Source organism: Pipistrellus kuhlii, unplaced genomic scaffold, assembly GCF_014108245.1.
Source record: "Pipistrellus kuhlii isolate mPipKuh1 unplaced genomic scaffold, mPipKuh1.p scaffold_m20_p_17, whole genome shotgun sequence".
Taxonomy (NCBI): Eukaryota; Metazoa; Chordata; class Mammalia; order Chiroptera; family Vespertilionidae; genus Pipistrellus; species Pipistrellus kuhlii.
The window spans coordinates 4285386-4423505 of NW_023425482.1; the positions used below are offsets into that span (position 1 = coordinate 4285386).

Sequence of the window (138120 nt, forward strand, 5' to 3'; positions counted from 1 at the left end):
AGAAGAATCTCTTACCCTTTGAGACAGCATGGAGGGACCTGGAGAGTATCATGCTAAGAGAAATAAGTCAGTCAGAGAAAGGCAAGTATCACATGATCTCACTCATATGTGGAATCTAATTAACAAAATAAACTGATGAACAGAGTGGATCCAGAGACATGGAAACATAGAACAGAGTGCAGAATCTCAAAGGGAAGATGGGGGATGGTGGGTGGGTGGGTGGAAGGTAATTAACCAAAGACATTGTATGCAAACCTGCATAACCCATGGACACAGACTATATGGTGCCGAAGGCCTGGGACAGGGGCAAGGTGTAGGGGTGGTTGGAGGGAGTTAACGGGGGGGGGGGGGGGGGGGGGGGGAGAGGACATATGTAATACTTCCAACAATAATTACTAAAAGAAAAAACTGAAAAAAAAATATTAAAAATAATAATAATAATAAAGCAAAATACAAAACAACCATCATTCAGAACCACCTGAAAGTTAGCTGAATGGAAGCCTACAACTAGAGAAGTAAAGAAGCATGTTGATATTATCGATAGCAGAAGAGCTGGAGGCATGGAACAGTCTGGTCCAACACCCACGTGTGCCTTTTTTTTTTTTTTTTTTATCAGGAGGGATGTCTCAGCTGCAGAAGTCCCCTGTGAGAAGCAAGGGGTCCCACCCTCATACCAGGCTTCCATATCTAGGAAGAGAAGTCCCTGTGATTTCGGGCTATGAAAATCAGTGGGTCTGTGGCTGAGTGACACAGAGACTGCTAGAGAACCAAGTGCTCCTCTGAAAGGGCTGGCACACAAACTTACTTGGACTCAATCCCTCTGAGCTTCAGTGCAGGTGACTTTGGGGGACCCAGGGACATTCATCAGGGAACTGGATTGTTTGGCATCAGAGCAAGAACTCAGGGGCAGCTTTCTCCCAGATGGGGGTGCTCACAGGGGTCATTGTTTCTGTGCTGGGACCTCTTGCATTGAAGAGCTGACTGGCAGCCATATCTGAGTTTTCAGCTGTTTGCATCGGCTTTTCCTTATGAACAGCCTCTCCTTGTTCAGGCTTCAGACTTTGCTAAAATCCCTCAAACAAGAAGCATCAGGCATCAGCATGCCCAAAAACTATCAATGAAAGATCCAAAATCTGGCACTAGCAACAACCTGCTTTGCTTCACAGCTGGGCCTTGCCTGGGAACTTTACAAACCCAATACAGGTAGCAGCCATCTGCAGATCTCTCTGTAGCTCCTGCTGGTTGGACCACCTCAGTGGCTGACATTGTACCTCCCAGGAGGCATCTGGTGGATAGCTTCAGACCATACCAGATCACAATCCTACGTATCTACAAGTGACACACTCAAGGGGCAGGCTCAGTGAACATCAAAGCTCCACTGAAGCAAGTCCTGCACCAGAGGGATATCTCCTGCACAGCTGTTCTCCCACTGTAGTCATAGCTGGTCTGCACAGCCAAATGGTCAAGAGGTCAACTCCTCCTAGTGATACAAACAGCGGTGAAGTCTCAACTCTGAGACTGTGCACACAGCCCACACATTAGCACACCTAGAGTGCCCAGCTCAGGTGACTGGGAGGCTGAACCACTAGGCCCTACAGGACATCTACCATTGTATATGAGGTCACTCTACCAATTTTAGGAGACATATCAGCTCTACCTAATACAAAGAAATAAACACAGGGAAGCAGCCAAAATGTGGAGACAAAGAAACATGTCATAAATGTGCAAAATGGAAGCAAGCAAACTACTGGATACAGAGGAATTGGAATCTCCGTACATTGCTGGTGGCAATGTAAAAATGGGCAGCTGTTGTTGAAAATCGTTTGATGGTTCCTCAAAAAGTTAAACAGAATCACTACTTGACCCAGCAATTTCGCTTCTACACATACATCTGAAAGTTCTGAAAACAGGTAATCAAATACTGTATAGTTAACGCTCATTTAACATCAACAGTTTTGCCACTAAGGGAAATGACATATAACAAAACCAATTTTACCACAGGCTCGTCCTGTATAATAAAAGGCTATATAAATTGTCCTACTGTGGGAGTTCAACCGGCCCGGGGGTTAGATGTGCGATGACCACCAGGGGGTGGTGCAGAGCATGGTGGGGGTCAGTGATGCAGTGCTGGCAGCAGGTGGCAATGGAGGTGCTACTGCCCTGATGGGGCCCAATGAGAGTGGGACTGGGACGGGTTGGTGGAGGTGAGTGGGCGGTGCCAGGCCAAGGCAGGTGGGAAGGGAGGCCCTGGCTGGCAGCCAGCAGCCATTAGGGACCCTACCTGTGCATGAATTTCGTGCACTGGGCCTCTAGTTCATACATAAACAAGAGTGAAGTTCCTACAGCAAACCATCAACGTATAACAAAACAACTTTGAATGATGTTTTTGGAGAATATGCACCAATATTCACAGCACTAGTCACACAACAGGCAAAAAGTGGAAACCTAATGTCCATCAACAGGAAACAAAATGTGACAGAGTTATATAATGGAATAATTCTCAGCCATAAAAAGGAATGAAGCCCTGGCAGACAATGCAAAGTAAGTGAACCTTGAAAACATTCTTCTAAGTCAAAGAAGCCACACCGAAAGGCCACAAATGGTGTGGCTGTTGGGAATAGGAACTGATTAAACGATTACCGGGTTTTCTTTGGTGGTGATGAAAATATTTTGGAACTTGATAAAGGTGGTGGTAGCATAAAATGGTAAGTTTTATGTTATGTGTATTTCACCTCAATAAAATATTTTTAAAATCAATAACATTTTTAAACATTGCCAGTTAGAAAATACAATGCAGCCGAAACCAGTTTGGCTCAGTGGATAGAGCGACGGTCTGCGGACTGAAGGGTCCCAGGTTCGATTCCGGTCAAGGATATGTACATTGGTTGCGGACACCTCCCCGGTGGGGGTAGTGCAAGAGGCAGATGATAAATGATTCTCTCTCATTGATGTTTCTGACTCTCTATCCCTCTCTCTCTCTGTAAAAAATCAATTAAAATATATTTAAAAAATATTCATCTCCTTTAAAAAGAAAGAAAGAAAGAAACAAAGAAAGAAAGAAACAAAGAAAGAAAGAAAGAAATTACAATGCAAATCCACACTCCCTTCCCAAAACAACAGGAAGCAAACTACTTAGGAACATTCAGGTGTAACCTTTAGGACCTATTGCAAGGTTCCTCCAGAGGAAAAACAGAAGTTGAAAACAAACGCGACCTGCGCTGCGTTGCTCCTGGGAAGGGAAGCCTCCGCTAGGGTGCTGGTGTCGGTGCCCCTACTTAATTCACAAACGCAATGCCATTCCGAGTCTGTTCGCACAAGGACCCAGAGCTGGACAAAGTAACTGAAGCTGGCTTTACAAAATATAATGACGATACTCTTCAAACTTCTGCGAATGGAGCACCAAGCAGACTCACTGGACACCACACTCCGCCAGGGCTGCAGCAACGGCGGCCACAGGGAAGGGAAGGGCCGGGCTGGACCTAGGAACGGAAGGTCCGAGCCGCTCCCTCCCGCGGCTGCTGGGCAGCTCCCAGGCTGCCGGGCGGGGTGGGGATTTGGGAGGGAAATGGGAGGGTCGGCTCCCGTGCTCCGTAGGCCGACGCCAGGCCGTGAGGGCTCCAGTGCGCGTCTGGTCCGCGACCCCCAGTCACCCCGCGGCCGTCGGGCTCTCAGGTCGACGCCGAGACCCCGGACCCCGAAGCCACCTGACAGCGTCCTCCCGGGGCCCGCAGGACAGCCCAGGCTCGGCCTCCCGGGCGGCCGAGTCCCGCTGGCCACACCTTCGCAGCCCGCGGGCCCAGGCTCCGTAGCCCCAGGCCTAGCTTTGCCCTCCGGCTTCGCCCGGAGCCCCGCCCCAGCCTCCGCCCCCTGGCCCCGTGCCCGCCCCTATGACCCCGCCCCTACGACACCGCCCCAATAGCCCCGCCCCCAGACCCACCTGCTGACCCCGCCCCCGACGACCCCGCCCCCAGGCCACCTGCCGGCCCCGCCCATTAGGCCCCGCCCCCAGGCCACCTGCCGCCCCCGCCCATTAGGCCCCGCCAGCCGCAGGCTCTCCCGACAGGTTTCTCCCTCACCGGTCTCGCCCGGCGCAGAGGCGTCCATGGAGCAGGAGGTGCGGGTGCTGCGCGCGGCCGGAGGCTTCGGCCGGGCGCGGCGCCTCCTGGCCGCAGCTTCGTGGCTGCCGTGCGTGGCGCTGGGGCTGGCGCTGGGCTCGGAGCCCCTGCTCACCGCGCTGCCCGCGCACCACTGCCAGCCGGACCCCGCGCTGCTGCCCCCCGCGCTGCGCTCCCTGAGCGGGCCCGCGCTGCTGGACGCCAGCGTGCCCCGCCTGGGCCCCGCGCGCGCCCGCAGCCCCTGCCTGCTCCTGCGCTACCCCGAGCCCTCGCCCGGCGCCCGCCCCAACGGCACGCGGTCCTGCACGCGAGGCTGGCACTACGCGCTGCCCGCCGCCGGCCTGCTGCGCAGCCCGGTCACCCAGGTGCGAGAGGGCTGCTCTTCTGCCCCCTGTCACCCGCCTCTGCTCCTCTCCTTCCTAACCCCCTTGTTGTTCCCCATTCCTCTGCCCTCCTGTCCCGCTTCCCCCATTTCTCTGTTCTCCTTCCTTTATCCCCTCTCCTCTGTTCCCCCTTCTTCCTCCCCCTCTTTTCCCCCTCCACTTTCTGTTCCCCCTTCTGTTCCCCTCCTTTCTCTCTCTTCCTCTCTCCCCCTCCTTCCTCCCGTTTTTTCTGTGCCCCCTCCTTTCTTTCCCGTTCTATCCCTCTTCTCTTTTCCCCTTTTTTCTCCCACTTTCCTCTATCCCCCTTCCTCCGCTACTCCTTTTCTTTGTCTCCCCTCCTTCACTCCCATGTCTGCCCTTGGTCTCCTGAGGCTCTCATTTGGGCGTGCTGCCCCCCTCTCTGATGGGGCAGCTGGTGCCCTGGTGATTGGGGTGCCAGGTAGAGTCCAAGGCCCACTGGCTGCCCAGGTGGGCAGGCAGCCTGGGGGAGGAAGACGAGGAGTTGAGCTGAAGGTATGATCAGGTAGGCGTCACCAGGAGTTCAGTGCCAGGAACACTTTGAGCAACCTGTAGCTTTGGGCGATGTCCAGACTGGGTTTCCAGAACAGAAGGCTTTGAATCCAGGGAGCGATACCGGCAGTTCAGTGGGGAAAGGCAGACCTCCCACCTGTGAGGCGGGTGCAGGATGGACTAGAGGCAGGGGTGCCCGAGGGGGCAACTTGGGGGTCTGGGCGAGAAGAAATGGGGGAGAGGGCAGCTAGTACCTCCTGACCTAACTCCCTTTGGCAGCCTCGGCCCCACAGCTGCGCCCCAGCCCTGGGAGGTTCGGCCGTGTGGAAACTGGAGCGAGGTTGCCACATCCCTGCTGGTCCTGTCTTTGGCCCTCCAACCAGCAGGGCTTCCCCCCCCTTTACCCCCCCCCCCCATTCTGTTCCACCACACACCTGCTTCCTGCTGGTGTAGCGATCAGGCAGCTGGATTTTAAAATTAAAACTCTGACACACCGTGACTCCACACAGTATGTTAAGCTTGTACAAGAGGCACAGGACCTTAGTGGGAAGGTGGGAGGTGCAAAACGGAGGTCAAGTGCGCTTGCCAGGAAAAGCAGGTGAGCACAGCTCTGCAGGCGGTTCCGGGAGCTGCTCTTGAAGTGAGCAGGGCAGGGGCGGAGTGAGGGTAAGGCCCGGGAGGCCCTGGGCACAGCAGGTAGGAGCCAAGGTCAGCCAAGGTCCAGGCACTGGGGAGAGTGAGGGCTGGAAAGAGGTGAATGAAACTCCATCCAGAAAAACAGAATCCAGCCTTGGGGCTCCATGTGAGTACTCTGGGGACCACAGGTCATCACCCCTTGGGGGCTCAGCCCAGACATCTTTCTGATTCCATGCGAGGCCCACCAGAGTCAGGAGACCACACTGTGTGACCTCGAGCAGGTCCCTTCCCTCTCTGTGCCCCCATTTCCCCTTCTATCAAGGGAGGATTGGAGCAGGATGTCTAAGTCCCCCTCCAGCCTGATACTCCGGGAACTTCAGCAAGGGGGGGGGGGGGTCTGGCTGGCTGACAGTGACGGTGTCCCCTGCAGTGGAACCTCGTGTGTGAGAATGGCTGGAAGGTGCCGCTGGAGCAGACAAGCCACCTCCTGGGCTGGCTGTTGGGCTGTGTCATCCTGGGCACGGGCTGCGACTGGTGAGGTGCTGCCCCTCCCTGGAGCCCCTCAGGGCCCAGCCGAACCCCTGAGCTGCCCTGACTGGCTCCCGTGTGTGTCCCCCACCGCCCACCAGGTTTGGCCGCAGAGCTGTGTTTGTGGCCTCCCTGGTGCTGGCCACAGGCCTGGGGGCCGGAGAGGCCCTGGCTGCCAGCTTTCCGGCCCTGCTGGGCCTGCGGCTGCTGCACGGGGGGTCCTTGGCAGGGGCCTCTCTGGCCCTCTACGTGACTCGTGAGTACTGGGGGGAGGGGGACTGGAGAGGGGCACCCACTCAGGCTCGGCCTCCCACCCCACTGGAGGGGACGACAGCCGCATGAGGGCTCTTCTTGGGACGATGGAGGGCGCTGTTTGCTGTCTGCTGTTTGCGGGCGGGCTCAGGTGCTGGAGTGGGCAGTGAGTTGGCTCAGATGCCCACTCCTGGGCAGGTCAGCAGTGGTGCCCACAGCCCCGGGCAGAGCAGCCTCGGCCTCAGGCGTCTGTGTCTGCTCAGGCCTGGAGCTGTGTGACCCCCCGCACCGCCTGGCGTTCTCCATGGCGGCCGGCCTCTTCTCCGTGGCGGGCGCTCTGCTGTCGCCTGGCCTGGCCCTGCTCGCACAGGACTGGCACCTTCTGCAGGGGCTCTGTGCCCTGGCAACGGGACTCCTGCTGCTCTTCTGGGGGTACGTACGGCAGGAGACAGCCGGCAGCCTCCTGGGAGCCACCGTCACTTCCTCCACACCTCCGAGCAGCGCGAGGCGGGAGGGTGTAGCTGGGGATGCGGGAAGCCACGTCCTGTCCTGGCCCTGGCTCCAGGGAGGACGGGCACTGGCCCTTGTTACCCTCTGTGTGGAAGACCTGCAGGCACCTTACCCCACCCCTGCAGGTTCCCAGCCCTGTTCCCCGAGTCTCCCTGCTGGCTGCTGGCCACGGGGCAGCTGGCCCGAGCCAGGAAGATCCTGTGGCTCTTTGCGGAAGCCAGCGGCGTGGACCCTGAGAGCAGCTGTGAGGAGGAGAGCTCCCTGGCTGCGGGTAACGCGCCAGCCGGGAGGAGGGAGCCTGGGTGCGGGAGGAGGGAGGGCGTCACCCCACCACACACCTTCTCCTGCTCTCTCATGTCTGTAGAGCTAGAGGTGCTGTCTGCTGAGAACCCCCAGCCCCAGCGCCACTGGGTCCTGGAGCTGCTGCACACGCGCGTCGCCTGGAGAAACGGACTCATCCTGGGCTTCAGTTCGTGAGGAGAGGAGGGTGTGGGTGGGCTGAGAGGGATGTGTGCCCCCCACCCCCACCCCTTCTGGGGGTTCAGTCGCCGGAGTCCTGAGTTCTGGCTGAATGCATAGCTTTGCCCTCTCCCCCAGGTTGGTCGGTGGGGGCATGAGAGCCAGCTTTTCCCGAAGACTGGCCCCTCAAGAGCTGGCCTTCTACGGACCCTACTTCCTGGGGGCTGGCCTGGAGGCGGTGGCCACCGTCTTCCTGCTGCTGACGGTGGACCGCTGGGGGCGCCGCCTGGTCCTGCTGCTGGGCACGCTGGTCATGGGCCTGGCGTCCCTGCTGATTCTCTCGGGGGTCCAGTGTGAGTGCAGGGCCCCGTGGGCGGACAGGGTCACCCTGTTTGGCTGAGGTCAGCCCGATAGAGAGGGAGGGTCCTGGGATCAGCCCCCTCTGGGGCCGTAAGAGAGAAGCATGTGTGTTGGGATGAGGCTACTGTTCGCTTTACCTTGCTCATCTCCCCACTGTGCACCCAGAGAAACTGAGGCCCACGGAGTTAAGGGCCTACAAGGATATACACGAAGGGGCTAACTGTAAGGGTCTGGTCTGGACGGGGGCGCCTGGAACGCTGGTGCCAAACCCAGAGTGCAGGTGCAGGGGTGAGGAGTTGGCGGGGGGCGGGGGACAGGCCCGGCAGGACCCCTTGAGACATGGACAAGGGGGGAGCCTGGCACCTGGGGCCTGGTCAGCATGGGACCCCTCTCTTCACCCCCAGACCTGCCGGGCTGGACTGTGCTGTCCCTCTCTGTCCTGGGGCTCCTGGCCGCCCAGGCCGTGTCCACCCTCAGCAGCCTCTTTGCCGCTGAGCTCTTTCCCACGGTGATCAGGTGAGCATGGGCTGCCCCGCCTGACTTCCTGGGTCCTGCCAGCCCAGCCCCCAGGGCCCTCTCGGGGTTGGACACCCCATACCACTCCCTCCCCAGCTTCACCCAAGACTTCTCATTCAGTCACATCTGGAGTCCAGATGGTCTTTCCGGGTGGCACGGGGGACACGGCTCAGAAAGGGCAGGAACGGAGGACGGCGCCGGCCCAGGCGGTCACCCTGCGCCCTCTCCTGCAGGGCGGCGGGCCTGGGCCTCGTGCTGGGCGCCGGGTTCCTGGGCCAGGCGGCCGCCCCCATCGCCGACATGCACGGCCGGCGGGGCTTCTTCCTGCTGCACGTGGTCTTCGCCTCCTTCGCCATCCTCACCCTGGTGTGCGTCCTGCTGCTGCCTGAGAGCCGGGGGCGCGGGCTGCCCCAGGCGCTGCAGGACGCCGACCGCCTGCGCCGATCGCCGCTCCTCCGGGTCCGTCCCCGCCAGGACTACATGCCCCTGCTGCCCCCCGCCCACTGCTGGGCTCAGACACGGCTGGCCCAGGAGGGGTGACTGGCTGGACAGACACACCTCCCCTCAGGTGGCCGCGTGTCAGTGTGGGCGGGGGGGTCTCAGGGAGGAGCTCTGGGCTCACTGTGAAGGCGGAGTCCTCGGTTGGGCCCCTTGTTCCTGGGGGCCCTGGCCTCCTCACCCCAACCACCACTTGGGAAGGATAAAAGCATCCATGGAACTTGGCATCCTCACTGGTTCTTCCTTTGGGCTGCATCCTGGGCTGGGGGGGGGGGGGTCGGTCCCCTCTCCAGGCTCTCCCATACTCGGTACCTGCAGCCCCTCCCACCGCTCCGCTCCCCTTGGGAGGCCAGTCCCCTCGGCGGGTCATTGTGCAGACCCTGAACTGGAAAGACCACTTTTAATTCACATTTGCTGGAGAGCTGCTTCCTTTCACACAAAGAGGGGATGTGCATGGATGGGGCGGCAGAGCTGGGAGTGAGGGTGACAGAGCAGTGCTCGTGGGGCTCTCGGGGGGGGGGGGAGGCACCTCCTCCCCACAGCTCCACCCCGGGCTCTGCCCCTGGGACTGTCTTCCTCGGGGGGAAGCAGGCTGCCCAAAGCACCTTGGGTGTGGGACCAGGTCCCTGTGGCCGGCTCTGCATAGGTCAGCTAGTCCTCCCGCTGCACGGCCAGCTGTTGGCATGTGCAGTCAGACTCTGTGGTCAGGCTGTCCATCCTGGGAAGGATGTCCATCCTCTGTGTCCAACTGCTGTGCCCTCAGCAGGGTGGGCGTAGGTCCCCATCAGAAAGCTCTCTGCCCTGTCCCGAGTGGCCACTGCCTCCGGCCCTCAGAGAGGCCCGTACAGGTCGGCGAGCCGGGCAAAGCGAGGGCCCCAGTCCCGGAGGCAGCTGTAGTCTTGGTCCTCGTCGCCCAGGCTGGAGAGGATGGAGCTCAGTGTCCCTGCCATGGACCCATCGCCTTCGTAGTCATAGATGAGAGCGGTGTCGTAGGGCGGGACGCTGAGGTCACTGTCCGCAGCTTCCAAGCCCTACGGAGAGGCCCCAGGAGCTCAGAACACCAGCACACGCAGCCCAGCGGCAGTGCAGGGTGAGGCCAACCACGGTATGGCGCCAGGAAGGGCAGAGGAGGTCTGAGCAGCAGCCCTGAGTGTGCGGGCACCACTGGGAGCCCCAGTCCCAGGATTCAGACTTGAAAAAAGAAGGTTCCCTCTGGCTCTCCTTCCCTGGGCCCAGCCCGCCCTGAAGACTGTGTCCTGCCTGACACCCCATCTGGGAGAACAGCTGGTCCTGCCCCTTAAAGGTTTGGCTGCGGTCTGTGCCTCCACCTGGTAATATACACATTGGCTGCTGCAGGTTGCATACCTGAACCTGGGCCTGCCCCTGGCCAGGCAGCTGTCAGGGGCAACTAAAGAGCCAGGGCACTAAGTGTGCAGGCAGGTGTGGCCCCTGGCACACTACTGAGAAATACCTGCGTGCTCCTCTGTTGCCCACTCAGTTGGATTTCCCAGGTTCTGGGCATCTCCCGTGTGGACCTTAGGACGTCAGTGATGCTGTGTCCAGAGGAGCGGCTATGGACGCCTGGGCTCAACCGCCAGCTGCACTTCTACCTGCGGTCATTGCGTTTCCTCTGCCCGCGCTGTGCACCGCGCTGCAGGGCAGCCTACAACCAGCCCAGCTCCACTAGGTCTCCCACAGGCTGATGCGGGGTCGCCAGCCCCCTCTCCCTGGGGCTTATGTGGCTGTGACCCCTGTTCCACAGCCCCGCTCAGCTCTCAGCTCGGCCCGGGTCCCCAGGAGGGAGCCCACTCCCTGCGGCTGGCGTGTACGGGGTACACGGATGCACTTGCATGTGTGTGTGTGTGTGTGCCCCCTGCCCTCTCCACCCGGGGGACCTACGTCGTTGATGAAGTCTGCCATGTCGGCGGGGCTGGTGGGCAGCACGCGGGAGGGTGGGGGGCGCGCCCAGCTGAACGGGGTGTCCCGGCGCAGCAGCGGCCGCCCCAGCGGGGCACTCAGGGCTGCCAGCTCGGACGGGTGGCGCAGCTGGCTGATGTCGTAGGCGTCCTGCAGACAGAGTGCGTGGGCTTGAGCCTGGGTCCATGGCAAGGTGGGGTTTCCATCCCAGGCACCTTTCTGAGAGCGATAGGGTTGGGGGTTTGGGACAAGGATCTGGGGAGGCCCCGACCCTTGGAGCCTGGGTGCTGGCCCACGGCCACAGTGGAACATCCTGAGCCACCACGCCACCCCCGCCCCGCCCTCACCTGGTCTTCCTCCCCGCCCCCCTGCTCATCGTAGTTGAGGACGTTGTCCCGGAGGTCGTCCTGCAGCCCCTGCAGAAGCTCCTTGTCCCATGGCCGCCGTCGGAACCGCGAGAGGATGGCCGCCGGCAGGGCGAGCACTGGCGGGCAGAAAGGGTGAGGTTGGCCCCCGAGGCGGAGGCGGGGGCCGCGGGGGTGGGGGAGGGGCTCTGAGGGCAGTGGTCCCAGGGCGTGGGCACTCACAGAGCAGCAGGACGACGCTGGCCAGCATGATGACCAGGGCGCCCAGGCTGATGCCTGTGCCCTTCGCCCTCAGCGCAGCGGCCCCCTGCAGGCAGACGCCATCCTGGCCGCAGTGGCACACGGTCACGTTGAGGAGCTGCTCGCGGTGCTGGGGTGGCCGCCCTGAGTCCCGGAGCAGCAGGCTGAGGCGGTGCAGCCCCTCCTGCACCTGGTGCCGCAGCCGCAGGCGCGCGTGGCTCACTGTGGGGGGCGCCTGAGGTCAGCGGGCCCCTCGGTGCCCCACGGGGACCACAGGACGCTGGGCCTGTTTCCATCTGCCCACCGAGTGTGCCCTGAGGCGGAACCAGCAGGACCACGTCTGAGTGCCCCCGGGTCCCAGGTCTGGGCACCACCCCCGGGCGGGGGCAGAGCTCACTGTTAATCTGGCTGAGGCTCCAGTTCCGGGCCAGCTCTGGGACCCTGGGGCTCAGCTGGAAGTGGAAGGGGGCCCCGTGGGGGGGCAGGTCCTCGTCCGTGGCACCCAGGAGGAGGCCAGGGCCCTGGTCTGGCTCGCTGCACAGGCTTCCAGATGAGGGGGACAGCTCGGGGGCGTGGTCATTGACCTCCAGGATCTCAATGGACAAGGTCCCGGTGGCCGTGCAGGGCGGGGAGGCTGCAGACAGAAGAGCTGTGGGCTTCTTGCCCTGCCAGAGCCACTGCCCACCCTCCCATTGCTCGCTCGAGGGCCTGGCTCCCAGCCCCTGGGCCAGCAGCAGGGCCTCCCAGCCTGGACCCGGTGCTCACCGTCGTCGTAGGCCAGGATGATGGCCCTGTACCAGCCGTCCTTGAGGAAGGGCGACGCTGGGCTGAGCACACTCTGGGTCTGGACCCAGCCTGTGGCTCCATCCACTTGCAGCCAGTCCTCAGGGTCATAATCCTTAGAGTATCTGTTGGCCAAGGAGGGAAAATGGGAACAGGGCGCCCCTGAGCTACATGGGGCCCTCTCAAGGTGTGGCTGCATATAGACACATAAGCATCCTCACACTCTGCATGCACACACACATTCACACACAGTCATATACAGTCACATACACTCACTCACTCACTCACACACAACACAAACACAAACACACACACTCACACACACACACTAGCTTTTGAGGCCCTAAGCTGGTGTTTTCTATCCCATTTCACAGATGAGGAGACTGAGGCTCAGGAAGGCAGGTGCACTGACCAGGGCCCTGTGGCAACTGAGTGACACAGCATCTCATCTATAGGATTCAATCATGGACTCGGTGGAGACAGACACAGATACATAGGGCTGGGCTGGAGGGAAGTCCCAGGACCAGTCCCATGGGAGCACTGCTCGCCAGGGTGGACAGGGCTGGACAGGCTGGTCAGGATAGACATGCCAGGTGTGGCCCAGTCCTGCCCTCAGAACAAGTCACACCAATATGTGCACACTTGGGACTCGGGACCCCTGGACGGTCAGGGAACGCACAGATGAGCCCTCCCCCTCTGACCTATGCCCTGATGGGAACCCTCCGCTGTGCTGCTGGCCCTGGCAGGGAAATGGGGGGCGGGGCTATTAGCTCCCTCTGCTTCCCCCCAAGGGTCCCGGGAAGGCACCTGAGCCTCTGCAGCTGCTGTGTGTCCGGGTCTCGGGCAGAGAAGGTGGCCACAGGGGTTCCTGGGGCCGCCCCCTCCGCCAGGCTGGTCCTCAGTGGATTCTCCTGGAACACGGGGGCCTCGTTGACATCCCGCACCTGCACGCTGACTCGGGCCTGACCCCGCTCCGCCCTAGGGGCAGCCGCCTGCAGCGGGACCTCGTTCTGCACCTCCACTGTGAGGTCATACTGGTCACGGCTCTCATAGTCCAGGGGCTGTGGGGAGGAAGCAGAGCCGAGAGCCTGCTCAGGACTCCGGGCTCCGGAGGCAGGTGCGGCCCGAGAAGGCCTGCAGGCTGCTGCCCCAGGTCTGTCCTCGAGCCCCCGCCCTCCTTCTCCTTTTCAGCCTTGGAAAAGGAAAGCTTATGCAGGACAGAAGAAGGCACAAACATAACGTAAAAGTGATCAGATCAGTACTCGTCCCTCAGAATGGATTTGTTGGGTGCTGTGTGCAGTGTTGTTTGGCCAGGCGGTCCTCCCAGCGAATCAAGGGAACACTCCTCTGGGTATTGACGGAGACAATTGGTAGATGTGGTCACAATAACGTCTACAATCGATTGGCTTAAGGAAAGAAGGTTATCCTGATCATCTGGGCGGGCCTCACCCACTGTGGAAAGTCGTTAAGAGCGAAACAGATTTCTGAGGAAGAAGGAATTCCACCTCAAGACGGCAGCCCCGCTCTGAGCTGACCCTGCAAACTCCAGACTTGCCCTGCCAGCCCCATAATAGTGGGAGCCAATTTCTTGCAATAAATCTCTTCAGATAGCAAAATCTAAATATATCTCTACCTTCACATGTGTGAATATGCACATGTGTGTGTACACACGGGTTTCCTGCTGTTTCTCAGGCTCCTATCTGGCTGATGCAGGTACAGTCTGCATTCACACGATTCTTACACAGAGTGGCAGCACACTGTGGACAACGCACAGGCCCTGTGGTCAGCGGGACCTGCACTCACACATTTCCCGTCCTCAGGCTCCATCCCCTCCCTCCACTCTCTCCTGAGGATGCACAGAGGGCCCAGGATGCCAGGGGGTGGGGAGAGGCGCCCTGCATGGGCGCTGGTGCTGGGGGAGTCGTGCGCCCTCACCTTCACCACAGACAGCACGCCTTCGTTGGTCTTGGGGTCTGTGCGGACAGCAAAATGCCCGTCGGGGTCGCCCTCCAGGATGGTGAACTTGGCTGCCCAGTTTGGGGAGCCTGGCAGGTCCTTGTCCTCCACCTCCAGCCGCCCCACATCGACTCCACTCATGGCCTCCGGGGCCTCCATGAAGAACTGTGGGAGCCGCTCCAGTTACCTGCCAGGTTGTCAGGGGTGGGGCCTCCCTCCCTCAGGCCTCCCAGCTAAGTGCTGCCTCTACTGCAGTCCTCCCAGAGTCACCCACCCCCTCCAGAGGCCCCATGAGCCCTCTCTGCACACACATTTGGGGGAAATGGGGATGTCTAGGCTGCTTCTCCCAGGGCCCCCCTCCTGACTCCTTCTGATGGTTTGCTGCTCACAAGCACCGTCTCTGTTGCCCCCAGTTCAGGTCTCTGTGCTCCCTGTGCAAAACGCCTGCTCCAAAGCACCAGCCTCAACCCGCCACGAAGCCCTGGACCCACTGGGCCTGGGGAGGGGCGGGCAGCCTGGCAGGGGCTGGTGGTGTGGGGGCGGTGGTGGCACCTCGGCCCTGGTGAACCCGGGGGCGTTGTCATTGACGTCCTCGAGAGTGATGATGGCGGAGGCAGTGCTGGTCAGGCCGTCTCCAGACATGTCCGCCACCTGCAGGGTCAGGTTGTACACGGCGACGACCTGGGGACGACAGCAGGGGGCGGGACGCTGAGCGGGCACGGGCCCCGGGAAGGAGGGGGTGCCTGCAGGCTGAGTCACCCAGGAGAGCCCTGTGGGTGGCAGGGGCCCATGTGACTCCAGGAGCCCTGCCTGCTTCCAAGCCTCTCAGGGTCCACCCTAGACTCTGCCCAGCCGTCAGTTACCAGGCTGCTGCTGGGTGCGGTGCCTGCCATCGAGAGAGAGATGGGTGAGGGTCACCTAACACAGCAAGTGGCCAGGCAGAGCCACACAGGGGGCTGTGGAGACCAAGAGGGGCTTCCTGGAGGTGCGGGCGTGGCACAGAAGCCCGGCAGCGAGAGGCAGCGGTGGTCCTGACAGGACCATCACTCCAGAGCATGAGTGGTCGCTGTGGGGCCCCAGAGGTGACACGCCCAACTGCCTCGTAGGCAATGGGTATTTTTGGCAGGAAAAAACACCGAGGCCGAGTCAGGGCCAGGCACTGTATTGAGGGCCTTTCACACCCTCTTGACCTAACCCTGCAACCACCCAGCAGGCAGGTGCACCCCAGGCCGAGTCTGTGCCGAGAGCCCGGGGCCACCATGACCATTTGCAGCAACTGGGAGCCTCCCTCATCGGCAGGGGAGGCAAGTCTGGCTGAGCGGCGCTGGGTCAGAGGGCCCGCCTACACCAGCTGCCTGAGCATCCAAAAGCACCGACAAGGTGGATCAAGATTGATCAGACAGGACCCTGGCTCCCCTGCGTCCGGCGTTCACAGCGGCGGCTGGCGGCTCACCTCGCGGTCCAGGCCCACTTGCACGGTGCGTATCTCCCCGGTGTGCTCGTCGATGCTGAAGAGCTGGGGGCTGCCCTGCTCCAGGATGGAGTACCGCAGGGCCGCGTTGTCTGTCTCCGGGTCGTCGGCATCGGTGGCCTCCGCTCTGGTCACAAAGGTGCCTGGGAAGGATGAGGGCATGTGAGCAGACACCCACGAGCGCCAGGCCCTAACTCCCACTCCCCCGTGGCCCACCCTGCCAGGGCCGGGCTCCCTGTGTTGTTGGAGGGGGAGAAAGCAGAAGCGTATGATACAAGTTCAATCAACAGCTGATATCTGTGATCCCACAAGATAGTGGGACAGCCCGGCAGGGGCTGAGAGCCTGGGTCAGACGAGGCGAACCAGCAGGAGAACGCTGGGCTGGCCCTGAGCCCCAGCCGCCTGGGAGTCAGAGGGTGGCCAGCACCTGGGGCAGGCCCTGTCCTCAGCCCCACCAGCGGAGAGAAGCAGTGGCCAGCGCCGGACCTGGGCTCTGGGGCAAACAAACCACCAAATCTCAGGAAGGGGTGGGGGCCAGGCAAGGGCCAGGATGCTGTCCTCACACCAATTTTCCTCCGGTGAGCGTGAGGTCTGACCTCCATCCTCCCCACAGGCCATCTGAAGCACGACTTGCCTGGATCTGACCACGCCCCGAGAGCAGGATGGGAAAGGAGGAGGGGATCTGTCTGGAATGAAGTCTGCCTGCCCTGGAACAGACTCAGACACGCAAGGCGTCCTGTGAAGACTCATAAAGGACCGAGGGCTGCATGACTGCTTCGTGGGCAAGGGGCTTCCTCTTGGGGGGACGACAATGTTCTGGAACTAGATAAAGTGTTGGTTGCTCAACCCTGTGAATGTACTAAGCGCCACTGGAAAGTTCATTTTAAAATGGCTAATTTTATGTTATGTGAATTTCACCTCCATTTAAAAGCAGCAGCAGCAGCAGCAGCAGGGCTTTGCCATCCATGGGTCCTCTCAATGCATTTTGGAAGACGTGGGGGGTTTGAAATTAACATTGAAATAGGAAGTGACTTGAGTTGACTTGTGGAAATTCCATCAGTACTGGAGACCGTTTTACTGATTTTTAGACTCTTTGAAGGACCTCTGACATCCTGCTAAAGGGAAGTCCCGGACTTCTGACCTACCAGGGCCCCTCCACGCAGCCCCTCCTCCCCTCCGCGGGGGCTGGGCGCGCTCACCCGGCACAGCGCCCTCCAGCACGTGGCCGGAGAACACCTCCTGCAGGAAGACAGGCCGGTTGTCGTTCTGATCCACAACCACGATCTCCAGGTCCGTGGGCTCCTCCAGGGTGGATCCTCCCAGGTCCAGAGCAAAGGCCCTGAGCTAGTGGAGCAGAGAGCAAGGGCTGGCACTGAGGTCCCCACATGCCCGTGGCCCCCCGGGGCCACGCGGGAGGGACAGCACGCGCAGACTTTGTGTTCTGCTGGAAACACCAGCTCAGACAGATGAGGAGCGGTGGGGGTGGGGCACGTGCTGCAGCCAACGGGACTCCCCCTGCAGAGGACACTGCCTCCTCCGAGCTGCCCCGCTCGCCCTGGCCACCAGGAAGCTCCCAGCCCAAGTCTGTTTCAAGTGGCCGGTGATGCTCTCTCCCTAAGGACTGGTGGTTACGTAGAATTGCGGCGGTAATGCTCTCACCAGCATTCCTGTCTCTCTCCCCTTTTCTAGACGGTTTGGCTCCTCTTGAAGGTTGTTTTAATTCCTCTGTGCACATGAAAACTTTTAAGTAAACCACCTTTTATTCTTTCGGAGCACGTCCATGATATAATTTCCAGGTAAAGACATCCCTCTACTGACTTCCTGTGTAAGGAGACACCGTCTGAAGGAAGATCCCAGGCAGATGAGGCCAAGGCAGAGGACTCTTCCCCAAGTCAGGTCCGCACGACAGACCAGGAGGGGGCTGGGCAGGTCACTCTGCAGGGGCTCCCCCTCACCCTCTCGCTTATGTGGCTCCTTACCCCGCCCACTGCCTTTTCTCTCGAATCTCCCAGTCTCTAACCTTCCAAGGGTCCAGGGTGCCTTCCCCGGGGCGCCACCCCCGTGGATCAAGAGGCACCTGCCAGTGGGGTCTGGCAGTTCTGTGGGATTCTTCCAACATCCCGTCCCCACCAAAGGCAGGCCGCTGGGGGAACCGGCTGGGGTGACGAGGGCGTCACCAGGATGGGGTGCTGCTTCCCTTGCTGCAGGCTGCCCAGTCCTCCCACAGCGACCAGGCCACTCCTCCAGGGGCCTCCGTGTGCTCCTTCGCTAAATGGGCGGTTCCCGCCCCTGGTTCCCGCCCCTGGCCGCCGCGAAGGCCGCCAGACCTTGCTGGGGAAGCGGCCTGGCCTGAAGTGCCCACCCGGAAGCGGTCCATCTTCTCGCGGTCCAGCAGGGCGTTCAGGAACACCTTCCCCGTGAACTTGTCGATGGAGAACACGCCCCGGGGCTCCTCGTCCACGCCGGGCCCCTGGATGCTGTAGATGACGCTGCCCAGCTGCTGCTTGTCAGACTTGATCTGCGGGGGCAGGACCCGGCTGGGGGCGGCACCCCGGGGTGGGGTGGGGTCCCCTCCCGCCCCCCTCCGCAGCCTCGGCCCCTCCCCCCGCTGGGGCGGGCCGCTCAGCCTGTGGCCCCGATGGCATTCCCACCCTAAAGCGCACACTTCGGGGGACCCGCTCTGCCCCCCCCCCCCCCCCCCCGCCCTCACCTGCACCAGCGGGTAGGGGAGGCGCTTGTAGTTCTCAGACACACTGATGGGGGGGATGACCCAGGCTCTGCGCACGCGGCCTGGCGAGGGCGCCCGGTGCCAGGGGAACAGGAGGCCGGGCCTCCTCAGCCCGGGAACCCCCAGCGAGAGGTCCAAGCTCTGCAACAAAGACACAAACAGCCGTCACGCAGCTGGCACCCCGGGAGCCTGGGGAGCTACTCTCCCATGGGTGGTGGGCGATGGGCAAGGGGGCTCCCCTCCCTGGGAGGCAGGGAGCACCTCGTCCCACATCAAACACCGAGCTCAGGCCCCGCAGGCCCTGAGCCGGGCCCCTGAGCTCAGTCTGTCTCTAGCCCTCTCCGGGAGCCTGGGAATGAGGGGCCAGGAGTGACCACAGGCCTCGAGGACTGAGGGGAACTGACCGTGCTGTACCCCCACCCCAGCTTCCTGAGGGCCAGGCACCGCTCCCCCAGCATGGCCCCGGGGGGACTCAGGGCCCGGGCCTGGGAGATACGGTTCACTGGGGACGGGGGAGGACCTGGGGCTGGGAGAGGAGGGCTGGGCGGGAGGGAGTGATGAGGAATGGTGACAGCAGCTGGCCCGCAGGGAGGACCCTTGTGAAGAATGTGGATAAGGGGGCGGAGGGCAGGCAGGAAAGCCGGGGCCCGGGCACGCCTGCGCCCTCCCCGTGGCAGGATCCGTGGGAGGTGGAGGTGGGGGGCTCCTGGCTGCAGGCTGGGGCAATGGGAGGTGACACGTGGCCTTCCAGGCCTGCTCACAGCTTGGATCCTTGAGGACGGGTGAGGTCAACCTGTCTAACGCTTTCGTCAGGATAGGCCCAGCGATAGGAAGGGCCGGCTGGGGCCAGAGCGCCCGCCATTCTGGGCCGGCTTTCTCCCAGACCTGCGGACCCAGGTGCCCTTTTCACCCCTTAGTTCCTAGCACCTGGGGACCCTGGGATGCTCCTCCTTCCCCCTCCACACGCCCAGTGCCCAGTCTGTGGGGCAGCAAAGGGGGTTGAGGCACACGTGGCAGTGTGCTCCCCACTCGCCTGGGGTGGGGGCCAGCAGACAGGGTCCCAAGTCCTGCCCCATGGTTAGGCTGCGATCAAAACCAGGTGGGCCAGCATAGGAGAGGGGCCCAAATGCCAGCTCTCTGCCACTCAGCCCCACCCTGCCGCTCAGATGGGGAAACTGAGGCTCAGGAGAAAGTCCCTTCCTGAGTCAAGGCTAGAGCTGGCAGCAGCCCCATAAACCGCACTCCTCAGAACGGCCAGCCCTGGCTTACCTATGAGGGCCCTGCACCGGCTCCCCGGCCGGGTGCTGGCGGGCTTGAGTATGGACTCTGGAATGGAAGTGCTGGGGACCCCTCTTGCACCCGAAGTCATGACTGAGGCTGATGCTGGAGCAGCTCTCGGATAGGCCAGGCCATGGGAGGGTGCATTTCTTACATTCTCCTGCAGCCAAACCCAGCTGGAGCCCAGCAGGTGACCACAGGCCCGGGGATGTCTGCCCCTCCCAGGGTCTCTAGGCTCCCGGGCCCTTCTGAAGGGGGCTCCCTTCTAGTCGGGGCAGAGCAGGTGGCTCCCACAGCCCCTCCAAGCCCCGAGAGGCCCCCTACCAGCTCCTTGATCCTGCTGACTTCGCTTTCTCTCCCTCCCAGCCATGCAGCCAGTGGAGGGACAGCATGGGAGCTGTGGGCTGTGGCCTCAGGGGAGTAGGGGCAGTGTTGGTGAGTGGCGGGTGCTTAGAGGGGGGCAGGGGCAGAAGGCTGCTGGGCTGTGTAATTCTCTTGTCTTCAATCCTCGCCGCGCCCCCCTCACTGCCCCTCCCGCCCCAGGCCGGACACTTTGCTGACAGAATGGCAGTTACATCCAAACTGAAGCCAGCCTCTTGGATGGCCCCAGCCGTCTCCTCCGTTTGGGAGTCCTCCTCCCCCTGCCTCATCTAAAATGCCAGCAGCTGGTCACCCACGGAGCCCGGAGTCCAGGTAGCAGAAAGCTGGTTCCAGAAGGAACAGGCGGCTGGCCAGGCTCTGAGCTCCCGCAGCCGGACAGATGGCAGCGTGGCCTCTGAGCCAGGCCACCTCCAGGTTAGCTTGGTGTTCCCACCACGCGGAGACCGGCTGCCTGTGTCACCGTGCTGGTGGGGACAGCGTGTGCTTTCTGAGCACCACGCTCGAACCCTCCCTTGCCCCTTTCCTTTCTTTCCCTCCCTCCTCCTCCCTGGACCCTCTCTCAGCCCTCACAGCCCCTAGGAATGGGGGGATCACCTCATTCCACAGCTCCCCAGAGTGAGGCTCCCGCAGGCCGAGGCCCCATTGCTGGAGGCCAGAGCGCAGCAGGGAACCTTGCTCAGGAGCAGGCTCGGCAAGGAGCCCAGCGCTCGCCACAGCGCCCGCCCTGCCCTGCCTCCAGCATGGATGGGGTGGGCCAGGGGCTGGGCACCGTCCACGGGGACTCCTTGTCCTCAGGCTCTTGGCAGGACCCTGGGGACACACTCAGCCCTGTCTAGCTGTGGCCACATCTGGGCCAGCCCTTACTCCCAAGCCCACCAGAGAGCTCTGTCTGCCCCCTCCCTGCCAGGGCCTCTGACACTCCACGATGCCCACCAGCTTGGTGTGGGTCAGTGAGGTGGAGGCAGAGCCTGGGAATCCTGGGTGCTAGTCTGTCTGTGGGGTCAGCAGAAGCCCAGAGCCTTGGCACGGCCCCTCACCCAGGTCAGAGGCTGTGGGGGGCGTGGCTGTGCTGACTTCCGGACTCAGGAGCAACTCTCAGAGTGTCCTCTGTCCTCCCGCACCCCCTTCCAGACGATGTGCTGGCGGGGGGACCGTGGAACAAAGTCACGTGGACAAAGCCAGCTCACACAGACCCCCAGATGCAGGCAACACCGTTGAGTGACATGTGCTCACATATGCCCCCCATCTTGCTGTCTCCCATGCCAAGCCAGTACCAAAGGGTGTCATGGAGCCCCTGCTCTCAAGTGGGTGCCCAATAACACCCCCATGTTCACCCTTGACACTGCCTTTAACCAAGGACCCGAGAGAACACTCTGGAAGCCCTAGAGGCCATTGCCCCTCACTGGGGTCCACCCAGCACTGGCACCCAACCCAAGGGCTGCTAAGTGCAGAGCTCCCACTGAGCAGAGCCCTTGCTGTGACCAGGCTGTGCGAGCGCCTTACAAACACTCCTGTGGAGGCCAGAATGGTGCCACCCACCCAGACTCCGCCAGGGCACTGGCCTGTGGGCAGCTGGGCACCGCCTGCCCCGATGCTTCTCTGGCCTCAGGGAGGTTCCCGTCTCCTTCCTGGTCAGACAACACGGCCCCGCTCCGGGACAGAGGCACGAAGCCCAGGCCAGCGTTCCAAAACCTGACTAACCACCTCACGGTGTGTGTGTGTGTGTGTGTGTGTGTGTGTGCGTGTGTGTGTGCAGGGATTCCATGAATGTACCCCAGGCCTACTGCATAGGGCACCCAGGTGGTCACGAAGCCCATGTGATTCTTGGAAACATTGGGGAAACTGGGCAGCACTGAGCTGAAAGGTGGGACTTCAGGGTCAAACAGCCCTGATGTGGCTTCAGCCCTACAGGCAAGTCCCTCCACTTCTCGGGAGCTGTGTGTGGGGTGACCTGGAGCCTGTGGTGAGCGCTGGGTGAGCAGATCACTGCCAACATCAATTCCGTTCAGAAGCAGCGAAGAGACAGGGCCCGCCAGAGGCCTCCCGCCCTTTGCCAGTGTCCGTCCTGCCTGCGGGCGGCCCCAAGGGCTCCGCTGCTCTCCATCAGCCCAGGCGCCTTCAAAACCGGGAATCATAAGGCACAGCCGCTCTCTCAGGAGCCTGGGAGAAAGCTGGGCACGTGGCTGGATGCTCACCACCCTGGGCAAAGGTTGGATGGAAAGTGAGGAGACACCCACCCCTCCCCCTCCTGGCACGGGGCTTCTGGTGGCCCCTGGTGAGTGGGAGCAGGGGACCTGGGCTTGGGCAGGATGTTTGCTGACTGGGGTCCGGCTCCCCGAGGCCTGCCCACAGCTGTATGTCTTGGTTGGATAAAAGGGAACACTCATTTTCTATTCCACTCCCTTCTGGGATAGTGGACAAACCTAAGAAAACAGGATGCAGCAGCAGCTTGGTGTGTGTGTGTGTGTGTGTGTGTGTGTGTGTGTGTGTGTGTGTCTGGGTGCAGGGACATTCCTCCACCACGGCCCAGGCCCTGGGCTTCTCAGATTCAAAGAACCAGGCGGGAAGCCTGCAGCCCGGAGGGGCCTGGGCTGGGGGGGAAGGCGTGGGCGCCATGGAGGTCAAGAATCCCTGCTCTGCACGCCCCACAAGCCTGAGCCCCTAGCCCCAGGCTGGAATCCAGGCCACCCCATTCCTGGATGGCCCGGCAAGCATCAGGCATGCCAGGAATGGGCCCAGCTGTCGGCCTGGCCCCGAGCTCCCCTGAGCTCCCCTCCAGCTGCTGCGGGCTTTAGGGAAGGAATGAGGATGGTCAGGCAAAGGGCCGTGGGAAAAGCAGCCGTTTCCTCCGCCTGTTCCCGCGGCTGTGGCCAACTGCCACTCACCATCCAGCTACCCAGCCACCTTGGAGAGCCACTCCCCAACGGTCACGGTAACGAGTGGCTGACAGCCCCACTCTGCACTGGAAACGATGAGCATCTGCTGTGGGTGCCATCTTGTTCTAGCACTTTCCCACTGTGCCAGGCCCCCAGCAGTGCGGGTGGAGCCTATTTCTCCCAGAAACCATGTGGCTCACTGGCCAGACACAAGCTTGGGGCCCCTCCTGCAGGGCATGGACCGGTCCTGAATCATCCCTGTTACCCCAACCCCTCCGCCACTCCCAGGGTATGCTCAGCTATTGGAGCCGCTGTGGGCAGAGGATGAAAACACACACTCTAAGCTCCCTGGCTGAGATTTCTAGGGGACCCAGGCAGGGGAGGGGCATGCCTCATCCAGGGCAAAGGACCTGCCCAGCCTGGTCTCCAGGATCCTCATCCCCAGCCAGGGGCCCACCCGACAGCCCTGCAGGGCCTGAGGCCATCCTGCTGTGGGGGTTCATGGCGGTGGAGGAGAGTGTCCAAGGGCGGCCGCAGAACCCACGTGGCTGGACCGGGAGGCCTGAAGTCTGAAAGCTGAGCTGGGCAGGGGCGGGTGGGCTGGGCCTCCTTCCCCTGACAATGGAACTAATTTAAGCCGCTGTGTGCAGGAACTTGAGCAGCCAGGCCCCCATTGTCTGGCCCCTCTCCCCCACCTGAGTCCCAGCTGTCTGGAGAGGGCATTCTGCAGTACCGTTGGGGGAGGGGCAAGGAATCTGAGAGGTTTCTACTCCCCTCCCCTCTCAGAGTGGACGGCGATACCCCCAGACCCAGAGGAGCAGGTCTGCGGGAATGTGCCCCGATGATGTGATGCTATGACACCCGGGGGGGTGGGGTGGGGGTGCTGGGGCAGAAATGCTGTTCCTAGATCAAGTGGGGAGGGAGCATGGGAGTGTGAGGCATCTGGGCCTACAGGGGTGGTCTCCCAGCAGAGGGCTGGGAGGGCAGAGGCCTCCTGGCTTAGGTGACCACCGCTGTGCTGAGCCAGCTGGACAGGGCAGCAGAGGCCTAGGCTTAGGCACACTGACTGGGGGGAGTGGAGGGGGGAGGGACAGTGGGAGGACCTAAAGGCAGGGGAGGAGGTGGTTGGAGCCTGCTGCTAGGTGCCCGGAGGGGCCAGCTGCCGTGGAGGGTCGGGCTGGCAGGCACCTGGTCAGCTGCCAGGCTGAAATCTGAGCTGGCCAGCCGGATCTGGGCGGTCTGTGGGAATGAGGGGGCCGCAGGAAGCCCCTGTGGTGGGTGCTGGGAAGCCCGCCTCTCATCAGCATCCCGCGCTGCCTAAAGGGCCTGGGACTGTAACCTCAACAATAACTCTACCGCTGCCCGGCCCTGGCCCCTGGCCTTTGGCCTGTGACCCTGGCTCAGCCCAGGCCTCTGAAGGCAGGAGGCCACGAGGTCACGCTCCATTCTCAGCACCACCTAGCGCCTGCCCAGCAGCCGGGGGCCTGGGGAGATGTGGCCCTGCGCAGGGGGCGCCCATGGGTGGGGGGAGGAAAGGGGCAGTCTGTGCTTCTGTCAGCCTATCCTGCTCCCAGGCTGGGGATGCTGCTGGGCCTGGCTTCCCGGGCACAGGGCTCTCCAAGGGAGAGTGAGTTCCTGGAGGGCGGAGCTGCAGCTGCTCCTGCTGGCAGGGCTGACTTCCCCCGAACCTCAGCAGGGTCCCCACAAAAACCTGGCCTTCCAGCTCCTCCAGCTGGGGGTGCTCCTGCCGCCCCGCCCGCTCCCTGCCCGCTCCCTGCCCTCCACCACCAGACTGACCACCCCAGGGCTGAGGGCACCCCTCAAAGGGAGGGGCTGGCCTGCGAGGTGGCCTCCTGGCAGTCCCCCAGCTTGGCTCCCGTCCAGGCGGAGGCAGTACCTCTGGCATCTGGACCCCCCTCACTCCTGGACCCTCACCCAGGACCCTCAGCTCACAGGCCCACAAAGGCAGCCAGGGCCAGGAGTCCCGGGGTGGCCGGGCACCCTCCTCTAAGACTCTGCCGGGCAGTGCAGGGGGGCAGGGACCCCGGGCAGCGCCTGGGCCTTACCTGGGCCAGCAGCCCGAGGGCGAAGAGGAGCACAGTGTCCATGGGGCGGCCGCGGGCTGAGTGTCCGCCTGCGGGCAGAGTGCGCCTCCCGCTCAGACAGAACCACTAAGTGACAGCACAAGTGCGGGGTGGAGGGCAGGGTGAGTGCTGCACGTGGGCGGGGCGGGGCCTGGGTGAATGACAGCACAAGTGTGCAGGCTGGGGACCTGGTGAGTGACAGCGCGTGTGTTGGGGCGGGACGGGGGCGGGGCCTGGCGCGAGTGGCAGCGCAAGTGTGCGGCGGGGCGGGGCGGGGCCAAGTGAGTGACGGCCTGAGTGCTGGGGGGGGTGGGGGCGGAGGGCCGGGCCAGGACGGAGGGGCGGGGCCGGGATGGAGAGCGGGGTCAGGAATGAGTGACAGCACTGTGTGGGCAAGGTCTGGCGCCGAGTGGCAGCATTGCAGGGATTGGGTCGGGATGAGGGTTCAGGTGGGGGTGGGGTACTCAGGGGCTGAGTGACAGGACTGCGTGCACCCAGGTTGGGACTGGGGGGCGGGCCGTGACAGCGTTTGGGAGGCCGATGGCAGGCCCTGGAGGGAGGGGGAGCCAGGCGGCTATTCTGGGCTGCTCGCTCCCAGGGTCAGACGGTGGAGCCAAGGCTGTCTGAAACGGCGGCGATGGTGAAGTTGGGCTAGCCACTAGGGTACCAGAGTGGATCCATTCACTCATTTTCTTTTTTCTTTTTTAAAATATATTTTATTGATTTTTTTTTACAGAGAGGAAGAGAGAGGGATAAAGAGCTAGAAACATCGATGAGAGAGAATCATTGATCAGCTGCCTCTTGCACACCCCCTTCTGGGGATGTGCCCGCAACCAAGGTACATGCCCTTGACCGGAATCGAACCTGGGACTTTTCAGTCCACAGGCCAATGCTCTATCTACTGAGCCAAACCAGTTTTGGCTCATTTTCTTTTCTCTCTGGCCCCCAGACCTCCCAGGCACACTCCGGCTTCCGCAGGGCCTTAGCACTAGCCGTTGCCTCTGCTTGGAAGGCTCTTCCCGTCTCAAGGGCTTTGTCTCATGGCGCCTCCTCACCACCCAGTTAGACCTGTCACTGGCCTGCCCTGGCATCGCTCCTCTTGAATCGCATGTGCCAAATGAGTCACTGTCTGCTGTGGAGCTCTCCTGGGCAGACCCCCGGGGCGAGCACAGAGGAAGGCCAGGCACCCAACCGGCCCTCCCACCCCGCCAGAGCCCTCCGTCTCTGGTCTCCTCTGCTGGCAGTTACCTGGTTAGGGTCATAGGGCTCTTCCCAAGCCCTGCCGGCCTCTCTCGGGCCCAGCGTGTGCCAAGCAGTGGGGAGAGGGCAGCAGGGGAGGGAGGACCCTGGGGGTGACATGCATCTGAGGAGCAAGAACAGTGGGGAGTGGGCTGCTGACCAGCCCTGGCCCAGCCTGGGGAGCCCCTGTCTGGGTCTGTCGCAGGAGCAGGCACGGGCTTCTTGCTTTTCTCTCCAGATTGTTGGGCTGCCGAGCAGGTGCAGCTCCATCTGTGCCCTTGGTATCCTTGGATGGAGGCCAGGCTACCTGGGGGAGGCGTTGGCAGTGACTGGGTCCCAGCATTCACTGCGCCAAGGTGGGGAGCGGGAGCCCCTCCACCTCCAGGCGCTGAGGCCCTGGGGCTGGGGAGCAAACCCTGGGGCCCTCAGACACAGGAGAAGCCCTCAGTGCTCTGGGTGGCTGCCTCCTGGTACCAGCGCAGGAGTGGGGGTGGGGCGGGAGGGAAGTGGCTGAACCACCGGGAAGCGGGAAGCGGCAGCCCTTGTTCCCCTGGGTAACAAGTGGTAGCCGGCCCTCTGATAGCTGCCCCTCCCCACCTCACTGCTTTCCCATCTTCCCTCTGCCTCTCTCAGCTGCTGGCCTTATCTTCCACCCAACAACCCCCCTCCCCCTCTCCCCCCAGCCTCTGGTTGGAGGGAAGCTGGGTTCCGCCATGAGTGAGACCCAAGTGTAGGGGTCACAGGGGAGGGGTGTGGTGCCAGGCTGGGCAGGAGCTCCTGGCGAGAAGCCCCACCCTGGGCCAGGGCAGTCTTTCTCTCCACCAGCTGCTTCTTCCTCGTCCAAGGGCTGGGGTTGGGTTCCATGAGCCAGGGCGTCTTGTTGGGCGCTGGCCCACCCCAAGTCACAAAGGGACGGTTCGCTAGGGGCAGCTGGCCCTCTAAGCTCCCCTCCCCCCTGTCCAGTACCCCAGGACTGCAGCCCTGACCCACACTCTGGCCCGCCCCCTCCTTTCTCAGCTCCGCAGCTGCCCTCAGATGTCCCAGGCCTCCGGGCTGTCATCCCCAGGACCCAACCCTCCCTCCCTCGCTTACCGTCCCTCCTCCCGCCTTATGGACTTGCCTAGGAGGGAGGAGCCTTGGGCTGGGTGCCCAGAGGCGGGCCTGTGGGCAGGGCGCATGCCTGAGCGGGCTGGAGGCTTCAGATCGCCCTCCCCGCCAGGTGGGGTCATGGGCAGCTACATTCCCTCCTCAGTTCACTATTGGCCCGGAGCCTTGGTGTGTGAGGTGCTCGGCAGAGCGGAGCTGGGCTGTGAGGCCCTGAGGAAGGTCAGGCCGCGCCCATCCCTGCTCTGCTGGGTGACCCCTCCTGGCAGTGCCTCTTAGGCAGGACTGACCTCACCGCCCACCAGTGCCTACCAGGTAGGGTGCAGGGAGCCTCCACTCCTCTGAGGGGCGCTTGGCGCTGGCAGGAGGCAGGTCGGGCGTGTGCAGAGTCTGGAGAGGCCCAGAGGGCAGCCAGCTGTGCCTGGTGGAAGGCAGGGGGCCAGAGTGGCAGGGGCCAACCCTGGGGATCACTTCTCTGTTGTGGGGTTTCCAACTTTTTTATGATAAGTGGGGGCAGGGGGCACTGACTGTCCTCAACAGCAGATGAAACTATTACAACTTTAGAGTAATACTGTGATTATTTACTTTGGAGTAAGAATTATTATCATGTATAGTATGCAGCTTTATATGAAGTTAAACACAATCATAACACAACACACACACACACACACACACACACACACACAGCCCTCTGAAGCAGGGGCCTCTCAGGGCAGGTAAGGACACTGCAGCTTACTTAGCAGGTGCTTGAGATGGACAAAATGTACATGCCCTGAGGACAGGACCTGTGAAAAGTCATCTTCCATGACTTTTCAGAGAGAGAAAGAGAGAGAGGGAGAGAGTGAGAACGAGAGGAAGACTGAATGAGAGAGACACATTGCATATGCCCTGACTTGGGATCAAACCTGCACCCAGGAGTGGGAGATGGTCCTGGATTGTCTGGGCAGATCTAACGCAGTCACATGAGCTCTTAGAGCAGAGGGCGATTGGCCAGTGGCAGAGACACTGGCGGGAGGGTGGCATCAGGGAGCTTCCGGTGCACAGGACGGGCAGGTGGGTGCGGGTTGGGCTGTGCAGGGCAGCGGGCAGGGCTCTGGGAGCTCAGGATGGCCAGCCCACAGCCTGAGGAAACGCCCTCAGTCCTACAACCGCAAGGACCTGGTCCTGCCAAGGACCCGGAGGAGTTTGCTGCAGGTCCCACCGCCACCCCTCCCTGCTCTGCCCAGCGGACACCAGCGTTAGCCTCTGTGGCAGGAACAGGCGACCTGGTCCAGCCCCGTGACGCCCACGCAGATCCAAGAAACAGTGAGACGGTAACTCCACGTTGTGTCAGCCACTAAGTTTGCAGGAACTTGTTCTGGTGACCAGAGACGACGAGCACTCGGGTTGAGTAATTTGGCAGCACCAGCTAGTGATAACCGAGCGTGGGCTTGGCTCCTGGCCTGGGGGAAATGGAGAGCCCACACTGCCTCAGCCGCCAGGGGCTCCGGTGTCCACGGTTCACTCTGCGAGGGCCCGGTTAGGACTGCGCAGCAAGGGGAGAGCCAGGTGTGACCGAGCTCCCTGGGCTGCAGCAAGGGCACCTGCTCGCCCCGGGTCCCGCTGCCATGGTGGGGGGCGGGGTAGAGAGAGGGTGCACGTGGGGCGGGGGGGGCGGGGGGAGAACGCCTGGGCATTCGGGAGAAGCTGGACAGGAGGTGATCCTGACACCAGGCGGCTGGGCAGAGGACAGGCTCCTTGTGGACAGGGAGTTGGAGGGATGAAGGGGTGGGACAGATCTGGAAGGGCCCTGAACCCCACCTGGGCCCCCCTGGCCTCGACAGGGCAGTGAGGTGCCACAGAGAGGATGGAGGGGTGGGTTGGAGTGTTGGGCATGGAGAGACACGAGGGGCAGGTGAGGCCAGGCTGGTGGCTCTTGGACGCAGCTTCTGGCCTGGGGAGCTCAAGGGTGTCACTGCCCCAGTTCCAATCCTTGTGCGCCCTCTGGCGGCCACAGGGCACAATACAGGCAGAGGCCTCCCGGGGCCAGGCGGCACCCATCAGGTTTGGGGGGCATTGTCTTTGTCAGAAGACCAATGACACCCCCGATAAATGCGGAACCGCCATTCTATGTTTTTCCTCTTGAGTGCTCAGAAAATATAGATGGACAGACAGCAGACAGAAGCTGCAGGGCCTGTGGCCCTGAGGAGCCAGGAGCTGTTGATGCCGTGTGACCCGTGGTCCTGGCTCTACAGGGAGCTGGGCCAGAGGGACCCTGGACAGCAGGCTCCTCCAGGGCTTTCCCTGAGCTCCAAGCCCCTGTTTGCTGGCACTGAGGCCCTGTCCTGCTGAGCAGTCACCTGCACAGCAACGGAGACACAGAGATGGAGAATCTGGTCAGCTGCCAGGTTTTCGTGTCTTTTGGCTGATAATCAGCCCCAGCCAGACCTGCCTGGGCACTGGGGACCGGGCACTGGGGAGGGGCTCAGCCAGGGTGGCACGGCTGGGCAAGGGGAGGGCCTGGGTTCTAGTGGCTCCCTCCATGCTTGCTGGCACCAGCAGAGGGCAGTGTGGCTCCAGGGAAGCCAGGTGGAGCCAACAGCCTGGTCTTTTTTCATTTTCATTTTATTTTTGTTAATCCCCACCCGAGGACATTTTTTACATTGATTTTAAAGAAAGGGGGAGGGAGGAGGGTGGTATGAAGGGGAGAGAGAGAGAAACATTGAGAGAGAGACACATTGCACATGCTCTGACCTGGGTCTGGGATCAATCTTGCAACCCAGGTACCCACCCCTGACCGGGAACAGAGCCTCTGACCCTTCGGTATGGGCTGAGGCTCTGACCAGTGAGAACAATGGCAGGACTGGTCCTTCATCTTGCTGGATCTCTGCTTAGGGGTCAGTGGGGAGGGGTAACGGGCCCTTCTCACCCCCACCCTGGACACATCTGTCCCCTACACACTCCTCCAGAAATGCAGCCTGCATGTGACCCTGCACCCCATGTCCCTCCCCCTCTGAATGGACCCTTGTTTTCCCAGTGGGATCCAAGGGCTGCTGGCCACGGGGTCACACAGACTCCTACACCCCCCCCCCCCCCCCCCAGAGTGGCCTTGGGCTGCCTCAGGCCTCACCCTGCTGGTGTTGGCCCTGCAGCCAGCCAGCCTGCTCCCCGTGGCAGGTGCTCTGGGGGCATGACCTCTGCCAAGGGGCCCCCGCCTTGCCCGGAAGGGCGGGAGGACCAGTGAGGTTCGGGGAGCAGGCCTGGCCACAGTGATAGGGGCGGTGCAGAGAGGACCAGGTGGTGGGCAGGCCAGAGAACAGGCTGGGCTCAGAGGCTTGAGTTTTAAAGCAATTTGCAAGTCATAAAAGCCGTTCCCACCTCCAAACCCCGACTTGGTTGTGTGGGAAAAACCATCACCAACACATGCCAGGGCCAAGGCTGGGGCCAGCATGCATCCAAGACCCTTCATCCCAAGACTCTTGCATCCCCGCCCTTCCCCTGAGAGCCTCAGGGTGCGGAGGACCCAGGAGAGGGGCAGGTGTGATGGCTGCCCTCTGAGCTGGGCAGGAGGGCGTGGCGGGCAGGAGGGGCACAGGTCTGGGTGAGATGTTGGATGAAGCGGGTGGAGTGGGACAAAGGCAGTGTGAGAGCCGCTCAGCGCTGCACAGCAGGCTGGGCCTCCATCGCGGTGACACGCCCCGGCTGCCTGGCCTGGGCCTGGCAGTAAACGCCCAGCCTGGCCTCACACAGCAGGCGAGGAGAGATCTTCCTGAAAGACCAGGGGGCTCTGCTTCCAAAGCCGCCTGGGCCCTGGCAGCTCTCAGCTCCTCGGAGCAGCCTCAGAGCGTTTGTCCCCCGCTCAGTCACCACCGGCCGTCTCAGAGGACCCTCGGGGCACAGCGGGCTGGGGTCCCTGGAGGGAGGAAGCTGGCGGATGGGCTCCAGGCAGGTGGGACACTTGGTGGCTGGTGCTTCCGGGCCCGGGGGAGGGAAAGGGAGGGGAGACCAGGGCTTTGGCACTATGGGCTGCCTGGGGATCTGCAGGGCATGGGGCCGCTCTCCTGCCTCACTGTTCTTCCCACGGGGCCCGGGGAGGCCACTGGCAGGGCACCTCCTCCACCAGAGTCCCGCCCACCCCAGCCTGCTCCACCGGCACCGGCTCCATCGCCTTTCAATCAATAGCAAGTGGACTGCTGACAGATTTGGGAGCAAAGAATCCCAAACAGCCGTATAAATCACATTAATGACCATTCAGATGAAATCAATTGCTGTAATGAAATCAATTTAGTCTGACGACATCGTTGCTGCATTTAATCTCGCCCTCTGTTCTGGGGCCACTGGTGGGAGGCGGGTTCACGCAGGCGCAGGGTCTCCGTGGGGGCTGCTGTGTTCCCCTCTCCGCTGACAGGCCAGGAGGAAGGTACCGGACACCTGGGTCTGGGCCACGGGCCCTCCCTGCTGGCCTTTCTCCTCCAGACAGGTGAACCGGCAGGAAGGCCCGGGGGGCTATGCCCATGTTGGTGCAAGAGCTGGTGGGTGGCACAGAAGCCTCCCACGGCCAGGACTCAGGCCAGTGGCATTGCCGGGCCAACTCAGCCGCCAGGCAAGGGCATCGAGGCCACGGTGAGCGCGCCTGGCTAGCAGCCTCCTCGCCTCTTTGGAGAGAATCAGCCTGTGCCAGCCATTCTCCTGGTTCCGATGCCCCCTGCTCTCCTGAGTGTTGGGAGCACCCACCCCTCTCCCAAGTCCTCTCCCCTGGAAGTGTCTGGTGGCTCCAGGCTGTGTCCAGCGCCCTCTGGAGTTCAAGCTCAGCCAAGCAAGCGTAAGCCTCCACTGTCCCTCCTCTCTGTCCTGCCACTCCTTCTCCTGGACCTCCATCCAGGCTGCTGGGCTGGAAGCCTGGACCGTCCCAGACTCCTCCTGCTCCACCCTCTTCCCCTCAGAGCCAGCACTCTCCTCCTGGCTCCCCCTCCTGCCAGCCAGCGGCCCTCTGCGTCCTATGACTTTTCCAGAGTGTGCCCTGCCCCGCCCCTGCCCAGCACCCTCCTCCCTGCCCAGAGGACCCAGATTTCATTTCAGGCACCGCTTCCCCTCACCTGCAGGAGTCCTGTTCTCCCCGCCAAGGGGGAGAGTGGCCAGCTGGGTCCAGCAGACACGCCCACTGGGCCTTGTCCCCCAGAGGGGGCTCCCTGGGGCAGGACTGGGCTGTGTCTAGTTAACCCTGGGTTTAATGAGTTACGGTACCGGACAGACAGACACGCCTGAGCTCCGGCGGGGGGGAGAGGGGAGCAGGGGAAGGGGGGAGGACGGGAGGGGACTCTGAAGAAGCAGGACTTGGTGAAGCTCCTCCGAGATGTGCCGGCCCCTTCACAGCGATGGTGTGCACAGGGGCTGATGAACTGGCGGCCGCCACTGAGCAGTGCCTTCCCCGGAGGAAGGGTGCAGGGGCCCGCCCTCCGCCTCGCCCACCCAACCCCCCTCCACCCCCGTCAGCAAGTCCATCGGGGCCGAGGCTCTGTGACAGCTGACAAAGCGACAGCCAAAACGCTGCGGTCAGTGTGGGCCAGAGCGGTCTGGCTGCCGGTGAGCAGGTTCTCCAGCTGCACTCGCAGGGCTGAGCGCACCTCAGTGTGGATTTCCATCCAGAGGGGAACATCTCGCCCGAAGACGCTCGGGGAACAGGAGAGCCCAGGGGCCGTGCTGAGAACACGGGGGCCAGGGCAGCTCGTCTGCGGGACGCTGAGTTACCACCGGTGTAGACAGCGTGCTGGGTCGAGGACAAGAAAACCTTAAGAGCATCAGAGGGAAAAGACCAGTGAACTTGAAAGCCACAAAGGCCAAGATGCCAGCAAGCAGAGATGCAGAGGAAAATGGCTTACATCTGGTACCACACTGTCTGCCACTCAAGAGGAGGGAAAACATAAAGACTCGGTGTACAAAGGTTAAGCGAGTTCCCACTCAGAGGCTTTTAAGAGAACTATTACAGAGAATTCTTTAGTAAAGTGAAATCTGTTGAGCCAAGAAGTTGGTAAAATGTCAGAAACTTAATGATTGTATAAAAACAGAACCTATTAATTTTTGTGTCCAAAACCAAAAACAAAACGGGAACTCTGAAGAAATACCAGGATGATAGCGGGGCAGGTGTTAGAGGAAGGTTCAGCATGGACAGCCTTGTCTGGCCAGGGGTGGCCATGTGTTGCTAAACCATAAAATTGGTTGGAAGAAGAACTATAGACTTTGTAGTGGGTATTTAAATTTTTTAAGAGTTTTCAAGGAATAGAAACGTAATTTATAATTTCCTAATAATCAAAGAGAAAAAAGTTGAGAAGGTTATTCACACAACAAAAGAGGAGGCAAAAACAACAAAGCAAACATCCCTAAGATGGTAGGCAGGACACACAGAGTAAGATTGCAGAAATAAGTCTCATACATCAGCAGCAGTAAACGGGCTGCATCAGATCTAGCAATGCCGCTCAAGAGACACAACACACACCACACCGAATTGGTGATGAAAGACTCCAAAGATGGCCACTGACATACCAGCCCCCAGAATAGCAACATTAACCTCAGACAAATATAATTTTTATTTTTTAACCCTCACCCAAGGACATTTTTCATTGATTTTTAGAGAAGGGGAGGGGAAGGAGAGAGAGTGAGAGGGAGGGAGAAAGAGAGAGAGGCCGGGATTGAACCTGTGACCTTTTGGTGCATGAATGATGCTCCTACCAACTGAGCAACTCCAGCCAGGGCTCTAGACAAATACAATTTAAGGAAAAAACATAAATAGGGGAAAGAGATGTTAAATGACATCCACCAAAAAATATAATAATCTATACTAATAAAACAGAAAGATGCACTTTGACCGTACCTTTACAACACCCACCAACCAATCAGGAGTGAGTATGCAAATTAACCCAACAAAGATTGCAGGTTAATTTGCATGCACAGGTGATGATGCAGGTGTTTTGCACCACCCCAGCTGCTTTGGGCTACTGGGCAGTGTGGGAAGGCAGAAAGGCGGCTCCGGCCAGAGTGAAGGCAGTGCCGGCAGCCAGGGGAAGGAAGGCCCCTTCTTGCACAAATCTTCATGCATTGGGCCTCTAGTTTATCTAATAATAGAGGAATATGCAAATTGTCCAGGATACCATCACAGTAACAATAACAACCAGCAGGCTGGGTGGGGTGACCAGGCTGGCAGGGGAGTAGTTGTGGGTGACGAGGCTGGCAGGAGGACAGTTAGGGGCGATCAGGCTGGCAGGCAGGTGAGCAGTTAGAAGCCAGCGATATCAGATGTGAGAGGGATATCCAACTGCCAGTTAAGGCCCGTTCCTGGGATCAGGCTTAAACTGGCAGTTGGATATCCCCTGAAGGGTCCCAGGTTGGAGAGGGTGCAGGCTAGGCTGTGGGGAATTTCATGCACCAGGCCTCTAGTCAAATATAATATGGGCCAAAGAACGTAATGTTGAAATATATGCAGGGCAACTTGACAGAGTGATAGGGAAAAACAAACAGCTGTGCATGGTGGAGATTTGAACATGTTTTATACTGGGGGCCCAGAGGCTCTGAAATGACCCAAATCAACAAATTTAACCTAACAGATTCTTTTCAATCTCTGGGCTCTGAAACAAAACTCAGCTGCATAGGAGAACACAAAAGATGCCTCAGATTGCAAAGAACTGGAATCACATAGCCCGTGTTCTTGCAGAATAATATGGAGAGCAGGAGAAAACGTGGATTGAAAATGAGATTAAATGAAAGTGGAGATGACAGAGTGTCTGGGACTGATGGTGCCTAAGGACCTGGGATTTATTTATAAGAACAAGTCAGCCAGAAGCCAATGGGAGCCACCAGGAAAGGAAGAGCAATGATGGGAAGTTGAAGAAACGAAAGAGACACAGTGTTTTAGCAAACAAAAGAGAAAGTTAAATAGACAAATGCAGCAAGGTTGCTGAGGACAGGACAGAGGTTCTAGGTCATAAGAGAAGGCTGAGCACAACTTCAGGCCAATAAAGCTGGAACTAGATGAAGTGTACGGTTTTATAGAAGATACAGGTAACCAAATGGACTCATGAATTAGTGGCAATTTTGAACAAACCAGTAACCATTCAAGAGACCGAATCAGTAATTAAAGATACTCTGCCCATGATAGCATGCCTGGATGCTCTCGGGGGCCATTTGTTCCCCTTCAAAATCTTAAGTAAAATGCAGGCCCAGATAATTCAGGAGGATCCAAGATAGCTGTTCAGGTAGACGTCTACCGCAGCAGCACACAACAATTTCAATGGAATACAACTAAAATGTAGAGTGGACATCGCCCAGAGCTACAGGTAGTCAACTGACTGAAAATTCTACAACAAGAAGGAAAGAGAAAACCAGAAGGAAAATCAGAGGAGCTGAAAAAAAGCCTAAGGTACGGAGACATGCTGCGCGCCCACACACACGCGTGCAGAGAGGTCGCAGCCGGAGAGGAGGAGAGGGCTGGGTGCTGCCTGGCGTTCCCTAGCAGGAAGGAAATAAAACCCCCAGCCTGGGCTGAACCCCCGAACCGGCAGCGCTGAGCCCCAGTTATGGGCCAGAACCTGGGGACCCAGGCTCCGGCAGGGGGAGACAGGGCTGTGAGGCAGAATCCCAGGGGAGCAGCGAAAAGCAGGGCCCCCGGAGTCACTCGCATTGCTTGCAAGGGAAGGAATGTTGACTCTGATGTGGGATTGCCCTGGAGGGAAGGAAACAGGAGCCCCGGCCGTGTTGGGCCCCAGCTTCAACTGCTCTGAACCCCAGTCCTAGGCCAGACCCTGGGGACCCAGGCTCAGGCAGGGGGAGACGGGGCTGTGAGGCGGAATCCCAGGGGAGCGGCGAAAAGCGGAGCCCTCAGAGTCGCGCACACTGCGCGCAGAGGACAGTCTGTTGACTCTGATCCTAGACTCCCCTAGTGGGAAGGAGAAAGAAGGCTCCAGACTGGAGGAACACGATGGGGAGCAGGAGCCCCTGCCGGACGCTGGCCAGCCGGGCGCCAGCAAGGAGCCGAGTGATGGGGCCCCCAAGGGGGGGGGGTGCCCCTGAGCCTTCGACCGCTGAGCGCGGCCAATGGAGCCAAGGCTGGGGGCTGCTTCCTGGGCGGTGCCAACCCCAGCAACAGGCTGAAGCAGCGCAGGAGCCCGCGGAGAACAAAGGGGTGCCACAGGCCAACCTGCTGAGCTCCCAGGACAAGGAGGAAGAAACCAAAGAAGTTCTCAATGTGAAGAAATCAAGTGAGAGCAAAAGATAGTAAAATTACTTAAGAAAGAATACAAAGAAGATCTTGAAAAATCAAAGACTAAGTCAGAACTTAACTCACCAGCCAACATTGCAACATAAATGCGTTTAAAAAAAAAAAAAAAAAAGGAGAGAATGTTGGAACAGCGGCGGCCAGGCCTAGAGTGGCCAGGCACAAGGCAGTGGCAGCTGGGCCCGGAGCAGCAACGGCCAGGCCCCAGAGCAGCAGCAGCCAGAACCAGAGCATCAACAGCCAGCACTGGAGCAGCCAGACCTGGGGCAGTGGCAGCCAGGCCTGAGGCGGAGGCAGCCAAGCCCAGGGTGGCCAGTCCAGGAACACCCAGACCCTGAGTGGCCGGGCCTGGAGAAGCCGGGCCCAGAGCAGCCGGGTTGGGAGCAGCCAGGCCCGGAAAAGCAGTAGCCAAGCCCGGAGCATCCAGGCTGGGAGCGGCCAGGCTGGGAGCGGCCGGGCCCAGGGCAGCCGGGCCCAGAGCAGCCAGGTCAGGTGCGGCCAGGCCCGGAGCAGCAGCTGCCAGGCTGGGAGCGGCCAGGCCCGGAGCAGCCGGGTCTGGTGTGGCCAGGCCCAGAGCAGCGGCTGCCAGGCTGGGAGTGGCCAGGCCCGGAGCAGCGGCTGCCAGGCTGGGAGCGGCCAGGCCCGGAGCAGCTGGGTCGGGTGCGGCCAGGCCCAGAGCAGCAGCTGCCAGGCTGGGAGCGGCCAAGCCTGGGAGCAGCGGCTGCCGGGCTGGGAGCGGCCAGGCCCGGAGCGGCCGGGCCTGGAGCAGCTGGGCCCAGAGCAGCCGGGCCCAGAGCGGCCGGGTCGGGTACGGCCAGGCCCGGAGCAACAGCAGCCAAGTCCAGAGCAACTAGGTTGGGAGCGGCGGTGACCAGACCCGGAGCAGCTGGTTGTGGAACGAACCAGAGCAACAGAGGCTAGGCCCGGAGCAGCCAGGCCTGAAACAGCTCGCTCCTCGCCTGCCCCTGCCCCATGGCTGCCTCTCAGACATGGCTGGAAACTTTTGCGGGAACTTGAGGGTCTGCTGAATCAAGTGATGAAGGCTTAGATCTGGATGTGTTGAGTTAGTATAGCGCTGGGGTGTTGATCTGTGAGTGCCTTGCGTGGGGCCTGGATGAGGCTGATTGACCTATTTGGAAATGTCTTTTGTGTGAAGTGTATCATTGGGCATGTGGAGGTATTATTGATATGAGAAAATGCTAAGTAACTGATTTACTATCTGAAAAGGGATTTACTTTTGGGGAAAGGGAGGGAGGAAGAGACTGAACATAAACTGTGCACCTATGGATGAGGACAATGGGGGAGGGGAGGGGGCGGAGGGTGGGGTGGGAACCTGGTGGAGGGGGGAAGAAATGAGGAACCTTTGTAATAATATGAACAATAAAGATTGATTTGAAAAAAAAAATAAAAAAAAATGCAGGCCCAAGCCCTAGCCAGTTTGGCTCAGTGGATAAAATGTCAGCCCATGGACTGAAGGGTCCAGGGTTCCATTCTGGACAAGGGCACATGTCCCTGTTGTGGGCTTGATCCCCGGTAGGGGGCATGTAGGAAGCAGCCACTCAGTGATTTTCTCTAATCATTGATGTTTCTATCTCTCTCTTCCTTCCTCTCTGAAATCAATAAAAGTATATTTAAAAAAAGTGCAGGCCCCAGTCCTGCACCCAAGTCCTGGGCAAAAGGGTGTTGGATTCAGAATCTTTTAGATGTTTGAAAGGAATAATGAGTTATTTCCCCGGGATCTACAACCAACACACAAATACTGATGCGGCCCCATGTCCCTTCTGCCCAGGTTTGCCTGCTGCCTCACTCCCCTCAGGTTGCGATGACAAAACGACTGGGTGCATTACAAATAACAAACTGATTTCTCACAGCTCTGGGGGCTGGAGGTCCAAGACGTGGACTCCAGCAAACCTGATGTCAGGTGAGGGGTTCCGGTTCAGTGATGGCGTTTCTCCTTGAGTGCTCACATGCGGGAGGAGCCGGGACAGGGAGCTCTCAGAGTCCCTTTATAAGGGCACCAATTTCATCGTGGTGGCCCCATCCTCACGACCTAATTGTCTCCCAAAGTGCCTACCTCCTAACACCATTACATTGTGGGGTAGGTTCAACGTATGAATTTTCAGTGGACACAAAATCTTAGGTTCTAGTATCTGTCAGATGAGTTTACCACAAACATAAAAAAAACTTTGGTTTTCAGAGTTTTGATTTTGGAATTGTAAATTAGAAACCATGCAGTTAGTTTAGGGTCACATTAAACAGAGTCTAATTTAGCTTCCTGCCCCCCACATTGTGATCAAGTAGGGTTTATCCCAGGAACAGAAGTATAATGTCAGAAAATCATCCACATTAACGTATTAAAGACAGAAAGGGTGGTCAACTTCATAGGTTAGAAAAAAACTCAATAAATTTCACACTCATTCGCCAAACATCTTACAAGCAGGGGCAGCAATGCCTGAGATGCTCTGTGTCACTGGACGTAGCTCTGGAGGCATTTGTCCACCCACCTTCTTCTAGTTTTTATTTTATGAAGATTGCAGCAATGCAGTCAGCAGAGAAAAGGAAGCTAGGAATGCTAAGAGTTGTAAAGAAGGAGAGAAAACTGTGCTAATGGGCTGATGTTGGTAACACAAGAAATTCACAAATTCAGCAAGGCTGCAGGTTGGAAGTCAATACACACACTATTCCAATAACCAACTAAAGAATAAAATTAAAAAATACCATTCAGGTTTTCAACAAAAAAACGAGAGCCCCTGTGACTTGCGCTCTCAGATGTGCAGTTATTACACAGGACAGGCCAAGCTCGTGCTGGAGGATGCAGGTTGTAAAGATGACAAGTCTCACCAGATCGAGCCACAAATTCAATCACCTGCAATGAAATTTACTATGAGGCTTTAAAAAAAGGAACTTTAAGTTTCTCTTAAAATTCAGATGGAAGAGCTAACGGACAAGAAGAGCCAAGACAGTCTTGAGAAAGGAGCCGGGAAGGGGTGTCTTGCCCTAACAAACATGGAGAGGAGGAAGTCGGCGGGAGTCTCAGTCTGGAAAAGAGCGGGTGGGCAGAGCGCGGATATCTGATGCGAACCGGCCGCAGGCGGTCCACGGGGAGGGACGGAAGGTTTCGTAACTGGAAACATTTGTTATTCCATGTTGGAAAACTCAGGCTCTTCATACCACACGTGTGCGAAAATAAATTCCCAGTGAATTAGCTTAAATGAAAAAGCAAAGCTTTGTAACCTTTAGAACAATATATGGAAAAATGTACTTGAGAGCTTGGAGTAGGAAAGGCTTTTATAAGCAAGAAAACTCAAACCATAAAAAATATTAATGCATTTGAGTACATTAAAAAATTTAAATTTGCATATTTAGATATCATTAAACGAAGTAAAAGACAAGCCACATAACTAATTCATAATAAAAAAAATTACCAACAACCAATAGGAAATGGGCAAAGAACATGAATAGGCAATCCACAGAATAAGAAACGCAAATGGCCAATAAAACATATTCAAATTATTCCTTTTAACTAGTAATTATGGAAATGCAAATTAAGACAAAGAGATTCCATTCCACACCCAGCACACTGGCAGAAACGAAAAGTCTGTTGGCCCGTGTTGGCGTGGAGGTGAGACTGGAGTCCCACGTGTGCTGGAGGCGTCTGCACAGGCGCAGCCTCTTTAGAAAGGATGGGGTGTGGTCAGTGGCTGCCAGCTCCCGCCCGATCCCACGCTTCCCTCCATCCTGTCCTGGCTGCTACTGGCCACCAGGGGCGCGAAGGCAGCTGACACCTGGCGGGTGGCTTCAGAGCTCAGATCTATGCTGTCTACAAACATTTACGTGTCTATGCATGTGCGCATGCATAGCATGTGCACTTTATATACACACATGTGCATATATGTGTATATGGCTGCACACACATGACTGTATGTATACGTATGTAACACGTGCATGAGTTCATACCTGCACGCATACATGTAATCCTGTGATTGTATTATGAGGCACAGGCAAGCATGCATGTCGGTGTGCATGCACATACGTCCAATGTATGTGTACACACGTGCACATTTGTGCACATCTGTGTGTCTAGGTATGCCTGCATGCATGCGCTTGCATGTGTACAGAGCAGCCAATCCGGCTGTGCAGTGTCCCACTCTTTCTGAGGAGTGGCTCCCTGTCACGCAGAGCTAATGGGAGTGTGGCTGCTGCATTAAGGATGCGCCTGCTTGTTGCCGTTGTTGTTTTAATGGTCTGATTGCTCGGCGGTGAGGAAGGGGCTGGCAGGCTGGAATGAAGTAGATTGTTGGCTTAATGGCCCATAGCCATCACGGAGTAATTGAATGGCTGTGTACATATGATCAGACTGTCAACGCTACGTGCACCGCAAGCTGATGACGAGAGGGGCTGCCGGTGGGCACAGCTCAGCCCTGGGAGAGACCCCGGGGCGGGCAAGGGCCACCCTGTGAAGGAGCGTGCAGCTGTGCCGGGGTCAAGTGCTACGCCCAACAGCATATTCCCACAGAGTTAGGTCATGCCTGCATGCAAACCCACAAACACAGCTACTAACACAAGCATGCATGTGCCCGCTCCTCTCACAAAGCGTGCAGTGCTCCCCACATCTGCACACTGTACACGCCCACGTGAAGCCCGTGCTCCAGCAGGTGCAGAGGGACGGCGCCTTTGGAGGCCCGAGGGAGTCACCTGTGCCCCTGGGCGGAGGGCTCGGGTGCCTGGACTCAGGTGTCAGAGGCCGGCAGATGCCCTGCTCGTGGAGGTCACAGCTCTGGCAAAGGCTGACTGACCACTGACCCAGCCCTACGCTGAGGGGCTGATGGCCTCAGGGGAGGACAGGGAGGCTGCCGAAAGCCGGGATCGGGGGCCAGCCCGTGGGAGCCGCCCCCGTACCGCCCTGCGCGCTGACGTGGCTGTGCTGCAAGAAGGGCTTCTGCCCCTCGGACACAGCCTCGGACACAGCCTCGGACACAGCCTCGGACACAGCCTCGGCCCTGCTGGCCCAGGCCCCGGGGCCTCTGCCCAGTCCTGTGCTCCTGCTCCTACGTCCCGGGTCTGGGAGGCCCCTGCCAGCTGGCACCCAGCTCCACACTTCCCTGCTGGGGAGGACCTTGAACTCCACCGATTATGGCCAAGGGCTGAGAAGCAGCCCCTCCCTCCCCGCGTTGTGCTGGGAGCTCAGCGGAGGCTTCTGGAACGTGATTTCCACTGAGTCCCTCGCCTGCCCTCGAGCACGGCACCCTTGGCCCTGTCGTCACAGATGAGGGAACAGGCTCTGAGAGGCACCCGGCTGGCGGGAGGGGTGGGGTGAGGCCTAAGGCCCTGGCCACCCACCTTGGCGCTTGACTGAGGAATTGTCCCCAACTGGGGACCTGGAAGAGAAAAGGGAGGGGGCTCCCACCATGGCCTCGGACGAGCCAGCCTCCCCCTGCTGTGCCCTAGAGCCCCCGGTCCCAACCCCTCCGTTCCCCACGCAGCTGCCCCTCTAAGAGCCTGTCTGGGCCCGTTTCCCGTTCTCCATACCGGTGAGCCTGTGACGGATGCCTCAGTTTACCTCTTGGAGCAGAGGCCTCCGATCATGTTGGCTGAGACCCCAGGACGCTGAAGCTGCTTGGAGAGGACATGGAGCCACCTCTTGGACCAGGTTCCAAGAGAATTCTTCCAACAGCCCCTTTCTGCCTTAAAGCGCCAGCTGAAGGGCGCCTGGTGCGGGAAGCAGGAGGTGCCGAGCCATCGCCAGGCCTGGAGACTGAAAGACGCTGCTCTCAGCCTGGAGGTCGGAAGCCCAGCACTGTCTCCGGGGCTAAAACCAGGTGCCAGGCCAGGCTCCCCTGGCGGTTCTGGGGGAGAACCCGTTTCCTCATCTTGTCCGGCTTCTTGGCCCGTGGCCCCTCCCTCCGCCGTCCAGGCCGGCAATGGCTGCGGTGTCAGCCCATCGCCCTGACTCCGTCCCTCCTGCCCCTCTCCAAACGTCAGGACCCGGTGTGACACTGGGCCCACCCAGGGACCCAGGATCCGCCTCCGTTTAAGACTCCTTTGCCTCATGAAGTAACATTCACAGGCCGTCTCGGGACCAGGATGTGACAAATTGGGGGCCCTCACGGGTGGTCCCAGCCTCTGAGGGCAGCTGGGGGACCCACAGGGACTGGGCAGAGGTGGGCCAGCCGTGCAGCTCCCACAGCTCCTGACCAGTCCCGGGGGAGCTCCCCAGCTGGGAAGACCGAACCAGGCGCCCTGGGCATGGGCTGCCCTGCCAGGCTGGTGGGGGACCAACTCCCTTTTCTCTGCTGCAGCTGTGCCAGGCCCCTCCCTGTGCCCAGCTGGCCTCCAGCAGGCTGCTGCCACATGCAGCCAGCACCGCTCATCTCCATCCAGCCTCTTCTCCCAGGTAACTCCACAGGCCTGCCGACTTCATCCAGGCCTGTGCCCTGGGTCGTGCTGCACCCCCTCCTTACAGGGCTGCCCAAGCCCACCTGCCAAGACCAGCTCAAACACTGCTTCCTCTGGACGCCCTCCAGCGCCCACGCACTTTGGTAAGGTCTGTCAGTGCTTGGTTAGTTATTCATGTGTGTGGCCTCACCCCGCGGACAGAGTTCCTGAAGGCAGAAGAACTAGTGCTTTGAGCCCAAGTAGCATGGGTGGCATCACAGCCTTTCTCTTCCAAGGGCCCTGGGACAGTTGCTCATCTCACTGGCCCTCAGTTTCCTCATCTGTAAAATGGGCTAAGCACTCCTCTCAAGGTGCTCACCTGCCTGGCCTCCGTGGCCAGGAGAGCAGCTGGTCCCATCGGTATGTGAACACGTTGGGGTCTGGAGTGGACAGCCCGCCTCTCCCTCCTATTCAGGTGTGTGGGAGCCCTCCCCAGCGGGCGGTGCAGCTCAGACAGGCTCCCTGGGTGAGGCAGGTGGCTCGGCCCCTCCCTGCAGCCATCCGTCTCCCAGCTTATTAATGGCCATGTCAGTGCCGCGCGGGACGCCGGCAGCTGTCTGCGGTGATGGATGACGAAGCGCCTCTGCTGCTATTTATTCTCCAGTGACCCTGTTCCCCCATTGTTGCGTGCGTAAGAGTTATGAATGTGGGACATGATAATTTGATATTGATCTATTTGGTGAGCTAAGAATTTACTGCATCGTTGATGTTTTAACAAAGGATACACTTGAGTCCTGCAGGCAGTCTAAAGGCTGCTCTGACCGCTGCTCCCAGTCCAGTGGGAAAGGGCAGCCGGCCCCACAGGGCCCAACGTAGGGTGTAGAGGGCGCTGCTCTGGCTCAGGAAGATTCTAGAAGCACCAAGAGGCCATAACAGTGCACATAGGACCACAATGCAAAGGTGACCTTGAGCAATTGACTGACCAGAGATGCAGAGTCCACACATAGAGACAGTCCCCACCGCGACCGAGGACACAGGGACGGGGGACATGGGCTGAACGCTGGGTGGGGCAGGGGGACGGTAGGAGAGGCAAGGGGACTAGGGGGAGGTGAGGGGACAGGGAGGGGACTGCTAGGGAAGGGGATCGAGGGGGTGGGAGGTAATGAGTGAGGGGTCCCATGGGGAACCCTGACACAGATTATCCAGTGGCTGGAGGTAAGGGCAGAGTAAAGAGGAGAGGAAGAGGCGGGAATGGCAGGGCTGATGCGGAGGCCCAGGGCTCCCCAGAGGACCAGGACCATTGAAAAAACAACTTTAATGTTGGAAGTATTACGTGTCCCCTCCCCACCACATTGACCTCTTCTAGCCCCACCCCCGACCTTCACCACCCTACAGTCTGTGTCCATGGGTTTTGCATATATGCATCCAAGTTCTTTGGTTGATCTCTTTCCACCCACCCTCCCATCCCCACCTTCCCGCTGAGGTTCGAGAGTTTGTTCCATGCCTCCATGTCTCTGATCCACTCCATTCATGTTTGTTACTTAGATTCCACATATGAGTGAGATCATGTGATATGTCTTTCTCTGACTTATTTCGCTAGCGTGATACTCTCCATGTCCATCCATGCTGTTAGATGGTAAGAGTTCTTTTTTGTTTACAACTGCATAGTATTCCAGGGCATAAATGTACCACAGCTTTTTATCTACCGATGTGCACTTGGGCTGTTTCCAGATCTCAGCTATTGTAAATTGCGCTGCTATGAAAATAGGGGTGCATACATTCTTTCTGATTGGTGTTCAGGTTTCTTAGGATATTTTCTGGGTCAAATGGCAGTTCCATATTTAGTTTTTTGAGGAAACTCTATATTGTTTTCCACAGTGGCCACACCAATCTGCATCCCCACCAGCAGTGCACAAAGGTTCCCTTTCTCCTCATCCTCGCCAACACCTATCGTTTGTTGATGACAGCACAGGACCATTTTAAGAACTGAGCTATCGTTTTCAAATTTACTGTTTAGTGCTAGAATTTGTCTTCAAAACATTTTTCATGTAAAAACTCAACATAAAACAAGAAGAGTTGGGACTTCCAGAGTTTAAGATGATTCCAGGGACTGTGGGGAACTGCACATGCATAGGTATACATGCTAGGATGCCTGTGGGCACATGTGTATATGCATGTGAACACACACGTATGCGGGGCTGTCAGTGAACACACATGTATAGACATGTGGGCACATATATGCAGGCATGTCCGAGCAGATGTGTAAGGTGTGTGGGCATGCGTGTGAGCACACACACACACATGGAGGTATATGTGTGTGGTATGTACACCTGTAGGTAATACCTCTTCATTGTTGCTTAAAGTCAACCCGGCACTGTACCCATTTTTATAGTTACCTCCTCTGAAATGGGCAGTGAGCTGCCATTTCCTGCACGACGGTCTCACGCTGTCTCCCCGTGGGCTGGAGCAGGGGCTGTCTCCAGATCCCCTTATAGACAGAATGCCCGGCTTAGCGCTCCCTGCCCTGGTTCTCAGGGTGCTGCTGGTTCTCTGAGCAGGCAGACTTGGGATCTTGCTCCCTGGGGGCCTGGGCTGCCAGTGGGTCCCAGTCCCGCCTGTGTTGGCTGGGGCCCAGGGTGGCAGGCAGTTCTGCTTATGCACACACCTGGAGAGTCCGACCCCCTGGCCCTCTGGGGGTCAGGACTCACTCCAGGGCATGAGGCGCATCTGTGTTGGTCCTGGGGCCCAGCACTGCGGGGTTGTTTGCGGCTGACTTTCTGCTGTGGCCCCTGCTCTGGGGGGCACTCGGGAGAAATGTGCAGGGAAGCCTGGTCCAGGACGACATTTTAAGTCCCAAGTGTGAAGGTGGCAGGGCGAGGCCATGCCTCAGAGGGAGACAGGACCGGATGTGAACACAGGGCTGTGGCTGCTGCCGGCCTGGCCATGCCTCACCACCCGGAACCTCGTGCTGTAGGTGTGGCATCAGGGCCAGCGTGGCGAGTAGACCAAGGTTTGGCTGTGGCAGAGACTGGTGGACACGGAAGTGCCTGGTGCCTGGCAGTGGGTGCGTGTGGCCTGGCCCGTGCGGCCCTGACTTCCTGCTGTGGCCTCCTCTGGGGAGCCAGGAGGGCTGGGGAGCTCCTAGGCGGAGACCATGTACAGCCGCCAGCCCCAGACTCAGCTTCTGAGGAAGCGAAGCCCTCAGCCCAGGGGAAGCACGAGCCTCAGATCACAGACAGGCAGACGCAGGCTGAGGGCAAGGGCTGGGGTGCTCTTACCTTGGCTGGTCTCGTGCCCGCAAACACAGATGCTGGATGGACGCGAAGGCAGCTGGGCTTCCCCTGACCACTAATGAGAATGTCCAGGAGGGACATGGTAGGACTTGGGGACCAGCTGAGCCAGGTGTGCTCCCTCCACTCGGGGTCCTGAGGGATCCTGGAGGCATAGGCTGGCCCTCCCTCTGCTGAGGCTGCCTTCCAATGAGTTCAGACCCAGCTCAGCCCCTCCCAGGGAGGCTGAAGGCAGATGGGCTGTCAGTGAGGTTGGCACAGCTCCACTCCCTGGGCGCCTGCTGCTGGCCTCGCTGTGGGGCTGAATGCGGGATGGGGGGCTGCCCAGGTGTGTAGGGGGCACTTTTAGCAAGGGGAACGTCCTGGAAGCCTGTGACCCTCCATCATGCTGATGTAACAAGTGGGCCCTGTGTTCTGTGTCCTTAGAGGGCCCTGTTCCAAGGACAAATCATCATCCTCTGTCCTCTTGCTGTTAGCCGAAGGGGGCTTATTTTTTGAAAATATTTGACATAGATTATAGCATAAAGCAAATAATTATGTACACATTTTTAAGAATTAGTGTCAAATCACTGGGATTAGGGGAGACCCTGCAGTGTTGAGTCTGACTTTTCTCAGCAGCACGTGGCTATGTGGTTCCCTAGTTACCACGGGGGCAGCCACAGGGCCGGGGGAGCCGGCGTCCGCCATGGTGTGGAGGGCTGCCCTCAAGAGGAGCCAGCTGTGGGCACAGCGGCTGAGCCCCTCAAAGGCCTGCCTGGTAGGTGGGTCACTGGCGTTCATGTAGGAAGGCGCCTGGGCTGGACAAATGCCACACCCAGGGTCAGGCCTTGGGGAGTCACAGGCCACAGGCGGAGCTGAGGGCCGGAGGGTGGTCCCAGCCCCGCCCTCTCACCAGCCACAGCCGCTCAGGAAGGCACTGTGCCCCTGCTCAGGCTGGGGTGGCTCCTCCAGTTCCCACAATTTGCTGCTCTTTCAGACACACATTTTGGAGACAGGTTCTGGAAAAGTCAAGGCCAGACTCCTGCGGTGCTGTGAGGGCCACTTCCCACAGCTGTGGGCAGAGGAGCTGCCCTGGCCTCTGGTCATCTGCCCAGAAGCCTCTGGATTCTCTGCTCGGAGTGCACAAAGGGCACCCATGCGTAGCAATCAACACGGCCAAGAGCAGAAAGTGGGGGCGCTGAGGTCTGTGCAACTGTGGCCCGGAGTGTGGAGGGCAGGGCTGCCTCGGGGAAGGGTCTGGGAAGGAGAAGGTGGCATTTAGACAAAGACTGAAAGGAGGGGTTGAGGGCATACAGGGATATGTGGTGGGGACAGCTTGGAGGGGGTGGGGGTTAAGGGTCAAGGTGGAGCAGCTGCAGGGCCACCAGTGGTCAGCCTGTGGCTACTGAGAGATTTGGACTCCACAGAACAGCGGGACCTACACTACAGCCATGGAGGGGAGCGGCTCCACAGGGACCATGTAGCCACAGAGACTGAAATACGGCCACCTGGCCCACCCCAGAAGTTTGTGGGCCCTTTGTGGGGACGGAGGGATTGCACCCAGCTGCTCAGTAGGGGGTCCAGACCTGCAGCTTCCCTGGCCCTCTGACCACTAGTGGCCCTGCAGCTGCTCCACCTTGACCCTTAACCCCACCCCCTCCATGCTGTCCACACCACATACCCTGTACTCCCATAAGCCCTCCTTTCAGTCTTTGTGGTTGCCTGAGCTTTGTCCCTACGGTGGTCAGCTTGGCCTGAGGCCTACATGAGCCTCTGCCAGACTCTCTGGGGCTCAGTGAGGCCACTCTTGTGACGTGGACTGTCCTGGAGCCACACTGGGAAACCCCAGGGAGGACAGAGGGGATGATGGTACGCCCAAACCCCCTCACCTGGATGTCCTCCAGGTGGGCTCCTCAGAGCAGTCAGGGTTCAATCAGGAGGCTCTGTAGAGGTTGAGGCCACCTGAGGCAGCGGCATGGGCATCTAGACGATGGGGGACCCCCTGGGTTGCATGCACGCACATGTGTGCAGACAAGTGCATTCTTTGTCCCTGCCGCACAGCCTCCGCCCAGCCCCGGGTAGATAGCACAGCACAGGCGTTTTTCTCTGAGAAGCTTTACTGAATTTCCTGTGGAGACCTGCATCCCTGGACCCTGCTGAGGCCACATGACGGACAGAGGAGGCCTCTGGCTGTGATCTTACTCCATGGGCTGGACTCTGTTCCACCCAATTTGGGGGTTCTGGTGTAAAGTAAATGCTGGCTCATGAGTGCCTGGCCTCCGGTGCTCCCTGGCTGTGCGGGTAGAACTGTCTGACCAGGTCCTTCTTGTTGATCTTCCCCATCTGGTTCCTTGGGATCTCCTCCACCAGCAGGAGCTCCGAGGGCGTGGCATACGGGGGCAGGACGCCTCTGCAGAGACAAGCGTGACCTGAGTGGCAGGAAGTCCAGGCCAGATGGCACCCACCTCACGGCCTGGCCATACCGTGCGTGTTCCAGGAGGATGCCCTCCTGCAGGTCACGCTGACACAGATATGCCCCTCTGCCCAGGGGGGTGGGGGTGAGAATAAGCCCACCCTGCACCTGGTCACTGCAGCAGCCTTAGCCAGAAGGTGGAGAGGTGGTCTCCCTGCACCAGAGCCCAGCACTCAAGCAGCACCAGCGTTAGTCCAGGGATGGCTCTGACCTGTAGCCCCACTCCCATGAGGGGCACCCCATTACATGGTGTGTCCTCCTGTGTGTGGCCACATGCTGGGGTCCCACATCACAGGCTCTGCTCAGGAACTCCTCCTTAGGCCGCAGACCCACACTATCCCTCATAAGGCCCTTTCTGGAGCCCTTTCCTGGTCTCTGATAGCCACACCCGGGCCACATGCCCCTTTGTAAGGAAACTGCAGAAGCACCGGATGCTGCCTGGGGTGGCATTTCCCTGTCTCCTGGGACTCAGGGACTCCAATCTGCTGACAACCACCTTCAGGCCAGGCTGGAGTATTGCAGAAAGCGTGGCCCAGTGTCTGCCCAAGGCCAAAAGGAGGCCGTGGCCCTCCATTCTGTAACCATGAGGCCTTGGCCACTAAGGATTAGTAGCAAGGAGCTGGTGGTGAGGGTGGACGAGAAACCCCAATTCTTGCCTAAACAGCCTGGTGCTTATGAATAAACATGAGCCCAATCACCCTTGCAGGCTGGGTCCATCTGCCCACAGGCAGAAAGCATCAGCAATATAGCCCCGAACACACTACTATCTCGGGGTGGCTCCTTCCTTAAACAGACTGCTGCAGGCCAGGCTATGGTGTGGCTCCCCCGCCAGGGTGCTTGAGTGCAGGCTGCTGCTGGCTCATGAGGGACAGTGCCACCATCCTGGCAGCTGTAGGAGATGACCGGGCTGCCCACGGGTTGGAGGACATGTGGGGCCAGGCTGGACTTCGCTGGAATAAGCCACCAGGGGGAACACTACAACTTGTTCCTGAAACATAGCTGCCCACTGCTCTGCAGCCTGGCTCCAGGCCGTGCTTTGTGGCCTCCACTTTTCTTTACCATGCTAGCACTGAGCTGGGTGCCAGGGCTCAGGAGGGTCTGGGTGTGTGGCCTGAGATGATGGCAGATTCCCTAGATCAGTGTTTCCCAAAGTGTGGTACGTGTACCCCCAGGGGTATGGGAAGAGTTTGGTGGAGGTACGCGTTGCACCGGAGTTTGGTGGGGATATGCACTGCACTGCGCTTAGCTGCGCCTAATTCTACGTTCTCATAAGTATGAGGGGTTCTCAGCGTTACGAAAATTATAGAAGGGGTACACATATGTCAAAAGTTTGGGAAACACTGGTCTAGAGGAACAGTGCAGGTGAGAAGGTAGTAGAGCACCATTTCCCAGGAACCAAAAGAAAAACCAGTCAATCTAGAATCCCATGTCCAGCAAAGGCATCTTTCAAGAATGAAAGTGAAATTAAAGACGCTTTTAGACACACAGACGCTGACGAGGTTCCTCGCCAGCAGACCAGCACCAGATGGGAGCGTGTCTGCAGGCAGGAGGAAATGCTGCCGACAGAACTGAGGGCGAGCCAAGGCAGGAAGAGCAGCAGAGCAGGGAAACGGATAGCATTTCCTTATTATTGACTTCTCTTTAGGAGTAACCGCCTAATGAAAATAAAAGGCAGCAGTGTGGGTGTGTGACAAATATAAAAGTAGATGCACGGCAATAATAGCCACAAGCTGTCTATGCATGAAGAGGCCGAAGTCACGGGAGAGAGACTATGGAGAGTTAAAGATGCACAGCATAAATCCTAACTTAGCAACACTAAAAAAGAGGGGAAAAGTATAAAAATTAAAATGATTTAAAAGTGTTGTGAAGAACACAGGCTTAAAATCTGCAGCCTCTGCATTTCCAAGAACAGTGATCCTTTCATTGCAGGACAGTCTGTAAGCGGGGCCTGCTTTCCTCCAAGGGTCCCAGCTTAGCAACTGGTCTAATATAATACAAAGCGCTCAGGACTGCTTCAAGGCAAAGTGAGATCTCACAAAGGAATCCAGCAAAGCTGAGCTGTTTGTTAAGAGCAAGTTTCCCTGTGAAAAAGTCCACATGGACAGTGGAGATACTGCCTAACGCCTCCCAAACACGTCTCCTTGCAGGATGGATGGTGGGCCCAGCGGGGACAGCACTTTAGCCGCCATCCCGACTCATCATGGTCTGGTTGGGTGTGACACTGAGGATTCTTCCCGGGTGTGTAAGTCCCGCCTGGCCCACTTCTCCTGGCAGTCTGGGGGATGGAAGGGTGGTAGGTTGTCCATGTCCTAGACCCTGCACACATGGCAGTGTTACCCAGCTCTGAGACCATGCCCCGCGGAGATGCGCTGCCTGAGCTGGGCTGCCAGCTTCCCTGCGACTCCTGCTAAAAGTGCTGCATGGGGGAGGCAGGCAGCTCTTTACCCGGGGAGCAGAGAGACTGAGAGGACGGCAAGAATCTTCAGGAAAAAAAAAGCAAAAGAGAAAACGTTATTTAAAAAAAGTTTTTAAAAGACTCCAAATGGTAGCGAACATAGAGACACAGCCTTACTAAAAAGTCAGTGTCCGAAAGAGTCAGAGGGAGACTCCTCTTCCCATCCCTGCACCCACCCGGGGCACGCAGAGGGAGGCTCCGAAAGGAAGAACCTCTTCTCCCTCCACGGGGTGGACAGCCTCTGTGTCCACACCCAGTGACTCCCCAATCTGAGGACACAAAGGCCCAGACACCAGCCTCAGCCTGACAGTCCTCATGGAGACACACGGCAGGCTAGCCACTGCTCCGCCCAGTCCTGTTCTCCTAGGAGCATCTCCCCAAAGCACCCCAGATCCTCTGCACAAAGAGCCCATTTTAGGGTTTTCGCACACCCACAGTCGCAAGCCACGACTATCAGGACAGGTGCCTGCTGGGGGCTGGGCCAGAAGCCTGAGCTGAATTTGAGAGGCGTGAAGCTGAGCTGAGGGTGAAGGGGCATGCGGGCACTGCCTGAGGACAGCCCTAGGTTAATGTGCGACTGCAGACTTGGACCGAAAACTCTCTGGGAGCTCTCGGGATAGGATACACACATGCACACACACATGCACAAGTGCACACACACATGAACGCATATCCACCCACACTCACATGCACACATGTAATTGTTAGCAGAATAATTGTTTAATCAAAGCTGCCTCTCCTCTTGTTAAATGGCAGTGCTCCGACTGTGCTTCTGCAAATCCCGGGGATCTAATTGCCCAGCTGTGCTGCCCCTGATGAAACCAGGATTCCTACTGTTTGTGAAATCATGTTGGACAAGCCAAAAATATCTTTAGCACCGAGAAGGAAGCAAGCTGGAGTGGAGGAGGAGGGTGTGGGGAAAAGAGAGATACGAGGAAAGGAGATTACTAACTGCCTCCTTTCTGAGCTCGCAGGGCCACTGCTCCGTGGTTCCATTACACCCTCCCTGTCCTGTCCTGTCCTGTCCAGTTCTGCCTGGCTTCGATAAGGATGGGGCAGGGGTTTGGGGTGGGCCCTGGGACTGACCATAGGGCCCAGGGAAGGGGCCTATAAGCCTTGGGACAGAGAAACCACGGGACCATACAGATGACTCCTGGGAAAGGCTCCTGAGGGAGGGGCTAGGGTTAGGCGAAGGCAAACGGGCCAAGATGCAGGGTGAGGGGCAGGGACTGCGCTGTTGGAGATGGGGGAGCTCTGGCTGGGGGTGGGCAGTGAGCACCCAGTGGGCATGGGGAAATGGCCTTGCTCAATGCCTGTGGTTTACAGCAGCATCACCAACTCTTTGGACCTCACGGACCTCCAGCTGGCGACCGCTGGTTTAGAACACAGCCGAGAGGTGGGTACCATGGCTGAGGCAGGAGAGGTGCAGGAAGGCCCTCCGAGCTGGCTCACCCCAGCGCCCTGGGGTCAGGCTGGGTGCTCTGGATCTGGCTCCAGGTTAACCGGATGTCCCCCTGACAAGACTTCCTAAACCCAGGAGAGAACCTGCTCGCTCATCACAGGGGACACTGTCCTGGAGCAAGTGTTCCTGCCACCTCAGAACCTTCCTGGAACCTCATCTGAGCTGTATGGTGGGGAGTGGGGGCTCCCATTTCCCTGCGAGGGTTCTCGGCCCTGCTGATGGGCACGCACGGGTTCTACATCTGCTTCTGCCATCATTACAGGGGGTCCCTGGAGCCCCCTATTGGGGCAGCCTCATGTGAGTACCGTTGCCTGACCTTCCCAAGACCAACGACAGCAAGGCCCAAGCCCCTTTTCCCCCTCCACCGGCCCCTCCAGGCCATGGGACAGTCCACTCCCTGCCCATCCATTCCTCTGAGGAGGGAAAGCTCCCTCCCCCAACCCCATGAGGGCCGCCGGCCCTGCCTGCCCTTACCTGGCCCACTCTTTGAGTTCTCCGTGGGACAGGGAGTGTCCTTCTTCCAGTGTCACCACTGCAGTAACCCGCTGGCCCCACGTCATGTCCGGGACACCGATCACAGCCACATCTGTGCACAGAACAGGTGAGCACCTTAAACGCCAAGTCATCACTGCAGGCTGAAACCATGAGCAGCAAGAACGTGCAGGAAATGCCGGGATGTGGGGTCCCTGGAGCAAGTCCTGGGAAACAGGTGCTGGCAGCACTCCAGCCACTCACCCTTGATGCTGGGGTGCCCCAGCAGCAGCCGCTCCACCTCCAGGGCGCTGACCTTGTAGCCGCCGGTCTTGATGATGTCCACTGACGTGCGTCCCCGGATCCAGTAGCTGCCGTCCTTAAACACGGCTGTGTCGCCTGAGGAAAGGGGCCTGGTCACTAGGAGGTGTGCTGGGGCAGGCACAGAGGACACACGGACATGGGTGGACGCCTGCATCTGTGCCCATCAAAGTTTTGGGCCAAGTTTGATGGCTGTGCCCTCAATCTGTGGTGCTGACACCGAACAGCCCTCTGGCTGTGACCTGTCAGGTGTGATGGAGGGGCCACACTGTCACTGCCCAGGGTACCTGCTGTCTCTTGGGCCCCTGAAAACAGAGAGGAAAGAGAATCGCCGTCTGTCAATGCCCGTGGCCTCGGCAGGGCCCTGGTAGAGCTGGGTATCACTGCGGCCCTTTCCCAGGGGGGGCGCTCCTGGTGCCTTGTGGGCCTCTGACAGGAGAAAAGGGACTTCCTGCTCCGGTGGCTCAGCGCCTGCTTTCCCATCTTGCTTCTCTTGGGCATCACCCTCCCAGCTAAGGATCCAGTGTCCTTTCTCACCGAGCATGAGAAGGGGTGGGATGGAGGACAACCAGGAGCTGGAGATCTGCACCCAAGCCCGGGGCATCGAAGGTGTGGTGAGGCGGGCTGTGTGAGTGCACACACGTGTGTCAGTGTGCATACATGTGTGAATGTGTGGCATGTGCACCTGGGGACACTCCCATCCAGCAAGGAGTGCTGTTTCACCCGCCTGCTCTTCATGCTGGGTTATTAGCTGAAATAAATCATAAATATTTCATTATACATCATGCGTCTGACGCGGGAAGGAGCCATCCATCACTGCGCCACTCCTTGAGACCTGCCGCGGAGCGGGGCGCTCTCCAGTCTATTAAACAAGACGGATGGGTGTGCTTGGGCGGCTGCTGGCTTATTTATAGTGCAGCGGGAAGGCCGGACTCCCAGCACGGGGCAGTGAGGTGGTGCTCACCGCCCGGCAGGGAGCATAAGCAATGAGAGGCGTTAGAAAGCTCCGTCAGGGAGCCGGGACAGCCTGAGGCGCGGGCGTGCAGTGACAGGAGTGGCTGCAGGGACCGGGTGGACACAGCCTGTTTAATCCACACGGCCTCTGTGACCTCTTTCCCTTCCCTGCCCTGGCCCTGTCTTCTCTGCATTAAACATCTGCACGGTCTTCCATGTTTCCATGGCTGCCAGCTGCCTGCCATGTAAATGCCATCATCCTGTCCCCGCCCCAGCTGAGTCCTTCCAGGGGCTTCCGGACCTGAGCCTGCTGGCCTCCATGAGCCCAGGGCTCAGCAGAGAGGTACTGCAAGCCGCCTGCCCCGGGCCCTGCCTGTCCCCACTGCCCGGAGCACAGCCATCGTGGCTTCAGGGTCTCTGTCGATGTCACCTGCACCCTCTGAACTGCTCTCAGCCCGCTCTGTGTAAATGCAGCTGAAGCCAGGGTGCGAGACCCTTATAACTGCACCCACGTGGCCACTCTGCAGTCCCTGACATAGCCCCTTGCTCTGGAGCAGGAAGACGGCTCGGGCCTGCAATATTCTAGTCCTCCATCTGCTGCCTCTCCTCCCTTCAGCCTATTCAGACATCACTTCTCTGGCATCTCCAGGTGTCCCCTTCCCGCATGCCAGCTCGCGGTGGAAGGTGGCTTCCTCCGGCACCTGTCTCCTGTCACCAGCCTGAGGCAGAGCAGTGAGAACGAGGGTCTCCTCCGAGAGAAGCCAGGCACCGAAACGGAGGGGATGGTGCTGGAACATATGGAAGCTGTATCATGGAGGGATTTGGGGGTTTGTATGCCAAGTGAGGACAGGTGCACACTCGGGAGAGTCCCGGTCACTTATTTGTTTCACTGTCAGCAAAACCAACACACGATGACAGGTAGTTCAGATCATGCTGGATTCCCCCGTGGGCTTCCCATGTGATCACACATGTCCTTAAGAGGGAGGCAGCGGCAGATACGGCACAGAGAAGGCCATGTAGGGACAGAGGCAGAGGTCGAGGTGACGCAGCCACAAGCCAGGAACACCTGGAGCGCCCAGGAGCTGGAGAGGCCGGGGAGCCTCCGGAGGGAACATGGCCTGTGGCCTCTATCCAGGCTGGGCGGATAGATTCCTGCTGAAGTCCTGGTTAGTGGTGAGTGGTTCCAGCGGCCCCAGGACACCCCCACCGGCTGTGCTCTGTCCTGGGGCAGTGAGCTCAGGAGCACTTGCTGGCCGGCTGGGTGCAGAGGCAGGGCAGCCTGGCCCGCGGAGGCCGGCCGGGGAGGGGAAGCAGCACGTGAGTGGGCTGAGGCTCAGTGTGTGAGGGGCATGTGGTGCGGTCCTGTGGGAGCGGCAGGAGCCTGGAGGGGGCGGGGGTGGACAGGGCAGGCTGTGAGGAGCCTGGAGGGGGCGGGGGTGGACAGGGCAGGCTGTGAGGAGCCTGGAGGGGGCGGGGGTGGGCAGGGCAGGCTGTGAGGAGCCTGGAGGGGGCGGGGTGGACAGGGCAGGCTGTGAGGAGCCTGGAGGGTACAGGGGTGGACAGTGCAGGCTGTGAGGAGCCTGGAGGGGGCGGGGTGGACAGGGCAGGCTGTGAGGAGCCTGGAGGGTACAGGGGTGGACAGTGCAGGCTGTGAGGAGCCTGGAGGGGGCGGGGTGGACAGGGCAGGCTGTGAGGAGCCTGGAGGGGGCGGGGGTGGACAGGGCAGGGTGTGCAGGGACACTGTACCGAGCGCCCTGCAGGCTGTGGGAAAGCCTGGCATGGGGTGGAGGGACGTCTGCATGTGGAAGCCACCTCCGCTGCCCTGTGGAACCGGAGGGCAGTGGGCTGGCTGGGCCTGCTGTGGCTGCAGCCACGCCCAGGAGGGAGACAGGATGGGAGGGGCGGCAGGTGGCGCAAGGGCACCCGAGCACGGGAGGGCAGGCCTGGATTAGGACCAACAGGTGAAGGAAAAAAGAGTCCAAGCTCTCTGGCCCTCCTCTTGGGTGGGGGGCACTGGGGCCTGGGGAAAGCTTGGCCAGTGGGGGCTTTATGAGGATGGGCATGGAACCTGAGGGGGCAAAGGTGGTTATCCAGGAAAACAGTTCTGAGAAAGCCTGTCTCCTAAGGACCCTTCTGGAACTTGGGCGGGGTCTTCTAAATGCTGGGAAAGCCGCAGAGACAGCCTCTGGCCTGTGGGAGTGGCTAAGGCCAACGAGTGAGGCCCACCAAGCCCAGCCCTCCCAGAGCTTCCTCAGAGCCGGCTGCTCTGACGCTCAGCTCACCGTGCTGGAGCAGAAGCAAGAGCGAGGGAGCCAACCAGAGGCCTGTGGGCACAGGCTCCCAGAGGGGGCTGCCTGGGAGACAGCACGGAGACTAACTGCCCTCAGAGAGCGGAGGGCATGGGACCGGCAGAGGAGAAGGTGCTATTGTGGCATGAAGGTCTGAGACGGTGGAGGAAAGTACTTTTAAGGATTCTATCTTTGAGGGGGCCCTGGAGAGAGGGAGAGGAGTTGCCAGACTCAGGGAAGGTGGGAGGGGGCCGGGTTGCGGCACCCTCCTTCTCTGGGTTGAGGGCAATTGTAAAGAGAGGAGGGACTAGGGGTGAGCATGGAGGGTGTGCGGAGGGCAGGTCCACTGGATGTCACTACCACTCTGCTCGCAGGGTACCCCTGTGCTGCCTAGAGACCCCGAGGTGCTGGCTGGACTGGGGGGGGGGGGCAGAATGATCAAGCAATGCACCCAAAAGACATGCTCAGAATTGAGAGGCTAGGCCCATGTGGCTCCTTGAGGCTCTAAATGGGGACCCTGAACATCCCTCAACAATCGCCTCAGATACGGTCTGGGACAGTGCTAAATCCCGGCAAAGGACATGTCCTCTGAATGGCTCCAGAGAGCCTGTCCCAGGGCACTCTTCCTGAGCATGAGGCCTGCCTGCAGGCCGGTGACGTGTGTGCTCAGTGGTGCTGACGGAAGAGGTTTCAGAAAAAGGGGTCCGCGGCCTTTGAGGGAATGGGGAGATGATGCAGCACAGAAGCCTGCGGGGCTGGGAGCCATCTGCTTACTGGGCAGCCCACAGCACCGTTATTTGCACAGTAAGACTGCTGAGTGCTGTGCCCGCTCGCTGCACCACCGTGCCAGCCCGTCAGGCACCCAGAGGAGCAGGACAAGCTGTGCCTCTCTTGGCCCCCACTCTGGGCATGAAGCACCTGCACTGGGCGGTGTCCAGGAGGGAAAGAGTTAAGGAACAAAGCAAGTCTCCAAACCCCCAGAGAGCCGGGAAGACAGACTTAAGGAGCGAAGGAAGTGTGGCGGGGAATTCCTGCAGCTGGGAGCAGACTGTCCTCCCAGAGCCTCAGCAGCCACACTGAGAGAGGGCGGACCCGCCGGGTGAGAGGGCGCGAGGCCAGACGGTGCCCCGTGTTCACGCTGGAACACGCACATGAGCAGTAACAGTGTCCGGAGCTGGCTTTGGTGATACGCCAGTAACGCTAAACACCGTCACCTGGGGAAACTGGGCGAAGAGCAAGGACCTCTCTGCACATTACTGTGACCTCCTGTGAGCCCTTAAGCATTTCAAAATTAGACTTTTTAAAGAAACTGCTGCTTGGCTTATGGAGAAATCCCCCTACTCAAACTCCAGGGGAGAGCCCCCACCATGGTTTCCCCCTCCCCCACCCCCCCGGCCTCACTCCTATGCAAGTCACATGCAGCATCTGCAGCACATTATAATGAACAGTAATTCCTTAAAGGAAGACTTGGTATTAGTGAAGTTTATGACTGAGAACAAGTGTCACCCCAGGCGTGGGCAGGGCCCCTGGCGGGAGGAGGAGGGGAGGAGGGGGCAGGACTGACAGTGAGAAGCAGGTGGAGGAGCCCCCGCCTGGCAGCACGTGGTGTTCTTGGGGGGATAGAAGGTGCATCTGGCCGGCATGAGGAGGTAATGGGCCTGTGAGTGCCCAGGGCTTGGCCGCTCCACCACCCTTCTCACTGTCAGCCACCAGAGGTCGCTGGGCATCAGAGGGGAGAAGATCAGCCAAACCGTTCCCAGAACTACAGGGCTTGGAGTGCGGGCACCCACAGCGCATGGCCAGTCAGACTGTGCGCTCTGGGGACACACAGACCCTCTGGGACTCCACAGGGGAAGGTCACAAAGTACCAGAGCAATGGCTGCAGCTGGCAGCAAACACGGGAGCTAGAAACCAATAAAGGGATGACTTCTAACCCACTATTCCGCACCCTGTCCAACCCGAATGAAGACGCGGCCAGACACGTGTCCATTCTCAGGCCTCTGGGGGATGTGGGCTGCAACCTGAGGAGGGAGAGGAAGGAGGAAGCCATGGGTGCGGGAACAGGAGGGAGGAGGGGACCACAGACAGTGGAGGCCCAGGTGGGGGCAGCAGGACACTGAAGGGTTTTTCCCCCGAGGAGAGAGGGTGGCCATCCAGGCCTGGGGATGTGACATAGACGAACAAATGAGCTCTTCCCGAGCTGGGGAGCAGCCACAGTTCCCACACTGCTCAACCCTGAACGGAATGTGCAGGGCCTCATGGGCCGACACTGCACACCAACCGCTGATGGGAGTGCTGCGGCCATGGGGTGGGCGGTATCAGCAGTCAGTTAGGGCATGGAGATCAATAGCAAAGAAACAGCTCACACAGCTTGGGGGCTAGTGGTTATTGTTCCCAAACTGGTGAAACCAATGGCACCTTTGAGCTCTGATGTACAGCTTTGAAGAAAAACAAAAACTCAAAACATTCACCCTCTGCCCAGAGGTCTGGGACTGACCAGCTCAGACAAAAAAGGCCAAAGGGACAGACTGAGGCCCAGGAGCAGCCGCAGGCAGCGGAGCCCAACACACAACAAGGCCAGGGCGCTCTTCTCCCTTTACTCGAAAGCCACTTCCAGGTGGATTGAAGACTCAACTTCGTGAAAGCAGTCTGACACGTTTCAGAAGAAAATAAAGGAGAGCATCTTGATGACCAATGGGAACAAGGGATTTTTAAGCGACATAAAAAAATAAAGCACACACACAGGATATGGCTGGCAGATAGGACTACACCACAGCAAAAGCGTCCGCACACAGGAGGTGCCACCAACAAAGGGACCATGGGTGTCCCAGCCGGGCTCAGCATTGCACAGGCAGGGAAACCCCCGGACAGCTGCAGGATGAACAGCCTGGTCTTTGGAACAGGGAGGGACCTGTCTTCCAGGAGTCTTGGGTACGAGACGGTCATTTTTGGTCAGCCACATATGAAGGTGGTGAGACTGCAGCTACATGTGCTATCACACTCACTAGCATGAGACACGGGTCCCTGATATCCATCCTGTGCCTAATTCCTAACATTGGTTCACTGGTCAAAATACAAGGACTCCTTGAGGAGAAACTCATCAGAGCTCAGAGCAGCTATGAATGAGTGGCCTTGGCAAGATGCGAGTGCAGCAAATGTCACTCCTGAGTGCTATCCTGGGGACTTCTTAACGCGAGAAGGCTTAAACTTCAGTGTAAACCTTAAAAGCCACTTATATTTATCTGTGCTTGTAAGAGTAACGAGCTTACTGTGGAAGTACCAGAAGAAAACAGAAGAGGACATGAGATCATGCAGCGATAGCAAGAGTCAGAATTCTGTGCCAGTCATGCCCACATGTGACACCCATGCACACATGTATATATGACACACACCAACAGAGTTCCCTCATGCCATTGATCTGGAAAATAAGGTTTCTAAGGCCTCACATTATTCTGCTGTTTGGATGGATCACAATGTATATACCATTCCCCATCACTGAGCAAGTGGTTCCAATTTTTCACACTGTGAGTAATTCTGCAACAGATATCGTTGGGCATCCACCTCTAATTTTTTTTCTTTAAATAGATTCATAGAAATACTGGCCACACAATCCCACTGGCCTTACTGCATTGAGCATCAGCTCTTTAAGAATCTGCCAGTTTAGTCAAAAGGATTCAATCTTTGTTTCCACATTTATCTCTTTAATCATTAGGAAATGAGACATTTTCTGTATTTTTTAGCTAGCTGTGTTTCTTTTCTGTGACCTGCCCATCATCTTAGCTCACCGGCTCTGTGACCAATCGACTCCCTGGGCTGCGTGGTCAGCCCGCATTCTCGATGAGCAACACCTCAGAGAATTTCCACTCTCCACTGAGGCTGCAAACCTCGGGCAGCCCAGCCAATGCACGTCAGCGCTCTCTCCTCCTGGAGACGTGTTTTCTTAAATCAATAGCTTTTAATGTTTGTCTCTGATAATAATATCAGGTGCTCATTGCAGAACAAAAAGGGAAGAGGCACCCCCAGACACCCTGGTGATTTTCCCATGGTTCTTTCTCCCAGGTACCTACGTACCTTCTACACATGTATTTATCTAAAATTAGGTAAACGGAGTTGACTGTTTACTATGTCACTTTTCAACATTAACGGTGTATGATGGGTATTCTTTGAAGTAATCAGCGATGCCATTTTTGTTTCCTCATGTTCAGTTATCAGTCTCTTTAAAATGACAAAACTGCTCAGAAAAAAGCACCGAGAAGGCGTAAGAGCCATGTGTTTGCTCAGCTCTGCCCCCGTGTCCCAGCACCGTCCCGTATCCCTGTGTTGTCACCTTTGTCCTCACCTCCCTCCCGTGTCCGTGTTTTCCCACGTTTCCCCACATCCTCACCTCCGTGTCCCCACCTGGGCCCTGCGCCCTCATCTCTGTATTCTCAGGTGCAGCCTGTGCTCTCATCCCCCGTCCTCATCTCCAGCCCTGTCTCACATCGGTCTTTATCCCCAGGTCCTCAGCTCCGACAGCAGGGTCAATGGAAAGCCCCGAGGATGCCTGTGTGTGGACCAACTCCTCTGAGGGTATGGCAGTGCTCGGTGGACTCAGAGAATCCGAAGGCACTGTGGCTGACAGGGAAGTGTCGGGTTGGGGTCGGGCGGAGGGCGCTTTGATTTCTTCCCTGAGAGGCAGCTGGGAGCCTTGGGGGCTTACAAGGAGCTCCCCACGTGTTCTCCCTGGCAGAGCTGGGCTGCAGGGAGAGAGGCTGGCACACACAGGGCAGGAAGGGCCACAGTGGCTGGAATGGAAGTGGCCAGCTTGTCTCCTGTCATCTAGACATGGAGGAGGCCACTGAGAGGAACTGGCCGGAGGAGGACCTGCCAGCTCCTGCCAGAATTCAAATTTGAATGGCAGGAGGGGCTGGCCAGGGAAAGGGTTAAGTTTAATTTATCCTGATTTCTATTTAATATCATGCTCTCCCCGTAGGAGCCGGCAGCTGTGAGCTGATTGCGCGCTCTCATTATGCAGTCTGTATCGCTAATGGCCTGTGACAAAGGCATGCGGCTTCCAGGCCTCACCCCCGAGAGCCAATTAAACACACATACTCCCTTCCTGTTTGCAGTGCATTACAATGAAATTAAACTGAATTTCAAAATCATTTTCTCCTAAAGACATCTCTTTACAATAATTAATGCATACTATTCCTTTTCAACTGAAATATTCATCAGGAGCAGTGACTAAAATGTCTGAACGCTGACTGCCCCACATTTTGCATGGCTGCCACCCCATGCTCAGTCAGCCCTGCTATCGGCAAAATCCACAGGGTTTGGCTCCTGTGCTTTTAAAGAAAAAAATATCTGCAGCTTTTTATCTGAATTTTAAAATAAAAGAAGATGGCTACAAAGTAAGTCTGGTTTCCAAATTGGGACCATTAGATGGCTAAAGAAGGGATGCATAAAAAGCACAATTAGTTCAAAAATAGTATTTCCTCAATATCTGCATTTTTTTTAAAATATATATTTTATTGATTTTGTACAGAGAGGAAGGGAGAGATTTAGAGAGTTAGAAACATCGATGAGAGAGAGTCATCGATCAGCTGCCTCCTGCACACCCCCTACTGGGGATATGCCTGCAACCAACGTACATGCCTTTGACCGGAATCGAACCCGGGACCCTTCAGTCCCCAAGCCGACGCTCTATCCATTGAGCCAAACCAGTCTTGGCAATATCTGCATTTGAAGGACAATTATAGAGAGAGAGACAGGTATTAAAGCAGATGTTTATAGGTAAGCCAAATGGGCGTGTGTTAATATACTGACTACATCCTGTCACAGGCAGAGACAGGAGGGCCCAAACAGGTCACCTGGACTCCTGAGTCCCCAAAATGGGGCCCTTTACTGACCAGCACCACAGATTCTCCTCCAGGGCTCCTGGGCTCTGGTCTCTGTTCTGGGGGCCAAACACACATTTGATCTGCAAACCCTTCGGAACCCTCCACAAATCTGCTCTCTGCCCACTGTGGAGGGACCGGGGGACAGGGCATGCCAACCACAGCTACTAGGAAATACACTTCTTTTTTTTTTATTTAATTTTTAAAATTTTTAATTTATTTTCCTTATTATTTTTATTTATTTTTTATTTTATTTAAAAAAATAATATTTTATTGATTTTACACAGAGAGGAATTGAGAGGGACAGAGAGTCAGAAACGTCGATGAGAGAGAAACATCGACCAGCCGCCTCCTGGTACATGCCCCTGACTGGAATTGAACCCGGGACCTTTCAGTCCGCAGGCCGACGCTCTATCCACTGAGCCAAACCGGTCCCGGCTCCTTATTATTTTTAAATTAAATTATTATCTGTGTAAATCTTACCATTGCGCCCCTCCTCCCCGCTCCCATACATACCCTCCCTCCCTAGAGTTTTGTGTCCAAGGAAATACACTTCTGAGGGTATGTGAGAGAGAAAACCATGATGGCTGTGGGACCACAGGGTGGACATAGAACTGGCTGGGATCAGCAAGTCCAGCCCTAAGTGCCACCTGCACGGGGGTAGAAAGGGGGCCATTGATACCTCCTAGCAGGACTTTCTATCTGCCCCTTCACCCTCTAGGCCCCACTCGAGGGGCCCACGCAGCTCCCTGCTCTGTCACTTGGTGACCTTGGGCCCATGACAGAGGCAGACTGCAGAGTGGATATGGAATCTACCCCCTACAGATCCACGCTGACCTGAGCCTGTTGAGATGACATGCATGTAAGTGTCAGCCCCAGGCAGCACATGGCACAAGGGTCACCGGGCTAAGGGCCATGGCCATAATCTCTTACACACCTCTCTCCCGTCATATTTGCACAGCGACATCCCATACCACCTGCGGCGGCTTCCTTCCTTCTGAGCTCCGCTCTCAGAAGGATCAAGACATGTTTCTGATCATAGGCCACATCTGATAACATGTGAAAACAAGCCTTTCTTTTAGAAAATACTTCCTTGAGATTGTTATGAACTGATGTGTGTTCAAGACAAAGGTTTTAGAAATACAAATAGGCAAAAAGAAAAGGAGAAACCCTCAGAACCCCCCATCTAGGTGTCGGGAACCGATGCTCTGGTGTGTGCTTAGACGAGCACACACACTAGTGAATCATGCAGAGCAAACCTAAACATCCCAGAGTATGCCAGGCCCAAGGAGGTGGGGAGAGGGAGGGACAGCAGGAGACAGGGTGAGGGACAGAGGGTGGGGGGATGTGGGACGGGCAGGGGCAGAGGGTGGAAAATGCCCCAGATCAGGCTCTGGGTGTCTGTCCCAGGAGACAGGATGCCAGCATGGGGGGAGGGGGGGGGGGAAATCCCCACCAGAACATTCCAGCAGTGCTGCTTTTTTCTGCCCAGTGCTGGGGCCCCAGGTCTTTACTTGCCCACTTGGGCAGGTGACACAGAGTGCAGACTTTAGTAGGGAAGGGGAAAGGAATGACCCACACCACAAATAAACCACATTCATCAAACAACTTGATCCTGAGTGGAGGATGGGAAAAGTTTAAAGCATGATGGGCTAAGAGGGAGGGTGGGTGGGAGAGGGTGAGGAGGATCTCTTACTTAGAGTGCAGTGGTGACTGGGAAGGGGTATACAGGTCCTGACCCAAGATGGGCAATGGAACCACCAGGAGGGACTGCTGGTCCTGCTGAGGGCTGTGGCCTCAGGAGCCTCCTTTCAGAGGCTGAAAGGGATACAGCCACAAAGGGATACATCTCATAAGATGTGAGACACAAAGTGCACCCCCCAGCCCCGTCTCTGCCCCGGACAGAAGATTCTGGAGTGTCCAGGGGTGGTGACAACCTGGGGTGGCCACAACACCTCCTCTCCCCTCGGACCCCCTCCTCCGGTGGCTCTCCCTCTCTGCCCCAGCCCCTACCTGTTTTAAACCAGCCATCTGAGGTGAACGCTTTCTTCGTTTCTTCTGGTTTGCCCCAGTATTCACGGAACACCGTGGGTCCCCTGACCAAGAGCTCCCCTTCCTTCTCCTTGAATCCTGGGGTCACCTGTGGCGTGGGAGAGAAATGTGCACGTCAGAGCAACACCTCCCAGGATGCGTCTCCACCTGCCTTCACTGTGCCCCTACCCGACCTGGGGACCACCATGCTTTCAAACATTTTGTTGTATGATTGAGAAACACAGCTTTCAACATAGAAACTCAATCAGAGCTGCTCCCTGAGCTCACCCTGCCCTGGGTGGGGCTGTGGATATTCTCTTCATCCTCAAACAGCTCCATCCTGTAGATTGCAGATGTGAGTAAGTGGCCAGGTCTCAGAGCTTGGACCTGGATGGATTAGCTGCCAGCTTCTAAAAGCCATGTTCTTGGCTTCCCATGAAATCCTGTGTCCAGGGCATTTCTCAGACAAACCACGGAACCCAGGAGAAGCAAGCAGCCCGCACCCTGCCTGTGGCAACTGGAGCAGCCCGAGGTGGGAGCACCTGCTGGAGAGCCTTTGGAGGTGCTACTTTGCTTGGTGAAAGGCAGCTGACAGCAGTCACCGGAGGGGTGGCTCCAGGAGGAAGACCTGGGTGCCAGGAGACACTGGCACTGGAATTCACATGCTCATGGAAGGCAGGGAAGCTCAGTGTTTCTCTAGTGTGACACAGTGAAGGGTGGCAGGGAGATTGGGTTTTATAAGGAAGTGAGCAGGGGCTTGCATAGTGCCAGGAAAAGCATCTGCAGAGGAGGCACCTGTGAGGTCACAGGTCCATTCCTCTGGTTAGCCACCGCTGGCCTATTTGAGAACTCACACTCCCCACCTAGTACGAGAACTAGTAGTCAGAAAACCAGTAAGGCTGTGGAAGAACTTAACCATCTGCATCGAATTGACACTTACACTCCAGCCCAAACAAGCAGACCATCAACAAGCAGGAACACATATTCTGGGCCATAAAACATACCTTAACAAATTAAAAAAAAAACACACAAACCCTAAAATCTTATCAAGCATGTTTTCTGACCAAAAGCTAGCTATCTAATAACAGAAAAATCTCTAAACCCTTGGAAAATAAATATCACACTTATAAATAATCTATGAGTCAAAGGGGGATGTCTTAAGGAAAATCATAAAACATTTTGAACTGAATGAAAATACAACACATCAACAAAGGGGGAGTACAACTAAAGCAGTGTTTAGAGGGAAAATTATATCGATATAATTAAATTGGAGAAAAGATCTCAATCAACAACTTAAAGTTTCAACTTAAGAAACCAGCAGTTCAATGGGTACTGGGAGCAGAGAGTGGACTCCAGAGAGCCTTGAGCAGCCCCAGTGCTGCCGGCCTAGCTGCCATCACACCCGGAAGAGCTGCCGCTGCTGCAGCCTGCAGCCACGACCTCAGGGCTGCCCACACCAAGCTTGGCAGGGACTGGCAGTTCTGGCGGCCTCACGTCAGCGGTGCCTGCTGGCAGGGACAAGAAGGTTTTGGAAAACGAAAAGGGAGCCCACTGTATGGGAGAACATATTTTGCAATGATATATATCTGATAAAGGGTTAATCTCCAAAATGTATAAGGAACTCATACAACTTCACAAAAGGCAGATAAACAATCCAATTAAAAATGGACAAAGGACCTAAATAGACATTTCTCCAAAGAGGACATTGAGATGACCAAGAGACATATGAAAAAATGCTCAGTCACTAATCAGAGAGATGCAAATTAAAATGACAATGAGGTATCACCTCACACGTCAGAATGGCTACCATCAACAAATCACAAGTGCTGGCGAGGATGTCGAGAAAAGGGAAGCCTAGTACACTGCTGGTGGGAATGCAGACTGGTGCAGCCTCTATGGAAAACAGTATGGAGTTTCCTCAAAAAATTAAATATGGATCTGCCATTAGACCCAGTAATTCCACTTCCAGAAATATATCCTAAGAAACCTGAAACACCAATCAGAAAGAATGTATGCATCTGTATGTTCATAGCAGCACAATTTATAATAGTTAAGTTCTGTAAATACCCTAGTTCCCATCAGCAGATGAGTCAATAAAAATGCTGTGGTATATTTACACCGTGGAGTACTATGCAGCAGTAAAAAAGAAGACTCTATTACCCTCTGAGACAGCATGGAGGGACTTGGAGAGTATTCTAAGTGAAATAAGTAAGTCAGAGAAAGACAAATATCACATGATTGCACTCATATGTTAAATCTAATTAACAAAATAAACTGATGAATGGAGTAGATCCAGAGACATGGAAGTGTGAAACAGAGTATGAAATCTCAGACGAAAGGTGAGGGAGGGCGGGTGTGTGGAGTTAATCCATATATGCATAACTCATGGACACAGACAGTGGGGTGGTGAAGGCCTGGGGTGGGGGTGGTCTGGAGGAGGTCAATGGGAGAAAAGGGGGGACATATGTAATACTTTCAACAATAATAATAAAAAATTTTTGGAACAGTAAAATAATTCAATGTAAGAAACAGATATGGTTTCATCACCAGGGAAGATGTATTTGCACACCAGACTGCCATAAAGAAGAATGACCCCAGGAAGTACCTTTGCAGTGTAGGAGATGCAGAGATTGTGGAGTTTGATGTTGTTGAAGGAGAACAGGGTGTGGAGGCAGCAAATGTTACAGGCCCTGGTGGAGTTCCAGTAAACATGCAGCAGACGGTAACCATTCTAGACACTATCCGCCTTGTAGAGGTCCTCCGTGCAAACACCAGAACTACCCGAGCAGTGAGAGTGGGGGAAAGAGTGAGAGATCCAAGATTGCTCCCTTAGGCCAGGCCCAACAGCACCTCCCTACTGCAGGCAACAGTTCCCACCTTATTGTGAGCAGACACCCTATGGGCGTCGACCACAGTATTCCAACCCTCAGATGGAAGGAGAAATGATGGCGGGTGCTGACAACCGGAGTACAGGAGAACAAGGTAGGCCAGTGAGATGGAATATGTATTTGAGCTACAGACCATGACTAACTAGGGCCCTCCTCACCAAAACAGCCTCGAGAAAACAACAATGAAGAAGATAAGGATAATCAAGAATATGAGACCCAAGGTCAGCAGCTATCTCAATATCGGTACTGCCACAGCTTTAATCACCATCGCAGATGCCTAGAAAAAGCTAAACCACAAGATGGCAAAGACACAAAAACAGCTGATCCACTGGCCAGAATTCATCTGCTCCCAAGGCTGAGCAGGGTGGGGGTGAATAAAAGATAGCTTACCATCTCTACCATCATCCAGTTTAGTCATCCAACAAGAAATGAATATAAAATTCAGCAATAAGAAATGAATAAAAGATTAGAACTGAAGACCTTAAGTTAGGGGTGGGGAACCTTTTTTTCTGCAAAGGGCCATTTGGATATTTATAACATCATTTGCAGGCCATACAAAATTACCAACTTAAACATTCGCCTGCTATATTTGGTCAAACATTTAATTAGCTCACACCAAATGCCTCGGCAGGGCCAGACCAAATGACTTTGCAGACCTTACACGGGCTGGATGTTCTCCACCTCTGCCTTCAGTGCTTGCTTTTTGCCTGTTAACCAGACAACTAGAACTATCTGCATTATTACTCTACTACCGCATGGGGTTTTTATTATTTTTACCTATAAAATTTCATTTTGGTAATGACAAACGAGGTTTTTATTTCTTCAAAGCCAGGTTTTTCTTAATATACATTTAAAGGTTTTTAAAATGGTTTCATATTTGTTCAAATTAAGATTTTTCAGGACCTTATTTTTAATCTACAATAATAAAAGAGAGCCGAGACCGGTTTGGCTCAATGGATAGAGCATTGGCTTGGGGACTGAAGGGTCCTGGGTTCGATTCCGGTCAAGGGCATGTACCTTGGTTGCGGGCATATCCCCAGTAGGGGGTGTGCAAGAGGCAGCTGATCGATGACTCTCTCTCATCAATGTTTATAACTCTCTATCTCTTTCCCTTCCTCTCTGTACAAAATCAAAAAAAAGAAAAAAAAAAAAAAGAATGGATTAAAAAAAAAATAAGAGAAACATGCAAATTAACTATCACTCCGCCACACCCATAAGCCATGCCTACCAGTCAATCAGGAGAGAGTATGCAAATTAACCCAATCAAGATGGCTGTGGCCATGGAGCTGCAGCAAGCAAGAGGCTTGGGTTTCCCCGGTGATGGAGGAAGCCAAACTTTCCGTGGCCCTGGGTTCCGCTCAAGGCTACAAAGTTTCAATTATAGAAGATAAATAAATCCCAGATATAAGGGCCTCCACTTGGGTCACCAGGGGGCGTGGCTGGTCTGCAAACCACCACAGGCCCCTAGCCCAGGCCACCCTATGCCCCAGGGGAACCCCCACCCTGATCTGGGACACCTTTCAGTGCAAACCAGCCAGCCCCCTCCCATGCAACAAGCCTCTATCTGATCTAATAAGAGTATTATGCAAATTGACCATCACTCCAACACACAAGATGGCTGCCACAAGATGGCTAGCAGGGGAGGGCAGTTGGGGGTGACCCAGGCCTGCATGGGAGGGCAGTTAGGGGTGACCCAGGCCTGCAGGGGAGGGCAGTTATGGGTGTCATCATTTTCTTTATGCTAAAAAAGACAAGGCCTTTTCATTTCTTGGGGGAGAGGGAAAAATTAACCACCAGATAGAGCTCTGAATACATACGCACCTATTATACATTTGCTTATATCATAATAACTATTGGACAGACCTTGACAGTAAGGCCAAATTAATTTTGGTGGTTGATGTAAATTTTAGAGACAAGGGTATGACGGAATATCAAGAGTGAAGATAAACCAGGAGAATGGCCGGAGGTAAATATCAGAGAGAAATAACAAATAATCTAAAATTCTATATAATAAAAGCCTAATATGCAAATTGTTCTACCGGGAGTTTGACCGCTCCCTATGACATGCACTGACCACCAGGGTGAGGTGCAGAACATGGCGGGTGTCATGATGTGGCACTACCAGCCCCAATGGGCCCCGATGAGACTGTGGCAGGATGGTGGAGCAGGTAAATGGGCAATGCCAGGCCAAGGCAGGTGTAAGCAGGGGCCCGATCGCCCTGTAGATGGTGACCAGTGGCCAGCAGGCCCTGAAAGCCCAGTCAGGGCCAAGCCCTGGGCTTAGACAGGGAACTGGGGGTGGGTGGTGGTGATCAACTTCCTGCGTCACCCGGGCAGGGGGACTGCAACTTCTCACTGGCTACCTGGAGGCCAGGGTGACAGGAACGGAGATGTGGTGAGAATGCGGGTGTCCCTGAGCTTGCTCTCACTCCCCCTGCTTCCTGCTTCCCTCCCCTGAGATGCCAGGGCTCCAAAGCTGGGGAAGCATGCCCCTCCCCCGCCCCTGCTCAGCCTCTTTCTGGTGAGCTAGTCCACAGGGACTGGTTGGGCTCCCTGTGGGTTCACGCAGGAGCCAGTGTGTGAGGCTGGCTCAGAGTCCCACCCTGTGCCCCAGCCCGAGGTGTCTGGTTACGCTCACCACATCTCCGTATGGAAACTCAGGTGCAATGACTCAGGCAGAGGTGAGTGTGTAGGGGCTGTCCAGGGCCCAGTAGTCAGCTGGCACCTGCCCTTCCACTCCAGATACTCGTATTTTGATTGCCAACCAGGCCTAGGGACTGCACCTGTGCATGAATTTTGTGCACTGGGCCTCTAGCAGTGTATAACAGCAAACATTGTCTTCAACTAAAATCTATCACTCATGTCACCAGGCCATGCTCAGAGCCAGAGCCCTGCAGAGGTTTCTGCTGGGATTCCTCAGAACCACTCAGGGTTCACATCCTCACCTGCTAGGACGAGAAGTATGGCTGGGTGGGTGGTCAGTGGGCCCACTCCCCATGCTCTGGGGACCATCTGTTCCTGAGGGTATTTTGGGTGCAGGTTGGATGGGCATGCAGCCAGACCCTGGGTGCCTGGCAGTCTCACATAACTTCATGCCACACCTGCTTTCCACATGGCAATAAAAATCTGGGCTGTGTTCACAAAGGACTCCCTGCCTACAGGAACACTGGTTGAGTGAGGGCCTCTTCACTTACTATGACCAGTGCCATGCCCGAGAGCTGCCAACACAAGAATGAACACTTCATCTGAAGCAGCCTCAATCCTACTCTCACAGACTGCAGTGCCTGCCCCAACTCTGACCCATGTTCCACTGGCCTAGTGACCTGCTGGAAGCAGCACTGTACTTCCCTCTATCAGTGGCAGGTGTTGCTGCAAACAGGTGGAAGCCCTGATACCTGCCCGATTCATGACGAGAAGACAGCTCTGCCCCTCTGTGGTGGAGAACATACTAGAAGAAGGTGCCAGAATCCAGGCAGGTGAGCAGGTGCAGCACTTGTACCTATGGCCCCTCTTGACTGTGGGCTCCCCTTGTATCCTGATGAAGGGTCGCCCAGTCAAGCATTGCCCACTGCTTAGACCAGAAAGAACTGGCCATTCACATAGGGATGAGCCAATGGGAGGAAGTCGGGACTTCTTGCCTTGTATTTCAGAGCAAAGGGTATTTAGAGTCAGGCTCTGGTTGACAGCTGGAAAGAGAGGCACAGGGCTGAGTGCTCTCAGGCAGTCACCTGGCACATCAGGGTGACAAATACGAGACTGTTTTGTTAGGGTCATGCTGCCTCCTACCTGGCCCTGGATAGAGGTGGTAGGATGGAACTGTCAGCTGTTTGTCTGAAGTGAGTGCGTCTGTGGGGAAGGCACCATTACCATCGTGGGGCAGAGTTCCAGGCCCCACTATGGGTCACGTGCAGCGGTAGGTGGCATACATAGTGACAGATGGCTGTGACAGGGGAGAGGACTGGAGATGCTGGTGGCGTGGGGAGGAGAGGCAACAGAGCAGTGTGCTGTCCAGAGTGACAGCCTGCATATGGAAAAAATATGAGATAATTAATTTTTAAGAAGAAATAAAAGGAAGCAGAACTCATAGCACCTGTCCTGCTCTAGCCAATGCACATCCCACATGGGTCTCTTTGCTTCCTCAGCAAGTGGAGAAGCTTCTGTGTGAGGCCTGGTTATCCTCTGTGTTACATACAGCTGTGGAGTCCTTTATCTGCTGATGGACCCCATTGTTGCTGGCTGGTGCTCGGCTCCCATGTAAGCAAGCAATTTCAAAAAATAAAAAATAAATAAATAAAGAGAGTGCGACGTGCAGAGTTTACAGGCAGGAGCCAGCTGGAGGCTGCAGCACATGAAAGATGCATGGCAGCAAACAAAGCCACGCGTTAACCCAGCCCAGAGGCAGCCTTGAAGGTGGAACTACTTCAAATGGTGCCAGAGAACCTCCCACTGCAAGAGGGCGCCTGCTTTACTAATGCCTGAAGTCCCACCAAAGTTGCAAGGATCAGGAAGTGCTGGTAGCAGAGCCACAGACCACTGAACCCTTGGGGTGCTGGTCAGCCAGGGCAGCCACACACTCAGGGGCATAGAGACACGATGTTGTCACTGCATAACAACCCGCTGTGAGCCCAGTCTGTATTCTGTGGGGCACCAGGACAAGTTACTCTCCTGACCCATATATATCTGCCCTCAGGCACCACAGCTACTGGCTGATGTGGGCCTGCAGGAGTTAACAGGGATCTCCTGTTGTCTGGGAAGTTCTTCATGGCCTGCGGGACACCTACCCCGCACTGCGTTTGCCATGATGGGTGCCCTTACTGCTGACACCTCTCTGCGGATCTTGGCAGCAACATGAGGCTTGCTGTCCAGCCCAGAGAGGTCTCCTCATGTGCTAGTCGGATGAAAGGAAGGAGTGGCTGGGAGAGGCTGAGGCCACAGTTCCCACAGCACGCTGGCTCCGGGGAGCTTCTCAGTGATGTCCGCCCTGAATCTCCACGTTCGTTCTATGCTCACCATCACCACTCGGCACACTTCTGCTCAGTAGGCACTTCTCTCTTTGATAACTGCTGCCTGCACTGACATCATGCCTGTCACTCAGGTGTATGGGCCTGCTTCAAGACCTGTCCTCAGACAAGCCAAGGAAACAGCTGCCGCCAGCTGGAACCTGCAGTGGAGAAAGATGCTACATGTGACATCATGAGGTCAGTAGGCAAGGTGAGCACCACAGTGTGGGAGAGGTTTGCTAAGATGCTGGCCTTGTGCCATGGCTGCTGCACTGTGGGTGTTTTGGGTGAAGGGTCACGGCACACGGCGCAGAGGAATCCCGTGTGTGGAGAAAGAACAGTGGGTGTTAACGGTAAGTGATCTGGGTGAGGGGTGTGCAGGTGTTCTTTGTACTGTTATTTTTGCAATTTTTCTATAAATTTATTACCAAGTAAAATTAAAAAAAAACACACCACTTGAAACAAATCACCTCAGCCATCCTAACTTATGAACATTAAAGAGTAAGTCCTTACCAGTCTGGCTGCACTAACTGGGAATTTATGGTGTATCAGACAGGTACTGGAAGGTTTTGCTTGACAAATCTCTGTTTCAGAGACAGTATCAACAATTTTCAGCTGCAGGTTCACAATTGTGTAGGAACTGAGCAGACTGCAGCCTCCTGCAGAATGAGGCCATCCTACACCGACAGTCCATGGGTATCGTAGCTTCCTCCTTTTCTTATTAGTAAGCATGGTCACCAACAAGGCCAGTGCTAGTTCCTGTTTCTGCTGCAACACGCCACTGAAACGGACCGAAATGAGTTCCTTCAGGATGGCTGGGCCCGTCCTGCATGCCGCGGTGCTGATGGGCTGGGACAGGCACCGAAACACAGCTGCGATCTGCTTGGAGCTGAGGCCACATCTCTCGGAGTGGGAGGCCCAGATGGAAAGTTCCGTGTAGACAACTGCCTGAGTGCTGCTTCATTTGTACTCTACAAAGTCCTGGGGGAAGGGGGACTTTTGAGTCTCCACCTTTAAAGGCTAAAGATAGACTGACAAATGCTATCAAACACGAGAGGGAGGTGTCACTCTACCCATGAGTGAGACCCCAAAGCCCTGTTTCTGGTCTGCGGCCCTTGAAGGTAGCAACCTCGAGAGCAAATGTCCTACTGCACTGGAGGTGGGGTCAGACAAACAGCGCCATGGAGGGGCTACCTTCAAGACAGACACAGGGAGACAGAGGCAGGTCCCTGCAGCTGGGACTTAACCAGGGGTCCCTCCTATGACCCTGGCTACCCCAGAGGTGGCCTTTGCCAAGCACAGCCTCACTGGTCACAAGACTAAATACTAGGTCTAGGACCAAACTCCTGTGTGGGACAACAGGCCCCCTGGTGTGTCTTCCCATGGAGTGGCCATCAGACTGTGCGGCCATCAGGGCGGCTGCAGTCTGGACTGTCTGTCCTCCAATCCCTTCAATGAGTTGAAAATGTTCTAGAACACACTCTCACGAGAGCCAAATAGCCTTATGTTCACATTTAGACAGCTGGGGTGTACCTGTACAGAACTCACCATGCAGGGACGACCAGACCCAGCTCCCTTATGCCCCCTCCTATCTCCATGGCCCCTCAGAGTCCTAGCCAGTGGTACCCATTCCCCTGGAGCCCCCAACCTGCGGAACAATTGCTTCCTTCTCCCTGGCTGTCAAGCACTCTGGGCCAGGGCTGCAGCTTTTTCTATTTTAAGCAAGTTTCTGTGCACAACTCTCTGTAGATGGAAACAATCAAAGACAGGAGAGGAGCTGTAGATGGCCAGCTGCTTGCCTCCACAGGTGCGAGTTACTCAAATTGTATTGTCATTTAGGAGGGAGATGCTCCTGGCCCCACCCTTTCTCTCCGGCAGCATCCTGCCACTTCCAGTGGAACAGGTGCACACGGAGGCCGAGCCATCAGGTGATCCGCACCTGGCGGAGACAGCAGTCATGGAGCCTGCTGCTTGTGCCACTAGCATCTGATGGGTCCATAAACCCACACAGTTTCTCTCTGTTGGGGACCTCCTGATGAACAGTGTCCCTGGAACCCACAGCCTGGCCTGCATTCTCCGTTGGCATCCCTGACCTGGCACACAGGCTAAGCATCCATGGGGGAGGCAGTCATCAAATGCAGGAGGGCTGGTGACCAGGGGATAGCGGGAGTCCACGAGAAGGCGGCGGTATTGGGAGGCAGTGCAGGGCACAGACTGAGAGCCAGAAAAGGACCCCATGGTATGGGTGTGAGGCAAGAGCTCTGACAGAGAGTAGTCAGGGAGTGACAGCAATGGCTCTAGGACAGCACTGTCCTAGAGCCAATGCTGGCATGACCCACCTCAGGGTGGCAGTGGAGGAGCAAGACTGTGTCCAGATGTTATCACATCTGGGAACAGAGGCTGAGAGAGTGAGAACCTAGTGAGGGCCCAGGTAAGAGGTGGTCTTGGTAAACAGAATGCCTACTTTTTGACAGCATTCTAAAATTTTCATAAAATTTCACTTTAAAGCATCCAAGTTCCACTTATTTGTGCCCACAAAACACTCAACAACAATCTCCTCAGCCTCCCATTCAGATGTGGAAACTGGGGCCCACAGAGCCTGGCCTGTACCCAGCCCCTCTTGGCACCTGAGGTGCAGAGCAGGGACTGACCAGCCCAGCAGTGCTCACGAAGAAGGATAAGCTGGAATAAGGACTCACTACTGTCATTTTTTGAAACCCGAGTAACAGAAACCAATCACAGGTGATATCTAGTATGGATATCAGCTATAGAGAAAATCATTTCCTTCTTTTTCTTTGGTTAATTCTCACCTGAGGATATTTTTCCATTGATTTTTTACAGAGAGTGGGAGGGACAGGGAGGGACACACAGAGAGAAACACTGATGTGAGAGACACACATCAATTATTTGCCTCATGCACGTGCCCCAACTGGTGCTGGGGATCAAACCTCCAACTGAGGTAACGTGCCTTAACCAGAATCAAACCTGCAACCCTTCAGTCCAAGGGCCAAAGCTCTATCCACTGAGCCAAACCAGCCACGGGGAACATCAATTCCTTTTAAATAAAAATTCCACTTCCCACTAATCCTAAACTTTTCTGTGACTCCCCTTCACTTATGACCAACACATTTGTATCGGGTCTAGTAATAAGTAATGTCGTTTTTTAACATTCGTTTAAAATCTTGCTTGGCGTTGACTTGTATTGACATAACCTTCAAACACGTGGTATCTACAGAACGTGTGAAGTGCAATTAACAAGTTTTGCTTGAAAAAGTTTGTGTTTGGTTTGGTTTTTGTTGCAAAACTAGGGCTAAGAAGATAGCGGATGAAGAGCATATTCGGCACTGCATGCTTTACGAGTTCCAATTAGGAAGAAAAGCAAGTGAGGCTGCAAAAAACATCTGTAGTGCTCTTGGTCAAGATGCAGTTAGCGCCAGAAAATGCCAGCGTTGGTTTGAGAAATTTCGCGAGGGAAATTTTTCGTTGGATGACAAGAGTGGTCGAGGCCGTGTGTCCAATTTTGATCAAGAAGCTCTTCAAGCTCTTTTGGTGCAAAATCCTCAAATTACCCAACAAGAGCTTGCGTCAACTTTAAATTGTTCACAAAAAACAATTTCCAATCAATTGCGTGCACTTGGCAAAGTCCAAAAGTTTGGAAAATGGGTTCCTCATGAGTTGACCCACAACAACCGTAATCAAAGAGTCACAATTTGCAGTTCGCTCCTCTCTCGTCAAAACCGTTTGCCGTTTTTAGAGCAAATTGTTACCGGAGATGAAGAATGGGTGTTGTATGTTAATTTGAAAAGGCGGCCTCAATGGTTGGACAAAAATGAGGCTCCGCAGCCCATGCCAAAACCTGACTTGCATGCGAAAAAAGTGATGTTGTGTGTTTGGTGGAATTTTAAAGGAATTCTTCATTATGAACTTTTACCATCTAACCAAACCATTACAAGTGCAGTGTATAGTGCCCAACTGGAAAGGTTAGCCCAAGCTTTAAGAGAAAAAGAACCCGTGCTGATTAATCGGAAGGGCGTAATTCTTCACCACGATAACGCACGACCGCATACTGCAAGACTCACTGCTGAAAAACTGCGCCAGTTGAAATGGGAAGTTCTCCCTCAACCTGCACATTCTCCTGATATTGCCCCTTCCGATTACCATTTGTTTTGTTCTTTGCAAAACTTTCTTCTTGGAAAAAAATTTAATAATGAAGAATGCCTCAAAAATGCATTGACCGAATTTTTTGCATCAAAATCACAAGAATTTTACAACAGAGGGATTAAAATGCTTCCTGAGCGTTGGGCACAAGTAGTAGAAAACAACGGCAACTATATTGTTGATTAAATTTTGTTGTATTGTTTAAATAAATTCGATTTAAAAAAAAGTATTAGAAAACGACATTAATTATTACTAGACCTAATAGCTATTAAAATCTTCACTGAAATAAGACAATGGACAGTGTTTCTGTTTCACTCTTGTGAATTTTAGAATCAATACAAACTAAGAGAGCCACTAGTGACTTCAGTAGAAATGGGTAACCTTAATTCAAAGGGTCCTGTGGACCTGCCCAAAGAGCCTTAGCGAGGCTGCTGGCATGGCCACACCTGCCCTGGAATGTGTGTTGACATCACTAGGAGTGGGCACCAAGGTCCTGTCAGCGCAGAATTTTTAACCAGATCCCACCTACAGTGACTTCTGTTTTAACTTGGGTTGTCCTTAGCCAGTGCTGTCATGACCCACCTCAACGTAATACCAGTGCATGGAGCGCAGGGAGAAGCCAGGCAGAGCACTGGAGATCGGGCACAGCGGGGCCTTGGTTGCCCTCACACTGTCCACAGTGGGACCTTTAGTAAACACCAGCCAGCATCCCCACCATCCAGGAGGGCCATCTCCAAGCAGTGGGGATTCCACCTCCAAAGCACAGAGACCCAAACTTCTGTGACTGGCTTGCTGGGTGGTCATGACCGTGTAATGCCCATGTGCCACCACGGAAAAGAGAGTGGCTCACCCTGGTGTCCTTCTCGTTTCCTTCCACGTGGAGGATGTAGGGGCAGCCCTCCTTCTGTGGATTTTCTGAGACAATTCGCACCTCAACGCCTGGCAGCGGGGTCCCCACAGAACCTGCAAAGAGAGGAGAAATATAAGAGAAAGGAGATGGAGTCAGAGGGATTTCAAAGGAGAGGGCTATCACCTGTGGCTCTCAGATCCTGCCTGGACATCACTCATCGGGGAGAGAAGACCTGGGAGCATGCAGTGGGCGCCCATCCCGCTACAGCAGCAGCCAGTGCTCGCAGTTGCCGAGTGTGCAAGGCGAGGCTCTGAATGCTCCAGAGCAGCCGTCACCACTGGTGGTCTGTGGACCACTGGCGGTCCGTGAGGTCCGAAAGATTGGCGACTGCTGCTCCAGAGCATTCAGTTCATCCTAGGAAGGCCCCTTTACCCAGGCAAGATACAGGCACAGCTTCTACTTGTACCTGGCTGAGCAGTAAAGGCACTGAAGCGCACCTGTCCAGAACAGGTCCCAAGAGGCACTGATGCTGAAAGTTAGGCGGTGAGCAAGGATCCTCATGGCAGTGGGATAATATTGCTGGCATTCTGGTTTATTCATTAGGCACCATGGTTTGTTCAGTGTCTTCATCCCACTCCAAGGCCCCAGCATAGTGGGCCAGCTTACAATCAAACTTCAAACCTACAGAGGTAAGGCAGGTGGCTTGAATGTGTCCCACAGCCACTGTAATAAATGACTAAGGCTTAACGGAGGTTCCAAGCCAAACTTTCAGCATCTAGGCAAATTCACTTCAAGGTTTTAAGGCCTTTATTATAACCACTGAAATCAATGAGGATTTGTCAGTGAATAAATGTCCCCAAAAGTCAGGTCAGCAAACTCTGTAATTTGTTTTATGTCCCACATCCAAACTCTTCACAAGGTTGGCTGTATCAGTCTTCTTCTGTAAACAGCACCGTCCTATCCTCCTTGGCCTGTCTCCTGCACCTGAGGTCCGTGGGCGAGGCCTGGGCCCTATGGCTATGATGAGCTCTCCTCTGTGTCAGGTCCCAGCTGGAAACAGACAGACCAGCATCCTCTCCCCACCCCACCCCTTTTATTTTGGTTTCCAAAGATTTTTCAAATTAAAGTGAAATCTATATAAGATCAAATTGATCATTATAGAGTGGCAATTCAGTGGCATTTAGCAATCATCATCACCATCTAGTTCACCATCTAGTTCCAGATATTTTCATCACCCCAGAAACCTGTGTCCATCAGCAGTCACTTCCAACCTGGACCTCATGGTTTGATGAGGACTGACAGACACACTGGCAGAGTGATCAGCAAGGGCCACAGCCTGGACTGCTGGGCCACTCACCTGGGCCGGGGATCATTGGTCTTCAGATGCTCCCAGGCACTCGTATTTCATGGTCAAACTTCAGTAGGCTGACCTTGGTTTTAGCCCTTAGTGACCAGAGTGTTGGTCATAATTTACAATAAGTGTGTGTGTAAAAGCCACAGAACAAAGGGTTCAAGGGAGAAATTGGGCAGATAATACGCAGAAGACAAAGGCTGTGTGTGAGAGGCAGGCTGAGGCCACGCAGGAGGACACTTAGGCACACTGACCCCAAGCCCCAGACACTGGCACAAGCCGTATGGAGCTGCCAATGCTCTCTTAATCTGTATCAATAAGATCTTTCTTGCTGCTTGAACAAGGATGATACAGTGCTGGGCAGGGTGATTAGCCCAAATAAGAAGAAAACATCAGATACTGGGAAATGATTGATTGCCCCCTGAGACTGGTCAGATATGATTTCTTCTAGTACCTGCCAGAGATAAAGAGTTCCATAAACACACCTCAAGGAGTCGGGCAGAAGGAGGCATTTCGTCAACTTAAGTGCAGAATCTGAAGCAGGACCAACCGCCTCACTCAGAAATGAAAGCCTGCTTCTCATCTCCTTCCTTCTGAGGAGCCTGACTGAGCAGCAGTGTGCAGCTGGCTCAGCCTGACTGAGTGCGCTCAGACAGTGCTGCCTCTTCAAATTGTGAGCTGGGAGCTCATCTCCCCAGAAGGAAGAAAGCAGAGGCTCCATACAGGCCCTGAGATCAGAGAGATGTGTGTGGACGAGGGAATCCTCCTGGGTCTGCCTAGGACAGGGAAGGCGTGTGTCACCTCAGCCATGCCCGACCATCTGCAGTAGCTGTTGGGGGCACATGTGGAGAGGGTTAAGGGCTCAGTCCCACAACTATTAGTGGGTCACTTCAGTGACTTCTAGTCATAAGTGGTACCCACAGCTTCTGTCCAACTTGGCTACAAATCAGAGGTTTCCACAACCTCCTCCTGGGGTTCAATATTTTGCTAGAGCAGCTCATAGAACCCTGGAAAACAGTTTGCTTACTAAAAGACCAGTTTGTTATAAAGTATACAACCTCTGAATGGCCAGATGGAAGAGATGCCTAGGGCATGAGCTTCCCTGCTTTCCAGGTGCTTAGCATAATAATCCCCAGGTCTATTCATGCTGTCACAAAAGTTAAGAGGTTTTCTTTCTGCCTCGGCAACTGCTATGGCTCCCATGAAAAGTCACGTGGCGAAGGAGGGGACAAAAAAAGAAGCAGGTTCTGAAGTTACCCTTGACTGCCCCCACCCTGTAGAACAGTGTTTTCCAAAGTGTGGTACGCGTACCCCCAGGGGTACGGGAAGAGTTTGGTGGGGGTACACGTTGCACTGGAGTTTGGTGGGGATATGCACTGCACCGTGCTTAGCTGTGCCTAATTCTACGTTCTCGTAAGTATGAGGGGTACTCAGTGTTATGAAAATTACAGAACGGGTACACATATGTCAAAAGTTTGAAAAACACTGCTGTAGAAGATGGAATCACGGATGCTGCCATCTTTGAGCAGTTTCTTCAGGAGAGAATACAAATGAATGGAAAAGCTGGGAATCTCGGCGGAGGGGTTGTAACCATTGAAAGAAACAAGAATAAGATCACTGTAACGTCCATCTGAAGTGCCTTTTTCCAAAAGATATTTTAAATATCTCACCAAAAATATTTGAAGAATAACCTACATGACTGCTTGCTCGTAGCTGCGAACAACAAAGAGAGATATGAATTGCTTTACTTCCAGATAAACCAGGATGAAGAGGAGGAAGATGAGGATTAAAGCTCATTTTTCTGGCAAATTTTGTATGAGTTCTCAAATAAAACTTGGAAACCAAAAGAGAGGGAGGGAGGGAAGGAAAGAGAGAGAAAGAGAGAGAGAAGGAGGGAGGGAGAGAGAGATATAGGGAGGGAGGAAGAGAGAAAGATCTTTTTAAACCACACTAGAGGCTCAGTGCATGAAATTTGTGCATGGGATGGATCCCTAGGCCTGGTGGGCAAGCAAGGCCAATCGGAGCCTACTGGCTGCTGGCTGGGGCCTCCCTTCCCCAGCTGCTGGCTAGGGACTTCCTTTGTTCCATGCCACCCCCTGGTGGTCAGCGCATGTCATAGTGAGCGATTGGTCTCCTGGTTAAACTCTGGTAGGGACAATTTGTGCGCGCGTGCGCATGCGCGCGCACACACGCGCGCACACACACACACACACACACACACACACACACAGTATTCCATTGAGTAAATATACCACAGCTTTTTTATCCACTCATCTACTGATGGGTACTTACTTGGGCTATTTCCAGATCTTAGCTATTGTAAAAAACAGTTAGGAATGCATAGGAGTGCATTTATTCTTTTTAATAAGTGTGTTTCAGGATTCCTAGAAGTGAGGTGGCTGGGTCAAATGGCAGTTCCATTTTTAAAATTTTGGGGAAATAATCTACTGTTTTCCATAGTGGTTGCACCAGTTTGCATTCCCACCAGCAGTGTATTAAGGTTCCCTTTTCTCTACATCCTCATCAGCACTTGTTGTTTGTTGATTTGTTGATGGTAGCCATTCTGACCTGTGAGGTGATACCTCATTGTAGTTTTAATTTACATTTCCTGATGATTAGTGATGTTAAGCATTTAAAAAAATACATATTTTTATTGATTTCAGAGAGGATGGGAGAGGAAGAGAGATAGAAACATCACTGATAAGAGAGAATAATTGATCAGCTACCTCCTGCATGCCCCACATTAGGGATCAAGCCTGCAACCTGGGCATAAGCTCTGACTGGGAATCGAACTGTAACCTCCTGGTTCATAGATCAATGCTCAACCACTGAGCCATGCTGGCCGGACATTTTTTCATGTCTACTGTCCAATTTGTAGAAGTGTCTATTCAGGTTCTCTGCCCATTTTTAGTTGGGTTGTCTTCCTGGTGTTGAGTTGTATAAGTTCCTTATATATTTTGGAAACTAATACCTTACAAGAGATACCCCTGGCAAATATATTCCTCTATACCAGTGTTTCCCAACCTTCTCTCATGATGAGAATCACCTGGTGGAGTTGTTAAAACACAGATTCCTGAATCCCAACTAAGAAGTGCTAAACTAGAATTTTTGGGAACATATAGGTAAAATTGTATACTTAACTAGTGCTCTAAGACAGATTTTATATACAGAGCACTAAGTTAGGTATGCAATTTTACCTATATGTTCTCAAAAATTCTAGTTTAGCACTTCTTAGTTGGGATTCAGGAATCTGTGTTTTAACAACTCCACCAGGTGATTCTCATCATGAGAGAAGGTTGGGAAACACTGCTCTATACCATACATTGGATTCCCTTTTCTGTTGCTTTTTTTTTTTTTTTTCTTTCTGTGTAGAAGCTTTTTAGTTTGATATAGTCCCATTTGTTTATTTTTCCCTTTGTTTCTTTTGCCCAAAGACTATGGTCGGCAAACTGCGGCTCACGATTCACATGTGGCTCTATGGCCCTTTAGGATTCCCTTTTCTGTTGCTTTTTTTTTTTTTTTTTCTTTCTGTGTAGAAGCTTTTTAGTTTGATATAGTCCCATTTGTTTATTTTTCCCTTTGTTTCTTTTGCCCGAAGACTATGGTCGGCAAACTGCGGCTCACGATTCACATGTGGCTCTATGGCCCTTTAAGTGTGGTTCTTCCACAAAACACCATGGCCTGGGTGAGTCTATTTTAAAGAAGTGGCATTAGAATAAGTTTACGTTTAAAAAATTTGGCTCTCAAGAGAAATTTCAATCGTCGTGCTGTTGATATTTAGCTCTGTTGACTAATGAGTTTGCCGACCACTGCCCTAGGAGATGTATTGATGAAAATACTACTACGTGAGATGTCTGAGATTTTACTGCCTATATTTTCTTTTAAGATTTTTATGGTTTTGGACTTACATTTAAGTCTTTTAACCTTTTTGAGTTTATTATTGTGTATGGTGTAAGTTGATAGTCTAATTTCATTTTTTTTGCATATACCCGTCCAATTTTCCCAACACCATTTATTGAACAGACTATCATTACTCCATTGTTGCTTTTGCCTCCTTTGTAAAATATTTATTGACCATAATGGTGTGAGTTGATTTCTTGGTCTCTGTTCTGTTCCACTGGTCTATATTCTTGTGCCAATTCCAGACTGTTTTGATTACAATGGCTTTGTAGTATCTGGCATTATGATCCCTCTAACTTTGTTCTTTCTCAAGTCTGTTGAGGCTATTCGGGGTCTTTTTTTGTTCCATATACATTTTTGCAATATTTGTTCTAGAACTGTGAAATATGCTGTTGGTATTTTAATAGGGATTGCGCTGATTACTTTGGGTAGTATGGATATTTTAATATTATTTCTTCTAATCCATGAATACAGTGTTTGCTTCCACTTGTCTGTAATTTCCTCTATTTCTTTTTTTGCAATGTCCCATAGTTTTCTAAATATAAGAATTTTACCTCCTTGGTTAAGTTTACACTTAGGTGTCTCTTTTTTGTTATTATTCCAATAGTAAATGGGATTTTTTTTTTAGTTTCTCTTTATGAGCTCATTATTGGTGTATAAAAATACCATTGATTTGTGGATGTTAATTTTGTATCCTGTTACTTAAATGCTTTTAGTTTTTGCCCATTGAGTATGACGTTGGCTGTAGGCTTGTCATGTATGGCCTTTATTATGTTGAGGTATAATCATTCTATTCCCACTTTGCTGAGAGCCTATATCATAAATGGGAGCTGGATTTTGTCAAATGCTTTTTTGTGTCTATTGATATGTTTTTTATCCTTTATTTTGTTTATGTGATGTATTATACTTATCAATTTGCGAATATTTATTGATTTGCCTTGCATCTCTGAAATAAATCCCACTTGGTCATGGTGTATAATCTTTTTAATATATTGCTGGATCTGATTTGCTAATATTTTGTTGAGAATTTTAGCATCTATTTTCATCAGGGATATTGGCCTGTAATTTTCTTTCTTTGTAGTGTCTTTGTCTGATTTTGAAATTAGGATAATGCTGGCCTCGTAAAAAGAGCTTGGAAGTCTTCCCTCCTCTTGAATATTTGGAATAGTTTGAAGAGCAGTTGTTAGTTCTTTGACTGTTTGGTAAAACTCGCCTGTGAAGCCATCTGGCCCAGAACTTTTGTTTGCTAGGAGTTTTTTGAATATTGGTTCAAATTCCTCAGTTGTTATAGGCCTACTCAAGTTTCCTGATGCTTCCTGATGAATTTTGGAAGATTGTATGTTTCTAGGAATTTGTCCATTTAACTAAGGTTGTCCAATTTGTTGGCATATAGTTGTGCATTTCAGTGATGTCACTTTTTCCTCTTTCATTTCTGATTTTATTTATTTGGGTCCTCTTTGTTTTTGATGAGTGTGACTAAAGGTTCATCAATCTTGTTTATCTTTTCAAAGAACCAGATTTTAATTTCATTGATCTAATGCATTACTTTTTTAGTCTGTGTCATTTATTTCTGCCCTGATCTTTTTTATTTACAATACTTCCTTTTACTTCCTGTGGGCTTTTATTGCTGTTCTCTTTGTAATTCTTTTTTTTATTTTTTTATTTCTAATATATGTTTTATTAAAATATATATATTACAGTGACAAGAATTATTCTATGTTGACCCTCATCACTTAAAATTTTTCAGCTACTAGTCCAATATGATTTTATTTGATGCATATGCTATTTTTGTAATTTTTTTTATTAAATTATCTGTGTACATATTTTAACATTGGCCCCCCCCCTCCATACATACCCTCCCTCCCCAGAGTTTTGTGTCCATTGGTTGTACTTATATGCATGTATACAAGTCCTTCGGTTGATCTCTTATCTCCCCCAGATCTCCTTACTCTCCCCGCTGTAATTTTACAGTCTGCTTATTGCTTTACTGTCTTTATATCTGACTTTTGGTTTGTCAGTTTATAATGTTCTTTAATATCCATAAATGAGTGAGGCCATGTGGTATTTCTCTTTCATTGACTGGCTTATTTCACTCAGCATGATGTTTTTTTTTTTTTTTTTAAATAAATCCTCACCAAAGATGTATTTTCCATTGATTTTTAGAGAGAGTGAAAGGGTGGGAGAAGTGAAAGGAGGGAGAAAGAGAGACAGAAACATCGATGTGAGACACATCAACTGGTTGCCTCCCACATGCCTCCTGACAGGGAGACGGGGAGAAAATCTGCAACTGAGGTATGTGCCCTTAACTGGAAATCAAACCTGCAACCCTTTGGTCCATGGACTGACACTCTAACCACTAAGCAAAACCTGCCCGGGACTCTTTGCTATTCTTTTAGTTGTAGAGTTAAATTGTTTTTTTGAGCCCTTTTCTTATTTCTTGAGGTAGGCCTGTACTGCTATGAATTTCCCTCTCAGGACTGCTTGAGTCCATAGAATTCACTGTATCCCATAGATTTTGAGTTGTTGTGTGTTCATTTTCATTTGTTTCCAAGAAGTTTTTGATTTCTTCCTTGATCTCATTGGTAACTCATTCATTGTTTAATAACATGCTATTTAACCTTCATGTGTTTGAATGTTTCTGAGTTTTTTTAAAAATTGTAGTTAATTTCTAGTTTTATGCCATTGTGATTTGAGAAGATGCTTGATATTATTTCAGTCTTCTGAAATTTTTAATACTTATTTTGTGTCATAACATGACACATGTGGTTCTTTGAGAATGTTCCATGTGTGCTTGAGAAGAATGTGTATTTTCAGCTTTACGATTAAATGTTCTGAAAATATTAATTAAGTCCATCTGACCTAGTGTGTTATTTATGGCCTGTTTCCCTGTTGATTTCTTTGTCTAGAGCACATGTGTCAAACACAAGGCCCGCGGGCCAAATCCGTCCCGCCAGGCCTTGCAATGTGGCCCGCACCGCGCTGTCATCACTGCACTCCGCTGTGTTTCCATCACAATGACAGTTTATGACTGTTCAGTAAACCATTCGGCCCGCGATTTAGGCTGGATTTTAGATTTTGGCCCCTTCTCTGATTGAGTTCGACACCCCTAGTCTAGAGAATCTATTCAGTGATGTCAGTGGGCTCTTCAAGTCCCCTGCTATGACTGCATTGCTGCCAATGTCTCTCTTAAAGTCCACCAAAAGTTTTTTTTTTTTTTTTTTTTTTTTAATATACTTAGGTGCTCCTATATTTGGTGCATATGTTTACCAGGGTTATATCCTCTTGTAGGATCAATCACTTTAGTATTATGTAGTGACTTTCATTGCCTCTTTTTACAACCTTGTTTTTGTTTTTTGTTTTTAAGTCTATTTTGTCAGATATAAGTATTGCTTCCCCAGCTTTTTATTTGTTTGTTACCATTTGCATGGAATATTTTTTTTTCCATCCTTTCACTTTCTGTCTGTGTGAATCTTTGCTCTGAGGTGGATCTCTTATAGACAGCATATATATGAATTATGTTTTCTTACGCCTTAAACTTCCTATGTCTTCTTATTGGAGCACTTAATCAATTTACACTTAAGGTTACTATTAATATGTATTTATTTATTGCCTTTTTTTTTTCTTTCTGCCTATGTTTCTCTCTCTTGATTTCTTCTTTTTCTTAAAGCAGTCCCTTTAACTGCAATGTTGGTTTGGTGGAAATGTACTCCTTCAATCTTTTAAAAATTTTATTATTTTCATTGATTTCAGAGAGGGAGAGAGACAGAAACATCAATGATGACAGAGAATCATTGATCAGCTGCCTCCTGCATTCCCCCTACTGGGGATCGAGCCTGCAACCCAGGCATGTGACCTTGACCAGAATCAAACCCAGGACCTTTCAGTCTGCAGGTTGACACTAACTAGGGATCCTTTAGCCTTAAAAAAAAAACACCCAAAAAAACAAAACAAAACAAACAAAAAAAACACACACCATAAAACAATACTGGGAAGCTCTTTATTTCACCTTCTGTTTTAAATGATAGACTTGCTGGATAAAATAATCTTGGATTCAGGTCCTTCTTTTCATTACTTGAATACTTCATGCCAATCCCTTCTGGCATGAAGTGTTTCTGATGTCAACTTAATGATACTCCCTTGTAGATAACTTTCTGTCTCTCTCTTAATGCCTTCAAGATTCTCTCTTTATCTTTAATGTTTATAATTTTAATTATGTCTTGGTGTGGGTTTCTTTGTGTTCATTTTGATTGGGTCTCTGTGCTTCCTAAACTTGTGTAACTTTTTTCTTTACCACGTTTGAGAAGTTTTCTGATTATTTCTTTAAACAGATTCCCTAGTTCTTGCTCACTTTATTCTTCTTCAAGTACCCCTATGCTACAGATGCTATTAGGTTTCATGCTATCCCAAAGTTCTCTTAAACTATGCTTCTGCTTTTTAATTTTTTCTTTGCTGATCTAATTGGGTGTTTTTTCTATCTTGTCCTCAAAGTCAGCTTCATTTAATATACCAGTAGTTTTAATTCCTTCCAATGTATTCTTGATATCAGATATGGTATTCTTCATTTCTGATTGGTTATTGTTCATGGTTTCTATTTCCTTTTTCATGCCATTGTAGTTCCCACGAGGTTCCTTGTAATTCTTACTAAGTTTCTTGAGCATCCTTTTAACTTTGAATTGATAAATTGCTTGCCTCCATTTCATTTAGCTCTTTTTCTAGAGATTCCTCCTTTTCTTTCATTTGGAAGCTGTTTCTTTGTCTCCCCATTTTATCTGTCTCTTTGTGTTTGTTTTGTTTCATGTATTAGGTAGAATTGCTATAACTCCAGCCAAAACCAGTTTGCTCAGTGGATAGAGCATCAGTCTACGGACTGAAAAGTTCCAGGTTCGATTCTGGTCAAGGGCATGTACCTTGGTTGTGGGCACATCCCCAGTAGGGGGTGTGCAAGAGGCAGCTGATTGATGATTCTCTCTCATTGATGTTTCTAACTCTATCCCTCTCTCTTCCTCTCTGTAAAAAAAAATAAAAAAATAAAAATATATATATATATATATTAAAAAAAAAAAAAGAATTGCTATACCTCCATATCTTCATGTGGTGACCTTATGTAGTTAAGTGTCCTGTGGGACTCAGTGGCACAGTGTCCTTTATGTTCTGAGCTGAATGCTCTAAGAATGTCCCTTGTTTGGATTATGTGGACCCTCCTGTTGTAATTGGGTCTTGATTGCTGTTGGCCTGTTTGTGTGTGGGATCAGCCTATGGGCTGGCTGACTGTGAGGCTCAACTCCAAGTAGCAGTATGCTGTGCAAGTTATTGTACAGGTGCAATCTCATTGTGGCTTCTGCAGTCCTTGGTTAAGTCTCCTCTTCAGACAGTCTCCAGTTAGTATTTCAGGATGACTGTTGCCCAATTTAGCTGTAATTTTCAGTTTGGTTCTAGGAGGCATTGTAAGATCCACCTACTCGACTACCATCTTGAACGAGCCCAAATTTATATTTCTTATCTGAAGAGGGACCTACAGCTTTCCTCTTCAAAAGGCCAGCCTCCCCGTCCACTACCCTCTGACTTCCATCTTTCAATCCACTCATTTCTCTTTTGAATATTTTTTAAAAGGAAGAAACTGCCCCCCACCACACACACACTCCTCTGGTTCCTCTCTGCTTTGTTTAGTAAGGCCTCATCTCTCCTCACAAAGTGAAAGTTACAAACCATTAAGAAAATCTATAATGAAAATGCTGACAGAATTTTAATTCACTATGGCATCAAAAACACAACAATAGAGTTAAACTCTCAAGGCAGAGACACTGACTTGAGTTTCACAGTCATGTTGATAAATGAAAGTGAGGTCCACACTGAGACTGAAAACAGGAACGGAGCAGCCCTGGAGTCCCAGAAACACACTGCACCACCTCTGAGCTGGCCCTGGCACAGCTAGGAGGATGGCAATGGCCATCCTCCTAGCACATGGACTGTGCCCTCTCCTAGCACTTCGTGGACAGTGCTGCCCTCCTAGCATCCATCTGGCAGCAACACTGGCCATAGTCAGAAGTGGCATGTCATTTTTCTGTCTCTCTTTAAAACAGTTGCCTGTTCTTCCTAGATAACTTTAATTGGCCTGTAGCTTGGTCCAGCATCTGGGGAGCGAGGCTGCTCTGCAGCTAGTCCCGAGAGAATGGAAACAGGTCGATAAGGTCCTGGAGCTCCTGTCAACGCTCCAGAGTCCCATTGCAGTAGCCATTAGCGCCTCTGATCTCAACCTCCAATTAGAGCATCATTAGGCTCAGCAGCGCTTGGCCATGAATTATTCATCCTCCTTCACGATAACCGCATGGGACACAGGGAATGAATGATTAGATCCGACCCAGAGCTTAACACATGGCAAACATCCACCCCACAAAGTATGCCCTCCTTTGAGGCTGACCATGCCCTTCCATGCCCCCAACAGGTTTTGAGAACCTTTAAATAAATCCTGGTGGTCATTCAAGAAACTGTAGTAACAACATTAAGAGGCTGTGCAGGAGCAGAAAGGAAGAAACCTCCAGAAACGAACCCCCACTGGGAGGCATGGGAAAGCCAGGAGAGGTAGCACAGCTATGTCCCAAGTGTGAAAGGGACACAGGCTGGGGCTCCAACACAAGTTCAGAGCCTCCAGCTGTAATGTGCCCCAGCCCAGGAGACACAGTGCACAGAAAAGACTGAAAAAAACCTTCTCAAGGCTCAGAGATGAAGTTTTAGGGATTTTCATGTAGCACTCTTGAATTTAAGGTTGCAGATTATTTTGTTTACTTTTTTCCCAAACCACAGAACTGGCACTACACTTGACTGTTAGAGGTTTGCTTTACAGACGAGAAAACAATCACAGATATTTGATTTCAGTGTAGAGAGACTATACCACATTCTGATGTTCCACACAGTCTTTGAGGCGAATAAGAGTTTTAGCCATAACTTCAGATTCAGAAATTTATGGCTAATAAACCTTGGTTTCAGAGTCTTTGGATTCTACCTTCTCAGAGGGAACTGAAGGCCAATTCAGTGGGGGACCCTTGTGGTATCTCTGTCCAGGGCAGCTGATTCCCTGGTCCCTCCACTGTCCGAAGGTGAGCCTGGAGCGGGGCCTCTGGGTCTCCAGGCCTCCGACCTGCACTTTAACACCAGACTGCAGAGTTTCCACAGCTGCTTCCTACATGTGGTCCCCATATTGCCATCTGCTCTCTCTCTCTTGTCCTGGTTCCTGGTCTTGGCTTCTTGGCCTTGTGTTTGTTCCAGAAAGTCTCCTGTCCATTTCTTTGCCTCATCTCTCTTTCTTCAAACAGGGCTGTCTGCTGTGCTGCTGTGCTTTAGTAAAGTGGGTGTCCCTGTGTAATGGTGGGAATGTCTGTTTGGTCAGGTACCCGCTCTGTGGCTTTGGGCAGATTACAGTGGGAAATAAATACAAAAGACAAGGGTCCAGTTCCCCAGATACTGGACCAAGTTGCAGGCCAATTAAAGTTATTTAGGAAGAACAGACAACTTTAAAGAGAGATAAAAAAAATGCCATGCCACTTCTGACTATGGCCAGATGGATGCTAGGAGGGCAGCACTGTGCATGTGGTGTTAGGAGGATGGCCATTGCCCAGTTGATCCTGCTGTGCCAGGGCCAGTTCAGAGGTGGGGCAGTGAGTTTCTGGGGCTCCAGGGATGCCTCGTCCCTGTTTTCAGTCTCTTCTCTGTGTGGACCTCGTTCTTTTTTATTTACGTCTACCTGTGGGAAAGGTGGTCCCTATATCAGGGGCTATTCTGGGGACAGTTTGGCAATTTCTTATAAGTAGAGCATAGGCCTACCTCCTGACTCAACAATTCCATTCCAAGTTGAGAAATAAAGACATACACTCACACAGAAACTTGCACACCCACATTTACAACAGCTTTGCTGGTAACTGTCCAGAACTAGATATAACCGGATGTCCTGCAGCTGGTGAACAGGTTAATAAACAGTGACCTCTCCACACCACAAATACCATGTGGCAATGGAAAAGGACATGTGATGACATGGACAAGTTGCACATGCATCGTGCTAAGTGTGAAAAGCCAGACTAAAAAAGGTCATGTCCTGTAGGGATTCATTAATATGACATTCTAGAAAGAGCATAATCACAGGTGGAGAAAGCCTACCTGGCCCTGGAGTGGAGGAGGTGCTGACCACACAAAGGGAAAGGTTTAGAGGTGATTAAACACTTCTCTATCTCGAGTGTGATAGCAGGTACATGGCTACTCACGTAACTGAATGTGAGGGGTGAATTTCACTGCATGTGCAAGCTAAATGGATGTACTGATGTAGGATTATTTTACTTTTCCTGTGAATGAGATATTGCTGTGTTCTGGACACACTGGAGGTGACTTCTTTTGAGTAATAGAAAAGGGCCAAGAACAGAACAGAACATGTTACTATCTTAGGCCTTGGGCTCTGTTTGTAGATTCCCTGTTAAGGACCCAGGATGGAAAGGTCTATTAAATGAAAGTCAGAGTGGCCATGGCCAGGGTAGATCAGTTGGTTGGAGTGTTGTCCCATGTACCAAAAGGTCACAGGTTCCATTCCAGATCAAGGCACATACCTATGTTGCAGTTTGATCCTTGGTCAGGGTGCATTATGGGAGGAAACTAATCAATGTTTTTCTGTCACATAGATGTTTCTCTCTCTCTCCCTCTCCCTCATCTTCCCTCTTCTCTCCCCCCATCCTCTCTCTGTAAAAGTCAATAGAAACATATCCTCAGGTGAGGATTACAAACAAACAAACAAACAAACAAACAAACATCTTAGAGAAGGCTGGGCAGGAGGACCAAAAGGCAACAATTCCTGTCTAGAGCAGCAGGTCATCCAGACATGGACAGGCCACCAATCACAGGTGGTGGTTCTCTCCCCACTTCCCCCAACACCTTTCAGGTCTCCTGCTGCCACTGGCCTCGTGTGGCTCAGGGCACCTGGATAGGAGGCTCTCACCAGTGGCAAACTTGGTTTGGACATAAGCAGCACCCACGCTAAGAGGCGCTCTGATGAGCACATGGGTTCTGGTGGTTCACATTCTTCCCACCTGTCCCCCCCAGGTAACCTGGAAAAGACACTGGTATAAAGAACACCTTTCTGTCCTATCCTTAACTGGCCACGTGGGATAAAGTGAGTGCCCAGAGGGAACAGGCCAGGGCCACCCTGCCAGCACCCTAAGAAGGCACTTTGTGTACCTGGCAAGCGAGCTGCTACGGTCAGGGGGTTGGACAGGGCCATGCCGATCTCCGTCATCCCATACCTCTCCAGCAGCGTGTGGCCTGTGATCTTCCTCCACTTCTCCAGGACAGGCAGGGGCAGAGCAGCTGATCCTGAGACCATCAACCTGCCCGGCAAACCAGAGGCAGCCTTAGCTTCTGATGCAACAATCTTCAGTACAACAAAAAAGTTGCTATTTTAAGATTCATGATAAAAACCATAGTTGGAAGCTAGAATTTAACTATGTTCTTTGAAAAGAATTTGTTGGGTATATTTTAGAATGTAAATAGGTCTTCAAAAGGAATGAATAATCAAGGTAAAAGAAAAAATAATTTTAGGGTCTTTGGTGACACTTTTTGCAAATAATTAATATGCTGTTCACAAACAATCCTAAATAACAGCAATAATAAGATAATTATGACAGAATTTAGATTATGGGTAAACTGCTACCAAGTCTGAGGGGTAAGAGGGATAGATGAGAGGAGACAGTCCACGGCTAAGGGACGTACGGAGGTCCTGCACATGGAATTGCAGATGGTGACAATGACATTATTTAACATCTGAGAGCTCCTACCACTCTGGTGGGTAGCATGTCATGTAAGCATTATGTAGGGAAAGGAAGAAGTTTTTGGTTCTAGTTCAAGCTAGAGAAGAAACAACTGCTCTGTTTCCTCACAAAGTGTACAACTCACAAGTACCTCCCCCACCATGAGCCTAAACAGGGGAGGTCCCAGGACCTCTGTCACCAGAAATCACCCCGGTTTCCCCTCTCTAGTATCATTTCTGCCATGAGCTCTATGGGGTTGGGTGCTCCTAATCCTACTTTTGTACTGGTGGCTGAGCAATGGACACCTCCATCAATAGCTGCCCAACCCCACAATGGCTTGTGAGAGGATGGGCCATTAGGTGACAGGTAGCAGGCAACATCAGACATTTTTGTAGTTCCACAAAAATGTCTTAATAGAAGAGGAGCAAAGGAATGGTGGGAGCAAAATCATAACATTATCAAATATTTGTCTTAGATAATCCAGAACTCTCTTAGGGAAACAAAGTTGCCCTTCCTTTGTTCTTAAGGACTAGGAATCAGATGCACAGAGCGGCCCAGAGGCCACAGAAACACACACACACAAATACATTGGAATTAAAAATTCATGTTTGCCTGGTAGCTCACTCACTGAGGTGTTGAGAGGTTGTGCACACCACAGACATAGCTTGTCGTGTCTGTCTGCAACATGTGTCTATCGGGTCTGTGAAAACCCACCAAGCTGCCAATTCAGTGCACTATGAGTGGGTCCCTCTTCAGTGTAACAGGGAGAGGAGCCTCCCACATCCACCAGCTCCTACGAGAGTGCAGAGCACAATTCTTGCCACCGAAAGACCCAAAAGTCTTGATGCACTTCTGTCAGGAAAAGTGTGATGGGCCCCAGCAGGAAGAGTTTCAAAGGGCCACAGAGTGCTGGATAGAAATGATACAGCGGGAGCTGGGGGGCATGCAAATGTGGGTCAGAAAGGATGAAAGCAAGATGGTCAGTTCACTGTCCTAATCCTCGTCCTTCAAACTCTGCCACAAGACAGACAGACAGACAAAGATGGATAGAATACAGATAGAGATACACATATAGATAGACCTACTGAAGGATAGGATAGACACATAGATACAGAATACACTCAGATATATAGAAAATGTAGGTTTAAATATGTAGATGTGTATTTTAAACAAAGTGGGAAACACTGCTTCCTAAATCTTAGAAGAACTGTAAGTCTTACTTGCTGATATCTAATACTTTCTGGATGGGAAGATTAACTGTTTTCATTTACCTGATCTTTTCTTCACAAATGGCACGCACGAAATCCTGGACGTGCGGTTGGGTAAAATGCTTATCATAATAATCCATCAATTTGGAGTATATTGTAGGCACTGCCATAAACACATTAATCCGCGGAGTCTCAGAACTTAAGAACTTTTCCCAAACCTAAAAAAGAAAAAAGGAAACACATGGCAAAAGGACTGGAAAACATGCCAAATGTACGAATGCCTCTGGTCTCAGGGACGGTGTTCTTAATGGAGTGCTCTCCTTTTCTGAAGCGTTAAAGCGTCTGTAAGTAGCTCCCACCTAAAAGGGCATCTCACTTTTATGGGATGAAAATGCCTCTGGCAATTCCCTTGGAAATGGCCCTGTGCCAGGGACACTTGTATCTCGTCTTCAGAGTGACCTGTAAGGAGGGAGAGGATTGAGAAAGAAATCCAGAGACAGATAAGGTTTCAGCCTCAATTTTCCATCAGGAGATATGTGGCCCCTGGCCCCTGAGACTCTTCCAAGTGGCCACCAGTGAGCCTGAGAGTCAGCACAGTACCTGGCATAAATGAGCATGTGACAGATGTTGAATGGATGACATCTTCTGTTTATTGAAAAAGTCAAGTGAATTTTGTAGTTTACTCTGCAATTAATGTTTCTTGTTTTAATATAAAGATGCTTCAAGTTTCTCACCAGGTGAAGTGCTTGTGTGTTACCCCTACTCTCTAAGAAAAGCTGGTGTGCCCTGCCAGGTGGCTCAGCTGGTTGAAGTATTGTCCCATACAACAAAAGGTCAGGGCATATATACCTAAGTTGCAAGTTCAATCCTTAGTCAGGGTGTGCACAGGAGGCAACTGATCAATGTTTCTCTCTTCCTCTCTCTCTCAAATCAATAAAAACATATCCTTGGGTGAGGATAAAAAGAAGAAAAAAAGAAAAGATGGCATGTTAAGCTCACTCTGTGGTTCTCTCACCGCAGCATCGCTGTGCAAGCCCATGGTCAGGATGGACAGCAGAGAGTTCCTGGTGCTGGGAGCCCAGTAGACTGACCGCAGACAGAGCTCTCTCCTAAGTCATTTGAAACCTGGGATAAATGGAAACTAATGCTGTAGTCCACCCCCAACCCATCCCAATCCCTGACTGGATGATAGTAATTAGCTCCTCAATTTAGCTGTTTTAGACAGAGGAAAAGAACAGTCCTCTGGGGGGGGAAGGGGGGGCGCGAGTGGGAATAAATTCTTTTAAAGACAATGGCTGGCATCCCTCCAAATTATTAAAGCAGGTAAGGAAAGAGAAAAATGTGACCCATGATCAAGGAGGCCAGGGGGAGTCAATAGAAGCAGACTCTTAGAAGACATAAATGTTGTAATTATCTGACAAGAAATTCAAAATGATTATAATAAATAGGCTAATGAATTTAGAAGAAAAAGTGAGCAAAATGAGGGATAATCAAGGATTTCATCACAGAAGTAGAATTGCAAAAAAGAACCATTATAATACTGGAAAATATATTACCTGAAATTAAGAATTCAGTGGATAGACTTAAGAGACTAGATGCAGCAGAAGATAAAAGAAGTGAAACATGAGTGAATGGAAATAATCTAAACTGAAGTACAAACAACAAAGAAAAGAAAAAGAGAGCATGAGTTATGTGTGGGACAACATGAAACAATCTGACATACTATAACTAAGGTCCTAGAAGAGGAAAAGAGAGAAGAGCTAAATAAATGGAGAGATACTCCATGCCTATGGATCAGAAGACTCAATATTGCTAAGATGGCAATTCTCCCCAAATTGAGCTACAGCTTTACACATTTCTCCCCCAAGCCCTAGCAAACTGTTTTGCAGAAATTGACAAGCTGACTCTACTATTTACATGGATATGCAAAGGAGCCAGAGGAGTTAAAACAAATGTGGAAAGGAAGAATAAAGGTGGAGGACTCCGACTTCCCACGCCAAAATTTACTTTAAAGCAACAGTAATCAACACAGTGTTATGCTGGAGTAAGATGGGACACAACGATCAATGGAACAGACAAGGGTCCAGAAATAAACCAATACATTGATGGCCAACTGATTTTTGACAAAGGACCCAAGTCACTTCAATGAGCAAAAGAAAAATAGATTTCATCAAATTAAAAAACATGTATGTTTTAAAAAAATACCATTAAAAAATAAAAAGACAAGCCATATTGGGAGAAAATATTTAAAAACCATACATTTGATAAAGGACTTGGATCCAGAATCTGTAAAGAACACTTATGACTCACAAGAAGACATAAAAAGAAAAAGGATTTTTTTTTAAATGGGCCAAAGATCTGAATATATAGTTCATTAAAGACCTACGGATGCAAATAAGACCATGAAAATGCTCAATATCATTAATCATTAGGGAAATACAAAGTAAAACCACAATGAGATACTTTATGTCCGCTATAATAATAATTAAAAACAAACAAGTGTTGGTGAGGATGTGGAGAAAATGTGCCGCTCATACATTGTTGGCACAAATGTAGACAATACAGCACTTGTGTATTGTTTGGCAGTTTTTTAAAACATCCTACCTGATAAAAGAGTATTATGCAAATTAACCTCCAGTACACCCACATGTCATGCCCATGAGCCACACCCACCAGCCAATCAGAGGGAGTATGCAAATAAACCCAACCAAGATGGCTACAGCCACAGAGAGCAGGAGGGAGGCTTGGGCTTCCCAGGCAACAGAAGAAGCTAAGATTTCCACCTGCCCTTGCCGGCCTAAGCTTCCACTCAAGGCTACAAAGTTTGAATTATAGAAGGTAAACAAATCTAAACAGAAATGGCGTTAGCCACAGAGCTGGAAAGAGCAGGAGGCTAGGGTTGCCCTCAGCAATGGAGGAAGCAAAACTTTCTGCACACCGTGGCCTGCCCAGGCCTCTACTTAAGGCTAGAGTTTCAATTATAGAAGGATAATAAACTCCAACAGAAATGGCTGCTGGCCAGGGAGCCAGCAGGAGGCTTGGCTCTGCTCCAGGCTACAAAGTTTCAATTGTAGAAGGTAAATAAATTCCAGATACCAGGGCTTCGGCTTGGGTTACCAGGGGTGTGGCCAACCTGCAAACCATCACAGGCCCCTCGCCCAGGCAGCCCCATGCCTCAAGGGAACCTCCACCCTGATCCGGGACACCATTCAGGGCAAACCAGCTGGCCCCCACCCATGCACCAGGCCTCTATCCTATCTAATAAAGGTGTAATATGCAGATTGACCATCACTCCCACACACATAGTGGCTGCCCCCATATGGTCAAAGTTCCTGCCCCCATGTGGACACAAGATGGCCAGCAGGGGAGGGCAGTTGGGAGAGACCAGGAATGCAAGGGAGGGCAGTTGGGGGTGATCAAGCCTGCAGGGGAGGGCAGTTACGGGTAACCAGGCTGGTGGAGGAGGGAAGCTGGGGGCAAACAGGCTAGCAGGGGAGCAGTTAGACATCAATTAGGCTGGCATGGGAGTGGTTAGGGGGTGATCAGGCTGGCAGGCAGAAGCGGTTAGGGGCAATCAGGAAGACAGGCAGGTGAGCAGTTGGGAGCCAGCAGTCCTGGATTGTGAGAGGGCAGTTGGACATCCCTAGAGGGGACCCAGATTGAAGAAGGTGTAGTGTAGGCTGAGATGAAAGACACCTCCCTACCCATGCACAAATTTCATGCACCAGGCCTGTAGTATATATATAAAAACCTAAGCAACCTTTACAACTGGTTGCTATGATGTGCAATGATCACCAGGGAGCAGATGCTCAATTGGTGGTTAGTGCACTCCCATAGTTAGCCTTCTGCAGTCCCTCCCCCAGGCCAGCCAGCCCTGATGGGCCCCGACTGGGACTGGGCAAGCCAGCCCCAATAGCCAGCCAGGTCGAGGCACACCCAACAGTGCATGAATTCATGCACTGGACCTCTACTTTATGATAGAAATATTAACTACTCATGTTAAAGCAATCCACCTTTGGTATGACTGAGGGAGTTCATTTATGTTAAACCACTCCCATTTCTCTATTGTTGAGTAGGTAGGAAATAAATGTGTATAGAAATGAGAAGTGGAGAGTTAAAAAAAAGTGGTCATGAGGAGCCCTTTCCTACAATTGCACTTTTTCCTACGCTGAATAGAGAGGAAATAAAACCTAATGGCTCAGAATCACTGCACACTAAGCAGTGGTCCAGCAGTGAGAACAAAGTGCTAGAAATCCAGACCTTAGCAAATCTACGGGGACAAAACCACAGACAGGCTACCCTCACTGGCCCAGGAGCAGCTATGACCCTGACCAAGCCTTTCAGCTTCTGTCTTCTCACAACGTGATATTAACTGTGACTAAATCCCTCAAGTCCCTTCCAAGCTCTAAAATGCAGAGCTGCTGGAAACTCTGTGTGGCATCCTACTTCCCACTGGCTTATAAAGAAAAGCAGGTCGCTGCCACCTGCCAGCAGGGAAGGTGTGGGGCCTAGGAGGAGTGAGGCCAAGTGGACACACTACACACTCTCAGGCTTCCAGAGAGTATTGGTATGCTGAGCTGTCTGAGGAACAGCCACGGGGGCCCATTTCCTTCTCACGCATCGTGCTTTTAGAGGTGAACCACTTGGTTGTGCTTAGTGTGGCTGATCTGTGCGTAGACTCCACCACTATCAAGTCCTGACAATACCTTCCCCTCAGCACCGAGACATCCACACCAGAACCCACCACTGGAGAGGCCTCGCCATGTTAGATTCACCCAAGTCAGTAAGGAGGGCAGTGGCTGTACTGACGTAATATTCCTTCTCCATGTTGTTTGACAGATTCATAACTTAAGAACCATAGCTCTGAGGGATCCCTTTCTAGTCCCTGCATTTCACCTGTGAAAACACTTCTACTTGCTCAGATAGGAGCTGTCATAGCAGACCAAAGAACAGTTCCCAAATCAGGCTGCAGGTAGTCCAGGTTCTTCCAGCATCAACTGTGAGGGCTCCAGGCCCCGCTTTTACTCACCATCTCCCCAAGGTGACTCTGCTATGCAGGCGGGACAGGAAACCTGGGGTCAGATCCCAACCAGCAGTACTGCCATGCCGAGCAAAAGCAAGGACAGGACTGACTGCAGGTGAGAAACTGCAACACTGAACCAGCTTAAAGCAACAACTCCCATACATGAAGCCATCACCCAATTTTTGGTAACTTTACACTACACACAGGAAAGGGTTCTTGGTGTTTTTAAGGTGCTCTGGCTAAAATCTGGCAACAAGGACACTCCATAATGGACTGGAGATGGGCAAATAGCTGCCTCCCAGCTCCTAAGACCTATGAGCACCTCCTGTCCTAGGGACCCGCACATTGTGGAGCACCCCTGCCTATTGACCCCACACTATGGAGCAGATCTGAGTGTGAGCACCCCATCCTACTGACCCCACACTGTGGAGTGTATCTGAGGTGTGAGCGCCCTGCCCTAGAGACCCACACTGTGAGCACCCCATTCTAGTGACCCCACACTGTGGAGCAGATCAGATTTGAGTATGAGCACCCTCTGTCCTAGTGACCCCACACTGTGGAACAGATCTGAGTATGAGCATCCCATCCCAGTGACACCACACTGTGGAGCAGATCTGAGTGTGAGCACCCCATCCTACTGACTCCACACTGTGGAGCAGATCTGAGTGTGAGCATCCCATCCTAGTGACCCCACACTGCGGAGCAGATCTAAGTGAGGACCCCATCCCAGTGACCCCACACTGTGGAGCAGATCTGAGTATGAGCATCCCATCCCAGTGACCCCACACTGTGGAGCAGATCTGAGTATGAGCCCCCATCCTACTGACTCCACACTGCGGAGCAGATCTGAGTGAGCACCCCATCCCAGTGACCCCACACTGTGGAGCAGATCTGAGTGTGAGCACCCCCTGTCCTAGTGACCCCACACTGTGGAGCAGATCTGAGTGTGAGCACCCATCCCAGTGACCCTACACTTTAGAGCAGATCTTAGTGTGAACACCCCTGCCCAGTAGTATCCCCACTCTGTGATTGGATTTATGGGGCCAGTGTAGCATAATGTTCTTTGCTTCTCTTCCCCAAACTCTCCCTGCACCTTGATACACACATTGTCTGAACCCCCTTTCAACAAGATCCAGTTTCTCAGAGCACAGAATGAACTTTGTCTGGGGCCAAAGGTCAGCATGTTTAACCATAGGAAATGGTGTCCTGGGCAAGGTGCTGGCCTCAACAGAATGCACGGGTAGCTTCCCCAGCCGCTGGCATGGCACAGCCCCTGCCCTTGAGCAGGTACCCAGCAGGTCAACAGAGGAGGGAGTGCCAGCCCATGTCCGTCCCTGATTTAGTGCTTCTGCTGCTGGATCCTGAGAAAGTTGGCCAGAGCCAAGTCATCTGAGACAAGAAATCAATTGAGACTCTGGACAGCTCATCAACAGCCAGACTTTGTTCTTCAGGGGTGACATCAGGCAGTTCGCCCATCCATCTTTTTGACTGTCCTCCAAGTCACTGTCACCTCATCAGTCAGCCTCACAGGACATGACAGCCTGCCACCCCATTGTTAGCAGGATGACCTGAGGATCCTGGGATCTATGACTTAAACACCACTATAGGTTTCTGATCACCCCACACCACTGCTTAACTACAAGCTTAAACAAAACCCCATTATTTAGAAAAAGGATTTTGCTAAAATAAATGTCTAAATTCACAAAATTCTGAAACTCAAGGTTGCAGTTGCAATCTTTTTTTCAAACTTGTTTCCATATTTATCTCTGCTGCAGTTTTGAGAAATCCCAAGTTAGGGCAAAAAACCACAAAGGTCTGAGATTTGACCCTTCTTGTGAGTTCCCCTGGTGGCCTCTCATCCCAGCACCTCACCAGGAGACAGGAGCATCCTAATGACAGACAGTGGTTAAGGCACCCATTTGCTGCTCGGTGGTTAAGGCACCCTGCTGGGTGGTTAAGGCACCCATTCGCTGCCAGGCCCCTGTGGAGGGATGGAAGAGTACCCAGGAAGCCAAAGAATACACCAAACCCGGAGCTCTTGGAACAGATATGAAAACCTGTGGGTTCTTTCCTGCTGAGGGCTTACTTATCCAAAACGTATTCTCATTTTCACAACATCTAGGTATGTATTCAACAAATCAGTTCCATCAAGCTTTAAACTACAGACCTTTTCAGAGGGTGGAACACCAAGGATGGCCGGTGGGGCCTCCTGCTCGCCAAGGATGAGGCTCTTTGTCATGTTTCCATGTGAAATCTCCCACATCCATGCATCACACTATCCATGGCCATAGGCCATAGGCCATGAGCGCAAGAGGCCAAGTCCTACTATCCTGGCCTTTTATGAACATGCACAGCCCAGAGCTTTGCAGAGAAGTTTACTGTTTTAAGGGACTCTGATAATAGATTTTATATAGATGATTATGTTACATTGTATCTATTTATGCTCTGATTTCAAAGGAGTTGATACAGTAAAATTTCATCAAACAAATAACCTCTCCCCTAAGTGATTTAAGGGACTTTCTCCCCATATACCTGATGGACAAATCCAGCCAGTCATGATACTATATAATAAAAAACAAATATGCAAATCTACTGAACGGTGGAAAGACCATTGCTATGATGTGCACTGGCCACCAGGGGGCAGATGCTCAATGCAGGAGCTGCCCCCTGGTGGTCAGTGTGCTCCCACAGGGGGAGTGCCACTCAGCCAGAAGTCAGGCTCACAGCTGGTGAGCGCTGCAGCAGTGGCGGGAGCCTCTCCCGCCTCCGGAGCAGTGCTAAGGATGTCTGACTGCCGGCCTATGCCATCAGTTAGACATCCCCCGAGGGCTCCTGGACTGCAAGAGGGTGCAGGCTGGGCCAAGTGACCGCCCCCCACCCCAGTGCATAAATTTTGTGCACCGGGCCTCTAGTACTGAAATAAAGCAAGACAGTTTGTAGAGGGGTATGAACCTGCTGTCTAGCAGCATGTCCTCATGGTCCACACAGCCAGTGGGAAAGTGAGAAGCCCAGGAGCCCATTATAATGTTGGTAACCATCCATTCACCCATCTGTTCACTAATACTCTGATCCTCCGATGCTCTAGGCCACATGTGTCAAACACAAGGCCCGCGGGCCAAATCCGTCCTGCCAGGCCTTGCATTGTGGCCCGCACCGCGCTGTCATCACTGCACTCCGCTGCGTTTCCATCACAATGACAGTTTATGACTGTTCAGTAAACCATTCGGCCCGCGATTTAGGCTGGATTTTAGATTTTGGCCCCTTCTCTGATTGAGTTCGACACCCCTACTCTAGGCCCTGGGGACACACTGTGAGCTGAAGGCAAACCTGTGCCTTTGGGCTGGACCTTCTAGGAGGAGAGAGATGATTCCATGGGCTTTAAGGTGGTAAGTGCTATGATAAATTGCAGAGGCAGGGCCAGGATGGTCTGGGGGCTGGGGCGGGGGTGGTGGGGAGGAAGGACAGCTGCAGTGATGATTAGAGTGACTGGGGCCTTGTTGAGTGACGCATGGGCAAAGACTTATGAACAGGTGAGCAAACTGAGGGTAGGTAGAGTGCTGACTTACGAACAGGTGAGCAAATCGAGGGTAGGCAGAGTGCTGACTGAGATGGAAGGATGGAGTGTATGGACAGCAGGGCAGCCAATGCAGCTGGAGCAAAATGGTGGGGATGGAAGAGAAGGGTAAAAGTCCCAGCTCAGCCAGGAGGAAGGCCAGCCATGCTTTCTTCCTGCTTTTTTCCTTCTCATTCCAGGGTCTCTGTGTTTGGGGAAGAAACAGCCTCCTCGATTTTTGTGTTTTCCACTACTGTGCTGGCCCGACACATCTTTGCAGGCCTACTGGGCACTCACGTCGCTCCTGAAGCAGAACTAGGAAATGCAGACTCTGGCAAGTCCCCTTGAGAAGTCCATCAGTGACAGGCTGGGCTGCTAGGTTCCTGATCCAGGCTTTCTGGGGCTCCAAGTCAGGGTGGACCTGCTCTCCCTCTGCTCACAGGGATTCTGGAGACTCAGCTCTCCCTCCTTTGCCCCTATAATCAACCAGCGCTGAAGTGTGGACAGATGGAACCCACAAGCACAGCTCTGGCTCCTGAGAAACCTCAGTGGAGCAGAGTGGGCTGTGCTGGGGGAGCAGCAGGCAGTAACTTACACAAGGAGGAGGCTTCCCATGTGCCCTTGGTCTGGAGGAGGTCCTCCAAGTAGACGGAGAATTAGGGGGTCTTGGAGAGCCTAAAGCACTGGTGCATTCTTATGCACAAGCTTACCAGACAGTCAGGTGAAGCTTCCCCTGCCTGAGGTGAGCTTTTTCTCACATCTGCTGCCATCCCCACGTCTTACCAGTCAATCCTACTACACAAACAGCCTCGGATGATGCCTACGCCTCACCCCCATCCTTCCCTTCAGTGCCGCTGGAGGGGGCAGTGCTAAGAATCACAGACTGGGAAGGGCCCTCAGTCAGAGGCCCACAATGAAAGCGGGGTTGGGGGTTGGGGAGTGCAGGAAGTGGCCTGACCCCTGGGCTAAGAGGCCACAGGTAGGTCTTTATACTTGAAGGCCAACAGTGCCTCAGCACCGTGCCCTGAAGGGCATACTTAAGCTGCAGACTTTCTGTAAAACCATGTAAACCATTAAGAGTCCTGCAGCTGAAAAATACAACACAAAAAAGATGAAGGCAAGCTCAAAGGCTGAAGGAGGGGACGGAGTCCCAGAGCCCTGCCTGCCAGCAACCACCCCACAGCTGAGCTGGGCTCCCAGGACAGGGTGTGAGAGGCTCCAGGGGAGCTGCACACAGGTCACAAATGTCAAGCGGCAGGTCAGATCCATCCTTTCCCCTTCAAAGCAGTGTCCTTCATGGCTCTGCCCTGCTCAGTAGTGAGGGCTCCGCTCCCACGCCCTTCTCCACACGGCCACACCCCATGTGCCTCCCCTGTGACCTCACGGCATGTTCAGAAGGAACAGTGTGTAGAGAAGGGGACAATCAAGGAAACTAATAAAGAGCCCCCAGCTGAACCATCTGCTCCAGAACTGCTGAAAGCGAGTGAAATTGGCTCAAGAATGGCTCCCAAATGTCCTCATCTCCAGGGATGTGGTACCTCATGTTGCAGAAGGGACTTTGTAGATGTGATTAAGCTAAGGATCTTGAGATGAGGAGGTGGCCCTGTAGCTGGGTGGGCCCACTGTGATCAGAGGATCCTTAAAAGAGAGGGAGAGGTGACCACAGGAGCAGAGGCTGAAGTGACACACTCACAAGGCAAGGACTGTGATGCCTCTAGAAACTGGAAGAGGCAAGAAGAGAATAGATTCTCCCCTGGAGCCTCCAGAAGGAATCAACTCTGCTGACCCCTTGATTTTAGCTCCATAAGACTCATTCTGGACACTGACTTTCAGGCGGTAAGATGATAAACTTGGGCTGTAACAAACCCCCACATTGGGATCATTTGTTATGGTAGCAACAGAAAACTTGAACTGCTGGCAAAGTTTACACCAGAGGAAGATGCCTGGTCCTCTGGTGCCCAATTTGGCCATGGTGCAAGCTTGTCCCCCACTTACCAGCTGGGCATTGAACTCGGGGAGCATCACACAGGTGGCTCCCACCCAGAGTGGACAGAGCAGCTTGTTGACCACGCCATGGACATGATGCAGGGGGAGGACGTGAAGGATCACATCGTCTTTAGTCCACGCCCACTTGTGGACCAGCCCCGTCACCTGCAAGACAACAGCACAGCCTCAGACAGGAGGGAAGCCACTACGCAGGTGGAGGAATGCAGCGGGGGCTTCCCAGCTGAGGAGTGGGGAGAGAAAGCTCGTTCTTTGTCACTGCACCCTTAATGGCATCTACAGGAGATGATAACGAAATGACGAGGGTCTGACTGAGGGACTGTGGTTTACTTGGTTACCCGTGTTGAACAGTCACAGTCAGGAGCTTTAGTCATTATGAAAGGGTCTCCGATTTGGTGCCCCAAGGCCTCTGCAAACATTTTTGGTGACTTCCTCCCAGGTGCTCAGAGTTGCACTCTTGGTGTCTTCCCCCTCACCCCTTACTCTGGGGCAGAGGTGCAATTTCAGCTCTGACAGGCCCTGGGACTTGGGGCCTCACCAGAAGCCAGTGTTGTATCCAGCTGCCCAACCTCTGACAGCTGTCTGAGCTCCCTGGCACTTCCAGCACCATCCTCAGCTCGGCCGTGAAGGAACCCAGAGCTGGGTGTTCCAGGCATATCCTCAGCTTTTACTGAGAAGCGGTGTGAGGCTCGTCCATTTGAATCACCTGATCACCACTGAGCACACTGTCCTGCTTATCTCAGGACCACTATGGGCAAACACATGTGAGATAATCACTCACCTTAGAAATACAAGTCAAGAGGCGGCTCTCCAGGTGAGGAGGACATCTTTTTAGGAGGTCTAGGTCACACATGTCAAACACAAGGCCCGCGGGCCAAATCCGTCCCGCCAGGCCTTGCAATGTGGCCCGCACCGCGCTGTCATCACTGCACTCCACTGCGTTCCATCACAATGACAGTTTATGACTGTTCAGTAAACCATTCGGCCCGCGATTTAGGCTGGATTTTAGATTTTGGCCCCTTCTCTGATTGAGTTCGACACCCCTAGACTCTAGGTGATATATCAATCGTGCTCCCTTGCAGCCAGCCTGGATTCAGTTTACCACTGACTTAGGGGACTGAGTTAGCCTAGACTCAATGGCATTGACCTCCTTCCTCTTGTGGTTTGAGCTTCTGTTTTATTTCTCCTACTGTGCAACTGCCTTTATTGCGCATTGAAGAGTTTTTTGAAAGGAAGAAAGGTATAAATTACAGATAAATAACATGGCTGGGGAGTTTTGCAAAGATGATAACTAAGGCTACAGAACACAAAAATAACACACAAGGAATGGTGGTAAGATGGTGTCAGCTATGAAATGCCCTACAGAAAAGTACATGAACACCACACCATCCCCACCGGCCATGTCATAACTGTGTCTACAATTGCCTGATCCCTCCCAATAGTGGCGACCCACACAAGCACTCACCACAGCCCTGATGTTGTGATGGGTGCTCAGGACCCCCTTGGGCCTCCCCGTGGTCCCGCTGGTATAGATGATCATGGCACCCCGGTCTCTCCATTCTCGTTCCGGCAACTCCCCCACCCCGTGCTCCTCAGCTGCCCCACTGTAGACTGTAGGTGGGAGAGGCAGGAGCGGGACCCCTAGCTTCCTGGCCACTGGACTCAGGAGCTCCACGTACTCCTGGCCAGCCAGGACCACAGAGCTCCGGGAGTCCTGGATGAAGTACTCCAGGTCGGCCTGGGGGTGCTTCCTGAAGAGAGGGACGGCGATGCTGCCGCTCATCCACGAGGCCCACTGTGCAACCACGTAGGAGACGTCATTGGAGCACATAAAAGAGATCCTCTCCTCCCGCAGGTCCTGGCTGGCACACTCAAGGAGCCGGCAGATCTCCTGGGACAGGCGGAGGCTGCGGCAGTAAAGGTCCTTGTACGTGTGGAGGCCATGCTGGTCAACGAGGGCAACTCTGTCTCCAAAGGCCAGGGCGCGGGTGAACACGGGGGCGCTCTTGTCAGCGCGAGCTGCAAGGGCCACGTGCAGAGGGCGGCTTCCTCCACGTCTTATGGGAGCCAGCTGGCGGGAGGCCAGTGCACATACCAGGCGCTGGAAGGTCATCACCACGCGGGGTGGCACTGCTGCATCGACAAACAACACCTTGGCTTCCGTGGGGCGGGGCTGGAAGAGGAAGAGAGAGCACCACATGTTACTGTGCCTGACCCCGTCCTAACTCACCCACAGATTTAAAAGACCCAACCAGGCCACGTGGGCCTAACTTTCCATCCTAAGGTAATGTTCTAAGAAGGAAACACTGACTCTCACAATACACTGCCTTTGAAACTTAAATAGCCAACATTTAATCTCATTAGTTTAAGGGTTTCAAAAATACACAAGATTTTTAAACAATGAACTAAACTAGGCATAACTGAGGAGAAGCACATAGAATCCAATGCACTCGTGGAGAAGAGGAAAAAATTCCCCTTTCCCTCCTCTGGCTCTTTTTGCTAAAATGATAATCCATTCAACAAGAGAGATTGAAAGGGGAAAACCAAATTTAACTTCATGTGCATGGGAGCCCCACAGACATGAGCAAATCAGAGGCCCCTCCAATAGAAGAGGATCAAAGATAGAAAGGGCCAGTGGGGTATACAGGGCGTTCTGAGCTAGGGATGAGGTAAGGCAGCTGCGGGCTTCAGAGGAGAGGAAGGTCACTGCAGGAGGGTAGGGAGAGCAGAGGGGCAGTAATTAGAAGTTTGCCCTATCACATAGGCAGGTCAAGAAACGCTATCCCTGAAAATCCTTCCTGGGCAATTAGGAAATTAAAGTCCTTTAGATAGATAAGGGGGAGGGGGCAGTTTTTCTTGAGCCCACAGGGTCTGAGTTGCCTTTAGCTCAAAATATTCCATGTACCAATGAGGCACATCTTGGGGTGGCTCATTCTGAACTCCTGCCTACTTAAGGTAAATTCTGAATAATGGTTTTTAAAAATCTGAGCCTGGAAAAAAAGACGAGCTAAGAGGATTAAGTACCGAGGGCCACTAAGCAAATATCCTCTCCATCAGCAGGTGAGGTCAGACGTCAGAGGACTCCAAGCATCCCCACACAGACTCAGGGCTTGATTCTCCTCTCAAAACGGTGAACATACAGGAACTTGGTGATGAGCAAGGTCTTAAAGTTCACGTGTCTGAAGTCTATTTTCGTTTTATTTTGTTTTTTAGCTGAAACGTAATTCTTCCCTCTCTCTCCTAAAACATAACTACTAAAAAATGACCAAAATGGTCAGCAAGAAGTGAGAAGTCGCTGGAAGGGGCTGTGATCAGCTGACTTTCAACTAGAATTCTTTGGAGTCGGAGAGAAGAGACCTGGGAAGGGGCCTAGTCAGTTCAAAGAGCAGATCTTCAAGATCCCGTCTGACCCGGCTCACGTTCCGCTGTAGGACACTTCCCAATAGCGGCAGTCCCGTGAGTGAGCTTTCCGATTGCTTGTGCCCTGATGGCAGTTTATAACCGAAGTTTAGCTCAGTTCAAGAGGTCAGGAGCCCACCCGCTGCCCTACACTCCTCACTACAGTTTAATTGAAAATGCGTCCTTCCCAGTGCCAGTGCAGCCTATTAAGGTTAATATCCATTTGCCCTGGTTTGAAAGCCCCAATTTCACAGCTCCTTCAGGAGTCACTCCTCCCATTATAGCCTCTGGAGCTAAGAAGGGTCTCTGTTCCACCCTCTCCACGCACTGTCTGGCCTCTGCTCCCCTCCCAGCTTCAACGGTGGCTCTGGATCAGAGCAGCACCCAGGATAGGGGGTTGAGGGGGGGCCTAGCTGAGTTTTTCCTGAAGGGTGGGGCAGGCACAGGAAACCCCGAGGGTGCTTCTGAATGCCAGGGGCTGACACGATGCCTTCCCATGGGCCATCCAGTAACATTATAAAATAAAAGCTGTAAATTTCACACACACACACACCCCTTCAGACAGGCCCTGAAAATCTAGGAAGGTCAGGAATCACCCAGCAGGTGGCCCTGCCTAGCAGGAGGTGCCCAGGCTGTCTCAAGGCTGGCACTGCCCCGCTCAGAGTTCTCTCTATGGTCTTCCACACCCTGCCCACATAGAGCTGTTGGAGGGATCTGTTTCGTCCGTGCTCAGCACGTTCTTCCTCACAAAGCCACACTTTTCTCTCTGTCCTTAACTTGTTACCCAGGGAAAAGGAATGTGCCATTGTTATATGTATGCACAAAACAATTTGTTCTCTGTTCTTAATTCAAAACAGATTCTCACAATCTATAATAATAAAAGAGAAATATGCTAATTAGATCAGATCTCCTTACAGATCTGGATGAAGTTGGGGGCCATAGGGAAGCCCAGGTTCTGGGTGCCTGCAGGTGGCCAAAGGGAAGCCTGGGTCCCTGGTGCCAGAGGGAAGCCAGTGCTGGCAGTCAGGGGAAGGAAGGCCTACTCTTGCCCAAGTTTTGTGCATCGGGCCTCTAGTACTTTATAACAAAACAAACTCTTCAACAATAAGAATGGCTGAGCCGAGCTATGCTGACACTCTTAGTATGGTAAACATAGTGTGATAAACATGTGAAATGGCTGTACCTATCAGCCTCCTTGGCTGGCTTCTCCAGCAGCCAGGGGCTCCTGGTAAGATAGTCTCCCAGCCGGACCAGGGGGGAGGAAACCTTGCACCTCAGAGACACCCCTCACTGCCCAGAGGGGCTTCATGAGGTGGCCTCGCAGCTCTGGCTGACTGCTCCCAGGTTCTGTGCAAATATTCCTTAAGGCTTCGGGACCTTTAACAACATTCAGTTCCAAATACACTTGCCCATACTGTTTCCAGAGGAAAGAGGCCAATTATTAAAAACCAGAGTGGCCCTAGCCAATTTGGCTCAGTGCTCAGAGCATCGGCTTGGGGAGTGAAGGGTCACAGGTTCAATTCTGGTCAAGGGCACATACCTGGGTTGCAGGCTCCATCCTCAGCCCCAGTTAGGGCTCGTGTAACCAGTTGATGTGTCTCTCTCACATCCATGTTTTTCTTTTTCTGTCTCTCCCTCTCCCTTCCACTCTCTCTAAAAATCAATTGAAAGAATATCCTTGGGTGAGGATTAACAAACAAAAATAGAAAGAAAAAACCAGAGAGTGCCCTAGGACTTCTCTGTTCTCTGCCCTCCACACAAGGCTCAGAGGCGGGTTCTCATCTAATTCTATACCCTGGATTTCCGTTACTATAAAGAAACCTCACATATTGTAAGAAAACAGCTAGGCTTGACCAGAGACAAGAAGTGTGACATAAACATGTGAGATAAACGTGTCCCAAACCCGACTTGGCTGATGCCACGTGCCCTAAGTGGTGAGTTTTCAGTGATGGGGAGAGAGGACATCACATATTATTAACTCAACCATGTCTCACCTTCAGGGCTGTCCCAGTGTAGGTGATGCCCTTGGCATTGACTCATCCATCCCAAAGGGCACTTCCCAATCACTTAAAAATGAGATATGAAAATAGAAAACATGGGTTCTTTATTCCATGGTCATACTTAAAAAGCATCCTAGGAAAATAAGCAGAGATGAACCTGAAGATGCACATATGGGATGTTCACTGCGGTGTTATATATAATACTGAAAAACTGAAACTGAACCAAGCGGCCCAGAAGAGGGCTGAGGAAATCAGGGCATATACACGTGGGGAGTTGGGGCCACAGCTCCACTGTGGGTGGGACAAGCTATCTGGGAGAGGCTCCCCCAATCCTGCCAAGGGTCAGAGTTAAAAAGAAGATTCAAAGTAAACACCCAGGTGGTCACAAGGTTGCAGGGCTACAGGTGACCTTTGTTTTCTTCTTCGTGCTTCTCAACTGTCTCCAGCCTTTCTACAATTAGCATGCATGACTTTTGTAATCAGACTTTAAAAGTCTACTAAATGTCATTTACTATTTTTTTAATGGAGATGCTTCAACTTCAGCATTATATTTTTCTTTTATACAAAAAAGAAATAAAAAATGTGCTCTGGATGGTGGACCTATAGGGTGTTTGTAACTGTCTATATAGCTCTTTATACAGCTCTTTGACTTCTCAAAATGATAGAGGTAAATAAAAGTGATAACAGCATTCTTATTTTTTCTTTTTAATCCTCACCCAGGATATGTTTTTTATTGACTTTAGAGAAAGAGGAAAGAGAAATATTGATCAGTTGCCTCCAAAACACACCCTGACCTGGAATGGAACCCACAACCTAGGTATGTGCCCTGACCAGGCATCAAACCTGCAACCTTCCTGATGTATAGGACGCTAGAACCAACAGAGCCATCTGGCCTGGGCAACAGCATTCTTCTCTCAATTAAAGCTACTGGTTCATAAAAGGTCTATGCAGACAATTAAAACATAAGTTTTGACAAAAGCAGTTCAAATATATGGTTTGCTAATGCTGAGCACTTGCATCTGTGCAGCAAGAGACCTGGATGCCTCCCACCCTGCATTGCCTGCCTTCAAATCTTTTGAGTGGGAGGTGGCAATACCTAGTTGGGTTCTGCATGGGGACCAGGACTGTGTCTGCCTGTATGAGCCAGGCAGACACAGTCCTGGTCTCTAAGCAGAGTGCTCCTGCAGGCAGGCCCTCCTAGGAGCAACAGAGCTAGAGCTCAGGATGAAGGAGCCAGCAAGCAAACATGCAGCGGAGACTTAGGTGGCCAATTGTAATTGTGGTCGTATCTGGGTGTTTGTGGAGCAGATGCTGACAAGTGACCCTGCCTGGTGCTCCCCACGAGCCTCACAAGAAAATTCAATTTTAATTTGGGTAAATATTGCCAGAGTGGCCTCCAGAGAGGTTGCACTAATTTATTCTGTCACCAAACACTAGGAGCACGGGGTCACCACCCTTTAAAAATAGCTTTTATGTCCCGCAGGCATGGGACTCTGAAACACTCCGTCATAATTCTTTCAATACAGAGCTAAGCTCTTCAAAGTCATGGGATCGGGGACTGCTCTGAACAAGCAAAAATAAATAAATAAATAAATAAATAAATAAATAAATAAATAGTTTCAGGAAAGATGACTGTGTCTTCAACACTCCAGGTCCAGACCTTTCTGGACCCCAGGAAGAGAGCTCCACCTTACAACCACAAGCCTTTAGTCATGAGGCTCTCCACCCCTAGAGGCACAGCTGCCACCAAGTAGATGCAAGTTGACCAAGAGTTTTCTCTGTTTCAATGAACAAGCTTCATAAAACTGCTCTTAGTACCCTAACCAACCTTAGCCAGCTGTGCACTAATGGGAAAGCACAGAAACCTGCATTCTGGTGAGCCAGGACGGCCTTCTCCCAGAGGGCGTGTTGTTCTTAGATTCCTCTGGGAGGCAGAAGCCCATCCAGAGACCCAGCAGAGACCAGTGGGTGTTCTAACCATCCAGTTTCTCAAGTCAGACCACTGACTTCTCAGAACCCTCACTCAACACCAGGAAGTTCACATCTTTTGGGGAAGAGGGCAGATTTCAATCAACTCAGACACAGACGGGAACATCCTCCTTTCTTCCTAGCTTTTTTCACCTGTCTAAGCCTTCAATGCTCCATCTATAGACAGACTAATAATAAGATCTGCTCACAGAGTTCTGTGGGAATGACCTGGCACACACCAAGAGGTGAGCAAGTGGCTGCACCACCCTCACCATGGAGCTGCATGACAAAAATTACCTGATAAGAATGATACTTGCATTCAAATGAAGGTGGCTAGTTTCAAAATGAATGAAATGGCACCTGACTGATTAACATCACCCAACCCCTCACCCCTCTGACCCTGAGTTTAAAGCAGAGCCCAGCACTTCCTGTTGTCTGCGGCCTGGGGAAGGTGTGGGGTGGTAGAAGTGAACTTCACTCTCCCTGTGGTGGAGGATATTTGCTTCAACACAAAGCCTGCGGTTTGGGGGAGGCTGTTTTCTATGTTGCATTTTTAAAGTAACAGACATTCACACTGCATTCATGAGTACTGCATTCAAATAAAAATAAAAAAATAAAAACCAAAAGGGAAAAACACACACTTAAACCCCCATCCATATTAGCAAGCAAAATACTATTTTTAAAATGCCACCTGGAGCAGGAAGCCTGCTATCCCAGGCCCACAGTTCAATCCACCAATTCAGTCTGTCCTGAAGACGGGTTCTGGGATATGGGGTGAGAGCAACATAGCCTCATTTTACAACCACCACAGCAGAGACTATGGAAAGATCACTAGACTGCCCCCTGAAACCCACTGAGAATCCTGTGCTCCTAGGCCCAACTTTGACCCCCCATGACCAGTCTATGCCTAACCCCCAACCACAAACATCTCCCCTCTTGAGGGAATCAACAACTTCCCAAACAGGTGATTCCCACATCTTACGTTTTCATCATTTCCCTTTTGGGCAAACTCCTATTCATCCTTCAAAGCTCGGCTCAATATCACCTCCTTTTAAAAGTCTCCCCTCTTTTCGGAAAGTTGCCTGCTCACAAGGCCTTCAAAATACCTGGCACTTACATATTGCAGTTTGTTTAGAAATACACCTACGTACTCAAGGTAGTTCTAGGATGATTCCTGCTGGCCCCATGAGAACAGAAGTGAATTTTAGACACAACAGATCAAGTTTTCCTCTAACAATGGCTGCACGTGGACTCCACTCATTCCAACATCCTTCCGGGGACCCCTGCTCCGGGAGGGACCCTGCCCGCCAGCACCCCGCCAAGGGCAGAGTCCGTCCACGTGACAGGCACCCGCGGTCAGGCAGAGGGCAGCCAGCCGGGCCGCAGGAGGAAGGGGAGGGGCTGGGCGCGGAGCCAGCAGCCTGAGCCGCCGGGCCGGCGGAGGCCTGCGGGTCTGGGGGACGCGAGGAGACGCCGGGCCGGGCGGCGGGGCAGGGGCTCTACCTCTGCCTGCGCGGTTTCCCGCTCCTCCTCCTCCCGCCGGGTCGGAACCGGAACCGCAACTGCTCGCGCACCCCACGTCCGGTGCCCAAGTGCATCCCCGGTGCGGCGCGACTCCGCGGCGGCGGGTTCCGACCACGAACGTTCCCCCCCGCCCTCCCCCTGCCCTGCCCCACCCCGCCCCTGTCCTCGTCCCCTGTTCGCTCTGAGCGAGGCATCTCACTTAATTTACTATCCCAACTGCAGAGCACAGCTCTAGACCACAGGGTCTCAAAATTAGAATTTACAGCGGGTCGATCTAAAACGCATCTTGGCCCCCAGCCCTCCCTAGGATTGGAGAGCCTGCTGGTTTGAAAAGGACTTGGAACCTGGATCCTGATATTTTAACGTCAGGTACAGCAAAAGAAAACGTTTACAGCCAGACACAAAAGTCCATTCAGTTTGCTGAAATGTGTTTCTTTTTCTTCTCTAAAATAAAAATAACACTTTCACGACTTTGTTGTAAAAACAATAAACAAATTACCTGTAGAACCAAGTACACACAGTTGTAGCACATATATATTTTCTCTGTGTCCTCTTCTTCCCGGGTGGTTGTGGCAGAGGCAGCTGACCTGTCCTTGGAGAGCCCCCGAGATTCTTCAGGAGCCTGAGGATGGTTTTGTTGGGAGAGAAAAAGCTGGATCACAGAGAGTCTTGTGGCATTGAACATGGGCCCAAACTTGAACTTGTGGGGCCTTGGCTGCCACACCGCTAGATGTCATTCAGAAGAAACGAGTGTGATTCTCTGTTATAAATCAACAAGATGCTCTAAGAAAGAACATTCCAGCTCTTGAAGATTAAGAATGCAATAGCCCAAGTAAAGAAGGGATGAAACATCTAGAAACAGAACCAAAGGACTGAGATGGGAAACAGGATAGGAAAGAAAAGCAAATGGGTCTGTCCAGGAGATCCCAAATGAAATATATAGTAGTTTTAGGAAGGGAAAGCAGAGAAGACAGAGGGGAGGAAATCATTAAACAAATTTAAGAGCATTAGCAGAACCAAGGGGCATGAGGGCTGCAGAGTGCCTTGTGCAGTGAGGAAAAGGGAGCCCATAGCAACTGAGCAAATAGCATTGGGATATTTCAGAACATGGGGTTATTGAAGATCCTAAACCATACACCCAACATCTCACTTGGACGTCCAAAAGAGTCCAACACCTGATGTGGCTCCACCTGAACTCAGTATCTTCCCTATTATGGTCTCACTAGAGGCCCTGTGCATGGAATCATGCATCAGTGAGGTCCCTTAGCCTGGCTTGCACTCTCTCAAAATCTGGGGTCCCTTGGGGGATATAGCAGTGCATGAAGTAGCAGGTAGCCAGGGAGGAGCCTGAGCAGGGCCCCAGGGCCTGCTAACACTGCAGCTTGGTAGCACTGCCACAGCTGTGCTTGCCAGTCATGACCCTGGTGTCTGGCACCCTGCTGTGGGAGTACTGACCACCTGGGGCAGCTCCTGCATTGAGCATCTTCCCCCTGGTGGTCAGTGCATGTCATAGCGACAAGCTGACCAGTCATTTGGGAGTTCATTCGCTTTGGCTTTTATATTTATAGATGGTCTGAATATTTGTGTCTCCTTAAATTCATATGTTAAAATCTAACCCCCAATGTGATGGTATTAGGAGGAGCTTAAGTCATGAGGGCAGAGCTGCCATGAATGGGATGAGTGTCCTTATAAAAGAGCCCCCAGAGAGCCCCCTTGATCCCTCTGCCATGTGAGGCGGACACAGAGAAAAGATGGCCGTCTGGGAAGAAGCAGCTCTCACCAGACACTGAATCTGCTAGCGCCTGGATCTTGAACCTCCAGCCCAGAACTATGTGGAAAAATATCTATTGTTTATGAGACTCCCTGTCTGCAGTGTCTGTTACAGCAGGCCACCTGGACTGAGACAGTTTCCTAAGCCTTCCCATTCGTTCTTCATTCCCGGTGCTCAGTCTTACTGCTTCCTCTCCTTCCTTCTCGCCTCACATCCAGTATTGTTGGCCTTTCCTTCAAAATCTTTCAGAATCAGTCACTTCCCATCATCTCCACTGCAACCTCACCAGGGGACCCTACAAAACCCCTGTCTCACACACAGATTGCTAACACAGCTTCCTCCTGGTCTCCCTAATTGCCCCCTCCCCAGTCTGTACCTAGCACGGCAGCTGGAGTGGCCCCGTTAAAACCTGAGTCAAATTTTAGCTTCCTCATTGGCCTGGTCTCCTACAACTCCTGATGGACCCCCACCTGACAGATGGGAATAGTCAGCCTCAGGAAGGCAACACTAATGAGATATTGGGTTAATTTGCTCCATGGAGAGGAATTTAAACAATTAAGGAAGAGGTTGGGCACAGAAGACAGAACTACATAGAAAACTGATCAAGAAAAAAATGAGGCGATGATGAAATACTGGGAAAACAGAAGATGTGCAACAAAGGCAAAGTTTTAGGAGACTCCATTCCCAATAACGTTTACAGGATGACAGTAATGCCAACATTTATAATGTAAACATGAGCATGCAAACATGGATATTGATCTAACCGAGTTTATAGTGGACTCTGGGAGGGAAGGATGGGGCACAGGGAGGGTGTGAGGTGGAGGACAGGGGCGTGGTGGGAGAGAGTGAACCCGGATTGTCCATCACAGGAGCAAACAGAGATCTAAAGGGAGACTGAGGTGGCTATTTAGGCACGTGGTGATAAATAGTAAAAGAATCCATTGAAAGTTGATGCCTCTGGTGATCCAGAAGGGGAGGGTGGTTCCTTACACTGTGTGGATGGATGTATAGCTGTGTGTATAAAGTAAAAGTTAAACTAGAGCATGAAATACATTTAAGGGGGAGGGGATGAGGAGGTGCTTCAGAGGTATCCACGTAAGTGTGGCTCCTCCCAGCTGTCGGGCAGCCCCTGCCCAGTACTGTCACCTTGGCTGCATTCTTGTCTCTGATTCCCTAAACACTTTCAGAGAATCCCAAGGATTTGCTGTCCACCAGACACACAATGGGAAGAGGAATCAGATTACCATCTACATGCAAACCCTATCATCTTGCCTCCAACCTCCACAGAGTCCACAGGACTCCCATGCTCCCACGGCCTCCCCTTGGCCTCCCAGAGTTTGTGAGACAGGCAGCTGTCTGCACAGGTGCAATGTGCCCAGGCATATGCCAGCCACAGGCATTTAGGCAGAGCCTTTGCCCTCCTGTAGCTCACATGCTACTGGAGGGGAAAAGAAAAGTGAATAGACAAACAAGTAATATGCCATGTGATGAGGTTATGGACTGAATGTTTCTGTCCCCCCAACATTCACGCATTGAAACTCAACCCTTTAATGTAGGGGTGTCGAACTCAATCAGAGAAGGGGCCAAAATCTAAAATCCAGCCTAAATCGCGGGCCGAATGGTTTACTGAACAGTCATAAACTGTCATTGTGATGGAAACGCAGCAGAGTGCAGTGATGACAGCGCGGTGCGGGCCACATTGCAAGGCCTGGCGGGACGGATTTGGCCCGAGGGCCTTGTGTTTGACGCATGTGCTTTAATGTGATGGTGCTGGTGAGTTCTCTGGGAGGCGATTAGGAATAGATGCGGTCATGAGGGTGGGATTACTGGCTTTATAAGAGTCCCAAGAGCTTGATTCCTCTCTGCTCTCCAGCGTGTGAGGACACACTTGGAGGGACAACTACATGCCAGGAAGTGGGCTCTCATCATACACCAGACTTACTGCCACCTCCACCCCAGACATTCAGTCTCCAAAACTGTGAGAAATAATTGTCTGTTGCCTAAGCCCATCCCCTCCCCTTACCTCCCTACCCCCCACCGTCCCATCCGTGGCATTTTGTTTTGGCCACCTAGCTGACTAAGAGAGACGATAAGTGCCATGAAGGAAAATGGAGCCAGGCAAAGTGATGGGGAAGGCTTTCAGGCACAGAGGTCCCGGGGCTCCTCTGAGGAGGGGCAGCCCTAGGAGCAGGGGCCTGAGGGCAGTGTGGCCATGAGCCATGGCACTCCCTGGGAAAGGACTACGTTGTATTCGCTGTAAAATGAGGGAACCGAGGCTCAGATAAGTTATGCCATATGCCTACGCTCACACTCCTACAAAGTGGCAGAACTGGGGCTGGAACCCAGAACTCCATGTCCTGCCTCCCTGCTATATGCCTCTCACCTTCCTATGGCTATGAGGCCAAACGAAGAGACACACATGCCCCTGTGCTTAAAACCACACTCTCCCCCCACACACACCAGAGCAACCCCTTCCACAAAGAACAAATCATTTCCACGAGCTGTGTCCTCAAAGGTGTTCAAGGCAGTGTTCTCTATTACAGCCACCTACGTGTCCTACTGCAGGCTTAGTAAATCAGGAGAGAGCAAAATAATGAAAGATAGCATAGCCATTAAAAGGATAATAGTGAAGCTCTACAGAAACACTAGAATTGCTGCTAGCTAGTTGTGGTTACTAAAAATAGCATAAAATAATTTCCCAAGTTCTGCAATTTGAAAATTAGAATACAAAGCTGTGTGCGCTGGGACTTCCCACTGTGTACACGAACAGGTTCTAAAGGAAAACGTGAAAAATGGAAGCAGTTATCTTCCCAAGAGACAAACTCCGAGATTGCTGCTAGCTCTGCCTCTTGAATCTACACATTCTCCCTGCCAGCTGCACGTGTGGTGAGGTTGCCGGCATGGCCTCAAGGGCCCTTCAGTGTAGTGGGGAGCTGCCCTGCATGTAAAAGTGTTGACAGCCACCTTGCACCTCCACAGCTTAGAGGTGGGCAGCCCTTGTCATCCTGGAGGTGATGAGCCCTCGGGGCTGAGCTCCTCACTGCCCCTCCACCCTCTGGAGAGAGTCCCATCTGTTCCCGACCTGAGCTGCACTTGAGGAGAGGTGCCCTTGGGAGGGAGTCTTGCATGGGGAGGACTTTTGCACTGCTGCACGGCGCTGCCTCTCATCTGCAGATGCTTCCAGCTGGGAGCCCCCCACAAATGTGAGGGAGCCTTGTTGATGGCTGACTGCTCCATCAAAAGGGGGCAATGACAGCGCCCACCTCAGGTCCTAGCTTAATCCTGCTGTGAGGATCAAGGACCAGGACACCTAGAGCTGTTCATAAATATTAACTGCTGCTGGCATTCTCAGCACCCTTGTGGCCAGCCCCTCAAACAGAGAATCCAGAGCAAGCGTTGGTGAATGAATGCTGAGGAATGGGCATGGTTTCTCCGGGGGCAGATAAGAGGAGCTGTGGTCTCTGCCTCTGGGTGGGGTGGATGGCTCCCGCTTGCCCCAACAGCTTGGGCAGAGCTCTGGTGCAGCTCAGTCTTGCCCCAAGGACCCCCATCCACTCCCAACTCACAACCTTTTCCAGAGGGAATCCTTGCACTTGAACATCCTGGAAACTGGTACAGCAGCGGGTAGGAATCATCCCCCCCTTCCCTCAATTTCATTTACACCTCCAGTTTAATGAGCTCAAACTGCTGGGGGCGTCTGGGTCACACCTTTTCACTCGATTAAAGCAAAACACAAATCTGGCTGGCAGCAATTTCCTCACAAAGAGAGCTTCTGCAAACTGTGAACACATTACCTTCCCGCTGCAGACTCTCACACTGCTAACTGAGAAGGGGTTTGATGGCGCTGAGTCAGCTCAGGAAGCACTTGGAATTTTCTAGTCAGCTGCAGCCTGGGGTAGAAGTTACAGACCCCTGTGTTAGAGTCAGGCAACATCTGGATTCTGACCCTGCCTGTGGCTGCCAGTCTCCAAGATGGCCATGGTGGACCCTGCCTCCTGGTAATCTGTGCCACAGTCTCATAGAAACTGGGTAAGACTGACTGTGTCAACAACACAGTCAGGAATGGTGAATAGCTTCTGGGTAAAGTAATAAAAGGCATTAAGCTTCCTTCTGGCTCTCACTGGGACCACATGCTTTGGTGGTACCAGCTGCCATGTTGTGAGGACACTCAAGCAGCTCTGTGGAGAGTCCCCATTGGAAGGTACTAAGGCCTCCTGCCCACCTTGGAAGTGGCTCCTCCCTGATTCAGCTGAGCCTTCAGATGAGACAGCAGCCCCTGCTGACATTCCAGCTGCAACCTCTCAATCTAACTGAGGTTGTGCCCAAATTCTCCACCCAAAGAAACTGTGAGATAATAAATATTTGTTATTTTAAACCACTAAATTTTGGGGGTAATTGGCAAATAGCAATAAAGACCCAATACAATATTTCTATAAGTTATGGTTGTGTGATTTGGAGCAAATTAATCTTACTGAGTCTCATTTTCTCAACTAAAGAATGCCTACCGGGTCTCCATCCAGCTTCCCTTTTTGTATGACACAAAATCAAAACACTGCCCCTTTGTGTGTAAAATTAAAGAGAGGTTTCTGGCCTGTGTTGACACGAAAGAAAGGGTGTCACTACTAGCACTACTTGCCCCTGGGAGAGGTGCAGAAATTGTAACTAAGACCTTGTCTGTACAAAAAGAAATGGACAGCCAGTTTGAAATGGAATTGCCATGGCCTAGAGCAAAGAATTTCCTTACATGATATTATTCTATAATGTTATTATAATTTTCCCCAGATTTGTGTTACCTCCATTACCTCGCATCCTTAGGGATAAATACATAAATAAATAAAGAAAGAATGCCTATTTCTGATGGTGTTATAAAAATTAAATAAGATATTTAATGTAAAGCTGTTAGCATGGTATCTAGAATCTAGCAAATGGGGAGCTGCAAGAAACCACCTGTGGAAGTCCCTGGCCCAGTGCCCAGCAACCCTGCCATCCACTGGCCTCTGCCAGCTGCTGGAACAGCCCACACCTGCCGGTTATTATAAAACATCTATATAAATATCTATATCATAAGATAGGAAAGGATCAGGAAAATCTGATCAGATTCAGACAGGTGGGTTCAAGGAAGGCTTTGTGGACAAAGTAACATTTGAATTGGCCCTTGAAGGATAAGCAGGACTTGCACACGGGGAAAGGGGAGGAGAGGGCAGTAGTGCCCACTGTGGACAGTTCACGCTCAGTGGAAACTTGGGGCTTGACGATATGCAATGGGAGAGAAGACTGTGAAAGCTGATTGAGGTCAGGTGGGAGTGCTGGAATTAAGGAGCCTGGATTTGCTTTGTGAGAAGTGGGAAGCCCCTGGAGGATTCGGAGTCGGTCATGGGAATCTGGAAGGAACCCAAAGCATGGCACTGCCTGGCAAGGCCACGCCTGGTTCTCAAGGTCTGTGCAGCATGTGGGAGGCGCTCAGAGAGCTTGAACTTGGTCCTCTGCACCAGTGCTCCTCACAGTCTACCAACCCGGGGGTCGGTGAGGTCAAAACCAGCTGCGCAATGGCACTATGGCCTCACTGGCTTTTTCCACAAGTTGACCTTTGCACTGACAGCGTAGACGCAAAGTTGGCAAAACTGGCTGTCTGAGCCCAATCAACACTGTGCTCCTGGTCACTGTCTTTCATGCTCACACATACAAAGAAATGCCACTTCCCCTAGATGGTGCTTGATGAGGCAGCAGAATGATGGTTTACATTAAATCTCAACCTCTAGTAATCACCTTCTTAAATGTCTTCTGTGACAGAATGGGGAGCGCACCCAAACCGTTCTGCTCTGGAGGCTGATTGCATGTGTCTATCTGACGGGGCTCAAGGCTGCCCAACTGGCTGGCAAACTTGACTTCTGTGATCTCCATGAGGCTGCTTCTAGAACAGATTAGCATTTGAATCAGTAGATCCAGTACAGAAGATACGCTGCCCCGGGGAAGGCCTGGCGGGACAAAGCAGCCCCCAGCATGGCTGTGCCACAGCCCCAGCTCCCTGCTGGCAGCTCCTCCCTCCACAGGGCCAGGGGAGGCGAAACCACCAGTGCTGCCAGCTGCCCAGTGCTGGCTCATGGCACAGCAGCTGGCTTTGGAAGCACCTTAAGAGGGTCCCTGGCCCAAGCCAGGGTGCTAGTTGGGATGTGGCCACTACTTCAGCAGCTACCTGTGGCTTAGAGATGAGTTTTCTGGCAAATGGGAATTGAATGTTTCCAAACCCTCCTTCCTCCTACCATGCTCCTCCCCCTCCTCATGTCTTCTCTCCTTCCTCTGCTGTCACCCCTGAGCCCCTACCCGACCCCAACACATCCCCCGTGCCTCTCACTGCACAGGACCAGGAGCACCCACCGAGGCAGACATGGGCTCCTGCAAGGGCTCCCGGCCACCGCACTGTCTGCCTCACGGTGCTGGGGCTCCCGAGCACGTTTTACCCCCAAAGAGAGGACCGCAGGTGCTGCAAGGCTGAGGGAACCTGCGCTCCTGAGGATCCAGAAATGCTTATTGAGAAAGGAAAATTTGCAAAATCAAAAGGCTCTTTCTGAGCCAAGGAAAATCTGGACTTGAATGGAAAACCCGGAGCCAAGTGACAAGAGGGAAGTTCCTGGGAGTCTTGGTTGTGCAAACCAGATGGCCCCTTAGCCCCAGAGACGAGCAGAACGTGTCCTCACTTGGCACTTTCCAATTTACAAAGCTCTTTCCCAGATGCTGAGCCACTAGAATCGATCTTCGCAGCATTCAGAATTACTGCCATCTCCACAAAAGGCCTGAGAAGGGAGTGCCAGGGGAGGGTGTGGGGCCTGTCTGTTCACAGCGACCGATCCTAGGAGCCACAGTCTGGCTGAGTTTGGAGTGTCTGAAAAGTAAGACGCTCATTCATTCATTCTTCCCTCTAACCAATGTGTGGAGGTTGGGGGAGGGAAAGGATGAAGATGCGTTGGCAGCTATGTGGGCTCTAAATTCTTGACTTTGTGCAGGAAAGATTTCACGAGTCCCAGTGATATTGAGTGTACGTTATTAAAGCTGGGCAGTGAAAGGAAGGGCTTCAGATAGAAGAAGCAAGATCATTGCAACGGACCGAGCCCAGATGGAGCTGCCGTGGCCTTTGGCAATGTGAGGAAGAGTGAAGCCTAGGGGTGGCTCCCTTGCCCCTTTAGGAAGTCACAGAGGCAGAAGAAGTGAGCCAGCTGGGCTGTGTGGACTCAGGAAACAAGTTACCAGGACAAAAGAAGGGCCCTCGGAGAAAGAAAGCAAAGACCAGGTGTCTTAGGAAAGAAGTGGGAGAAAGTCACAGGTGTGCCCTAGAGAGAGTGTGTGTGTACACTGGATCCTTTCTATTAAGTTTTTAAAAAATATATATATATTTTATTGATTTTTAACAGAGAGAAAGAGAGATGGATAGATAGTTAGAAACATCAATCAGCTGCCTTCTGCACACCCCCCTTCTGGGGATGTGCCCACAACCAAGGTACATGCCCTTAACCGGAATCGAACCCGGGACCTTTCATTCCACAGGCCGATGCTCTAACCACTGAGCCAAACCGGTTTCAGCCAGATTGATTTTTGAATGCGGGTCACTTTGGGATTAATACCCCATTTCCAGCTCCAGCATGGAATCCTTGGAAGAAGCTGGCCATGCTCCATCCAGACTTCTCCCTGGGCAGCCTTGAGGGCTGGGGGGCAAGGCGGCTCTAGGCTCAGTCCCAGCAGCTGCCTGCTCCTGCCCCAACCCCCCGGCAGGTGTGGGCTGTTCCAGCAGCTGGCAGAGGCCAGTGGATGGCAGGGTTGCTGGGCACTGGGCCCAGGACTTCCACAGGCGGTTTCTTGCAGCTCCCCTCCCCCCAGGCTCCCCACGAAGCTATTCCAGGAACACTTCTCGATTCTTGTGCTTTTCATTTACACGCTCCCAGAGCACATTTGCATCCCTAGGAGGACATCTGGGTTTAATCAGAATGACAGCTGAGCAGTCTTGGCCCTTCACCCCGGGCCATCCAGGAGTGGGCTCCGTGCCAGCCATCGGCGGCACAGCCGTCCTGACCTTGTACCCCTCCAACCACCTCTCTGGGCCCCTCTGAGCCTCAGTCTCTCTTCCTGGAGTGCAGGAGGTGGACCCGAAGGTCCCATGCCCTGCCAGGGCCCTTCCTGTGCAGAACCCTGCCTGCCCCGCCAGACAAAAGCTGCTTTCCCCGGGTTACCCGCACTCGGGAGACAGCACAGGAGCCAGTCAGACCCTGGGCTCCCTTTATTGACACAGATGCAGGGTCAGGCCGGCTCGTGGCCCAGCAGAACATCATCCAGGGAGACAGGGAGGGATGGACTTGGAGGTTGGGTGCAGAGACTGCTGGGCCATGATTGTCCAGAGCTGTGTGGGAAGGGCCCTCGGAGCCCTGGAGAAGGCACAGGTGACAATAATGACGAGAGTGACAATGATGACAGGAGTGACAACTACACTGGGTAGTTCACCGAGCTCTAATTCCAGGCCCTCCTGGGGGAAACTTCCCAAACCCTCAGGAGGGGCTTCTACAATTGAGGAAGGTGCAGCAGGGCGGCCGCGCATTGTGAGCAGCCAGCAGGACCCACGGCCTGGCAGACACTCCTCACAAAAGTGCCATCGCCTTCAAGTCCAGTTCAGTCCCATGAGCAAAGGCCGGAGAGCAGACACATCCTTGGCAAGGGGGAGGGGCGATGTTGAAAGGGAGGGAGCCTCCCTGGCTCCATCACTCACGGCTCATACCTGACTGAGCCTCAGTCTGTTGGTCTGTAAAATGGGTCCAACGTGACACCAATTGCACAGTGGTGGGAAGACTGGATGAGAACCTCTGAGGGAGGGAGGTGTGGAAGATATTGTTTCTATCTTTCTTTTATCTCCCCATCCAGCGGAGGCCAACCGGGAAAGAGAAGCTTGGGAAGGAGCCAGTGGGACCGCAGTGCCCACCTGATACCCAGCCTCCCAGAGCAGATGACACAGGTGTCCCACCCCTGTCGTAAGTGATCCTCCGGATAAGAAAGTAACAGGTTGGTGATTCCGAGCCACCCGGGAGGCTGTCCCCTGACCACTTTAGCCACAAGGTTCATGGGAAGACACTCCCCTCAACAAACAAACAAACAAACCCTAGACAGAATTCCTATTGAATGAGCCTCCCTCCCCTGGGCCAGCTCTTTACCCTCATTGAACATGCTGCCCCATTTTACAGATAGGGATACAGACTCAGAGAGGTCTAGCAGCTTGCCCAAGACCACACAGCAAGCCCATAGCAGAGCAGGATCCAAGCTCAGACTCCCCGGGGAGATCTGGCCTCTGCTCTTGGTGTGTCCAGAACACGGGCAGGCGCCTAATGTGCCCTACAAATATTTGCAGATGGCGGCGAGGAGGTGGCAGGGTGTGCCCGTGTCCACGTGCAGAGGGAAGAGGGCCTTCAAAGGCCCTGGATCGGGCCAGATGTGGAGGCAGTTTATTTGACCAACACAATGATTACGTTTTAAAGTTTTATTTTCTTTGGGTATGGTGCGACTTCCGCCCCCTCCACTCACCTCCTGGTGTGCACCTGGCTGTGCCCCGCCTTGGCTGTCCCTGCTCCTGGTTGGCGGCTGCTGTGTATGGGGACAGCGGCCAGGTGTGAGGGACTGACAGCCTCCTGTCACCTGCCCCTCCCTGACTCAGCCCATTCCACACAATCGTCCTGCCCTCCTAAAGGTGACACAGCGGCATGGTCCTTCTACCCGACCCTTCCATGGGAAGAGAGCGGAACCAGCCTTCACACGTGCAGATGTACAAGTGTCACAAGGGCGAGCAGTGCGAGGGCTCCCCAAGTCCAGCTGGGAGCTGCGGCTGGGAGCCGGAGGGACATCCCAAAGAACCTCAGACTAGCAGGAGCCCCCCAAACCTCCACTCAGGGACCAGCTTCGATCCTATCCAGCCAGGTTCCCAGAGACCGGGGGCGACCAGCTCCAACTGACCAGATGGGGATCTGGCTTCTGGGTTGGCCCCATAGCTGCTCGTGGGCCTCAGTTTCCCTTCTGTTGAAACATGGGCTTGGATGAAATCCATGGTTTACATTTTTAACACATCTGTCTCTCTGAACCATCCTCCCTCCGAAGTTTTTTTTTTTACATGGAAGCATAATATTCGCTTATTACAAATAATATTGACCAGAAATGTGTAAGCTGGACAGTGGGAATTTCAAAGACCTGAGGGTGATGCTGGGGAGTTTGCTTGGCCACCCCCAGGGCAGCCTATGAGGGGCCCACGGAACCCTATTCTCTAGGGAACCCAGTTTGAGAATGCTTGCACTGGGTCACCATCAGACCAGCAGGACCCACTCCTGGCAGCTTGGCCTGGGAGTGTGTGGTGGTCCAAGCTCTCCCTGGGGGCTGGGGCTGATCCGGAGCAAGCCCTGAGTCCCTGGTGAAGTGCACGAGGTCCAAGCTTGGTTAATGTTCTGCTGTCAAAGCCTGGAAATGCTTCAGACTTTTCAAACAAGTGGCCCAAACTTTCGTTTTCAATGGGCCCCGCAGTTTCCTCATCTGCAGAAGAGGGGAGAGTGGATAATGGCTGGCATGGGGCAGTGTGGAAAGACACCTGCTGGGCACCGAGAACAGGGCGTGGTGCCGTAGTGTTGCCACGTAGACCCTCCCCAGCACACTGCCCACAAGGGACCCTGGGACAGGGCATGTAGATGAGAGCCCTGTTGACCCAGCCGCAGAATTGCCTCTTCCTCTGACAGGGGAGTCGGTTGTTGGTGACCTGTCAGCGGGCTGGGCAGGGAAAGGCCTCTTTCCCTTCCTCCTGAAGTGCAGTTCTTCCAGACCCTGCGCTAAGGAAACCGAGTCCAACTGGGTGCTTGGACAGAAGACCAGCCCACATCGCCTTTGAAAACCTGCCTGGTGGACCCAACTGGCCCTCACCCAGACACCTAGCAATTTCACTTCTCAGTCCTGGGTGGGTGGGGGGACCCTGCAGGCAGAGCATCCCCGAGCCAGTGCACTGTGCACATCAGCTCAGGTGCAGCTGGGCTGGGCCCGCCTCCAGGAGCCTACCGACGAGATGGGGCTGGCTCCAGCACCTGGGGTCAGCCAGGACGGCCTCTCCACTCTCGTAGGCCTGGGCTGCAGCAGGAACAGGCGGTCCCTCCCCAGAGCTGATGGCAACAGGAGACATGCTTGAGGAGGGCCAGCCAGGGCCTCCAAACCAGCCGGGTCTGGGACACCTTCCTTAGGCCACTAGACAGTGAGTAAGTGATTAGCAAAGCAAGCGGCTCACCTGCACATACCTTCAAGTTTATGGAACCTTCTAGAAGCAATGAACTGGCCTAAGGCTGAGCCCTCTCACAGGCTGTCCTCAGGATAATTCATACGAATTCTCGCAGCCTCCCAGGCTCCCTGGGCCCTGGAAGAAGGGCCCTGCAGACAGGAGGGAAACTCTTCCTCGGGATGTGAGGCCTGGTCAGGGGGACTGTGGGTGAGCACTCTTTCTCCCTGGCTCCCCAGGCCTCCCCAGGGCCCTTCCGGCTCAGGGTGACCAAGGAGCAATGACAGAGCACTGAGTCCCTGCAGGCTGGCTGCCTGTGGGACATTGGTGGGCCTCTGGGGTCCAGGCTATGCCTTTGATGTTCCCATAGCTAATCCACCCAGAGGTCAACTGGCCCAGCCCCCGGGACCTCCACTCTGCCGAGGGGAGGGGCTGAGCCCTGGGCTCCAGAGGCCTTGGGTCTGGTCTGTAGGCAAAGGGAGCCACTCAGGGCTTTGAGTGGTGGTCCTAAAAAGAATGGTGGTGACAATGTATGGTGTTCACGCTTGAATGTTTGTACTGGTGAAGTGTAGAGGGTCAGGTGTAACAGATACAGAGAAGACACTTGCTCAATCAACATTTTCTCCTTGAATCACCACCTGGTCTCCCCAAAGGGAGTTCATTCACGGAGAAAGGAAAGGAAAGGATTCCCTACTCCTGAACTGATGCTGCATAAGACAGGGAGGAACAGGAGCTGGCACGAGGAGCCTCTCGGAGGGACGCGCTGTATTAGGGACCTCCATTCCCAGATAAACACGGGCAGCCAGTGGATGGCAGCTCTTAGCCTCCAATCGTCACCTTCCCAGGGCCCAGTTAGGGGCCTGGTGGGACCAGGTGGATTCCTTGCTGGCAAGGGGTCATGCTTTCCCACAGAGCTCCTGAGACCTTAGGTCTCTAATTCCCACCTCTACCCCTACAGGAAGCAGAGATAAGAGGGCCGAGCGTGGTGGCTTATGGGGTTCAGGGCTGGGGGGCTGGGGTGGAGTCAGGGATGTGGCTTCTACAGTGAAACAGCAAGACTCAGAGGTGCTGGGGCTCAGGGGGAGCTGGGGGTCAGCAGAATGGCCCAAACCCCTTGTAGCCTCTGTGCCACTCCTCTGGCCCGAGGCTCTTCGCTGAGCTGACCCCCATGGCATCCCAGGTCAGAATTGGGATGTTTGAGTGACTTCCCTTCCCAGCAGGCCCAGGTGCCCCTGGGTGACACGTGGCCCCAGCCTTCAGCCAGCTGTCCTGCTGTCCCATGATCTAGGGTGGGTAGGCTGCGGTGGGTCACGAGCTCGGCTTGACTGCAGGCCAGCCCACATTTCCGGGGCCTCCAGGGTGTCTAATGGGGCTGGTGGTGCTGCTGGGAAACTCCCGTGAGCCGGGCCCTCCCCGTGCCCGGTCTCCCTTCCTCTTTCCTCTCGCCTGGCCTAGCCGGACCACACCTGGGGCCATGGCCTCTGCCATTTTCTTAGCCTCTACCCCTTCACTTCTCTCTCCGGGGGCTCATGGACACCCCAGTGCCCCCAGGACTCAAGAGCCGGCAGCCTCTTCCCACAAGGAGGGGATGTGGGGTGAAGGCCTCTTGAGACCTCTGCCCCCCTCCAGGTAGAGAAGGGGAGGCTGAGGCCCAGAGCATGGGCAACACCGGTCCTCAGCTACGCAGCCCGAGCAGCCCCACATGACCCATCTTCAGAAAGTGCCGCGAGGCCTGCGGTGGCTGCAGCGTTCAGTGGATAAGGCCCCAGGCACCCGCTGCCCGGAGAGGAGAACAGCACCAGGTCCAGAAGCCAGAACAGGGGCAGGGCCACACACACCCACCGGCCTCGGAGCCCTGTTTCCTGCCTTCTCTTACGTGGCTGGGCTTCCTTCCTGCAACCAGAGAGGCACCATAGTCTCCAGCCTGGTGGGCTGGTCCCGAAGACCCAGACCCCCACCTGGGGACCCATCAGGCATGGGGAACGGACCCTTTAGGGCAGGGGCGGGGGCCCTTTTTCTGACAAGGGCCATTTGGATATTTATAACATCATTCATGGGCCATACACAATTGTCAACTTTTAAAAATTAGCCTGCTGTATCTGGTCAAACCCTTAATTAATTTGCCCCGAATGCCTTGGCAGGGCCAGACCAAATGATTTCACAGGCCTTATAGGGCTCGCGGGCTGGATGTTCCTCACCCCTGCTTTAGACCAGGGTCCTGGCTCTGTCCTTGAGTCAATGCGCAGCTGCCAGGGACACACTTATCCTGAAGAGGATGACAGGCTCTGAGTCCCCGCATCCCCAGGTCCACCTGTGAGACCCAGTCACCACCTACAGCCCTCACTGAACCGTTCAGTGTTTACCCCTTTGGAGCTAAAACTCAGGACTGGCTGTGCCTGGCAGGTAGCTTCAGATGAGCTCAGGGTAGAGAGTGGCCCCTCCCTTCCTCTCAGGCCTCTTTCCGCGAAGAAGCCCACACCCAGCACTTTCAGCTTCTCTCCTGGACCCTTCTCTCTTGGTGCACCTCCCAGAACGTTCTCCAGGACGCTTCCTCTTTAGCTGCCTCGAGCTCCCTCCTTCTCTGGACTCTGCAGACCAGGTCTGGCCGGAGCCCACCCAGGTTGCTCTGTCCCTGTGGCTCCAACACCACACGCAGGGGACACTTTGTCCTTCTCGCCCCACCCATCTGTGTCCACGACACCCCCACCTGCCCGTCTCTGAGACTGTCCACATGCCGGACTTTGGGAGCCTCTTCCTCAGTCCCTTTCATGACCCCCTCCTTCCCCGGACCCTGCCCCCTCACTAATTAGTCACCGAGGCTCCATGCCTTGCACCTGGGTGGGAGAGGCAGGAGGGAGAGGTGCAAAGGGGCACGAAAGGAAACACGAAAACGAACCAGCCCCCACCTTGGTTGTGGTGATGGTTTTGTGACAGAACACATATGGGAAAACTTAAATCGTATGATTTAAATATGTGTAGTTTATCATATGTCAATTCTGTCTCAATAACGCTGAAGAATGGTGTTAGTGGCCTGGAGAGCAAACCTGAAGAATATGCTAGAATGCATGAGAATGTGAGGGAGAAGCTGGTCACAGAGCAGCCGCAGGTCCTGCACGGGTGGCTGGCCTGGCGTGAAGAGCCAGAAGGTGGCAGAGCAGCAGGCTGTGCTGTGGCAGGGGAACTCTCCCGCCGAAGGAGGGGTGGCTTACCTTGCAGCTGGTGAAATTAACCTTGGCTTAGACTATTCTCAGAGGAAAAAAGTATTTCAAATGTTGAGACTAAAGAAATAATTCTATTATCTTTCAGGCTGAAAACTTTTTAAATATTACATTAAATTCAGCACTTCCTTAAGATAAATTCTGATCTTCTCTCTCCCATTTTTTAAAATTATTATTATTATTTTTTGGTGTGGGGGAGGCAACCTAATTTTTGGTAGTCTTGTTTAGACAAGCCTAAAAAAAAAAAATAGATAAATTCTGAAAACATCAGGCAACACTATCAGAGTTTTGAGAGGAAATGATTCTGATTTAAGATTTTACACAAAACCAAGATGTTATCCTATGTGGTGTTAGCACGAAGACATTCTCAGTTATGCTAAAACTCGGAAACTAGGCCACAGGTGAACCACAATCTAACAGTGAAGTGAATTGGGGGCGGGGCAAACCTCATAAGAATAAGGAAGTGGTAATACCATCTGAGGACGGAACAATTAAAAATAGAAGGAAATCCAAGTAATCATTATAATGTGAATAAAAAACAGGATGCAAGTGTCATAAGTAACTTTAAAAGAAAATTGCATATATTAAAACAAACAACATCAACCAACTGAGTCTTCCTTCTCCTCACGTGCCGGTAAAAGTAAGGAAGGTGGAATCGGGAGGGTGGAGAGCAGGAATCAATGTGGGCGAATTTCCTCAAACACAGCGAGAGGACTCATAACTGATGCAGATACATAGAAGAGTAGGAGGTCAAATACATTTTTAAAAATAAGGTGACTACAGGAAGAATATCTCACAAGCAACTAGTGAAGATAAATAAAGTATAGTCTATCTGCCAATAGTTTGAAAATGAAGGAAATAGCAAGCATATGGGCATATGCATGTGTATGTACACACATACCACACACACACACACACACACACCAAAACCAACACAGAACAACGCCTTAGATGACAGGAATAATAAACATATCATGAGCTCGTATGACAAGAACTATAAATACATTTGATTCATCTTTTTTAAAGACAAAGCTTCTCAGATGTGACAAAAAATCTAATTAAAATCTATAAGAAAATATCTAAAAGAAGGCAAATCAGAACAATTCAATTCATAAGTTAGATAAGGCAGGAAATACAAACTAAAAGAAATAAGTTTCGGTGTTAGAAGTGAAATTCTGTACACAAAGTTTAATATAAGAGAAAGAAGATAAAATCTTATTGATGAAGTGTATAAAATAAAGCAAAGTCATAACTGCTTAAAACAAGTGCTCATTAATATTTAAAGTGTTCATTAATATTTATTAAATGGACAATGAGTTGCATAGACCACATATACAATGTTTGACAATCCTGAAGGCAGAGTCCCCAAACCATCACAAACAGACTGTTTTCAAGTTATTAAGGCAATTTTTAAAATAAGACTTTTTATTTTGAGATATTTATATATTCACATGCAGCTGTAAGAAATAATACAGAGGAATATCCTTGTGGCCTTTATCCAGTTTTCCCCAATAGTACCGAGTTGCAAAACTATAGCATAATGTCACAGCTGGATATTGACACGGATGCAGCCCCGAGGACTCCTCCTGCTGCCTTTTAGCTCCCTCTCACTCCCACTTCTTCTTAATCCCTGGCAACCACTTAGTCTGTTCCCCATTTCCATAATTTTGTCATTTTTAAGAACTAAACACAAATGGAATCATGCAGTATGTGATGTTGTGGGACTGGCTCTTCTTCACTCACCCTAAATCTCTTGTGATTTGTACACAACTATAGTTTGCTCCTTATATTGCACTGGTACAGACAGGACACAGTTGGTTTAACCTTTCACCTATTAAGGGACATATGGCTGTTCCCAGTTTTTTATTGTTACAGTAAAGCTACTATGAAAGCTGCTATGAACACAGGTTTTAGTGTGAACATAAGCTTTAGTCGCTCTGGGGGAAATCCCCTGAGGGCGCAACGCTGGGTCATATGGAAGTTGTTTTTTTGTTTTGTTTTGTTTTGTTTTTGCATGTTTGGTTTTATAAGAGACTGCCAAACTGTTTTTCTGAGAGGCTGTACCATTTGACATTCCCAGCAGCATTGTCTGAGAAATCCAAGTTTTCCCCAATCTCACCAACATTTGGTGTGGTTGCTATCTTTGTTGTTGTTAATTCTCACCTAAGGATTTTTTAGAGAGAGTGAAAGGAAGGGAGAGAGTGAGAGTGAGAGAGAGTCCGAGCATGAGAGAGAGAGAAAGAGAGAGAGAGAGAGAGAGAGAGAGAGAGAGAGAGAGAGAGAGAGAGAGAGAGAGAGATTGAGAGAGAGAGATACATCAATGGGAGATAAACAAATCTAGCACAAGTCCCAACCAGGGCCAGGAATTGAACCTGCATCCCAGGTACGTGTTCTTGAACAGGAATTGAACAGGAGACCCCTAGGTACATGGGCTGGCATTCTAGCCATTGAGTAACACCAGCCAGGGCAGACTGCTCTTTTTTATTTGAACCATCCTGAGAGATGTATAGTGAAATGTTATTGTGGTTTTAATTTTCATTTCCCTGATACTAATGATGTTGAAAACATTTTTATGTGCTTATTTGGGATGTCCTCTTTGTTTATGTCTTTTCCCCGTTTTCTAATTGGGTTATCTTCACAATGTTGTTTTGAGAGTTTTCTATATACTCTATATACTAGTCTTTAGTCAGATTTGTGGTTTGCAAATATTTTGTCCAGTGTATAACTTACCTTTTCATCCTCTTAAAAAAGTTTTTAATTTTGGTGAGGTTCAATTTATCAATTTTTCACATTTACAGATCATATATCTGGTGTCAGTTCTAAGAACAAAAACTCTCAGTTGGCCCTGTGGTTTTTCCCCCCCTAGTTTTATAGTTTTCCATTTAAGTCTCTGATCCGTTTTGAATTATTTTTTATTCTGGTAATACAAATTTATCCTTTTAGAGTACACAATTCAATGGCATTAAGTACATTGATGATGTTCTGCAATCATCATTACCAACTGCTTCTAGTAATTTTTCATCATTCCAAATGTAAACTCTTACCCATTAAGCAGTCACTGCCCATTCAACTCCTACCCCAGCCCTGGAAGTCACAAATATGCTTTCTGTCTCTATGGATTTGTCTATTTGAGTTAATTTTTGTGTAAAGTATGAGTGTTAGGTCATGGTAGATAGATATAGATATAGATATAGATATAGATATAGATATAGATATAGATATAGATATATAGACATAGATATATAGAAATAGATATATTTAAATTATGGATGTCTAATTGCTCCAGCACCATTGTTGAAAAAGCTATTCTTCCTTCATTGAATTGTCTGCTCTTATACCTTTTACAAAAATTAGTTGGGGGCATTTGTGTGGGTCTATTTCTAGGTTCTATATTATGATCTATTGATTGATGCTCTATCCCTCCACCAACATTATCTTGATGATATTAAGCTTTTATATCAGGTAGAATGATTCCTCTACTTTCTTTTGCTTTTCAGTTTTTTTTTTGTTTGTTTTTTTTTTACTATTCTTGGTCCTTAGCCTTTCTGTATAAATTTTAGAACAAGCTTGTCTATGTCTACAAAACACCTTCCTGGAGTTTTGATAGGGATATTAAAACAATTCAGTGAAAATGGCCATCTTTACTATGTTGAATCTTCTAATCCATGGCATGGTATATGTCTTCATGTGTTTAGACCTGTGATTTAAAAAAAAAAAATGATTTGAGAGAGAGAGAGAGAGAGAGAGAGAGAGAGAGAGAAATATCAATGTGAGAGAGACCATTGATGGGTTGCCTCCCACATGGGCCTTGGTCTGGGATCAAACCTCCAACCTGGGTACATGCCTTAACCAGGAATTGAAGTTACCACCTTTAGGTGTATGGAACAATGATCCACCTTAGCCACACCAGTCAGGGCGATTTTTCTTTTTCTTGCCTTATTGCACTAGCTAAAATGTTCACTACTATGTTGAATAAGATGGGTAAGAGTGAACATTTTTGCCTTGTTCTTGATCTCAGAGAAAAGATTCAGTTTTCACAATTAGGTATGATGTTGGCTGTAGGGTTTTGTAGATACTCTTTGTCACCTGAGATAGTTCTCTTTTATTTCTAATTTTCTAAGAGTTTTATCATGAATGGGTGTTGGATATTGTCAGATGCTTTTTCTGTACCTATTGATATAATCACATAATTTTTTCTTTAGTCTGTTTACTGATTTTTAAATGTTGAACCAACCTTGCATAGGTGGAATAAACCCTACATGGATATGATGCTTAATTATTTTTATGTATGTTACATTTGAATTGCTAATATTTTGTTAGGATTTTTGCATTCAAGTTCATGAGGGATATTGGTCTATAGTTCTCTCTCTCTCTCTCTCTCTCTCTCTCTCTCTCTCTCTCTCTCTCTCTTTCTCTCTCTCTCTCCCCCCGTCTTTGTATTTGGTAACCAAGTAATTCTGGCCTTATAGAATATGTTGGAAGGTATTCTCTTTTTATTTTTATTTTTTTCCCTGTTTTCTGGATGTGTTTGAGAAGAATTTAAATGCGTGATAGAATTTTCCAGTGAAGCATCTGGGACTTGGAAAATTATTTTTGGGGAGCTTTTAGAGTATGAATTAGATTTTTTGAATTGTTGCAGAACTCTGCAGATTGTCTATTTCATCTTGGTTGAGTTTTGGTAGTGTGTGCTTTTCAAGGAACTGGTCCATTTCTTCCAAGTTGTCAATTTTTTTAGTATAAAGTTTTTCTTTGTATTATTTCTTGATCTTTTTAATGGTTGCCAGGTCTGTGGTGGTATTTCCTGGTACATTGCTGATATTGGCTATTTCAGTCTTCTTTCATTTTCAATTTTGTCAAGTCTTGCTAGAGGTTTATCAATTTTACAATAATAAATTCTTTTAGATATGAAAATTTAATATATGATCTACAAATTATTTTATTATTGTTTAAAGAATTATATATGTCTCCTTTCCCCCTGATTGATTCCCCACCTGGCCACTCCCACCCCTGAGGACAAGGCCCCCCCCAAACTCTCCCTCCCCGCCCCCCCCGCCCCAGTGTCTGTGTCCATTGGTTATGCTAATATACATGCATACATGTCCTTTGGTTGATCTCTACCCACCCCCCTCCCTTACCTTTTCTCTGAGGTTGGACTGTCTGTTCAGTGTTACATTATGCTAAGTGAAATAAGCCAGTCGGAGAAAGATAAATATCACATGATCTCACTCATATGTTGGATATAATGATCAACATAAACTGATAAACAAAAATAGATCCAGAGACAAGGTAATACAAAAATAAATTTTTATGTAATGATAACAGTGCTAACTATATGAGGAAAAATCTGTTTAAAAAAAATGTGAGAAAAGGATGGATAGAATAGTGGTGGTAATGCACACTTCTCTCAATTTTTGACTAATCAAATTAGCCAAAAAATAGATATAGAGGAACTGAGAAATATTATTAATTAAGTTAATTAAGTAGATCTAAATTTAAACTCTGCACCCTACAATCAGGAAACACATTCTTTTCAAGTTCCCTGTAGCAAGTACTAAAACAAATCACATTTAGATGATAAAAAAAACACAACTCTTCATTATCAGGGTGACCAGCTCATTCCAGTTGTCTGGCACTAAAAGACTTACATCTTGGGAACCAGGATAGATGGACCCCCCTAATGCTATTCAGGCAGAATTCAGAGACTGCAATACATTAAAAATCTAAATTACTAATGAAAAGTTTGTTACAATTCCCAACTGGAATTTTAAAACATAACTGATTTGTCTATTTTAAAAAGGCAACCAAAACTGTAATTCCAAAATATCTAGAAAATAATGAAATACTTAGATTTTTATATTTACAGGATATACTTCATGTTAGACTGAAAGGCATAGTCATGGCTTGAAATATTTTTATTATTAAAATATGGGGTAAAAGGCATCCAAATTAAAAGTTAGAAAAAAAAATGAACCCTAAAAAAATAGAAGAAAGAAATAAAGCACAAAAAATAAACTAGGAGACAGAAAAATTCCTATTGATAGATGCAACTGTTTAATTGGGAAATTGATTAAACAAATAGACGATAAAATAGTTTAACTTGTACTTGATCTAATCCAGAGAATAAGAAACTGGGGCACAGATCAATAATTTTCTCTCATCATTGTTATTCCCATCTCTCTCTCCTTTCCTCTCTGAAATCAATAAAAACATATTTAAAAAAAATACTTGGGCACAAAGTGCAGACTAAAAAAGGGGACATACCTACCAATTAAGAGGTTAAAAGTCAGGAGAAAATATACATATTTCTTTCCTAATATACTTTAAAATCTTATTAAAATACATAATTTTATAGAAATAGAAACTACCTAAAAATGTAGAAAATCCAAACACACCATAATTAGAGAAGAAACTGAAAAAAATTTTTTTTTAAAATTACTCCAAGAAGGGCACTAGGTTCGGAAGGTTTTATAGGCAAGTTTTTCAAATAGTCAAGGAAAATAAATTTCTAGTTTATTTTACAAAGATTGCTGAATTCTGACATCAAAGCCAAACAAACACAAAAAAAGAGAAAACCAGACCGCTCGTGCTATGGATATAAACCTAACAAACTGGAAATAAATACTAGAAATTGAACCTATTGGTATATTATAGAGCACTGTAGTGTGACCAAATATGGTTCATTCTGAAATCCAAGGATAGTTCAAAATTAGGAAATCTATTTAAATAACTCAAATAGATCATTATATCAACACATCAAAGACAAAAATTCCATTAGGTAACATTATCATTCATTACTTCTTTTGGGAAAGGATGTGTTTGTTTATTGTTTTGTAACATTTTATTTCAAAATAATTTCAAACTTACAGATGCTCGCAATGGTCCTTAACCTTTCTAATGCCATGAGCCCCCAACCATAAAAATATTTTCATTGCTATTTATAACTATAATTTTGCTTCTGTTAATGAATCGTAATGTAAATATCTGTGTCTTAGGCGACACTGCTAGCAGTTCTCAACCTGTGGGTCGCAACCCACAGGTTGAGAACTGCTGCTGTAGAACCTAAGACCATCAGAAAACACAGAATTGTATAAAGGAATTGTATAAAGAATGTCTATGGACTGTTTACCAAGTTTTCCCTGTTGTTAACATTTTACTGCATATCTTTATCACTTTTCCCCAACATAAACATATTATTATATTTTTCTGAATATTGAGAGTAAGTCACAGACATGATGCTTCTTTGCCCTTAAACACTTAAAAAAATAAAACCCACATGTTTTTATTTATTTTTAGAGAGAAAGGAAAGGAGAGGGAAAGATAGAAACATTGATCAGCTGCCTCCTGCAGCCCCCCTACTGGGGCTCATGCCTACACCCAGGGCATGTGGTCTGACTGGAAATTGAATATGGTCCTCTTGGTGCGTGGATCGATGCTCAGCTGAGACACACTGGCCGGGTGCCTCTAAACATTTTTAAGATGAAAAGCAACAACCTTCATAGTAAGCTTCTAGCATAGCTGCGATTGCAGAGCCAAAACTATTCGACAGACAAATGGAAAACGTGTGCTTCCTGAGGGGCATATGAGGCCTGAATGAAGACTCACACCCAATTTGCAGAAGTGACCACACTGCCACATGCACCCTGAGGCACATGTAGATACGCCCAGTTCAGTGATATCTTGTTGGGATTTGAAATTGGCTGCCGTAGGAGGACTCACGCCAGGAAACTAGCAAATGCTGCTAAGCAGCGTTTTGATGTTATTTTTGGAGGGATGCTACCACAATCCAGTGCACACATATGCACATACATGTGGGGGGGGGCGCACACGGTCCTACTCATGGATGTGGGGGTGGGGGGCTGGGATTGTGCCAAAATCAGACTGCCCAGGCTTGGAACTCATGTCTGCCTCTCCCTGAGTCTCAGCCTTAGTTTCCTCATCTGTAGATACAGCAGTATCGACATTCCAGGGATGTTAGGAGAACTGATGTAGGTAAAACTGCCTGGGGTGGGGGGCGTGGCTGGCACATGGCGCATGCCCACAGACTTTAACTGCCATCGTTCCAGGAACTGGGGCTGTAATGCCTGCCCTGGGCCTCTTGTCAGTCCTGTGTGTGACCAAGAGGCCTCCGTGCAAGCCCCGAGGAGAACCTCACAGGCCTCGGCCAGGCCAGCCCAGGGCAGCCGCACTCAGGCCCCCGTAGCTGCTGGGATCAGGGTCTGTGAGGGGCAGGAGCTCCATGATGGGACTGGCCATCCTGTTTGGGAGCTCCCTGACTCGTCCTGTCTGGAGACACAGCTAGAGCAGCACAAAGGCCCTTCCACTCAGGGTTGCCATTCCAGTGGGGGACAATCAGCAAAGAAAATGGGCAAGTGAAATAGAGCGCGCTAGCCGCAGCACTACGGCAGACAGTCAAGCAGGGTGGCGGTGTGGGCCTGAGCGTGTGTGAAGGACATAGCAGGCTCCTCAGGAAGGCGTGGCTGCAAAGCGGGCATTTTAGCAGACACCCGGAAGATTTCTGGACGAGGAGTTTCCGGGATGATGGAACGTGTGCAAAGGCCCTGGATGGGGCAAGAGCTGGGAGTGTGTGTTCCAGGAAGAGCAGGGAGGCCTGAGTGGCTGAGGGGAGAAGGCAGGGCAGGGGAGAGAACGCCTGAGATTAGTCTCCATCACTGCTGCACTGCCGCTTCCTCAAGCCCTCAGGGCAAACCGTGACAGAAATAAACACAGGATCGCGGAGCCGAAAGGCTGACTTGGAAGGCCCTCCCATCCTATTTGGGGTGGGAGAGTTGGCGACATGTGTCAAGACTCTGGGGAGCAGCATCGCACCCCGAAGTGTCCCTCCT

At 52.4% G+C, this 138120-nt stretch overlaps 3 protein-coding genes and 1 pseudogene across 5 annotated transcripts; 2 read left to right on the forward strand and 2 right to left on the reverse strand.

Annotated features, from left to right (window-relative positions):
• The first annotated feature begins 4045 nt into the window (after nucleotides 1-4045).
• On the forward strand, nucleotides 4046-8991 carry SLC22A31 (solute carrier family 22 member 31). Of its 2 annotated transcripts, XM_036440893.2 has the most exons (9): nucleotides 4046-4480; nucleotides 6075-6178; nucleotides 6274-6428; nucleotides 6688-6856; nucleotides 7060-7205; nucleotides 7299-7407; nucleotides 7532-7746; nucleotides 8158-8269; nucleotides 8503-8991. In XM_036440893.2, the coding sequence occupies exons 1-9, from the start codon at nucleotides 4103-4105 to the stop codon at nucleotides 8807-8809; spliced, it is 1695 nt and encodes a 564-aa protein (XP_036296786.1). In that variant the 5' UTR covers nucleotides 4046-4102; the 3' UTR covers nucleotides 8810-8991. The 2 variants fall into 2 exon arrangements, with proteins under 2 accessions (XP_036296786.1, XP_045438546.1); XM_045582590.1 differs by lacking the exons at nucleotides 4046-4480; nucleotides 6075-6178 and having other exon boundaries at nucleotides 6301-6428; nucleotides 6623-6856.
• A 160-nt stretch (nucleotides 8992-9151) lies between these two features.
• On the reverse strand, nucleotides 9152-25016 carry CDH15 (cadherin 15). Of its 2 annotated transcripts, none has more exons than XM_045582588.1 (14): nucleotides 24829-25016; nucleotides 18210-18368; nucleotides 17862-18017; nucleotides 16699-16843; nucleotides 15482-15642; nucleotides 14581-14709; nucleotides 14008-14193; nucleotides 12880-13133; nucleotides 12055-12197; nucleotides 11687-11923; nucleotides 11272-11511; nucleotides 11032-11168; nucleotides 10733-10834; nucleotides 9152-9798 (listed from the first exon to the last, which is right to left on the reverse strand). In XM_045582588.1, the coding sequence occupies exons 1-14, from the start codon at nucleotides 24868-24870 to the stop codon at nucleotides 9598-9600; spliced, it is 2292 nt and encodes a 763-aa protein (XP_045438544.1). In that variant the 5' UTR covers nucleotides 24871-25016; the 3' UTR covers nucleotides 9152-9597. The 2 variants fall into 2 exon arrangements, with proteins under 2 accessions (XP_045438544.1, XP_036296776.1); XM_036440883.2 differs by having other exon boundaries at nucleotides 10667-10834; nucleotides 24829-25011.
• A 23194-nt stretch (nucleotides 25017-48210) lies between these two features.
• On the reverse strand, nucleotides 48211-113087 carry ACSF3 (acyl-CoA synthetase family member 3). Its single transcript, XM_036440892.2, has 10 exons — nucleotides 112996-113087; nucleotides 105591-106298; nucleotides 104117-104272; nucleotides 93609-93763; nucleotides 91769-91917; nucleotides 77305-77417; nucleotides 64391-64517; nucleotides 53203-53337; nucleotides 52942-53053; nucleotides 48211-48487 (listed from the first exon to the last, which is right to left on the reverse strand). Exons 2-10 carry the CDS (start codon nucleotides 106236-106238, stop codon nucleotides 48340-48342), a joined length of 1743 nt encoding a protein of 580 aa, XP_036296785.1. The 5' UTR covers nucleotides 106239-106298; nucleotides 112996-113087; the 3' UTR covers nucleotides 48211-48339.
• Nucleotides 64844-67749, forward strand: LOC123652510 (annotated as a pseudogene).
• Nucleotides 113088-138120: the final 25033 nt, after the last annotated feature.

Bases quoted from the DNA above. Each gene is read 5' to 3' on its own strand.
- SLC22A31 (XM_036440893.2), top strand. From the start codon at position 4,103: ATGGAGCAGGAGGTGCGGGTGCTGCGCGCGGCCGGAGGCTTCGGCCGG. The intron at 6,429-6,687 runs GTGAGTACTGGG...GTGTCTGCTCAG, and splicing joins TCTGGCCCTCTACGTGACTC to GCCTGGAGCTGTGTGACCCC. The intron at 7,408-7,531 runs GTGAGGAGAGGA...CCTCTCCCCCAG, and splicing joins CTCATCCTGGGCTTCAGTTC to GTTGGTCGGTGGGGGCATGA.
- CDH15 (XM_036440883.2), bottom strand. From the start codon at position 24,870: ATGGACACTGTGCTCCTCTTCGCCCTCGGGCTGCTGGCCCAG. The intron at 18,018-18,209 runs GTGAGGGCGGGG...CTGCCCCCGCAG, and splicing joins TCCCCTACCCGCTGGTGCAG to ATCAAGTCTGACAAGCAGCA. The intron at 11,924-12,054 runs GTGAGCACCGGG...TTCTGTCTGCAG, and splicing joins CATCCTGGCCTACGACGACG to CCTCCCCGCCCTGCACGGCC.
- ACSF3 (XM_036440892.2), bottom strand. From the start codon at position 106,238: ATGACCTTCCAGCGCCTGGTATGTGCACTGGCCTCCCGCCAGCTGGCT. The intron at 104,273-105,590 runs GTGAGTGCTTGT...GTTGTCTTGCAG, and splicing joins ATCACAACATCAGGGCTGTG to GTGACGGGGCTGGTCCACAA. The intron at 53,338-64,390 runs GTAGGGGCTGGG...CCCTTTCCTCAG, and splicing joins AGATGGCTGGTTTAAAACAG to GCGACACAGCCGTGTTTAAG.